Here is a 144179-nt window from a genome sequence, read left to right as displayed (position 1 = left end):
TGGCCACTGAGAATTGAGTGCCTCCTACATAGCCCTGTCTTGGAGATCTGCTTCTTGGTCATGCTGGATCATGACAGTATGTTGAAAAGCAGCTTTGATCTGTAAAGATCTAACTAGTGTATTCACTCATGAGACAAACTCTAGTTGCTCTGGTCTCGCATGGAAGGTGTGCGCCTTGCTGATGGGAGATACCTGTCGGACAAGAGTGTGTATTTCCACTTCACCCACGGACAAGAGTGTGTATTTCCACTTCACCCACGCATCCCTGAACTTGGTGAATTATATATCTTGCTGCATCCCCATCTCTCACATACGGCATTGTTAGTTTGAGTTGAACTAAGACTGCTGCATTTAAGTTAACGTGTAGATTTTACTTCCTCCTTGTTTGGTATTTGCTAGTATTGCTCACTTTCTGCAGGGATTGCAAGTCAGCGATAGAAAATGTGCAAGGCTCTTCTTTTTAAGATCTCAGCACCTTTCTCCTGCACTTCAGGCAATGTCTGCTATAACAAGACTCTGTGCATGTGTGTATTGGTCTCCATATTGCATTTTTATACTGCGAAGGCTCTCCCAGTGTTCTCTCACTTTGCATTTGACAGCTGGGGCAAAAAAATAGATCAGTGTGTAATAGACTGCATGTTCCAGTCCCATGGGGGTTCTGTGACTTGGATGGTTGTGTTGGTGGTTTCATGCAGCAAACCTGTTCAGGTACAGAATGTCAAGTGTTAAGACCACAGGGTGCCTTCTGTTTGAACCTTTTGATGCTTAAGTGATTTCTGTGGCCAGCAGCACTATCAGCAGCTTTCTGAAATACAGCCTTCCTTGCTGCTTCCTAGCCTACTTTCTCTCCCCATCTCTTTTGGCCTTAAGCTTAAACCTAACCTTAAGCTCTGCTGCTAGTGTACCAATTCCACTTTCCACAGCAGAGTACTGCAAAGGAGCTTATGCTACTATGTGTCTGTTAACTTACATAGGTGCTTTGTGTAATACAGTTACAAATATTATTCAGGCTTCAATTTTTCCCAAAGTATTGAGAATCCGCATAGCCTTCAGGGTAGCATAAATCTGTGTTTGGGATACCTGCCAATGCTTAATTCACTATACAGGAACTAACTAGGCTATGAAATATTCCGAACAGGCTTATAAATTGCCACTTACCTGCTCATTTACAGCAGGGAAGAATTGTATTCAGATAGGAACTCAAATCATCATCACCATCTTTTTCACAATTTAGTAACAAAAATATGTGTGGGAGATGGCCTTGTAGAATGTGAAGGACACATAACTTTTGTGGATTTACTTGTGAAGCATTTTCCTTGCATTTACTTGCAAATGCATTCTCCTCTTCAGTGGATGGCTTTTTGCAAGTCAGCCTGATTTCTTTTAAACTGAAATGGCTGGAAGTTATTCCAAATGCCGGTGGCTCCCTGCCATGTGTGCACACTCAGAACTTTCTATATCTTCAGACAAATCCATCATCCCAAGTTAACTAACCTGAGATCTTAGGGACAATCCTGTTTCATTGTAAGGAGATAAGAGTATCTATTTCACTTAGAGTATCTTTTTACAAGGGATGAAAGAAGGAAAGAAAACTCTTAGGATATTAGAAAAGCCACGGGGGAGCAATCTAATGGCTGCTAGACAGAATGTGAAGAGCCACAAGGTATTTTGGATTCTCAGAACTGAGGCGGAGGATGGTGCTTGGAGCTCCCCTTTTCCCTTGTAGTCAGCATGGAAAGAACTGCACCAAATAGTCTCCAAAGCTGGAAAAACAATCTTGGAGAGGGGAAAAGGGAGTTGTTTTTATGCGAAGGGAAAGACTAGAGAGGCCAGGGTATGAGCTGTCCTGGGTCTCTCCAGCCTTCTTCCCTCCTCCTCCCATGCACCCCTGCTAGATGGGCTAAACATGGAGGACGGGAAGGCTGAGACCACTGCTCCTTCTGCTCTGCATAGGATCCATGTAAGCCTTCGAGTCCGGGAGCTTACAAGACTTGCAAAAGGATTACACCTTTAGTCTAGTCAATGTTCAAAGGAGTCATTTGCACTCTCTCACTTTTAAAATTGTGGAGCTCAGTGAGGTTTGGCAGAACAGTTGCTACATGTTTGGTATCAGCTTTCTATCTTGCCGTTTCTATAGCTTGGTGTTTTCCTTGAGCCAAAGTTATGACCCATTTAATTTTCAGCTTTGAAGCAAGCCCTGCATGCCATTATCAGCAAAGAGGCAATTCATTCACATTCCCCAAACTGACTGGTCTGTCTGGGAATTAGCCTTTGATTTTAAATTTCTCTTACAAACTGCCAATGGCTGCTTTATCTGATACGTGGACCAACTAAAAGATACAAGCACATATTTTTGTCAAGCAAGCACTAGGTCGGATCTTGCTAGTCCATTGCCACTTATAGCAGTGATCTGAATCTGCATGTGCGTATTTTAAGGTGAGCTTCTATTTCTCAGCTCCACATCTGCAAATGGTGCGATGGTAACACTGGCCTACCTATCCCCTCTTGTAAGAATTTCTGGAATAATGGATGTTCAGGACTTTAAATACACCAGATATGCCCAATGTTAAGAATTGTTATGCCTTGTATTCTGTATTCATTTTGAATTTTGATTGGAAATAAAAATATGCAGAAGGAATAGACTCTGGTGGGTAATACCCCATTTGGAGAATAGCCAAGCCAATTATAGGCAAGATTAAGACCTCAAAACAGTTCCTTTTTCCAAGGCTGGATCAGGTTGGTTCTTCTCACTTTCCTGATTAAAATGTCTGTAAAAATTATTTTGGATATCTTGCTAGTGACTTTTTCAAATTGTAAGATATTTCCCCTGGACACAAATGGTAGAAATGAGGAGAGTTTTTACTGCATGTTAATTTTTCATCGACTGGGAGAATGGTTTGGTAAATACAGTATTTAACGTTTATTTTGTTCCGGTAGTGAGTGAGACGTTGTAGGATACATGGCTCCTGTGGTAGAATGCAATAGAAATAGTGATTATTTCTGTCTGCTTTATTTTGGTTTTTATCACTCCCAAAGCAACTGTGAATGCGTAGAAACTACAGTGAACAGCTGGCTCTCTTGGGGATGGAGTTTTAGATAAGAGGCAGCCAGGATTTTAAGCAAGTGAAAGTTGGGCCCATATGTAGGGATTATATATGCCACTTTGGACATTTTTAATGGAAAGGTATGGCCCAAATACATTATTGGAGGGCATTTTCACAAATGCCCCCTGTCATCCCAGTTCAGCACTACTCAGCAGTGAAGCATGCCTGCTGAAGTTGTCATAGGAATGATACCGAAACCAAGACAGAGCTGGGTTTCAGAAGCAGATTTTCAGCTCCATTCTTGTGGATTCAGGGGTGGGATGTTCAGCAAGTTGTCTGGGTCTAGTGGAGTGCCCTGCCTGCACATGCGCCATCTTTTAGGAACCACGTCTAAAGCTACTTTGCTTCACATAGCTGCTTAGTGCAGTGCCTGCAGAAAGGGCCAACAGTGTGGTTTAATGGATCCCAGGCTGAAGAACTAAGAACTCTTCCTGAAATTCATGATACTCTTTGCTAGACAGCACAACCTGCTGGGTCAGATAGACCCCCGGTCTGATCCCATTGTTGTTAGACACAAACTAATACAATAGGCCTTCAGAAATTATTGCTGGGCCCTTGAAAAAGGTGCTTGCTCTCCCCTAATCAGGATAGCTAAACTGGTACAGCATTTCTTCTACAACCACCTCCCCCAGCATGGTGCCCACCAGATGTGCTGAACTACCATGGCCATCATCCTCAGGCAGCATGGCCATTGGGCAAACACATCTGGAGGGCACCACGACCAGCCTCATCTGTGGGTGAATAATGAGTAATTATATAATCAGCAGCATCTTTGTGCCTGACTCATATTAGGATATATAGTCTCTCATACACAAATGCACTTAATAAACTGGCACTTGGTTGTTTCAGATAAAGAGATACAAAATTGAACAAGTGATGTCTGCTATTGGATTAGGTGACCCTGTCCTCAGTAATCATTGTGACTTGTGTTTAAAGTTTTCTGTGATTAGAATATCTGTCTAGAATATCTGAAGTGACTGAAATTATAAAATGATTGCAGCAGCTTGGGTGAATATATAGCTGTAGCTAGCTTTCTATTCTCCCTTGTGCAGAATTCTGTGAGTTTCAAAATCATATATATCGCTGCAGCATTAGAGGTTAGTCCAGTAATGATGTCACTTTATATCCTTTGTATCTCTTTAAAAAGTGGTGTGACTAACAGGTATTTAGTGAAACTGAGGAGGAGTTGATCTTGATCATTTCTAACAGAAAAGTGTCACCTCAAGCTGATCTTTCAGCACCATTCTTCTTTACCTATTTGCTTTGTCACCTAGTGGTGACAATTCCCTTGTAAAACCTGATACTTGTGCGCTATTTGTTTTTCCCGAGAGCTTAAAGAATCTCTGTTATGTGTTAGTAGGAGCAGTACATAAAACTCCATCAGGTGTACATAGTAGTATTGAAGTTGAAATCTGCAGCTGTTTATCAGATCCAATTTATTTGTGTTTTGTGTCTGTTTCAGTAAAAACAGCTTAACTCAGCTTCTCCCTGGAGTTCTGCAGGAGGGCTGGGCCAGACCAAGGCTGTTCTAGGCCAATGGCCTGTGTCATGGGTGGCAAAGTCTTCACTTTAGAATGAGAAGAACCCTGAAAAGATGATGCTCGACTTTACCCTTTCTTGGATCAGCAAGAGGTTCTCAACTCTGGTTCTACTGAGGCAGACACAATAATTAACTAAAATAGAAGGCACATCTTCAGGTTCAAAGGCATTACCTACATCAAAGTTCTCTCAAAGAGAGTAGGCCAGACTTTATCAAAGGTAATCAACTCTGTCCTAAAGATATGCCTGTGTGTAACTGGTTAGAAGGCAACATGGAGTAAACGGGCTGGTGGTGAGCATTGCCCGGTACTGTGGTGGAGAACAGAAGTCACTAGAACCCCACGGAGTCAGGAGCAAAGAGCTTGAGCACATAGTATTCTTTCCCTCCAAATCGTTTGCAACCATTGGTACGCTTCTGTAAAAGGTTTTAGTCTAATATTTTCATGTACATTTGCCCATAAAATGATTTGTCCTTGCTGGTATGAGCTTATACACTGTGATCTCTCTGAGGGATAGAAGATGGTCATCATAGGGCATAGTAGGAGGACAAAACAGTTATTCCTGCAATGTCAGCAACAAAACATGGATAAAATACCTTGTTAAAATTTTGTCTTCAAATGGTTCCAAAAAAGTAATCATCTGTCAGTATCCTAATCTAAAATCTAAGCAGCAACCAAGTTTGAACTGTAGACTACAGTAACCTTCATTCTTTTCCATGATTTGAGAGTGGAACAGCAGACCGAAGTCATAAGCATATTGGTAACCTGCTAATCTAGCTTGTTCAAATGTTGCCCTTCCAACTGTTCCTTGGCCAACTGCATTATAGACCAAATCAGTTAATCAATCAGTCACTTTCTTTTGAGGTGTAGAGTAGATTATGTTCTGGCAGACAGGAGCCTGAAACTGCCACCTATGATACCTGGGTAGGTGCCAGGATTCTGCCCTAGAAGGTTTTGATTTCTCCCTATGGGAACATAAAGAGGCAAAGCACAACCTGTTGCCTTCATACCAGTAGCCAAAGGGTCCAAAGCATTTTCTCAATATTCTGTACAGGTACCAGAGAATTTCCTTAAGAGCTCTCTTCCCTCTTCATGGTACTGCAAAGGCAATTTCATATTAAATGAAGGCACTTAATGGAGATCCTCTTCCATAGGGGGGGAAGGACTCGCTTATGTGGATATTGTTTTATATCATTGAAATAATATTTTTGAGATTAAGTTTACATTTGCTTTTATTTTTCTGTATATAAATACACTCCCTCTGTTTTACCATTGCTGGAGTCACCCCTTTATGGTATGCAGACAATTTGCCCGATGTCATAAAGCTGTGAGATATTGTAGTCTTTCCCCCACCCCTTTCCTGTGTATATGTTCATGACTATGACAACTATGTTTTGTTTTTTGTTTCTGGTTTTTATATATATATATAAAAGTTGGAAAAATGTTGCTTTGGTGCAACAAAGCCTAAAGCCTTCTGAATGGCTTTTTATGTTTATGAAAAAACGGACAAACCAGTGAAGGATTTCACATATGTATATGATATATGTATATGTAAAAATAACAGTGAGAAAAGAAATAAACCAAATGTATTTCATCTGCTGGGGCCAACTGTCTTTATTTGAGTGTGTTCTTTTTAGAATTCCCTAACTCTGCTCAGTTTAAGAACATAAGAAAGAGCCGTGCTGGATTAGACCACGAGTCCATCTAGCGCAGCATTCACATCATAGCAAACCAACTGTCCACAGGATCCCACAAGCAGGAACAGGCCCCTCTTGCCCCAGTTTCCCAGCAACTGGGGTGCAAAGGCATACAGCCTCTGATACTGTAAATCAGTGCAATGGACCCATCTCCCTCCTTGGCATTGGAATATATATTGAATATTTTCAGTGTGTGGGCCACTGTTTTGTGTTTATATTTGTTGACATAGTTTTTTAAGGATTTGGACCAATTCATTTTCTGCAGCTTGGAATAGTTCTATTGGTACCTTGTCTACTCCAGGTGATTTATTCCTTCCAAGTGCTTTCAGAGCAGCTTTCTCTTCACTTTCTAATGTTAAAAGTTCTTCTTCATAGGCTTCCTCTTCAAACGGGTCAATCTTCTTTTTATCCCTTCCCTGTAGTTCTTCTGCATGTTGTTTCCATCTTCTCTTTATTTTAACCTAGTCAGATAATATGTTCCCATTTGTCTTTCAGCATTTCTAATCTAGATTTGAATTTCCCAGTGATTTCTTGAATTTTCTGGAAGAAGATTCTTGTTTTTCCTCTTTACATGTTCTTTTTTCTGTGCAAGGTGATTATAATACTTCTTTTTGTCTCTATATGATAGTCACTGAAAAGTTGCATTCAGGATTCTGACCATATTTCTGTCACCTTTTGCTTTTGATTCTTGCCTGTTCTTAAAAATCGTGCTTCTTCCATAATCCATCTAGGCTTTTTCTTTCTTTTTGCCATAAGAATTGTCTTTTTGCATTCTTCCCTAATAATATCTCTGGTTTCAGGCCACAGTTCTGGTTCATGGTAAGTTGAGTTCAACAATACAAATCAGTTATTCAGGCAGACTTTAAATTCCTTGGGAATGTTATTAAACTTGCATTTAGGCACTATTCTTTTTCAGCTCTACTCTGCTTTTTGATATTTTAAGTCATGGCCACTATCACAATCTGCTTCTGGTCTGGTTTTGGCAGTGAGAATGCAGTTTCTTCATCATGTATTCCCAAATATGGCAATTGTTTGATTTCTGTATTAGCCATCTGTTAGTGCCCATGTATATAGAGTTCTGATCAATTGCCTGAAGTGTATATTAATAAAGAGATGGTTGGCTCACAGAATTCTGTGAGTCATTCTCCTGTTTCTGACCCCTAGGCCAAATTCTCCCACAATATTAGCTCCTGCTTTGTCTCCTACTTTTGCATTCCAGTCCCCTATGATGATCAGCATGTCTTGTTTTGGTTTGTTATATATTTCCTCTCTGTTGCTTGAATGGAAGTTTTTATTTCTTCTTCAGCATCTGCTGTTGGAGCATAGACTTGAATGATGTTTATGTTAATAATTTTTCTGAGAATCCTGACTGATATGATGTGGTTGGTCTTTGTGTTGCAGCTCCTTACTGCCTGTGCTACTTCTTGGCTGAGTGTCAAAGCCACTCCATTTCTCCTCAGTTTGCTATTTCCAGAGTAAAATATTTTTTGTTTGTCTAACTGAAAATGTAGGGATGCAGGTCATGCAGTGGTTTAAACTGCTGGGCTGGTTGATTGAAAGGTCGCTGGTTCAAATCCGCACAACGGGGTGAGTTCCTTTTGCTCCATCCCAGCTCCTGCCAATCTTGCAGTTAGAAAGCATGCAAATGCAAGTAGATAAAAAGGTACCACTTTGGTGGGAAGGTAACAGCGTTCTGTGCACTTCGGTGTTTAGTCATGCCGGCCACATGACCACGGAGACTGTCTGCAGACAAACGCTGGCTCCCTCGGCCAGGAAACGGAGATGAGCACCGCCCCCTAGAGCCAGGCATGACTGGACTTTACGTCAAGGGGAAACCTTTACCTTTAACTGAAAATGTCCTAGTGCAGTCCACTTTAGCCCACTCACACCAAGTACTATGATGTTTAACTGTTCCATTATTATTATTATTATTATTATTATTATTATTATTATTAGCTTTATGGTTTCCAGTTTGCCTTGATTCATACTTCTTTCATGCCACATTCCAACTGCATGTGTTGTGCAGCATCAGACTTTGCTTTTTCCTCTCTGAATGTCAACTACTACTTTGCTTTTCAGCTTCAATCTAGTTGTGTCATTAATGACAGCACTAACAATACTCGGCCTTTGCTCCTCCCCAGGAGCTGGTTGAATGCCTTCCAACCTGGGAGTCTCATTTTCTGTCACTACCTCTTGCCTCATTTGGGGTTGTTTCATCCCAAGGGTTTCAAGGTAAGAATGTGCATAAGTGGTTTGCCAGTGCCTGCTTCTGCTCAGTACTAACCACAGTTTGCTTAAAATGTCACTGCTGTTGTCTGTGAAAGCTCCTCGGCCAGTGCTACCTTCAAGCTGCTGCCCTTTAGGAGTTTCTTCACCCCTGAAACCACTGGAGATATCAGTTCTCTTCTGCGGATGTGACTGTTTCTTCTGAAGAGGGTGGATGCATCTTGGCTTGGTGTCTCCATGTTGAGCATTCTAGCAGAGCCACCCAAGGCAGGAGACCAGCCTAGTGAGATTGTCTGGCCCTTGGTGGCATTGTTGTTGGCTTCTCTGACTCACAAACCCCTTCACTGCATTAAGGTGTGCATCCAAGAGAGCGTTACCAACTATACAATCTCCCTTTTTAGGTGCAGTGACCAGAACCATGCACACTAGTCCAGTTGTATTGCACCATAGGTTTTCATTAAGGCAGGATGATATTGGCAGTTTTATTTTCATTTCTCTTATTAATTATGCTTACCATGCCTTTCTTAAACATTTTTTCACAGCAACTGAACAACGGGTCAACATTTTAATTGAGCTGCTGACCACAACCCCAAAATTCCCTTTCTTGTCAGTCACCACTAGCTCAGATCTCATAAACTTATAATTACAAGTTGGGATTTTTCACTCCGATGTATATTGTTTTACATTGCTTTCGCAGAACCACATTTGCCATTTTTATGTCCATTCTTCTGGTTTGGAGAGGTCCTTTTGGGGCTCCTGGCAATCCCACCTTCTTTAACCACCTAAAATAACATGGTGTCATCAGCACCTCACTGCACAGTCCTTTTTCCAGATCATTTATGAATAGGTTGAATAGCATTGGTCTTAAGACAAATCCTTGTGAGACTCCAAAGTTGACATCCCTTCACTTGGGAGAAATTAGCATTTATTCCCACTCACTGCTTTCCATTCTTTAACCAGAATATGATCCTTGAGAGGACCTCCTCTCTCATTCTACAAGAGTTTTTGGTGAAGAACATTGTCAAAGGGCTTTTGGGATTCCAACTCAACAACATTTATTAGATCATCTTGATCCTTTATTTATGGACACTCTCAAAGAACTCTAGAAGGTTAGTGGGGCACGACTTTTGTGGAAGCCATGTTGTTTCTTTTTGAAAAGAGCTTGCCCTTCTATATGCTTTCTAATTTTATCTTGAATAACACTTTCAACCAATTTACCCAAAATTGACCTGTAATTCCCCGGTTCTTCCCTAAATCCCTTTTTAAAAATTGGTGATATATTGGCTGTTCTCCAGTCTTCTGGTACAGAGGCTGATCTTAGGGACACACTAAATAGTTTTCTAAGAAGGTCAGGGATTTCATATTTGAGTTATTTAAGAACTCAAGGATAGATAACTTCTTGGCCTGGTGATTTTTTATGTTAATTTTGTCAGTAGGGTTGAGAACTTCATCTTTTGCCACCACTGTCTGCCTTAGTTCCTCAGACTCCCTTCCTGAATAAGTAAGTTCAGGAACAGGTTTTTGTTCTGCTTCCTGTTCAAACACCAGCCTCAACTTCCAATTTTTGTGGGCTTCTGATCAGCAAGCCCTACTGGTGGCCTGCAAAAGGGATTTAAGAATTAGCAAACATAGGAGTCCACTGGGGGAAGATATTTTCATTTTGTTCATCCCCACTGTGAGTGAATATGTTATTACACCTGCTTCTTTTGACCATTATATTATTTATTTTTTATTTATAGCCTGCCTTTTTCCTCAAAGGACTCAAGGCAGCTTACATCATTCTCCTCCTCCATCTTATCCCCACAACAACCCTGTGAGGTAGGTTGGGCTGAGAGTCTGTGACTGGCCCAAAGTCACAATATTATTACATTGTGTTTATATCCTGCCTGCTTTCCCCTTGTGAGAAACCCCAGGCAGCTTGCATAGCTCCATTTTGTCCCCACAACCATACTAACCCTGTGAGGCAGGTTGGGCTGCAAGTCTGCGGCTGACCCAAAGTCACCCAGTGAGCTTCATGGCTGAGTGAGACTTGAACCCGGATCTCCAAGTCACAGTCCAATAATCTCACCACCACACCACTCCGGAACTGGCTTTCTAAAGACATTCTCCATATCACAAGAAGATCAATTATTGGGTGAGAAAAGAATGGTTTACAAAGAAGTTTTTGTCAGTGTCAACAAAGAGAACTCCTTGAGTACACAGCATTCTTCATGACTATTATAAACCACCAGCAAACAAACAGAAAGAAATTGACTTTTGTTACTTAGCTTGATTTTTATAGAGATTTGATAACAATTTTAAATAAATGGTGTATCACTTTCACAATTTGCAACAGTTAAATGTGGATACCACACGAAAAAGAGGGGTGGGCTTTTGAGGAGTGGATGGGCTGGGTGTGTAGTTTGTTTGTGTAACATTTTCTTTGAATGTTACCAACCAGCTGCTGCTGCACACAATTTATTTGGAATGTGGGGCCATGCCGTGTAGCAGTTAGGAACATGGAACATGCTAGAAATATGAAGGTATCATTTATTTGAAATTAGTTTGCTTTTTAGGACACAAAACCCTCAAGGTGCCTTGCAAGATAAAAACAATAAACATCAGAATCAATTAAAGCCATATTAAAAGAGACATCCCACCACACACACATACACACAGACCTAAGCACAAACAAAGCCATAACCAATTGTAGTCAAATCCACCAGCCCTCCGGTAAAAGAATGCTATGAAAGAGCTTTCTTGAAGGCTTTTAGTGAGAGATCTTGATGGACTCCAGTTGTATGTTCCAGAGACACTGGGCCTCCAAGCAGACTGCACACACTTAGGCAAGCGAGAAGGGTTTCCCTTGCTAATCTTCATGTGCAGACAGGCATGAAATCGAAAAGCTTAGTTCAAAACCTTTGGATTTTGAAATAAAATAAAACCTTTGGAGGTATTTGTAGTATAAATAATATTTAAGTATTTTTACCCTTCCAAGGGAAGCTGACAATGATTAATAAGACCATGACTTTATGATTCTAAAGGAAGGAAGGAAGGTTGGTTGGAGGTCCTTCTTCGAGAGCCCTCTGTGAAGCAGATTAGGAGGGTGGCTACCTGGAGAAGCGCTTTCTCTGCAGTGGCGCCCCAGTTATGAAATATGCTTTGTGGAGAGGTGCGCCTGGCGCTGACACTTTTTATTTTCCCAGTACTTTAAGGTTTAGATTGGGATTTTAATTAGGTTTTTATTGTATAGAATGGATGCTATGCTCCACTTTGTCTTATTGTAAGACTGTCCCAAAATCATTTGGTAGTGGACAGTATACAAAAGTTTTAAATAAATAAAGTAGGGAAGGGAAGGGAAGGGGCTTGGGCACTAGTTTGTACATACCAAGTTCTTATAGGTGCTTTTTCTGGCAGGAAGGGGTAGAGCAAGCTTCCTGCAGCTGTTCCCCCTCCAGCTGATGTCCAGGGCCAAGCTGGCTTCCCCCAGTGCGCTGCTGTTCTTCTTGGGAGGTTGGGGTGCAGGCTCCTAGTGCTCCTTGGCCAATGGCTGAGGCCAGCGCGCTATGCAGACACATGCAGGCATGTGTATTTCAAACTATCAATATATTCAAACTACTATTTCAAACTCTTACATGGTATAATTGACATGTTGTTAAATACCAGCTTTCAGGGTATATATTTCATATGCCAGACTGACAATTGGATAGGACCAACTCGTTCAATCATCCCTAAAACATTCTGCTCCACCAGTGCATAAAATTGCAAAGCAATACACAGCAAAGTTCTAATATGTTTTAAAGCCTCTCTGGGAAGACGCTAGCTTCTAAATCACTGCTATACATTTTCCAAACAATATATAACTCTAGCAGTAAACATCCAACTGCTTATTTCTCTGGTGGGGATAAAGTAATGGAGCTTATTTAAGATTCAGTGTGGGCAAGCTGCTGAAAGGATGAAAACGTACAATAAAGAGCTACACAGCAGAGGGAGATTGGTTCACATTTCTACTAGTGAATTTCTGGATTTATTTGTTATTTGTGGGATTGTAATTTACAACTTGGGAGGAGTTGGTTCAACCTCAGTGCACGCAGTGACTGATCTAGTTCAAGTCTCATGCAACTAGCCGTACCCAACTATTTCTTATTCACGGGGATACAAAAGGGCATTTTTTGTCGTGCCTTTCCATATAAAGAAGCACTGGGAAACTTGCGCCCCTGTAGATGTTTTGGTCTGAAACCTCCATCATTGCCAGCCAGCAGAGCCAACGGAGAAGCGTCATGGAAGCTGGGAACACTAGGAGGGCCACAGATTGCTCACCATGGACATACTGGGTTGGATTCAGGATCTGCCATCTTTTTGCTCATGGAAGTTTTGCTTGCCTGATTTGGGAGGATCCCTGCTTTCCATCTACACCACAGCTCATCCCTTTCAGCAGGGCCCCCAACCCTCTATGTAGTTTTTTCAGGAGGCTTGCAGGGGTTGGTGTGTGGAGGAAGGGGTAGAGAAATCCTTCAACCAGACAACTGTGCATGCCTAAATGTTAAAAGGAGCTCACACAGGGCCGGTTTGAAACAGACATGGAACTACTGATTGGTTCAAAATTGGAAAAGGAGTTCGGCAAGGCTATATATTGTCACCCTGCCTATTTAACTTATATGCAAAGCACATCATGAGAAAGGTGGGGTTAGATGAATAACAAGTTAGAATTAAGATTGCAGGGAGAAATATCAACAACTTCAGATATGCAGATGATACCACTCTGATGGCAGAAAATGAAGAGGAACTAAAGAGCCTCTTGATACGAGTGAAGGAGGAGAGCTCAAAAGTTGGCTTGAAACTCAGCATTAAGAAAACTAAGATCATGGCATCTGGTCCTCTCACTTCCTGGCAAATAGATGGAGAAGAAATGGAGGTAGTGACAGATTTTATTTTCCTGGGCTCCAAGATCACCACGAACAGTGACTGCAGCCAAGAAATTAAGACGCTTGCTCCTTGGGAGGAAAGCTATGGCAAATCTAGGCAGCATACTAAAAAGCAGAGACATCACCCTGCTGACAAAAATGTGTATAGTTAAGGCTATGGTTTTCCCAGTTGCAATATATGGCTGAGAGTTGGACCATAAGGAAGGCTGAGCGCTGAAGAATTGAGGCCTTTGAAATGAGGTGCTGGAGAAGACTTCTGCGAGTCCCTTGGACTGCAAGGAGATCAAACTGGTCAGTCCTAGAGGAGATCAACCATGGCTGCTCTTTAGAAGGCCAGATATTGAAGATGAAACTCAAATACTTTGGCCTTCTAATGAGAAGGAAGGACTCACTGGAGAAGACCCTAATGCTGGGAACAGTTGAAGGCAAAAGAAGAAGGGGATGGCAGAGGATGAGGTGGCTGGATGAAGTCACTGAAGCAGTTGGTGTGAGCTTAAGTGGACTCTGGGGGCTGGTGGAGGACAGGAGAGCCTGGAGGAATGTTGTCCATGGGGTCGCGATGGGTCGGGCATGACTTCACGAATAACATAACACAACACCCATTTTCCATCTTCGGTTGCTTTCTTAGCCAGGAAAAGCAAAGAGCAAATGGGTGGCCTCACTCCACCCAGAATCCTGTGCACCTCTTCAGACTGTCCACAGCAAAAAGGATCCGGTTGCCCTGATGCAAAGGGCAGATGGGATGGCTGCATTTTGAATGGTAATGCCAAAGCTTCACTTCTCCCAGCTTTGTATGACAAGCTTCACTAGCTCACAATCCTTTCCTACAACATTGTAATCCCTTCCCAGTATAGACCATAGTGGAGAGAAGAGGTGCTTCTAGAGCTGTCAAGCCATGACCCAGAGCTCATTTTCATAATACTAATTCGGGAGCAGTGAAAGAAGATGGCACCCTTGCTTTCTCCACTCAGCAGCTCCTCTGCCCTTCATTCCATCCCCAGTGAGCAATTCAGTTGGCATTCCAGTTGGCCAACTTAAAGTCATCATCTTGATTTGAACCAACTCTGGGCTGTTAACTATCCCAAAATACTACCTTTCCACATGAATGTTAATGTCACAGTATTTCACCGTCGCTTTTCATCCTTCTTTTTGTTCCCTTTGACAGCTCTGATAAGTATTTTCTGCTGATCCCTTTAATCTTTCCTCATCTTGATTGCTCAGAATACATTAAATGAGAATGAAATGCAATGAAACCCCCAAACAGTGGCTGCATATCACAAACTGAACGACAGACATGTCTGTTGCCTAGTGCTGACTGGTTTCCAGTTTGAGAACAGGTTTATTAGTCTGTCTATCTAGTTAATATATTTAATATACCCTGTCTTTCAGGGCAAACAAAACCCCACCCAAGACAGCTTACAAAACTGAAAAGATCGATGCTTAAAATGTAATGAAGGCAACTGGGAAAACACCCAGAGACAAACAAAAGCAGTTCACCCCCCACGTCAATAAAATGAGCAAGGAAAGGATTCAAACATATGTGTGTACGTTGCTACCCTGGTGCAACAACTTCAAATGAGAACTGGATGTGTGAGGGGGCTTCACAGATACGACGTCACTTTCCTAGCATCTCACCCCCTTCAGAACTGTCCTCAAGGAAGTGACTATGGAGGTGTTACTATGAACCTCTGCATGTCGAAATGTACCATTATTGTCCTGCAGGTAAAACATCAACAAGGACCTTGCGCAGAAGTGAATGAGTGAGTGAAGTTGTCCTTTTCCTATGTCTTGGCAGCTGCGTGTCAGGCAATGAGCAGGAGAGGATTTACCTGGGCATTCAAGGGCTGGGGGAATGTATTCCTTTCATGTCATTGCCAAAGGCACGGAGTACATGATAGAATGGAAAGTCGGCAAGATGGAGACGTCCCTTGGACTCTTAGATACTAGAAGCAGGAGGAGGGTTCGGCCTCATCTTGCTGTGTCTGTGAACGTGACAGTCCCCATGCCAGATGCAGAGAACAAAAACTCTGCAATATGGATAGAAGAATGTGTGCTTGAACGTGCAAGGCTAGGCAAATGCCCAACTGTACTTCAGATTTTGGAGAGCGAGAGAGTAGGAGGCACTTAAACACAGCTTGGGAGAAGAGCAGCTGAAAAGAAAGATAAGGTGATCTCAGGCCACCAGGAAAGGTTTATTTCCCTAAGACAATAGAAGTGATTTTCTGCCACCGCCACCCTTTCCTTTTCCATGGCACTAATTGGACCCATCATCAGTAGCTCTTGAGTGCATACACACTAGTTGCAATGGAGGAGAAGGGGCAGAGAAGGGAAGACAAGGCCAAGTCACTCTTTTCCAAATGCTCAGGAGCAACAGCTTTTCCAGCTCTGCTACAACTGATGGAGTGGTGAAATTAACTGAACCAAATCACTACTAGCTTAGCTTCCGGTCTAGTCAATTTACATTCTAACAAAAACATTGAGCTTTTTTATTTTATCCGCGATGAGCTGTGAGGGTACATATGTGAATTATGCACCCATCTGTTTTTATACTCCACTTAAAAATAACCATTTTAAACATAATTCTAAAATTGCTTTGAACTTGCATATTTGGGGGTGGGCTTGTATCCTGTGGTTTCTATCCAGTACGCTGCCATCACCGTCATTCCAAAGATACATGTTCAGAAGTACGTCTTCATTGCTGGGCAACTGCAGCGCCGGGTTGTAAATGAGCCAGCAAAGACAGAGCGCCACCAACCGAACGTTTAGTGTCTCCTATCGACTGAAATGGAGTGTTTGCAGCAGCCAGGATCCCATGCTCATCTCCCAAGCCGGGACAAGCTGGCATCCACAGGAGGCAGGAGAGTATGCATACAAGACCATACCCACAGCTACCACCAGGCCCCCCTTGTCCCATATCTTCCTCTCTATCCTACCTCCTGCTGCATCTGCCTTGCTCCCTCCTGCCTGCTTCCACCGCAGGCCAGCCCCCTTCTCCTCCTCCTCCTCCCCCCCTTCCCATCCCCTCTCCCACCCTCCCATCCCTCTGCCCCATTGCCGCCACTGCCACTCTCTCTGCAGATCTGCTTGGAGCAAGCAGCAGGTGGATAGCCTGGCTCTGAGGGGTCCTTCCATAGAGCAAAGCATTGTGGGAAGGGTGTCCCCAAAGGTGGCCTGTACAGTTTTTCCAGCTGAGCGACCCTTCGGATCGCCAGTCCCTCTGAGAGGATGTGTAACAGAGGCCTTGACAATGGAGTCAGGGAGGAGGTGGAAGATGCAGGGGCAGCTGCCAAGGGCTGCTGATAAGTGGTGGCAAGTCCTCCTGATAGGAAGAGGGCAACCATCCATCCCATCCCATCCATAGCCGAAGCTCTCTGGGTAGTTTGCAACAAAGTATAAAAACTGTAAAATACAATAGATAAAAACATTAAGAATTAATTTAAAAGAACATTGAAAGACAATTAAAAAGGCCCAGTCAAGAGTAAAAGAATGGCCAATTGTGTCAGGCCCCTGGATGACCAGGGAGGCCTTTAAAGGCCTCCACAATGAGGGCTGTCTTAACTTGGTGCAAAAAGATGGCAAATTTGGCACGAGGCGGACTATAGCCAGGACATTGTTCCGAAGATGGGGGGCCAATTCCCCTCTCCTGCTGCTCCACCCCCTTCATTGGCAACCCATCCCCATTCAGCTGTGGCATCTTCAGTAACCCTTACGAGGAGTAATCAAAGGAGAAGGCGCACCTTGCAAACAGGCCCCAGACGTGCACCACTGAGTTTGTAGTTCTAAGTCAGGTGGTGTTTCTAATGGGAAAATCCGCCTCCCCAGGAATAGTGAAAATTGCATCAGCGAGCTCAGAGAGCAGAGAAGCCTGAAGACCAGCTGCTGAGGCCATCCCCCCTGCTCTAAAGTAAGTCCCAGTCCTCACCTTACGGAGATCCATGCGCAGACAACACCTGCCCACTGCAGGGCCAATGGTTCAATTCCCAGCCTAGGAACAGAACAGGTTTAGGTGCTAGATGCAATTATGGCCCTACTTAGAAAAACCCATTGAAATTGATAGGATTTATGTTACGTGACGAACTGAAATTGCCCTCATTTCAGTGAGGCTACCCTGAATAGAACATACACTGGATTCAACACCAGGCTGCTGTAGCTGCACTTACGAGATGAATGTATAATATAAAAAAACTAGACAATCCTTCTTTGCAGTCGGTCAGGATCTGGGCTGCTCTGGGGGCCAGGATCAGAGCAATCACCACCAGGTTGCTGGAGTCCTGTGTCTGCTGACGAGCACCAGCTGGGAATTCTGGGGGAAGAGCTATATAAGAGCGAGCTCCTTCCCCCAGAACCGGCTTCAGCAATGCAGGTCCTCCTGTTGGCTGCACTGCCTGTTCCTGGTTCCTGATCCTGCCTTGCCCTGCTGCCTCAGCAGCACAGGTCCTCCTGCTTCCTGTTGTGTATCCTACACCTTGCCATATTGCCTTGCCGCTGTGCCTGCACCTTGCATGACCAGTCCTGCTCCTGCTTCCTACTGCATCCCTGCCTTTCCATGTTGCCTAGTTGTTGTGCCTGCCTCTTCCCTGATGATATCTTGTCTTGCTGAGATATTCCTGCTACACCATGTTGCCTCAGTAATGGAGGGCTTCCTGCTAACTGTGGTTCAGCTCCTGTACCTTGTCCAACCCTTGCTGCATCTGGTTCCTGTTGTCTCATCTATCTTGTCTTGCCACGTATCCTGCCATGCTGTGTCTCCCGCCATGTTATCCTATCCAAAGTACCTGTTTGTCCTCCTTGTTCACAACCTTTGCCTTGTTCCAGATCATGTCCTTGTTCTGGCCTCATGCTCTCTTCTGGTTCCAGACCTTGGCCTGTACCATGGCTAGGATTTGGATTAGCCATTAAACCCTGCTTTTGGACTCTGTCTTTTCTGAAGTTTTGTTGCCCTGGTTGTGGTGCCTCTGTTGCTCCCGTCTTGTCTCGGGCTGCCCATATTCCAGCCCTGTACCCCGACAGAATCACTGAACAGAGAAGAATTTGTGGAAGGAAAAGAATGAGTTACAAGGTGAAAGGCTCAACAGCTTGGTAAGATGGGCATGAAAGTCAGCAAAGAAGACCAGATGAAGGCGCCTTGGGCAGAGACACTGCGCCATGTTCACGGGAGAGACCTTTGCTTGGTGACTTACCACAGCTGCGGGGATGTCAGTGGTGCCGTGTGGTTAATGAGCTTTCTTGCTTCATGTGCAGTAGAATTTGTACAGTGATGAGTGCCTAAAGGAGGGGATGAATGGAACTGGGGAGAAATGGAGCCTTTGTTAAGGCTGGTGAAGCTGGCAGGAAAATATGATTTTGGAAAGAGGATGACATTTGGGCCCATGCAGCTGTCTATCTTGATCCCAATGTCATTCCACCAAGATGGATGCACATCTGTATTTCCAGAGTGCTAGTTGCTTGTTATGGTAATTGTGCACATGGGTGCAAGCAGCATCACATATAGCTGTAGCCAATTTATTTGCATACTTTGTTTTCTGCAAGGTAATTTCTACATACAAATATAACAGTGGTGGCAACAGCATAAGGCAACAATGCAAGGCTGATCCAGCTTCTACAGCCTGAAGAGCCTGATTCTGCCTATTCTTGGAAGCTGAGCAGGATCTGGCTGGGTTGGTACCTGGATGGGTGACTTGAATCCTGCATTGAGCTGATATTTGGACCTGCTAGGCCCCTTCCAACTGTATGATTCCATGATTCTAAGACATGTTGCGTCTTGAGGGAAAGAGCAAGATGGTTCCTCTTCCCATGTACAGAAGCTGATTGGACTGGCAGTTTTATCTGTTTATTATTATAGTTATGTCCCACCATTTTTTTTTCTCTTCAAGGAATTCCAGGCAGCTTGCATAATTATCTTCCTCTGCTCAGTCTTACCCCACAACAACAACCCTGTGAGGTAGGCTGGACTGAGCGTCTGTGACTGCTCCAGAGTCACCCAGGGAGCCCCATGGCAGAGTGGGGCCTAGAACCCTGGTCGCCTGAGTCCCAGTTCTGCAATCTTAACCACCAGACTTGTAGCTGGATTTTTCTTTAACAAGGATGAGGACATGGAAGCCTCCACCACACCCACAGGCCAAGTCATGTGGACACCGTTCTCGTCCCAAATCCTAGCTGCCACCTCTCAGCATCTGCCACCTGAGGCAACCACCTCCCTTTGCCAAACAGTAGGGCTGACCCCGATGCGATAGTACCTCAATTAGAGTTCACTGAAAATGTACTGAAAATCGAAAAGAGCATAAGACATTCTGAGAGGTGACTCAACAATATCCAGAATTATGTTCACTCACAGCCTCCACACATTTCACATCTCTAGGCCTGAGCATGTACAAACTGAAATGAGCATGTTCATGTTAAAGTGAATACATAAAGGCCAGGGACGGGCATAGTGTGTATGACTCGACTTGTTCTCCCACCTCACATTAAAATTAATGTGTGGAAAGTGCACTCTTCGGCAGATGAATTTTGATGATGGAAAACTGAGTGGGAGAAAAGGACAGTAATGGGAACTCTGGACTGCAGTAGATATCCTGTCTCTGCTGACAGTGATTGCCCCACCCGAAATGCAGTGCATGCAGCTTGCAGATGTACCTCAGAGGAAATCGTCCAGCAGGCTGCAGGCCAGGCCAAGGAGTGGGCACTGTGCAAATGCATAGAGGGGTCTCAGGGAAGCGAGCACCCCTGCTTGAATTCCAGCGTGGCCACTTGAGCTCTGCCAGAAAAGAGGAAATGTGCCACCCCAAAGAGGGCAATAGCCACAGATGAACATTTAGGGGGAAATGATTTAAATAGAAATAGGATGCATCTCAGCCTACTGGAGAAGTCCAGGTTACTGTGTGGCTGCTCATTTGGGAGCTGTGGATGGCTAGCTTCAAGACTTCCCATGAATCTGCCTTCTGACGGGTGTTTGACATCTCCTCAAATGGAAAACACCTTCCAATGGAGGACTGTCTTCTGTCAACTCTCCAAAACGGGACTGTTCTCTGCACACCGTATTTCTTGGGAGTAGAACTGAGGAGGGTGCAGCCAATTATCAACTTATCTTGTGGTAGGAAAGAGCTGGTAGAGTGAGTGCTGACAAGCACAGCAGGGTCACCTTTTCAACTGTTTGATGAGACACTTGGAAAAACTCCTGGAAGTGTTTCAGGGCACTCAGGCAAAGTCTCAGTCTCCAGGCCTTGCACACTCAGCTCAAGGAGGGCCTATCATGGGCTGTTCACACAACTGCCTGTCGGCAGATGTATCATCTTAAAAGCATAACGCATGCATGCTTACCAGGCATGAAATGGGCTGCAAAGAAAAACCAAGGTACTTTAGCCTTGAGCAAATGGAAATGCCACCAGAAACTGTTGGATATAGGGGACAGTGCCTGTATTAACTGCATAATTCCCAAGTGGGAGGAAAAGGGTTAATGCCATAGACAAAGCGAGACTGGCCTCTTGGCTTGAACTGTGTGGCTACTGCCCCCTTTCTCCTCCCACCTCACTTGGGGAGGCAAAAGGGTCGCATGGCTGTTTTGTCCATTCCCACCTCTCTGTCCTTTTCCCCTCTCTCTTGTTCTCTCCCTTGCTTCTAAGCTAACTTTCTAACAACAGGCCTTCTTTTTTGACCCTGCATAAACATACCCACATCCCTCCTTCATGCAAGTCACATACAGAGTGTTTGTGAGTAAACACACTTTTTAAAACCTTTGCTGTAAACAGTGTGGATTCTAACAAATCCAGGTGTAACAGCCTCTTAACTAAATCTGCTGTTCAGTGCTTACCTCTGCTGACCTTGCAAGATAACCAAATATTCAGCCAGGTTCCCAACAGCTCCATTTCTCATCACAGGCACCACTTTGTCCAGGGAAGCCCCTCACCGCTTCGACACAGAAGCTCTTGCAAAGATGGGGGCAGTTGCACTCTGGAGTTCCCCCTTGGGGACCAAGCCCTCCCCTTTGCCTGTGAAAGGGCACTGCCCTACCACCATTCTCCATGGCTTAGCCCAGAGGTAAGAACTCTTTTAGTCCAAGGACTGAAGCAAGTTTCAGAGGGGCTGCCCTCTGGTGGTGGGTGAGACAGCCAAAAGGGAAAGGTGTGAGGACCAAAATACAAGTAAGAGCCCTATATTGTAACTTGAAGCAAGTAAGGGTGCAGTTCTCTGGCCTCCTGATGTGGTCTGGTAGGCCCTAGGATTATTCCAAGCCCCAGCTCTGTTCCTCTGGCCTCAGAGCTGCAACTCCAAAGGCAGAGCCCTTGCCCTGCCTCTTCACAGCCAGCATGGAAAGAGATGCCAACAGTGGGCCAGGAGGCAGGGAGGGAAGGAAGCTGGGCCTGGTAGCTTGCACTGTTTCTGGTCTGCACCCCTGCCTCTTTCCCTCACCTACCTTGGGTGCTTCATTGAGAGTTTTCAAAACCCTGACTTCATCTTTCCTGGAACTTCCAGGTCACTTGTCCAGTCCCTCTCACTTACAAGGATCTTGCAACATGGGGTGTTTGTGCTTGTGCATTGCCTGAATATTCTTCCAGATTTCATGCAGCAGATACCTACAATGATAGAATGCCAAGTGCACAAGAATGCAGTCACAGGAAGTACAACCTGGAGTTTGAAAAACTGGGCTGGGCCTTTTGTTTGAACTATATTACTTTATCCCTGAGAATCAGAAATTGTCAATCTGAATATGCGCGGAGGAATATTCTTGCCAAGCTTGTAAATTCACAGATCGGAAAGTTACACGCTGTGCATAAATATCAGAATGTACTTGCTTTCCAATTTGTTTCCAATGCCAAACAGCAAAGGGACTGCATGACTCTCCCACTGAAATAGCTGGGGTCACAACCTCCTCTGAGAACATCAAGTTCTCCCCACTGCTAACCCTCCCACCTAGACTCCCCCCCCCCAGCTGCAATCTAAGTGGTTTGTGATTTTAAGGATACAGATTTTCAAAAAGTCCATCCGCACAAACTCCTTTGCATTCTGCTACTTCTCGAATTGGTTCAGTTCTGTGGCTGTCCTTGAGAGGGGAAGCCAGTGTTCCCAAGGTACACAGATGGAGCCACTAACCTGCTTTATAGAGGAAACGCCTCTGTTCTAGAGAACTGGCAGAGGTTTGATGTGATGGTCAGTCCAAATCCTGCTTAAGGTCAAGGAACCCTGAGAGCAGCGGCCTTGGAAAGGTGTACAAACTGTCCACCGGGACAGTGGACTAAGCAGGCAAATCAGTCACCCAGTTGGCAGTTGACAGTTGTCCCCCTCTTGTGAGATGTTTAAATAATAGCTATTTCCCCCTCAATCTTCACCTTCCCCCAGTGGAGGAAGTGAATGAGAGGATGGGGGGAAATAACTGGTTGTGAAATATTTTCTCAATCAGAATGATAAATTGTGTGTGTGTGTGTTGAAGTGCTGCTATAAATAATCTTTTAAAATAAGCCTCTTCTTCCCCAGGATCATCTGTGAGTTACTGGCAGAATCAGCACCTTCTCTTTCCCCTGGACAGTTCCTGGGAGGGGCCCACCCACATGCCCTCTTTTGGAAGTGGGGGAAGTGCTCTCCCCTCTCCAAGTTCTCCAATGTCAAGCTGCTTCTAACAACTCGGATGTGCCCCCCAGTGCTGCAGAGAAGAGGTTATTGTCCGGTATTGTGGGGGTGCAGGGCAATGGCTGCCTCCAGGGGTAAAGACTACTGCAGCCCTCAAACTATTATCTTGTTTATTATTCTCTCCCACACAATGCAAAATGACTCAGCTTCCAGGCTATTGGAGTACGAATTCAAGATGGTGTCTAGAAGCCACTTGCTGCTAGAAGAAAACCTCTTAAAAGGCAAGCAGTAAGATGCTGATGCAATTTTTAAATAAGGGCCAAAGGGTGAGAGGAAAACACCAAGGGGAAGGGCCCCACAGGGACAGCACTTTGCTATTGGCTCCTTCACCTTGGAGCTGGCCCTGGATGGTAGTTTGCAGCCTGCCCCTCTGCAAAAGTGGGCACAGAGCCATGAGTGACCACCTGTGGAAGAGCCTTCTTCTGAAAGCTACCCGGAAGGTGCAGGAAGGATTGCACAGCTATTGAATGCCATCTCCAAGTTACAGAGCACTCCAAGAAGGAGGAAAGAGGTAGGTGAAATGCTCTGTCTTTGCTGCTTGTCCATCCTGTGTCCCGAGAGTGCATGATGCGGGATTATACCACAGGAGACATAAATGGGGACACAGAGTGGAGTATCTGTAAAGTGTACAGCATGATTTGTAAGTAGGCTAACATATTGGATCTATGCCATGAATGAGACAAGTTGCTGGACTGGCATAGAGGTTGAACTAGTTGGGCAGCTCCTGAGGTCCCACATTTGGCCCTAGCTGGAGGCCACTGAGCAGAGACCCCACAGCCTGCTTGTGAGACGTTGATGGGGTCTGAAGGAGGAGGAAATACCCCTGCCCTCTTGCCCCTGGGCTCTCTGCAAGGAAAACAAGGAAGTGGTAGCAGTCTGGAGGAGCTGCAGTGGCAGCCATGTTGAAGAGTAAGCAGTGGAGCCGACAGCAGCCATGTTGCTCAGGGCCCCCGGATCATTCATGACCCTACGAGCCAAACAAGATTCCCCACTCATGTCTTTGGCCCAGCCAGGTGCTCGGTTGCTGGAAGGCAGTCCCCTCCCTGCACATCTCTTTGTGAAGCCTCAGGAAAGCAGCAAATGTAGGGGGGCTGTGGGACCCCAAGATGCATAGCTAGTCAGCTATGGGCTTCTCAGGCCCTGGCTGAAACCCAGACAGATGGAGGGAGGCACGGAGGGAACGAGAGTGGAATTTCACTCACTCCAGTCCGTGCCCACGGTGTGTTTCTCAGGCAACTGTGACACTTGAGTGGTGGGCGGTAGTTAGCAATTCCAATTGTTTCTAAGAAACCACACACACACACACACACACACACACCGAACTTAGCTGTGGTTTGTGACTGCACTTAAAGCAAACTGCTGCCAACCAAATTCTGTCTGACTGAAGAATGAAATTCTGTAGCATGCTTCTGTGGAGAAAGGGGACACTGGGCTGGGTGTGTGTGTGTGTGTGTGAGTGTGAAATGCAGATTGCAGACACTTTCTCCAGCTGTCTGGTTCCCTTGTGACCTTCCATTTTCTGTCCTTGTGGAGCCTGACACCCATAGATCCTTTCCAGTTTCCTGCTTTAGGAGGAAATTGTTGTTTTTGCACCAACCCATAGCAAATCACAACCCCCCTCCCCTGCTTACCTGTAGGTTGACAAGCATCCAGGTGTTCTGCTACAGGAGCCTGCCTCAACCTGGTGCTGTTCAGCTATGCTGTACTACATCCCCCATCATCCCCTGCCAGCACAACAGTGTCGGCTGGAGATGAGACTTGTAGTGCATCATAGCTGGAGGCTGTTCAGTAGGGGTAGGTTTAGTCACACTTACAGCAGTGAATTTTGATTAATGACTTTTATGCTGATGGATTTTATGTGGATGGATTAAGGAGGACAGCATCTAATGGTCGCATGCACAGACCAGCTGGTGGGGTTTTTTTTCCCCTACCTTCAAACCAATTAGCAAGAAGCCTGGCAAATGAGTATTTATTATCCTCCTTTCCTGTGTGAACTTGTTCTTTATCAAAGGGAAAAAAGCAGCGGATTCCTTGGATGTAAAAGAAATCTTGCCTCTTTTGAGACCAAACATCCACTGGCTGTAATTGCTGGGGAGGCCATTTTTCTGGCTTGGTAGAGGATATTCTAGACAGGGAATAGCCAGGAAAATGATCTATGTTGTCGGATCAATATGAGGATGGAACAACACAACCCCTGGGAAGCCAGGCTGACCTCCTTGGAGGAGGCATGGCACAAAGGTCGTACTTCCAAGCAAATAATTTGATGAGACAATTGTAATAGCTCTTTGTGTCAGGTTCAGGACCAGTGTCAAAGGCTGGCATGGCTGGATGTAAGGGAAAGCCATCAGAGGTTCCCTGTTCCCCCAGCCAACTGGGCAAAATTTCACCCAGAATTTCCCTGGTTCTTCAGTCCCTGGACCAGGCACTGGATTCAGCACACAACCTAAGCTTGGGGAACAAAAACAAAAGTATTAAAAGGACAAAACGTAGGGGTGGAGGGCACCAAAACATGCAGGCTAAAAGGATAAAACAGAGTAAAATGGGGAAGGGGAGAAGGGAGTTGGAGAGCAGCAATAGTACAGTTTACATCCAACCAATCACCCCCAATCCCACTCAGTCCTGAAAAAGGCAAAGCTTTCCCTCTCCTGAGCTATACAGAAAAACTCTACCTTCGGCAGGGTCATGGTGCACAGGATTTCACAGCATCCTTTGACACGGGGAACAGGCAGCAGAATGGATCCCCTCCAGCCTTTATTCCCCCTCCACCACCGGTCAGCTCCCAATCCTTGGGGCCAACCGTTTACTCCAGTTGTCAGCCATTAACCCCTCATTGCTGTTCTCTCCAGCACCCTTGAAACCATAATTTCTGATAAATCCCAAAAAGACACCACAAAGGGAGGAGGATGACATTGCACTGGGCACCCGCTGAGGACCCACACCCTAGCAAGGGCTGACTTGCAGAGCCCCCTTTGGAGCCATTCCTTCCCTTCACTATCGCAACCTGCTTGGTTATCTGCTCCTCACCATGGCCCAGAAGGTAGTGGTAGCACGAAGGAGGTGCAGGAGATGCCCCAGCCTTCACGCTCCCTGGCTCCCTGCCTGTCAAGCAAGCAAAGTGGGAGCAACGATGAGAAGAGAAGGAGGAGCAGTTGCAAGTCTCAAAGCCAGAGTGGTGAAGTGATTAAAGTGTTGGACTGAGGACCAGGGAGTTCTGGGTTCTGGTCCCCACTGGTTCATGAAACTTATTGGATGACTTTGGGCCAGTCACACACTCTCAGCCTAACCTACTTCACAGGGCTGCTGTTGTGAGCATTACATTTATATATTATATTTATAACCCAGCTTTCTCCTGTTATGGGACTCAAGGTGGCTACATGCGATTCCCAGGTGGTCTCCCCTCCAAGCTCAGGCCAGCCCCAGACCTGCTTAGCTTCAACATGGTGGATGCCTTACGTGCCTTCAGACCATGGAGTCATGAAGCTATGGAAGCTGCCTTGGGTGCCTCACAAGAGGGAAAAAGGCAGGTGTGAATGCAATGTAGTAATAGTAATAACTGGAGTCTATGGCCACGAGACTCGCAGGGAGACAGGGCCCACTGAGGATGACTTGTCCAGGATCCTGCAATGGCTGGAACAGACAGTGCTGGGGAGGCCAAATCTGCCACAGGGTGGGGATGCTTGTGACTGGGAATCACCAGGAAAGGGCCATTGGTGTGGAGAATGCTTGCATCGGAACAGTGAGCACTCGCGTGAAATAACAACCTGAAAACTTCATGCTGGAAGCACAGTTCTTCTTGGAAAGAGGGCATGCAGCTTATTTCTCTTTCTTGCCACCAGCCCAGCGGCCACTGCTCTGGCTGGGTGCAGAGCTCAGGGGTCCCGACCTGCCACAGTTGCCATCCCTGGTTAGAGATGCGAAGGCTTGGGGGGAAAAAACTGAAAAGGTTGAAAAAACATGGACAATTTTTTCTCAGCTTCCCCAGTAGGGAAAAAAAGAGGGGGATTTCTTTCCTGGATATATTTTTTTCCTGTTTTCACATCTCTTGTCCTTACGTAAAGTGAAGGAACTTTGTAGAACGCAGCCTCTTCCATTGGAAAGCAGCAATAATTTGCAAGCTGCATGCCAGCACATGCTCATATGCTATGAAAAATAATTTAATCTGAAGCCATGCAAGCCTTTGACAAGGATGAAATCACAACCTGGAAAAGAGGTGACCTGTGACATCTTAGGAATGTAGCGAGCTGCCGTGTCCCCTGGCTGAGCCTTTTGTCCCTCTGGAAAAGATCCACTCTCTGGCAGAAAAGTGTCTTTTGCATGGTCTGCCACTAACTAATCCTTTGACTTGACTAAAGCAGGGACCTTAAGCACATGAACAAAGCATGCATTCTCCCACTGAGCTGATGTCCATCCTCTGCCACGGTTTGCTGCTTTAGCCAAATGTGTTCCTCTTGGTGTGTGGGTTTGTGTCCAGTGCTGGCTCCTGGTTTTTGAAGGCCCGTAGGCAAGACATCTCCATAGCACCCCCAATAGCGAGTCTCTCTTCTTGCCAGAATCATTGCCAGTTACTGACGGTCTTCCTCCTCTATTCTCATCTGTGCTGCCATTTGCTTCCATTGTCTGGGCCAGATGGAGAGCAAGGAGAATGTGCAGGCTGCAGTGTGGAAGAGGAGCCGCAACTACAGGGGGCTCGTATCTGTGGGCTCCTGCTGGGCTGTGGGCCCTCTGTAGGTGTGTGCTTGAGTGTACCCTTCCTGTCCACCCTGCATGTGTGTGTGATTGTGTGTAGGAGAAAGAGTGAGCAAGCATTTTCCTAATCACCCCTGATGACAGATAACATGCAAAGCTGTCTGTCTTCAGAAGAGGCCACCTGTTTCTTCTTGGCAAAAGAAACGTCTTCCAGTCCGGAACAAGGACTTGCACAGAAATAGTGCAGTATGTAGAAATTCTCTGCACTCAGGTCATTTTTACACTTTGGGTCAAACTAAACATGATGTTTGATGTGAAGCAGGCTTGAGGGTGCACATTTTGAACCTAACCTCAATGTGATCTTTGTTGTGTAGCAAGCCCTAATGCACACATTTTAAAAATCCTAAGCAGTGTAGGGGATCTGGTGCAAATCAGGACCTCACTGGGGAGGCCTTCAACCTAAGCCTCTTCTGCACCTGCTCCTTTCAGGAAGCAGAAGCCCTCATTTGTCTTGTCTGGCCCTTCGAAGCTGAAAAATGCAACACTGTCTTACATGTAAGAGCAAAATGGCTCTGAGAAACAATGATCTGAGAGAACTTCTGAACTCTCACAGACTAGGCTAGACAGATCTATTTATATTCTTTTATTTGTGATGGCCTCCAGTTATGATGGGACTCTTCAAGAAATCTTTTCCTTTTGGAAAACAAATCTTTGGGCTTGCGTTCCTGAGACTGCCTAACATAGTGATCCCAAGCATGTGTATTCAGAAGAAAGTCCTATTGAACCTTGTGAGACTAACTCCTAGGTAAATGTGTATGTGCTTGCAGTTAGGAAAACATTCTCTCTCTAAAGGGCTGTCCAGTCCAAAATACAGGGGTACCTTGGCTCATGAATGCCTCAGTTCACAACCAAATCAGGTCGCGAACAGAAATTTCATAAAAATTTTGCTGCAGGTCGCAAACTCTCCATCGAGTGATGATCGCGAGCGCACGCACCTTCCCAGCATGGGCACGATCTCGGTCATGCGGGGGGGGGGGGGGAGGGCGGGGTTGGTGTGGGGGGGGGGGGGGAGATGGTTGCGATCTTTGTTGTTCTTTGTCACTTTGCTTCAAATTTTTGTGAGTAAAAAAAATAGTTGCAGAACGGATTAACCTTATTTACATTGACCCTTTTGGGGAAATTTGACATGGCTCACGACCAATTTGGGTCACAACCAGAGTCCTGGAACAGATTAAGGTCGTGAGCCAAGGTACCACTCTAAAGTCTTTTGAGCAGCTGTGCCTTGGAAGTTGCCCATTAGCAGGCAGAAGAGAAAGGCAGACTGCCTTCTACCCTATAGTGAGATGAACCTTCCCCTTACCTTACAAGGATTACTTGTAAATCTGCACCCATTGTAGTGGAAAACTAACCAGGATTTCCCCCTGTTGTGGCCAAATGGGCTAAAAATCCTGCCCAGTACCCTCCTGGTCCCAGCACCCCAGACACTGGATTCCACACATGACAAACCCAAGCATTAGGGGGAAATATATAACTTTATTAAAAGAATAAAATATATGGGTGGAGGGTACTAAACCAGCTATGTGGATAAAAAGGGGGAAAGGGAGGGGGAATTTGGAGTGCAGCAACAAATTTACAGCTAATCAATGGCCAAAGCCCTCTGGGTAGTTCATAATGGATGATAACGCAAATAAAATGCAATGCATCATACCAAATAAGTATAAAAACACCATCAAAATATAATATGGAATTGCAGATTGGGAGTGAGATTTGCTGTCAAGATCTGTGCAGCAGTGACAGCAGAGAGCCTCCAGAGTCACCTTCCTGCCCACGCCTTGCCACAAGAAGGGAGCCCTTGCAGTGAGCAATTTGGCTGGAGAGCTGCACTGGCTGCTTTTTGGGAAGCAGCTGGCAGGGCTCCCCAAAGAGTCCTGAGCGAGGTGGGCACTGGGCGAGTGACACTCCGAACTGGAGTTGGCTACTGTGGAGGGAAAGTCCGTGTGGCTCTTGGCAGCCCTGGGCTGGCTGATCCTTCACAATGGCATTTGCCACAGCCAGAAAGTGGGCCAGCATGGCTCTCTGTGCCCTGCCCTGCTGTGCTTTACGCTGAGGTGCCCACAGCAAGGCATGATAGCCACATTGGAAAACTGTGCCACCATTTCTGCTGTGGCCACAGCAAGTGGCCAGTGGCTCTCTCTGCTTCCCATCCCATGCCTTGCTCTGAGAAGTCCCTGGAGTGAAACGGGGGAGGGGGGGTGAGGGGGCCTCCTTGCAGAAGAGGGGAGCGTGGCTCACCTGGAAGTGAGTGGAAGGGTGCAGTCCACCAGGGTTGCAGCCCACCTTGTGTGGGCCAGCCTTGCCAGGTGGCAATCCAAGCAGAGTGTGATAGGAAGTGGGAGCTGTTTCTGGTCAGTGTAGAGTTGATTTGTTGTTGTTGTTAGTCGCAAAGTCATGTCCGACCCATTGCGACCCCATGGACAACATTCCACCAGGCCCTCCTGTCCTCTGGGACATCCCCCGGAGTCCACCCAAGCTCACACCAACCGCCTCAGTTACTCCATCTAGCTACCTCATTCTCTGCCATCCCCTTCTTCTTTTGCCTTCAACTGTTCCCAGCATTAGGTCTTCTCCAGTGAGTCCTTCCTTCTCATTAGAAGGCCAAAGTATTTGAGTTTCATCTTCAGTATCTGGCCTTCTAAAGAGCAGTCAGGGTTGATCTCCTCTAGGACTGACCGGTTTGATCACCTTGTGGTCCAAGGGACTTGCAGGAGTCTCCTCCAGCACCACAATTCAAAGGCCTCAATCCTTTGATGCTCAGCCTTCCTTATGGTCCAGCTTTCACAGCCATACATTGCAACTGGGAAAACCATAGCCTTGACTATGCACACTTTTGTTGGCAGGGTGATGTCTCTGCTTTTTAGTATGCTGTCTAGATTTGCCATAGCTTTCCTCCCCAGGAGCCAGCGTCTTTTAATTTCTTGGCTGCAGTCCCCGTCTGCGGTGATCTTGGAGCCCAGGAAAATAAAATCTATCACTACCTCCATTTCTTCCCCATCTATTTACAGCTATTCTCTGGAATTCTGCATTCAATTGGCTGTATCTTTCTCCTTCTCCCTTGCCTTTTGCTTCCCTTCTTTCCTCAGCTATTTGTAAAGCTTCCTCAGACAGCCATTTTGCTTTCTTGCATTTCTTTTTCTTTGGGATGGTTTTAGTTGCTACCTCTTGTACAATGTTGTGAACCTCCGTCCGTAGTTCTTCAGGCACTCTGTCTATCAGATCTAATTCCTTAAATCTATTTGTCACCTCCACTGTATTTTCATCAGGGATATGATTTAGGTCTAGTGCTTTCCCCTACTTTCTTCAACTTAAGCCTTAATTTTGCAACCAGAAGCTCATGATCTGAGCCACAGTCAGCTCCTGGTCTAGTTTTTACTGATTGTATAGAGCTTCTCCATCTTTGGCTGCAGAGCACATAGTCAATCTGATTTCTGTGTTGACCATCTGGTGATGTCCATGTGTACAGTTGTCCCTTGGGTTTTTGGAAAAGAGTGTTTGCTATGACCATCGTAGTCTCTTGACAAAATCCTACCAGCCTGTGCCCTGCTTCATTTTGTACTCCAAGGCCAAACTTGCCTGTTATTCCAGTTATCTTTTGGCTTCCTACTTTAGCATTCCAATCCCCCATGATGATAAGGACATCATTTTTTGGTGTTAATTCTAGAAGGTGTTGTAGGCCTTCATAGAACTGGTCAACTTCAGCCTCTTCAGCACCAGCGGTTGGGGCATAGACTTGGACTATTGTGATGTTGAATGGTTTGCCTTGGATTCGAACTGAAATCATTCTGTCATTTTGGAGATTGTATCCCAGTACTGCTTTTCCTACTCTTTTATTGACTATGAAGGCTGCTCCATTTCTTCTGAGGGATTTTTGCCCGCAGTAGTATACCTGATGGTCATCTGAATTAAATTCACCCATTGCTATCCATTTTAGTTCACTGATTCCTAAGATGTCGCTGTTCAGTCTTGTCATCTCTTGTTTGACCACATCCAGCTTGCCTTGATTCATGGATCTTACATTCCAGGTTCCTATGGAACATAGATCTTTGCAGCATCGGACTTTCCTTTCACCACCAGATACATCTGCAACTGAGTGTCCTTTTGGCTTTGACCCAGTCGCTTCATTCTTTCTGGTGCTACTAGTACTAGCCCTCTGCTCTTCCCCAGTAGCATATTGGACACCTTCCAACCTGAGGGGCTCATCTTCCGGCATCATATCTTTTTGCCTTTTGGTACTGTCCATGGGGCTTTCATGGCAAAGATACTGGAGTGGGTTGCCATGTCCTTCTCCAGTGGATCACGTTTTGTCAGAGCTCTCTGCTATGACCTGTCTGTCTTGGGTGGCCCTGCACGGCATAGCTCCTAGCTTCATTGAGCTATGCAAGCCCCTTTGCCACGACAAGGCAGTGATCCATGAAGGAGGTAGAGTTGATAACTTGATCTAAATCCAGGATAGGCAAGTTGTGGCCCTTCAGATGTTTAATCTACAAATCCCATTAGCCCTAGTCAGCTTAGCCAGTGAGGAGGGATCATGGGAGTTGTAGGCCAAAGCATCTTGAGGGCCAAAAATCACTCACATTTGAGCTAGATGGACTCATGGCAGCTTCCTATGCTCGTAAATGCAACCCTATTCTCTGCTTCATTGTGATACCCAGATTCCTTTAAAACTGTGTATTTTTAAAAATCCACATGTGTAGTAGCAGGAATCATGATTAAGAGAAGCTGGAATGCTGTCTCATTAAAAACCAAGCCTCCCACTTACAATTTTGGAATGTGTTTTCCACTGAAAATAGCTTTGAAATTTTAAGATCTACTGCCCAATTATTTGGGAGCAATTTTTGAATAATCAAGTAGTTATTCAGTTGAATCAATGACCTCAGTTCTGGAACCACTCTTTCCCCCTGGCATTGCTGTTTGGGCTTATTTAAGATATGAACTGGTTCATATTTTGGCAGTTTAAGAACCTCAAAGCTAGGTAGATAAAGAATGGAAGTATATTTACAAAGAAATATGATGTGGAATGAACAGTGTGTATTAGTATCAGTAGTATTAGTATTATTCACCCTGAAAGCACATTGTAAAAATAAATGCCGTATTTTTCGCTCTATAAGACACACTTTTTTCCCCCTCAAAAGTAAGGGGAAATGTCTGTGCGTCTTATAGAGCGAATGTGTGTGTGTGCCCAACGTCCGGGATGCTGCCGGCCCGCCTGCACCACGTGGCACCACCTGGCCGGCACACGCTCAGCACACACTGCTCTGCCCCCCCCCCTCCGGCGCAGATGGGAGCTGTGCCGCTCGGGGAGGCGTGCGGAGGAGGAGCCGCAGCCTTTAACCCACCGGCCGCACGGAGAGCAGGGAGAGACAGACTGCTCACCCCCACCGCCCGGAAAGACCTGCTGCTGCGCCGCCCGGAAGACCATCGCCGGCACGCTGCCGGCCGCCTGCACCACGTGGCACCACCTGGCCGGCATGCACTCAGCGGGCCCTCTCCGCCCCCACCTCCGGCGCAAGTGAGAGCTGTTAATCACAGGTCAGTGTGTGTTTTCAAATGGCAACCCGTCTTTTAATGAAGCCCATGGGGAAGTGATGGGGAATGTGCCTGTGATTATCAGGAAGTTTTCCATGGATCAGTTATCTGTTAGTTGATCAGACACATTTTTTTTAGGATCAGTGGATATTTGAACAGCATTACCTTCATGTATGAAGTTCATTCTTCAAAGGCTACTTAGTTTGCTGTGTGTTTGATTTACCGTACGATATCTCATTTTTTGTCAGAAGTTTTTTTCTATTATTTACTAGTAGGGCAGTGTGGACATTACTGGCTTTTTTAGATTTGTTATTGAATTGTCTGCAGCAGTTCTTGTATAACTGGTGTAGATTGTGGATTCCTTCAGTAATTCCATTACTGACTAAGAAAGTGATGTCAGTGATTGTGAGCAACAGAGCTTCATAAATTCTGACTCTAGTGATGATGAGTTCTATGGGTTCAACGAAAACTAGAAGAGTACTCGGACTTTAAAGTCTCTCTTTTAATGACAGTGATGATGGTTCTTCATGCCACTGTTGACTGCTGTTCACTTTACAAGGTTGAAATACGGTATTAATGTATTCTGTTATAGTTTATTAAATAGCTTAGTAAACCATTTGATTCAGAATATTTTTTTTCTTGTTTTCCTCTAAAAACTAGGTGCGTCTTATGGTCAGGTGCGTCTTATAGAGTGAAAAATACAGTGAACGCTTGTTAGGTGCTTTGACTAAGCCAAGAACCTCAATCAAAAGATTGACAATGATCCTCACAAACCCCACTGACAGAATTTCTGATTTCTGACCGGCAAGGGCTCATTTCTTGGAGATATGAGAAATAATAAAACTTCAAAATAGTTCTTTGGAATTTAGCTAGGAATAGCTATTCAAATAATATTGGCCTATCAATAAGTACTTCTTCTCTTTATCAGGACAGCTGCCTCCTGAAATTATGTACTTAAAACTCTTCTGCCAAGGTTATCTATTCCCAGGTTGTTCCTTCTTATGCCTATGCACCCATGTCCAAGGGCCGAGAGGTTTTGGGGGTCCCACCATTTACTCATGGTCCTGTTTCCCCAGAGGAGGGTCACTGGAGACCAATGGCACTTCTCCAGGTGGATATTCAGACTAAACATACAATGAGGGTTTGCAGCATTAGCCCTCCTCTGGATCCCTGTTCCCCTTCAGATTTCTGGGGGAAACTGCACCACCAGATTTCCTGTGGAAAGCCAAGTCAGCTCTGTGCTTCCTTTTATACCCCTTTCCAGCTTGTGCACACAGACCTCATTCACACCCTATCCTTGTCTAGTAGGGTGTGAGTTGAAGAAAAGCAAATCCGCCCCCCCCCACGCACACACGTTCTGGAAATGGCCTTGTACCAGTTCAGCCTTGGTATTACTCTTGCGACCTGCTCCAGCCAAAACCATCTCGATTTGGATCAAGGATTACCAGGAAGAAACAAGAACACCTGTGTGAAAGATCATGTGCAGTTTATCGAATACAGTGATGGAAATTGGATGCAGATTAAAAAGTGGGGAACAGATAAACTTACACACATCCCTCCTGTTCCTAATATTACAGATGTTTGCTAATTCTGGGAGTGTTTCTGTTTTCTGCTTCTCCATTACCTTTCCTTTCAGGAAATAGCCCCTGACTTCTGCAGGGTGGGCAGCATAGAAATGGAGGGGCCATTTAGGCCATTGAAATTCACAGAGAGAGCTGAGGGCCCTCTGCTTCTGTTCTCCTCGGTGGGAAGGAATGGAAAAAAAAAAAAACCTGGCTGATGCAAAAGGAGCAATGGCTGTTATCTCTGCACTGGTGTGCTGCATACATAAGGTGGCTGAGTTTGCTGATTCCCCTTATTTTGACTTTGTAAGCAGGCATGAAACATTTAGACTGTATAAAATATTCAAGTTCCTCCGTTACCATTTTTGAAAGGCTCCATGCATAATTTAAAGATAAGTGTAATAATACCAACATCATTAAGAAGCAAATCGTCCAGATTAAGGGGCGGGGGGGGGGGGCGACACAGAACTCCAAGGATTAAGATATTTGCAAGGTATGATAAAAGCCACTGGAGCTGGAGGTGATGCAGCAAGAGAATGGGCACAATGTTATTCTATGCATTTGCATTTTCAGGCAAAAACACTATGCCTGACCTCCTACAAAATCCTGTTCCTTTACTTTCAATTAATCTCTCCTCCTCCAATGCCTATCAGCCACAAATTGGACTTATTTAATTGCATTTTACTCTGCTTTTCCTTCAAGGAGCTCAGAGGATTGGCTATGTTCCCCCTCCCTTGCACAGATTAATAGTGACTTGCCCAAGATAAGCCAGTGGGCAGCATTCAAACCCAAATATCTCTCTCTCTCTCTCTCTCTCTCTCTCTCTCTCTCTCTCTCTCTCTCTCTGTGTGTGTGTGTGTGTGTGTGTGTGTGTGTGCGCAACATTTGTCACTATATCCCATGGGGCATGGGATAGCCTGGAACATTTCCAGTGGTGAAGCCAGGGATGGTGGTCAGATATGTCTATGATGGTATATACCACAGATTTGCCTAGGGATGAACAAACTGTATATTTTGACTTCTCAATTTTCTGATCTTAAGTTTGTATTATCAGTCTTATATTTGGATGAGTCTGAACACGGAAAATATTTAATACGACTTTTTGTGACTATTTCCCTAATATGTACATTTATGTATTTATGTAGGCACTTTGCCTAACATTTGTGCTATTTCCCTAATATTACACCTTTTAAAACATGATCTCCCATGATGTCCACATTTTATGTGCATCCTTTGATAGGAGGACTCAGTTGCAAAATTCGGAGATGTGCAATTTCTGTTCATACAGTGATTCAAAACTGGGAAATTGGGCAAGTTTGTATTGAAGTGAAAACTTGAAGATATTTCTTCCTATCCTAAAGGGGGGGGGATAATCGCTGTGGGGGAGAAGACGAAGAAAGAATCATACTTTTTGCTCATCTGGTAACTGGTCTGAAACAGGAAGGGGGAAAAGTTTGTTTTCTTTTCCTGGTCCTTTTGGAGGCCTCGCACCAACTGTGCAGCAACTCAGCCAAAGCCCCCCACATACACAGCTTGTGCCCAGAACTCCTGCTGGCGGGGCTGGTGCGCGAACTGGATACACCTCATGAATATTTCATTCCCCATCCTCAGAATGAACTCCGGGTTCCCATCAGCAGCATCAGCGCGCCAACATCATCGACGGCTCCTTCTACCTTGTTCCTGTCACAGCAGACAGTGGGCTGCAGCGGATTTCCTCCTGAACAAGACCTGGCTTCCTATATGCTCCAGCAGTTATTAAACACATCACTCACAGGCTGATGTGACCTTCACAGGAGATCAGACAGTGACGCTGGCAACGCACAAACCGACACTCCGTACCTGATCAGAATGATTTCTGGTGCAGGCAGGGCTGCCGAGAGCAAATGAGCACTGACCAACGCACAGGTACTCTCTGAACAACGCCAATCGTGCCGTTCCGTATTTTACCACAAATAGGTGCCCATTTCGATGCATCTTGCTTAGTGCCAGACAGATACACAGCCCCTGTGTGATTTGTGTATGTGCAGGAATTTCAGGAGGCAAACAAGCGGAGATTGTAGTACAGTGTTAAGACTGGGCCTTCGGGATGTTGTTAGACTGTACTTCCCATCGGCCCTAGCACATGTAGTTATTGGGGAGGGATGATGGGAGTTGTAGTCCCGAGAGCACAAGTATGACCTAAAAGTATGAAATGGGAGTCCTCGTTCAGATTCCACCTCGACCATGGATAAACCAGCTGGCTTTGGGGACAGGAACCAACCATCCCATCACTCTCACTTCCTCCCTTTTCCCCTGGACTATTCCTATGGGAATAATCAGGGGCAGCATCAAAGGTAGGCACAGCTGGAAAGTTCCTGCTGGGGAAGTTGAAGGCGAAGAAGAAGAGGAAGACCAACCATGAGATGGGTTGATGCCACTAAGGAACCCACAGCCTTGAGTTTGCAAGAGCTGAGCAGGGCTGTGAAGGGCAGGGCATTTTGCAGGGCGGTCATTCACAGGGTCACCATAAGTCAGGAACAACATGACAGGGCAACAGAACAAAGACCCCAGCAAGGGTCCACCAACAAGAACCTCCTGGAGTTGTTGCTTCTCCTCACCACTGCAACCTGCTGATGCATCTACCTTCTGCTCTGGTCCAGGCAGTGGTGGTGAGAAGGAGAAGTAGATGCCAAGGCCCGCTTGCTTTCTGGCTCTCTGCAATGATGATGAGGAGGAGGAGGTGGTGGAGGGGGAAGAGCAGCTAGTGACAAACGTAGTGAGAAGGTAGACTCACTGGCAGATGGAGCCCCTTGAGGGCGTCTTGTCCAATGGCCCCTACAACTCTGGAGCTGCACTACTGATAAACCTGGCCTCCCCTGCAGGTTTGTTGTAGCCATGAGATCAGCTATCAATTGCTTTGAACAGTCAGGAAGTGCTGGGTGACTATTAAGTACTGTTAGCAATTTGCTAGATGTCTATTTTAGCTTACCTCATGTTTACATTTTATTTTAGTATGTTTGTATGACTCTCTCTCTCTCTCTCTCTCGCTCTCCTCTCTCCCTCTCTCATGTGGATTGTGGGAGGACGAGGATGTAGGTGGCTGATGGGTGAGCAGAACGCCAGGACGAGGGCACTGGAGTGAGGCTGGGCTCCGCAGCTAGAGGCCAGCAGCGTGGTCAATGGTCTGGGGTCAGGAACGAGGCAGCAGGCAATCTGATATTGTACAAGAGGGAGAGCACTGTCCAGAAACAGTCCAGCGGTCAAATGCCAGGGAACCAGCCACGTAAAGATGGTCAAGGTAGAGGAGGAGGCCGCAGGGACAAGCAAGAGTGGGCTGGGGCATAGTAGGGACAACCTGGAACAAGGCAGGGACAACTGGAGCGCGCAGAAGTGGCCTGGAGCACGCAGAGGCAAACTGGAGCAAGGCAGGAGCAAGGTTCATGGCAGGGGGATGCTGAGGGCCAGAGCACAAGACAGTCATGGAAACAGCCTGTGTTGCTGTGACAGAGAGCGGCAGTACAGGGAGGCCTCTTATGTTGGTTCCAGGGCCCGAGCTCCACCACATGATGGCCTCTCACTCATCCCCTGAAAGTGCCTGCGAAGGTGTTCCCAGCCCTGCAAGTGCAGGTCCTAATCCCTTCAGGTCCTAATCCCGAACATACAAGAAGCAGCAGAAAAATTATATATAATTGTTCTATGCCCTGTCATCCCTGCCCTGTCCTCCAACTGCCAGAAATCAGAGCTAACTGAAGCTTCAGGCAAATGCCTTATGGCTGCATAATTCATCAGCACGGCTCTGCCGTGGCTTCTTAACATGCTGCAGTTTGGGGAGTGGATAGGGAGGGCCTGTCCATTAACGCCAGTGTGGAAGCACCGCAGACAAGGGGTAGGCAGCCCCCTCCCCTCAACAAACCAACGACTGCTCTGGGGCTAGCAGGCAATAGGAACTATCTTTCGGTTGCTGTGCTTTTGTAGCAGACAGGTGTGAACAGGTAAGATGAATGTGGTTGCCCCAGCCCACACTGCACCGTGTGCAAGAAGAAATGGGGCGGCAGGGCCTTGGAGCGCGGCTGGCTCCTCCGGGACTGCTGCTCCCGCCCGATCAGGCCATGTTTTGGGCTGTTCCTGGAGTTCGTGCTGTGCTGGAGGCTGTGTGAAGAACAGCTCATGGGGCTTTCAGGAGCCAGAAGGAAGCTGAAATAAGGGGGCAAGGTGAGAGCATACCGGGGCAAGAACTAATCAGCGGCCACAGCGGGGCAAAGCCTGGGGCCACACCCCAAGAGCAGCAGTATGGCAGCGGTGGGGCTGGGGTCCTGAGGCTGGAGTCCCAGTTGCCAAGGAAGCAGCCATGATGGCCCGTGGGGGTGCTTGGGGAGCATCCTTGCTCCTCCAACCCCCAGTTTTGCACTGGTGCATGTGTGAATCGCTCTGTATGTGTGTATGGATGAGTCTCCATGTGTGTGTGTGTGCAGGCCCCGACATCCCAGAGCACACCCAGGGCAGCACCTGGTGCAAAAGGTTACTCGCCCTTGCTTTACGCAGTGGAATGGCCAGTGCTTAGAATTGTGGAATAGGAGAGCTAGAAGGGGCCATGAAGGTCATCGGGTCCACCCACCTGCTGTTGCAGGACACCAAGCAACACCACCCGCTTGACCTGTATCTGGACCTCCAGACCTGACGTGTCCCAAGGGGGCACCGAGAGAGCAAGAGGGGAGGGGGCAGTGGCAGGAAATGGGTCCAGCATCAGCTTTCAGGACCCACAGAGACTGCTGTCCCCCCCACTCCCCGTAGCATCTTCTGATTCTCAAGCATTTCATGGCCAGAGGCCAACATGCACATGGTTACTGAAGCTCATTTTAATCATTCCTCTTTGAAAATGGAGTATTCTTTTATACAACAAAATAGTGCTTATTCCTCAGCCAATGTGTTTGCCACCATCATCAAACATTATTTATATACCCCTTCCCGTTTGAATTTGAAACAATTTTTGCTGCCTCGGGGCTGCAGAAGTGATTCCTTTTTGTTCCGGCAGTCATGATTTAAGTGAGTTTAAAATGCAAAACAGAATACATTCAGACTTTGTCAGCCAGTCAGTCAGGCTTGGCCAAAAACATTGTTTTATCTTATCAGGAATGTAAATGTGGTGGTAAAGCATAGATTAGTGGTGGAGTGAGAGAAGGAGGAAAATGTTAATTGTGTGCTTTGCAGCCAAGCAGTACACACAGCCACCCCCCACCACCCAAAATAAGGCCATTAATCCAAGGTTTAAAATATTCATTTGCAGCACTGGCTTTTAGGGCAATGGAATGCATATTTACATCATATTTTCTAGCCAGATTTATATGCTGTATCATCTTCTTATGAATACAAGTGTTTGAATGAGTCCCAAGGACAAACAGAGAGAGACAGTGAACTTTTGCACGGGTTGCAACTGGTGCATATTTTCGCCCTGGATACTTATGGAGAATTTTGTCACTAAACCTGTGATTTTCCAAGCACAGTGTTGAATCTTGGCTACTGAAATGAGGTTCCACTCTGTTGATAGAAGCTGATTTATTTTCAGGGTCATATACAGATCCTTGGCAGGCTTCCTAAGACAGGTTGCAACAGTTTTTTCTCCTGATAGAAGAGAGTTTGGAGGCATTTAGAGCAGCCGTTCCCAAACCCTTGATGCGTTGGCCATGCTTTCTGGGAATGATGAGAGTGGCAGTTCAATTCGTGAGGGTCCCTGGGCTGGGGAAGGCTGAGATAAAGGTTGGGCTGTATTTAAGGGTGGGCATGTCGTGAGCGGAGCCGGCTGGAGCCGGGGGTCAGACTAGATGGCCCGGGAGGCACCTTCTGACTCTCGCTCTGTTTCTGTGTGTGTGTTAAGGGCATAGCACACTGGCATGTAACTGTGGCTGAACGAACACACATGGAATTTGCATGTACTCACTATCCAGTACTGACTTGCATTTCTAAAAAGTTAATTTTGGGTGACGCTGTTATCGCTCAGATTATAACAAATTTATCCAATCATTTCACAAAGCTTGATGTACATAATTCTGCAGCATTTGGCAATTGGCATGAATCAGGTCCCCTTCCTTGTGTTTCCCTCAGCTTGAGCAGAATTAGTGTCAAAAAGCAGTGCTAAGGAATGAGTGCCCCAAGTTTGCCGTCAGACATGCCTGAATGGTGATTTATTTATTACATTTATTGCTCACCGTTTTTCCTTTCAAAGAAATCAAGGCAGCTGACACAATTTTTCTCCTCAATCTAATCCTCACAACAACAGCCCTGTGAGGTAGGTTAGGCTGAGAGTCTGTGACTGGCCCAAAGTCACCCAGTCGGCTGCGTGGCTGAGTGGGAACTAGAACCCAGATTGCCTGAGCCCCAGGCCCGTGCTCTTCACCACTACACCACACTGGCTCTCTAATGAAATGAAAGTATTTACTTATTATGGACAAGTAGCTACTCTCTACTGGATGATTTCAGGCACAGCACATGTTGTTGGCTAATCTACATTGCGTTTAGATACAGTCTTTTTTCCTTTCATGTGGAAATCAAGCAGGCTTCCATAGCTCCACTTTATCCTGGCAGCAACAACCCTGTGAGGCAGGTTGGGCTGAGACTGAGTACCTGGCCCAGAGTCACCTGATGAGCTCTGGGACTGAGTGGGGACTAGAACCTGGCTCTCCCGGTCCCCTGGTCTTGTTCTGACCACCACACCATGCCAGCAAATGCAGCCCAGGCTGTTCTGATAGTAAGACTGAAGGCCAGAGCAAAGATGCAGCATGGACCAAAGGTCTTCCTGTTGCCACTGTGCCTTGCCTGTGTGTTTTACCTGAGTGGCTGTTTTTGGCCATCCAGATGAAGCCCCAGAGAGGGGAAGAGGCTGGTATACCTGCAAGAACTGGCATAAGCAGACAGCTCCAGCTTTCTTCCCTCCCTGCCCTCTGGCATGTCCCTTTCCACCCTTCTGAGGTGCATTTTGCGCTCTTGCAGAGACAGTGCAGTTCTTTCCACACTGGCTATCCCAGCACCAAGATGGCAGGACCTCAGTGCTGGGACCCCAAACAATGCTCCAGCCCCCCAGCTGCCGTGGGGGGGGGGGGGCAAAGGGATTATGCTCCGAGTCAATGCAGTGCCTGTGGTCTGCTCCTCTCCCTCCTTTCTCTGCGATTAGAGTCACTTTCGACTTGGTCCTACCTCCTGCATACAAAAGACACCTTCATCCCATTCACATCTCAGGGAGGATTTCTCAGGGTGAAGAATAAAGGCTTACCATGCAAAACGGCTACTGTGCGGGCACTAATCAATACTGGCCTGATGGATGGCCTGCCAGCACTCTTTCAAGCCCATCAATTCAGTTGTGAGATTTTCTGCTTGCTCATGGCTTAACAAAATAGAGATGGATCAAGGCATTTAACATTTAGCTGCATCCCAGGGGGTGAGATTGTTTAAGATGTGCTACGGCTCCTGGGTGCCTTGCAAAGAATGTTGAGCCCTGGCCTGGTGAGGTGTTGTTGTTGTTGTTGCTGTTCTATGTGTGCCACGCATGGAGAAGCAAAGAGCAACATTCTAAATATAGAAGTGCAAGTGAGACTTCGTTTGAGGAAAATTCTGCTCTTCCAAACAGAAAGAAAAAAAATAAAATAAGGGAAGCCACTCCCTTCGGCTCTTATGCCAGGGCAGCCTTCTCCACTTTGGTGCCTTCCTGATACTTGGGACTACAAACCCCAGAATTCCTGTACATTAGCCATGCTGCCTAGGGATCATGGGAGTTGAGATTTAAAGTGTCTGGAGGGGGCTAGGTTGGGAATGGCTGCAGTTGGGAAAGGCAACTGGGAGTCTTGCAATGAGGAGGACACAAGCCAGCCTCCCATACACACTCCACAGCTGGCTTTTTAGTGGAGATCCTCCCCGCCGCCAGCTTTATGGCTTATTCCACCTACATGGGCTACATATACGAAAATCAGTGGTACTGTGAGGTGAGCTGCCAGTCTCTTACCCACCAGATAAGCTGCCTCACAAATCAATCCAGCTAAATGGGGTGCCAGCAAAGAGATAATGACAAGAAAAACCAGAGGGCATAGGTGGACTGAGGGTGTCCGATCAACAAAATTTTGCAGTTTATTCAGAGATACAGAAAATATATCAGGTGGCGCCCCAATTGTGGAACATGCTCCCCAGAGAGGTTTGCCAGGCACCAACACTTCTGTCCTTTCGGCATCAGGTGGAAACCGTTTTATTCTCCCAGTATTTTAATTGTTGTTTTAGTGGTGGGTTTATATTTTAACATTGGATGCTGGGCAATCGTTATTTTTAATTTTTAGATTAATTTGCTGTAAACCATCCTGAGAATTTTAAATATGGGACGGTATAGAAAAGTGTTAAATAGACAAACAAACATATGGGGCATGTGGGTAGCCCCAAAAGGGATTACCAAAGTGGACTGGATACTTTTATAACCCGTTAGGTACACAGTCTGGATGAGAAGGGGAATCGTGTAGGCAGTTTGCTAGAGGCACAAGAGAGTAAAGCAATAGGGCTGCAGGTGATTGAGACATGCAAAGCAAGAGTAAGACACTTCAGGACAGGCACATGGTGATACATCTGAGGTGTACGTGGGGAGCAAGACTTGCACCAAGGATTCCTGATCTGATCAGCAGTGCCATGTTAAGTCAAAGCTGTTCTTGCAGTATCAGGCTTTCAGTAGCCACGTTATGTCAAAGCTTTTACTCATTTTCCCCTGACGATCGATAGACAGACAGACAGAGAGACAGAGAGACAGATGATAGATAGATGACGAGGCAGGATTTTAAGAAGTAAACAGATGGCATCAATGTTGTGTTTTGGGGGAAGGTGCATGGCATCCAAATGAATATGACAAACAGCCCCCCCTCCCCCAATATTTGTCTGGTATTGAAAAACTGCACATTAGCTTTTACCGACCTGGTGCTGTGCAGGTGTGTTAGACTCAAATTCCTATCATTCCCAGCACTGCTGTGTGAGCTGGGAATGATGGGAGTTGTAGTCCAACACAGTTGGAGTGCACCAGACTAAGGAAGGTTGCCATCTTCTTGTGCTGCTCATCAGCTCCACCTTTTTCATTTCACACTGTAGGCCCCCTGCTTTCCTTTGCAGAAATCAATAATGTACCCACAACCAGTTCAGGGTACTGAGATTTAAGAAAGATGCAGAAAAATGAGAAAGGGTCCAGAGGAGGGCAACATAAATGATCCAGGGTTTGGAAACACCGCCCTATGAGGAGAGACTGAGAGAACTGGGCATGTTCAGCCTTGAGAAGAGAAGACTGAGGGGGAACATGGTATCCCTCTATAACTACCTCAAAGGCTGTCACAAAGAGGAAGGTCAAGACCTCTTCTTGCTGATGCCAGAGTGTAGGACATGGAATAATCAGTTCAAGCTGCGACAACCCAGATTCAGGCTGGACATCAGGAAAAGCTTCCTCACTGTCAGAGCAATACAACAGTGGAACCAACTGCCTAGAGAGGTGGTGGGCTCTCCCACACTAGAGACATTCAGAAAGAAACTGGACAGCCATCTGAGTGGGATGGTGTAACGTGGTGTCCTGCAACAGCCTTCATGTCCCCTTCCAACTACTCTGCTATTCTATGATTCTAACCCATCCCCAAGTTTCTGAAAGAAGGATTCCTGGAAACCCCCCAGTGGGATACTTGGAGCTTTCTTAGGTTCAGCTGGAACCACTGGCAAAGGCTTAATATCTGGCGAATTGTTGTTTTAACATAACAAGTTAAGAACTATACTGAAGAAGAATGGATGCAGGACAGCTGCAGCAATACCTCTCATTTGTAATATCTGTGCATTTGGGGCTGGAGAGCCTTCTCAAAAATAAGAGCGGATTTAGAGATCCAACACCCAGTAGCACTAGAATAAGCTGTCTGGTTGACTTGCTCACATCATAGAGAGATTCTGCCCTACCAAGTGGGCAATGACCATGCCAACTGGGCATGATAGGAGCTGTAGTTCATCACTGGGATACTGCCACCTTGTGGAAGGTTGGTATTGTGAGTTTGCTGGGCTGTTGCTCTGTTGTACAAGAACACAGGAATGGTGTGGGGTAGCCCAATGCCATGGAGGTCAGGCTAATTATTTGGTTGGCTAATCAATGGGTAGAGGAGGGACCTGGAGTCATTGCAGCCAGTACTGGTTATGCTTTGAGCACATGGCTCCTCTTAAACACAACCCTCCATAAGGGCCAGGTCCATAGCTGAGAGGTGCAGCACCTGCTTTACAGGTAGGGCTAGGAAACACTCCTTACCCAAAACTCTGGAAGCGCTGTTGTCTGTCAGGGCAAACCAGGGAGCAGAATCTGATGCCCAGGGACCAAATCTCACCTGCCTATGGCCCCAATCTGTCCCTTGTGCCATTCCCTGTTGACCATACCTCCTTCCCCCTCTCCACCTCAGCCCTTATGCAGCTTTTCATCCTTTCTGCAAGGCTGAAATGCCTCCCCTGAGGCTTATTCCCCAGTAGTAAAAGCTTTAAGATAAAATATACTGGGATTTCTGCTGTCTGTCCTTTTTGGCCTTCAGCCCTGCCCCCACTGGAGTGCAGCCCCCAAGAGCTTCCCCAGAGTGGAATTTAGCCTCTGTGCTGAAAGAGGTTCCACACTCCTGATGCAAACTGTGTGGGCCACTGGAGCTTGGGCAGCCTCCTAGAGCCCTGACTGCCTCAGACTTGAGTCCCTTGCCAGCCCTGTTCGAATCCATGCACAGGACTCAGCAGTGCAACAGTGGCAAAATATTTGGAGCCTCTGATGTTCCCCATGAACTTGGGGGGGGGGGCACTAGAAAAGCATCCTTCCCTCCAGCCTGCCGCCCTATAGAAAGCCCATTTCTTTCTGTCATTGGTATGTTCCTTGTGCCCATTCTTCATCTTGTCTCCAAGGCTTTCATGAGCAAGAGGCACTGCTAACTATAACAACATTTAGACTAATAGGTTCCACTTATTCTGAGTTCCAGACCAGCGCCTTCATGACTGCTTGACAAAAGAGGCAGAGCTGAAACATAAATTAAGCATTTTGGGTGGAGAGCAAGGGTGACTTGGCTGGGATGCCAACAAGCAAGAGACGCAACTTGGCACAGATGCCTGAATGAGGATTCTGCTGTTTCATATATTTCATTTCCCCGCATGGTAGGAACTTTCAAAAGTACTTTGTTAGGACCAGAGAGTGTAGCAGCCGTTGATACAGCAGCCCATGGGTCAAATCCGGCCTCCTGGGAACCTGCTCTGCCCCAAAAGGCCAGAACCCTTTCTAGCCTAGTCCCATTCCTTTCCCTTGACCACCAATTCTTTGGCATTTTCCCACATTCCAAAGTGTTGAAATGCTGCTCCTACAACTCACATCCTGGCAGAATGAACTTTTAGCTAAAATATGTCAGTATTATTGGTAGTTTAGGGATTTGAGACATTGTTCATTTTAAACTTTAACTCTCCTTTTTGCCTCCGACCACTCAAATACAGACCCTGAGAGAGTCACCAAAATTGAACCTGGCTGTAGGCAGAAAAGAGGTTCAAGGCCTCTGCCTTAAAATAAGCTCCTCCAAAATCAGTCGGTCCTACAGACCTGGGACTATCTTTTCCTACACAGCTGCAGAATCAGCTCTCCCATCCTCTTCCCAGGCTACATTCCAAGGACAAAACAAGCTCCTTCCAACCCCCCTGCCCCAGATGGAAGTGTCCAGTTGCTAGTAGTCACCCACCCTTCAAAAGCCACCTAATGCTCTTCTCTGCGAAGGCCCACTGAAAGCAGAGCTGATTAAGCTTAGGGATGCATGCACAAAATGGTCGCCCATCCTCAGGAGCGGTCCTCAGTTTTGCCAGAACAACAGGTTGAGTGGCTGCTCCAAAAGGAAGACAACTTGGGGGATTGCCTGCAGCACAAGCCAGGTCCTTTCACTCATCCCTAGTCAACGTCTGGCTCCAAGGAAGCAAGTGGCACTTTGGCCAGGCAGAGCTGCACTTTAGGCGATTCTCCGGACCAAGGCAAGCACCCAAATGCGGCCAGTCCACTGCCATCTGGTGATAAAACATGTTTGCCCAGGGGTTGAGGTGGGATGAGCGCAAAGGCAGCGTGATAGGACTGCCCTTTCAAATTGCCTTTAACTCTCGGGGAAAACAGGAAATATCAGCAAGGGGGCTGGGAGGGCCATTCCCCCTTTTCTTGACATGCTTTGCCCTGTTCTTGAGGGACAGATCAAATATTTCCTTCCTGTCTGCTTTCCTCCCTCCTTCCACCAATTTCACTGAAAACTACTTGAATTTTCCCTAGCTGTTTTTCTGTAGCAACCAACACTTTATGATTAATTGAACGCTAGATCCTGCATTTTGAAAACCATGCCTTCAATATACTGTGACCACAACATCGGCAATGGTTTATAGAGTGTGTGTGTTATATATATCTGTAAAACACACACACACACGTATACACTCCAACAAGAGAGGAGTAATAACCTTGGCAGCTACAAATTGCTCCAATAAAGCAGCAGCGTCATAACTTTGCATGGCGTTTGACATGACGCATGCAGAATCCAAGCTAAATAAATCACCTTGCAGCTTGGTTATTTATCTCACCTCTTTAGATGAATGGCTTCTTCATTACTTTTTGCTTAAAATGCCCGGTAGCAAGTTAGCCCCTTTATCTCTTCGGCTTGGATCCAGACAAGCCCTTCCGTGCATGGAGTGTCCATCACAGAAGGGCTCCTTCTGTTCACAGGTGGCTCCAGGATCCAGGGGAGGCCCTCTGCTGGAGTGAGGGCTTGCCAGTGGTCTTTGCAAGCTCCCCCTTGGTTCCACAGTCTTGACCCTCGTGCTGCTCTGGAGCAGGGGGACTGTCCTCCAGAAGGTACAGAGATCTGCAGGCAGGGGGAAGGCACAGTTGCTGGACACTGTTCTGCTGGACACTTCCTTGCGTCTGCATTCTCTGAATCAAGTTCTAGTTTACTTTTAGACTCAAGTGAAGCTTTTTAATTCCACTTTCCTTGCAACGCCAAGATGAAAATACAGAACGCAGGCGATTAGTTGTTCATTAATCAATGCAATCAGATCTTTAGCAAAGCTCAGTCCCATTACAGAACATGTGCTTCCTGTGCATAAAGTGGTAGGCGATCAAACCTGTAGTATCACCCAAAAAAAAAAAAGCTTAGAGACATGAAGTAAAAACAAAAACAAAACAAAAGGGAAAATGGGGGAGGAGGCAGAAATATGTTCCTTCTGCTGAAGCTTTTGGAAAATTGAGTACGAGTGTGTGATTTTTCTTCTTGAATGTTGGGGTCCTTCCCTAATCCCGCCCCCCACCGGAAAATTATGCCCTTTCATATCATTGGTTAGGACAGGGGTGGAACCCGTGGCACCTCAGATGTTATTGGATTTCAGTTCCTGAATTCCCTGACCATCGCCCATGCACCTAAGGCTGATAAAAGCTGGGGTCCAGCAACATTTGAAGAGGCACAGGTATCTCCCTCCTCCCCTTGGTACAGGCATTCTGGAAAGCCAATCAGAGTTGACAATACTGGGCCAGATTGACCAATGGCCTGTGTAAGGGAGTTCCATAGGTTCACAGATATGTTGAAGTGCTCCTCAAGATCAGAGAAGTGATGTTCCAGGCTAGTCTTTCCAGAATAGTAGAAGGAACAATGACCTCTTTGATTAGAACAATGAAGGCGGATGTGGCACCAACTGTATAGCAATAGGGCTGATTAGGATCACCTAAGCTGTAACCTGCTGGCTGGGGATCATGGGGCTTGTCATCCATCACATCTGCAAGGTTTCTGGTTGTTGAGGACTGAAGTATAGGATCTAAATGTATCTTTCTTGATCTTGGGTCAAATTCTGAAGAGGAAAAAAGTCAACAGTCAAATTCTGTGAGTTTCTTGGAAATGCCAACCATGGGCAATTACTGTTTGATACTTCCTATAGCACATCTCAGACTATTCCTTGGAGCAATTGTGGAATTGTTTTAAAATATTTTAGATGAAAAGAAATAAAATGAAATGAAAAGCGGACAGATTAACATATAAATGAATATATTAATTTTGTTTGCTTTTTGTTGTTTGGTTGGTTACACTATGAAATCCTGTTCAGGTTAGCATGCACGACACAAATTAGAAAAGAAAAAATCACCCAATCAACAAACCAGCCAAACAAAAAGTCTGCATAATTTCCTCACAGTTAAGCAGTACTTACGTGCATAGCTTAAAAAAGTATATTAGGCAGTGTGGTGCAGAGGTTAAGAGCATGGGACTGGGACTCAGCCGATCTGGGTTCCAGTCCCCGCTCAGCCATGGAGCCAACTGGGTGACTTTGGGCCAGTCACAGACTCTCAGCCCAACCTACTTCACAGGGTTGTTGTTGTGGGGATAAGATGGAGGAAGAGATGTAAGCTGCCTTGAGCCCTTTGTAGGAAAAAGGTAGGATATAAATCGAAAAATAAATAAATGCATAAATAAATAAAATATTAGGTACCTATTAAGAATTATATGGAAACTTCTTGGATAGGCAGTGCATAACTCGTCATTCATGTGCCTACCCTAGTAAATGAATCAAAAGAGGACAAAGTATACTATGCTGTTTTACCTACAGTGCGTAAAAATAGTTTTTAAAATAGGAGGGCAGAAGGCTCTTTAGGCCTGGAGATCCAGTGCAGCTGTCTGAGGCCACAACTGTTCCCCCAGCCACCCCCCTTTATTTGGTTGCTTCCTAGCTCTTGTTCAGCATTCCCCCTGCATTGCAAGGGATTGAAATGTCTCCCCAAAGGTTTGTTGGTGGTTTAGGCTAAATCTGCTGGTTTTGGGGGTATTTTGGGTTCTGCCTTGGGCCCTGTCCCTTTGCCCTTCCCACTTCTGGGATGCAGCCCCAAGAGCATCTGCAAAATGGAGTGTAACCCCTGGGCTGAAAGGGATTCTTTGAAGCACCCATGGGGGGCTGGGAGGAGGGTCACCTGGCTCCCTTGGATGGAATATGCAACTATTACATGAACTACAAGGAAACAACTCCCAGCTGTCACTGGGACTTGTTTCTGTGTCTGACTTCTCCTGGAGAAGTCAGATTCTAGGATCCCGGGCAGCAACGCCTTTTTAAACAGGGCCATGTTAAGCCAGTCTGGCTATGGCAGCTACACACTCCCCTTTCACCTCGGCTTGGACATGGGAGTCAGCCGCTAAAATGCATCAACAGGAGGGTTGGCAGAGCCTTCACACAGGAATCATGAAGATAAAAGCGTACTCTGTGTATGGGTCAGCTAATTTGGCTGTACTGGCTGGGGATGATAGGAGCTGTAGTCTAACACTCCTGGAGTCCCTCCCCAGGATGTAGGAACTCTGATGAGTTTCATCATGGGCTTGTCTCTGTTTGCTAACATGCTATTTCTTTTTTAAAATGCCAGTGCATAGAGAGGGTTGAACAAATGAAGCAGGCTTCTAACCTCCGTGCTTCTGTGGAGAAGAACTTTCCAAAATAAGGTTTCTTATATGTAAGTACTGCAACACGGTTTGCAAAAGACTAGAATGTCTTCTTCTTCTTCTTCTTCTTTAATTTGCAAATTCTAATTCCCAGCGCCAGTTTCTACATCATTTAACTGCAATAAGAAAGATGTTTCTGAATCCGCAGGTCATTAACAGTACAGGTAATACGTAGCTTGTGTGGTGCCCAGTAATTGCTAAATATGAGTGCATCTTGAGCAGCAAAATTGATGGCAATGGGCTGTGTCCATACATATTTAAGGAACTGTTCAGTGTATTCAGTTGACAGTTCAATAGGATTACTTGTTGTTAGATGTGATTACCGAGCAGCCTGAGCCAGATGACAGGATGATTTAACCCAGTGTTGGGCTGCTGTTGTCACTGCCAGTTTATATCAATGAGAATGTCACCTGTCGTATAGGTGCAACCACTGCCTGCATCCTGCAAATTCAGGGCTTCTTCTGGGGAGTGTAGAAGTACTTGGATCTGCATCCAGCCCAGCTTTTCAGTGAGATGTTGCCAATATCCAGGAGAAAGTCAGACCAGCGTGTCTGGCTGAGAGGAAGAGGTAGGTTGGACAGCCAGGCTGAGGTTGGTTCTGCTAGGAAGTAATAGAAAAAGGGACCCAGAGGCAGCACAACAGCACAACAAAAACACAACAACGTCAACTGGCTTGTCGGACAAGGCAGCAAAGTTGTAGCTGGCAAGGAAAGTTGCTGTCCTGGCTTTCAGACCTTTTAGGATTCAGGTGAGGACAAAGCACAGGTGACTTCTTTTCAGATAGGACAGTTGGTGCTTTGTTCAGGGCCCTCCCAGCTAGAGGACACAGCCCCACCATTTTCCCTGACTCAGAAGATGAGTTCCCAGCAGAAGCTCCATCTGCCCAGACTCTCAGAAGTCTCAGATTACAGAATCAGGCAAGGTTCCTTTAGTATGGGTAGTCACGTTTGACCATGTTGTGAATGATGGCTCTAACGGACCCCACCTCACTAAACAGAGTTGGAATTATTCAGGGCCATTAATCATGTAGGCTGTTAGTTCTAGGCCAGAGGTGGGCAACTTGTGGTCCTCTAAACGTTTTGGCATACAATTCCCAGGAGCCCTGGTTAACATTTCTAGTGGTGAAGGATGTTGGGAGATGTGGGCCAAAATTTTTGGACGGCCATAAGTTGCCTACCCCTGCTCTATTCGAAGGGTTTCCAGTCCAAATCTCCTTAAAGGCAAAAAATCATAAGTCAGGGACCTTGATATTGTCCATCAACACTTAGCATCTGGATAGCAGACTGAGCAGGCTGCGTATGGATGCACCTGAATCTAGTTTTGTTTTCTTTTTTAAAATCAAATTCGCCTGTCCATAGCTCTGAATGTAGCCACAAATGTGAGTGTATTTGGGGGTAGAAAGCTCACACCCTGAGAACTGTAGGCCCTTTTCTGTCTAAACATGCACAGACTTGTTCCCTTTGTGTGATCACCTGCTCCCTTTTCCTAACCATGGACAGGTATATTTGTATCTCTGCTTGACCTAACACATTTATAATCAGTATCTTGTACATTGCCTGTTCTATCTTTTCTAAATAGTTATCTGCTCAATTGAGAAAAATATACAGTGAAAAAAATGTGTATTTTAAGAGAGGATTTTGATGATTGGAAGGATTCTTATTAACAAATGAACAAGAAGGTTTAGACTTGGTTGTTGGTTGAAATGTAACAGCAGCTTTAAAAACGGTTATCCAAGGTTTAGAATTTTATCAAACATGGGCTTGACAAATATCTTGTGTAGCATATACCGGTACGTCACAGTATAGACTGACATATGTTCTCAGCTGTGCATTGCTCAACTGTGCAGTGTATGGATACACAGGTTTGGCAATGTGCATTTAAAAGAGTATCTGTATGCATATGGAATTCTTCATTCTACACTGAAGAAGGCCCTTACTGTTTGGATTTTGATCCTTAAATATGCAGCTATGCATACAAATGAATATCTCTGGCTTTAAGGCTTTTCTTTGGTCATGTATTAGTAGTCACTCTACAAGGAATGCCTGGTAATTGCTTCTCCTCCCTCTGGTTGCTTAGCCTGCACCCAATCCTACTTTGTTCTTAGCTTTGGCCTCCGATGTTACTACCTTTGCCCTGGAATTCTTTGTTTCTAGCCAGTTCTCCCTTGAGTGGAACTCAGCTCGCTTTGACACAGCATGTGGCTCAGGGTTGCTAGCTACCTGGCTTGCTAGCATTCTGCCTTGGTAAGGCATCCATCTGCTTTTTTTTCAGGACAGCAAGGATGGAGTGACACTTGCTTTTCAGCCGTGTGCCTCCCACCACATGGGCCTTGTGCCCTTGTCATATTTTTCAAAGAATCGGCACAATGAGAGTCCTTCAGCATTTCCCACTTGGCAAGCTACGCCCTTGAATTTCTTAAAAATGGCAAGGTACATCCTATTATTTTCTCATATATTTTGATTTATATTCTCTCCTGCTCTAGTCTCACGGGTTTAAGTGGGTAAAATAAAGGGGAAGAAACAGGAAAGGTTTTAAAGGACAGGACATTATTTTTCCCAGCCTGTAAAAAGTTAACAAAAACAAACCCCTCGGACTGGTTAAATTATGCAGCTCATGGAAGATGAGGATTGGTTTTGCTGGTGACAACAACAAATGTTTGCAACAATTTGGCCATCCTCAATTCCTTAGGAAGAAAAAGGAACTCTCTGGCTTCTAATGCTAAGCCATGGAAATGCTTATTGAATTGTTGTGATATATGATTGTGTCTATACTAGCAAACCATGTAGAGTTTTTGGGCAACAAACAACCTAGGAAAAGAGCCCATGGTTTCTTACTGGGTTGTGAACTCTGCATAACCATGGGTTATCACTGCATATGAACTCAAAACCATGGACTGGATTGCCAGACTGTGCAGAAAGTGGGCAAGAGCAGTAAAAACAAGCAAAAAACCCAAACTGTGCTATATACCAGTTCTGCAGCGCTACCATAGCCATTTGGGATCAGGAAAGGAATGGGCAAAGGTACAGGGAAACAAACCACCCAGAGATTAAGAAAACAAACCATGGTTTGTGCAGTTGTCTGCCAGACAAGCCAGGATAAGGCAACAAATCATGGGCTGCCAATACGTGCAAACCTGGACATTATCTCTGTGCATCTTCCAAATTTACAATTAATCACAACAATCTTCTTTTTCCTTGGACAGCATGGGAGCAAAATAGGCCACTGCTGTTCCTCAAAGCTTTCCAAAAGAGTTGACCTTGCATTTATATTTCCTCCCTGGCTGGCCCTGCTGTTGGACAAAATGAGGCAACTGCCTGGGGTGGCAGATGCTGAGGGCGGGGGGCGGCAGCAAGGAGATGTGGAAGAAAATCTGCTTTTGCCACCCAGTTTGCCTCTGCTAAATTAGTCTTCTGCCTTCACATGCCATGAGGGGCACTGTTTAAATTCGAGCCAATTACCAGTCTGGTTGGCTTCTGGGTACATGAATGGAGCAGAGTTGGTCTTGTTCTTTGCCTCAGGCAGAAAAGTGTTCCTGGCATGCTTTGACAAACCAGGTAAAAGGATATGTAGAAAGGCTTTCTGAGAGAAAGTTGGAATGAGAACAATCAGAAGGAAGGATAAGCCAGATGCTCCAGTTCCTAGGAGTGTTCAGCTCATAGAATGAAGGCCCTTTTCCTTAGTGCCGGAATTGTAGGGAACTATCACGAAGGAGCAGTGTAACAAGGTGAGAATTGCTTCATCTATCACAAGAAAGTGTGATTGAAGAGCAGCATTGTTAAAGCGGAATTTCCGAAAGGAAGAGACTGCTGATAAGATGAATGGCAGTCAGACCGCATACAGCAACAAAAATGGCAGGGGAGTGAGGGAACAAGACAACCCTTGAGGCAGAGTCAAGGTACTGTCATCTGAATTATTGGCTGGAGGCTCTGAGCAGATCAGAAGGCTGTGAGATGTTCAGGCTCTTCAGAAAATCAGGGATTTGGCTGCCTAGTTTCTCCCAGAAGGGACTCCTGTGTTGGTGGAGCTGTCCCTGGTGCTGAATTCCACCACAAGATAGTTTTGCCACCGTGGAGCGCCATGGATAGTGCTTATAAAGCTCAAAAGAAAGGCTACAGTGGATGAGGAGCCCAACTGGCATAGGAGTTGCCCACCTTCCCTACCCACAGACACTGCTGATGTCCAGGGCCGGCCTGCTTTCTCTCTACTGCAGGGCTGCCTTCTAGCTGTTTTGGCCTGCAACTCCCATCAGCCTTAGCCAGCATAGTCAATAGTGAGGGATGCTGGGAATTACAGGCAAAATATTTGGAGGCCTACAAGTGGCCCATCCCAGATCTAGTGTCTAAAGATTTTTTAGTAGCCATAGTTCAAATAGCTGGTTTGGCATCATTCAACAGTCTGGCTTGCCTCTGAAGAGTTGTCTAAATCCAGTTGTTTTTAAACCAGTATATCATTTATCCTTCAGTGCTTATCCAATTTCTCCTCTCCAGTGTCATCAAAAGTACTGACTTTATTTGGTTTATAATTTTATTCAACGTCTCCCTGCACTCCTTTGCCTTAGCAATAACAGAGAATTCATAGCTTGGTTCTTTCACTTGGAAAATGGTTTCACTGTAACCGCTTGAGGTTTATGGCCTGTAAACTTGTGAGCCTGCTGGTCCTAGTTTTAGAGGTTAATGAAACTGTCTCAGTGGACCTCTCCAGGCAGTATGTCATTGCACACATCCCTGTCTGTGCATCTGCGGGTATGTGTTCTCATTTCAGAGGAGGACCTACCAGTAATAACTTGCAAAACAGAGCAATCAACTTCATTAAGAAGCTGATATCCACAGGACTGACTCGATGTGCCAAGCTCTTTAGTTTTCAGAGTATTTATGATTTCAAAATCAAACTTGCATTAAGATTCTCCTAACTGTGCATATACCAACATGTAAGAAAAATGGGTTTTTTGCCATATAATGCTTGGAGTCATGTGAAAGGACTATACCACATGAGATTCTGACATGTGTGTGATTTTAGACAGGCAATCTTCCATAGAGCATTCTGGTACCTCATATAGATACCTGAAGGTTTGAACTGACTCTTTCTTCAGACAACTGAGTTTAGGATTGGAATACCTGTCACTTTGGGAGAAGCAGATCTATGGCTTGCTTTCCTTTGGAGAGGCTTTGGAGGTCAGGGAAGAGGCAGATCTAAAGGGAATATCCAGCTAGCTTGCTTATGAACTTCCTAAATAATTGCATATACACCAAGCTGATGAATGCAGTGGGGTTTGTTCCCACTGTAGCCACCAGGGGGCATTGTTTACTTTCATACTGCTCCAAAGTAGTCTAGAAAGTTATACAGCTTTTGGCTAAGCAGGTTTAGGTATGGTACGAGTACTGGAAAAGATCAAGGGGCACCTGCAGCAGAATCTTGCCCCTGTTCAGGGTCCCCCCCCACCCCAGCCATACCTTCCTCTGGGCTATTCTAAGTCAGCCTCCCTCAGCCTGATACTACCAAGAAAGGTTGATGGACAGCTCCCACCATCCAGAACTAGCATGGCCAATCTGGCTGAGAAGATGAAATTTGTAGTCTGGTACTTCTGGGTGGTGCTAGATTGGGGAAAGCTGTTATAAGCTGTTTAAACTGCTATGTGTTTATAAGAACAATGGCCTACAACTCAAGCAGGCCAATTCATTCTCCCCTCATTTGTCTGGTTTTCTTTTCAAACTTGCTCTCAGCATTTTGTGGCACTGAGTATACACTGAACCATTAGTGTTGGTCAGTGGTCCTCTGAACCATGGTCGTCACTGACCTGTTTGGGGGTGATGACTTGGGTGACAGATTAGGGTTTTTTTGTTTTCTGGTTCGGTTTGGTTTGGTTTAGTTCTTCTACAAATTGAAAGGTTTCCCTGCTTGTTTCTTAGTGATTCTGCTTTGATTCCAGTCCTGGAGTTTTCTACCAGAAGGCTGTAGAATCACAGATCAACCAAATGGTTTTTTCTCTCTCTCCCTCAACCATGGCATAGTATTATTCATCACACTCCCTAGATCAGATCCCTATTGCAAAATGTGAAGCACAGATGCCTATGAAACCATGTGACACAGAAGGGCAGTTGCAATTACGGGATGAACTTTGCAGGCCTTGGATGCATCTCAATTTATGCCATTTCTCTGAATAAATACATACAGATTTACAGCATGGGGTTCCTTTGGAATTGGCAATTGCGTCACTAGTCGTAGAGATGGCAAGGTGAGAGCTGACATTAGGATGAAAGGAGACAGCAGCTGCACAGGGGTTAGAACGAAATAGGAAACTGCAAAGAGCCAGACTCAGTCACCAGCATTCTTGGATGTTCATGAACCAAAACAAATATCAGTCTAATGCCACTGTGCTGAGCATGATGCTTCTAGCTATTAGGAAGTCAGATGAGCGGTGCTACTACTGGATTGGCAGTAGTGAGAGTAGATTTGGAAAAAAACCAAGGGTTAGCTAAGACAAGAGTTGTTTGTTGCTTGCAAATGAAGTAGTAGCCAGTTTGCTACACTGGAAATAGAAGGTATGATGGCCATTATATCCTTCATAGGATATCCTTCACCCAGGGGTCACGTGTTATTGTTGGTAGCACGCAAGGAGTTAGAAGAACTCACCAGACCTGCCAGTGGTAGTATCTTGGAGCACAAGAAGGTCAGGCTGACTATTGTCAAACCACGGGGGGTTAAAACCATTTGCCGATCAACCGCAAAGCCCCCCAGAGGCCTCCATGCCCTCTTTTCCCCAGCCTCCAATTATTTCAGCACTGTTTATTCACTCACTGCCCCCCTCCCATTCTAAAAGGCTGAAAAGTCTCTCCTAAGACTTCTCCTAAGAGGAAGCTCTATAGGCTTGGATAGGCTGGCCCTTGGCCCCGCCTTCTTTGCCATCAGCCCCGCCCATTGCTGGAAGGTGCTATTTCTCAGCGCTTTCCTCATAAGGAAAGAGGCTCAGCACCCCCTGCCTATGGGGGAGATGCCGCCTGCCGTTACAGGGCCACAAAACTCTCTGCTAAAAAGAGAAAAAGGAGGTGGGATCTCAGCTAGTCAGGCTGGGAAAGACCACTCCCAGAATGATTTCATCCACTATTTCTCAGATCAAAGTAGGTGGACCCCTGCCCAGTAGGGTGATAATGAAGATTCTTGGCGAAAATGGCATCAGCCCTGAACCAAAGGGAGGTGGTAGCAGACTCACGGGGCGGGGGCGGGGGGGCGGGGGGGAACTGGAGGGACTCCATTTTGCCAAAGTACAAAAACCGCTTTAGGCTTCCAGCACGTCTCTGCGTACTGGTGTGTGGTGGTGGGGATGGCGGGGAGCCAGGGCCAGCTGGAAGAGCAGACACAGCCCATGGCCAGCAGGAGCCAACTGGCCAGAACTCCCTCACGTGGCTTCTCTTCATCACTGCAGCCCGCTTGCTCACCTGCCGCTTGTTCACGCCCAGACAAAGACTCCCTCCAGGAGGAGGAAGAGCAGGAGATGCTGCAGCCCCCTGGCCCTCTGGCTCCCTGCCTGCCGGACATGCAAGTGGGAACCAGGATGAGGAAGGGGTTGAGGCGGAAGAGCGACTGGGGCCGCGGCAGTGAAAAAGGGCCCTCCCTGAGGGAAGAGGCCTACTGAGGGGGTCTTGCCCCACAGGCCCTCCAAGCCTTGGAGCCACCACTGGGGGACATGCATCACTAACAGCCCGGGGAAGACTGAGCATGCTCAGTGAACCAGGATTGCAGGCTGGCCATAAGGAGAGGGAGACGAGGGGTGCGATGGAAAGGCATATCCTGCAAGAGGGGTTCGCTGGCTGGAAGAGGGTTCACTGGAACCCTGAACAGGAGCACCCCATACTGCAGTCCGTTAGGACCCACCTGTGCTCTCCCCCTTCCCATGCAAAGGGCTTGTGTTTGAGTCCTCCCCTTGCCCCCATTTACAGAGGGCAGACACCTGTACCCCATCTGCTGGGCACTGTTTTTACTTACTCGGCAAAAGCCATGAAGAAGTTCGTTGCTTAGGTTAAAGATGTGTGAGAATAAGCCTCGTGGTCCTAAATTTCGTTACCAAGAGTGCAAAACAGCCCTCAGGAGAAGGGTTGGCTCTGAACTGGGTGAGGACTCAGAGCTCACACAGTGGCATTTGCGACAGGATTTTGTTCCCCGAAGTCTTGTACGTAGCTGAGCATGGTGGGGTGATGGGGGTGGATAATCTTCACAGCCCCCCTCCCAGACACAGTATGTGCTGCAGACCAAAACGGAACTGCTGCCCCTCATCTATATGTATTAAGTGTCATCTGTAGTTCAGTACTTATTGTTTACAGCAAATTGTTGTGGAATGGCCACACCTATCACCCTGAGCCACAAGGGGATGATGGGACTTGTAGTCCAGTGCCATCCGGAGACCCAAGACTGGGAAAGGTCCACTGATATGCAGGTATGCTAGAGACAAGATCTGTTGACTACTCACAAGAAGACCTGGGGGAGACAGTTGAAATCTTACTCCCAAGATTGCTCTACCAATGCACACCAGCAACATTTTCAAAATATGCATTTAATTTTAAGAAAGCGACCTTAGGTAGCAGTTCTGGAAAATATGGACCGTTCCTGCTAAATAGTGTCTTATGCCAGAGCGTCTGGAGTTCTTGGAGAGGAACTGCAGTCGCCATGACTGTGGCATGGGGCAATCGTGCCCCTCGTCTGGCAGGTCCGCAGGGAGTGTCATTGGCAAGGATGGTGTCTGGAGCAACAGCAGGCCTGAAGCAAGCAGCAGCCCAGCCACGAAGCAGGGAGGCTGCAAGCCAGTAAACCAGGGTGGATGCCTCAGACCCTGAGGCCAAATTTCCCCCACCCCAGCACCTGATCCAGCCCTCTGGGGCCCCTCCAGTGGCCACATCCCCTTTCCCTGGTCCCGCCCGTCTGCCTCAACTACTGCTTCTCTGGTGGCCTCCCAACTCCAAAAGGTTGAAATGCAACCCCTGCTCCCCACACACAGAGCTTGGTTACAGGCAGAAAGAGATCTAAGCTGAAAATGTCTTGGCCCTACCCCTTTCCCGCCACTCCTTTCCTCTTCAGGCCTACCCAGCACAGAAACGCTGAAGGAGGTTTATTTATTTATTAATTCATTTCTCCGTGGCCCAACAGTCAAAGGTTTTCCACTCTGTAGGAAGCACCCAAGGTAAGCAGATAATGAAAACACAACAATCCATTTAGGAATACCGGGCTCCTCTCCAGTGGTTCAAATGGAAGAACCAAGACTGGGTTGAAGGCAGTTGCTGAAATCGTCTGAGTGCCAGGCATACCCTGACCCCCGCAAGGAGGGTAACTGGCTCTGCTTCTTGGTGGCCCTGAAATGGTGACACAGAAAGCAGACTAGTGGCTTTTCGACCCCTGGCCAGTCATGCTGAAGGTGAAGAGTGGAAGGTCTTCTGGTAGAGCAGAATTTCTAGTTTGAGAAATGATCCTACAGCCATTTGGATCTGAGGGCCAGCAGACTCCCTGGGCAGACACTTGCGTCCTCTTTTCAGAGGGACATCAAGACAGTTCTGGGATCTGATTCTCAACAGGGATAAACATTATTTATTTATTTAAAACATTAGGCTTGAGCAGTTGAATTTCTCAAGAGATTTAGATCCAGAAAAGACCCATTGTGTATGTAGTAGTTTCATAACACAAAACCTGCCTAGGAGTAGCTGCCTTATAGCCCAAGACCATCACCAACCCTGGCTGTGCAAGACATTTTAAAATCCCCAAAGCACTTTCCATTGTTTAGAGTGACTTGGCAGAACCAGATTCCCGAGTCCACTGAATGCTAAATCCAATCTTTCCAGGAAAGGACTCTGTTTTTGGAGGGCTTGGGCAAGGCAGTGATGGCTTTCCTGTGCACATCAAGCTTCCCGGCCACTCTGCAGGGGTGTTGCATGCGAAGCTGCTGGAGGAAGCATGGCAGGCAGAGTGTGGAGACGGCTTCTGGCTGGGGCAAGCTGAGAAGGTGCTAAGGGACTGCTTGTGGGCCGAATGGGCAAAAAGTCAAAAGCTGCCTCTTCCTTCCTTTCTCCAGAGGCCCATCCTTGACTTCCGCTCATTACCATTAAAAAGCGTAAAAAAGGCAATGGAGGGAGAGTGTTAATGCAACTCCGTTGGCTGTTACTCAAGTCACCATATGGAATATCACAAACCTGGATTTGCCAGAACGAATGCGTTCCATCTCCTTCAGGGATACAGTGCCTGAGATTGGCTTTGCTTTGCTTTGCTTCCGAGATTAAGTGTAAGGAACTTTTCATCACTTTCTCGCTGCCAGTTTCCACAGAAAAAATAAACCTGGATGGCAGGCTAGAGAAAGGACTATATTGGAGATTTGCTTTGCCAGTTGTGTCCAGGCATAATAAGTGCTGGGTCTCCTGGGTGCTCGCTCCCCAGCATCTGTTTTCAGTGGCTGTAGCTCGGGGTTTGTTGGGAACCCAGGTTAGCTGTCCTTTGGTGGGACACAATAATTCTCGGTAAGCAAGCCCTGGTGGGCAAACTTGGATTTGGTAGCATTGGCAGTGCTCTGAGCAGCAGTGAGCAACTAAGACTTACCCACAATCCCCCAGTGCAACACTAGAGCTGGGGCATTGTGGGGAATTAAAAAGATGCCCAGATATAGCAGGACCAGGGCAAATGTCAGCAGCAGGCCCCTCTGGAGTCCTGGGCCCCTGGCAGATGCTGAGTGGGAGATGCCACCATTTTGGTAGAAATGCAGAGGACACATCAAACAAGTAAATAAATGCTGACATGAGCACGTCATGGTTCAACCCTGAGATATATGAAGAAGAGAGAAAGGTGTCCCTGGGCAGGTGCAGAATGTATTTTCTTTCCTTTAGCACAGCATATCCTTGCAGGACAAGGATTAAGGGGAAGGCTTTACAGGTCAAAAGGTGGCATTTCAAGATGGGTTTGGACTATAGAGAAATTTAGTGCTGACTGTCACCATTTTAGATAGAGGTAGACAGAAACTTCAGTATACTGAATGCTCAAAGCAAGGTATAACAATTCAGGATGAGTGGAGAATCCCGTCTACAATTGCATGTGAATGAGACACCTGATTATTTATCAGTGTATATAATAGTGTATGTCTGCATGTGAAGGCTGACAAACCATTTTTGGCCTGCAGAGTATTCTCCATTTCAGAGAAGAGTTTGGGGGCCGTCACCAGAAAGCAGGTGGGGCCAGGATATGGGGTGCTGGACCTCTGGGGAGCCAGTGGGCCAGACCGAGACTCTAGGAGGGGATTTTTTGTTTATTTATTTATTGTATTTATTTGACTTGTATGCCTCCCCATTAGACACAAGGCTCTCTGGGCAGCTCGCAACATATTACACAACAATTAAAACAATGCATTTCGTAATGCATACAAGAACTCACAATAGGAAACCAACAATAATAAAATCGGTAAACAGAATAAAAGAAGCAATAAAATAAAATGAAATAAGCTAAAATAGAATGAAATGAGATGAAATGAGAAGGGGACATAAAATTAAGCATTCAGTATAATGAACCATTTAAAAGCAATCTTGAAGGAAAAATAAAGTAAAATTATGCATAATTAAACTAGAGAAAATGCTTGGTGCGAAAATCATTATATGGCAGCAGCAGTTAACCAAACCATTAAACAGCTCACCAACCAAAACTGTTGTGGGGGAGAAACGTTTTTAATTGGCATCTAAAAGAATAGAGGGATGACACCAACTGGAACTCCGATGGAAGCGAGTTCTACATTTGGGGTGCTACTGTAGAAAAGGCCCTTCTCCTTGCCATCTCCCCTTTTACTTCAGTAGCAGGAGAAATACGGAGGAGGGCCTCAGATGAAGACCGCAGTGATCGGGCTGGTATCTATAGAGTTAGGCGTTCCCTCAGTTAGACTGGCCACAAGTCATTTAGGGCTTCATATCTTATTGCAAGCACCTTGAATTGGGCCCGGATGGCAACCAGCAAGCCAACGTGGTCCGTGCAGGTCTGCCGTGATACGTTCACAAGTGCCTGTGCCTCATCAGCAGACACAGGGCCCGAGTTTGCTCCTTGGGCCTTTCATGCAACACCCCTGCTTGGCAGAACCCCAAGATTTCTGCAACCGTCTCCCCGAGAGGCCTGGAGGCTACACGGCCCTGCTGCTGTTCTGTGACGGCGCGGCCAACGGAGAGGGGGGACGCGCAGCGCAGTCCACCAACAAGGTCCCCACCCCAGCATCCAGTAGGCCAAGTACGCAGCATTATGTCTTTCCCCCGCTCTTCTGCAAGAGCTGCATAATCATGTATGCCCACGGTGTACCGCGAAGCTCTTTCTCCTCTTCATATTGACATAAGCCTTGCCACTGCATCACAGTTGCCCTTGGGCACCGTGCCCAGCACAAGGGAGACTTTTTCTGGGGATGTGTGTTGCGTACCCAGAGCTTGCTTAACTTGCATTGGTAAGTCAGTAATAGTTTTACTCTCTTGGCCGTAGGTTATCGCAAACCAAATGTACAATTCAAGCAGATACGTTCAGACTAATTCAATACAAATTTAACTTGGATGGCCAAATCGGCCAGGTTTCCCTGGAAGGAGTCAGCAGTGTTTCAAAGTGAACTTTCAGGATGTGGGTGTTTGCAAACGGGAAAGACTTTCAGAAGATTGAACTCAGATTATCAATAGATGGATCCCATCAGCCAACTTTGCCAACAATGGCCATTTGTTGGCTAAGTATTGGCAAAGTAAACTTCACCTTGCATGGACCAGCTAACCCCACTGTGGCACCAAGAGCTTCTACAGTTCTCCCCTCTAATTATTTGGGCTTTAGTTGTATCCTGCTCCCCATGGGAGGAGCTCAGCCTGGTCTCCTAGGGATTACACCCTTTTATCCTCACAACAGCCCTATAAGGTAGATCTGACCAAGAGATAGTATCAAAACAAAGTGGAACGACACCAGAAGAGGAAAATCTGTGATCTGGCCTTCTAGATTGTCTTGGACTCTAACTCCTATTTTCCTGAGCCAGCATGGCTAATGGTCAGGGAAGAAATGGTGGTAGCCCAACAAAATCTGGAGAGGGGAGTCCCATGTTCCCCACCACTGACCTGGACATTCCTAAAAGCAACACAGCCTTCCTCCCAGGACACCTGATTGAGCCCACCCGTCTGTCTTGGTCCCCTCCTGCATTCCATCACCAACAGAGCTGTGGTTGTTGCTGATGCAGAGGAGGGTGACGGCAGCAGCCAGCTTCCAGAAACCTCTCCAAGGAGAGATTGTCCAACTGATCACATCAATTGACAGCCTGGCTGGGCACTTGGAACATTTAAAATCCATCAATTATAATAAGTTTAACTGTGCATTAATTTTGTTGATAGATCCTTAAATGCGCATTTTAATACAACTCTCATAATCCGTTAATAGACATCTATTACAATAAATGTAATCTATTGCATCAGGACTGTGTTTTTGCTTTTGGGAAAACTTGGAAGACTGAAAGGTGGTGGTGGGGGGGAGAGGATTCAAGGAAGGTGTATACAATTTCTGTCCATAGAATGAGAAATTGCCTAGTTCAGTTTCCTTTGTGACCTTGTGCTGCAGTGCTGAGCAGCCTCTGCTTCTGCCAGTGATGGAATGAGGGCAGGGAAGCAGTGTCTGCAGCAACATTCAGAGACAGATCGGCCTTGATGTTATGGAGAAAAGGAGGGTGGTCAGGCCGCAGCATGAGGCTGCTTCCTTTGGGAGACGGCTGCATCTGTTCTATCATTTGGGAGTTTACGGCTTTGACCTGAAGCTACTAAGTCAGCTTTGTGCTTTGTACATACGATGCATTGCAGTCTTGTTGGCCATTAACTGACAGTGCAATGCTATGCATGTTTACTCAGAGCTGAGACCCTTTGACTTCCATGGGACTTACTCCCAGGAAAGAGAAATAGCTTGCAGAGTTAGTAAACATATTGATGTTGCTTTTACAAAAAAACAGCAAGGATGAGACCGCAATTTAAGCACCGACCACGTCTGATGGCATTGCCTCTCAAATGGAATCACTTTGATCACAGTCAGGATTGTGCCTTTCTAAATCCTGTTGATTCCAGTCGGAGTACTGAGCCCGCGCTCAGTTGCTTTTAATTGAAATCACTGCGGCTAAGATCCTGACCTGGATTCTATCCTCTCTTTTACTGGTTGTTTTTCTCTTTCTGTTTTGCAAATATTTACCATTTGAGGGGGGTGAAAGACATGGAAGTTTGGGGCTGAATTCTTTGAAATCAAAGTTAAATAGTAACTTTTAGTAAATCTGTAGTTCTTATCATTCCCTGAATTTCCAAAGTGCCTGGCAGGAGGGCTGTTCCTGATGTAGCCGAAATGGCACCACCCACACTCCGGAGGGAGGTTTTGGGAAGGCTTTGCAGAACCCCAAGAAACTTAAGGAAAGGCCCCCCCACCCCAAAAAAGAGCCCCATGTGGACTGAGCATGCTAAGTGGAACACTGCCTGACTAGGGAAGAAACTGGACTCTGGGGCAGGAACCAGGGCCATCTAGTCCAACACTCTCTTCACAGGCTGGCGATCTTCGCTGCAACATTTTGGTACAGGTCCCACTGATCAACCATCTGTTTTGCTTCCAGAACTAATTAAGCTAATTCAGAGCACAGGAGCCTGAGGTATCTCTGCCATTCATTCCAGTGGCTGACAAATGTCTCCGTTTTTTAAATTTCCATGAGACTTAAGTCCGAAAAGCGAAATTGTCCCATCAAGTCTGTCCATCTCATTCTACAGTGTACTGCAGAGGAAGGTCTTACATTTAGGGCTGCCCACCTATCAGGGTATGAAAACAGTTTATCTGTTCTTACACCTTCAGCAGTGCATCAGTGGGTGCTATTTTTCATGATGTGGACATGGGCATTATCATCTCTGAATGTCTGCAGAACAAACTACTGCTCAATGCACGTAAGAGCAGAGAGTGGTTAAAAATTGGCAGTTCTGACTATATACCCAGATATGCTAGCACATTTCAGTAGGACTGAAAAGCTGGGTTGTGAATATATGCTAGGTTTAATTACCCAAAAAAGAAGGGAATGTATTCTAGGAGCATCTGTTGTAATTATAGTCTTCCTGTGATAATCTGCACTGGCTACCAGACTAATACTGAGCCCAATTCAGAGTGCTGGATCTTACTTTTTAATGTCTTTTATGATTGGCAAGTGGGTTAGTTCACAGAGCATCTGCCTCCCCATGTGCCTGCTCCATATGTATCTTTGTACATGTTCTTTCACTATCAGAAGTACAGTAAATGGCTACACAGGAAAGGGCCTTTTCAGCAGTGGCACCCTGATTCTAGAATGCTCTCATCAGGGTGGCCTGCCTGGAACCCACGTTGACCTTGAATTGGACCAAAAAATTCCTTCTAATTTTCCCAGACTTTTAATGTATTATTAAAATTCATAATTTTACTCTGCCTGATACTTTATGCTTGGATTACTTTCCAAAGATATTCTGCTTTTAGACCATTTTGTTCTTTGATTGTCTATTTGATTGCTAAACTACCACAACAAAAGGGCAGGCTGTAGAGATTAATCAAGGGAGCAAATCGATAATAATTTTACAGCAACATTACCAGCATAGTTCGCGGGCTCACCTTTTTTCTGAGGCAAGGAAATCTGTTCCCTTGGCATGCATAACTGGTTCACGGGCCCATTTGTTTCGATCAGGGGTGGGCAACGCCCTGGCAGTGGGACCCCGAGAGCCCATCAGGGTCTGCACCTCACTTCCTTCCTGCCAGAATCACCGCAGTTGAATCTGCTGTGACAGCGAAAACCCAGGACCAAACCAAAACCACCGTGATTTTGTAAGGAAACAAGGCCCGCAGAGGGCAGACACCCCGCTTCTAAGAACTGGGCTTTGGGGAGGCTCCCTCAGTTGCGATTCTGCTTACAAGGAAGGCAGATGCTCTGTGCTGGAGAAATCACTGTAAGGCAGGGTGGCAGGGGTGGAGGGCTGCAAAGGCAGGCATGGGCCCACGCGGGGTCTGTGGGCTGCCCGTTAGCCAACCCTAGCAGAGAACAAAATGTGCTGATGAACGCACGAGCTGGCCAGGGACGGAGACGCTCGCACGGCGTCGTCACTTCTGTTCCGAAACACGGTGGGCAGTGGATGCGATGGGATGGGCCCCATCTCCCTGAGACCCCTGAAAAGTATGCATTGATTTATATTCTGAACCTGAGCATATTAACTGGGAGTGGAATGGAATTTGTTTCCAAGAATTCCTGGAAAATGAATAGGAATTGGTTGTCTCTGAAAACAAAGCAAAACAGCGCAGTGGGAGCCTACGTGATAATTTCAGTGAGTACATTATCTTTCCTCCTGCTCCAAGACACTTCATTAAATTCTTTTAACCCTCTAAGGGAAACAACCGATGCAGCCCCCTGCAGCGTTCAGGCGATGGTGGTTGGAACCTGAATTTGATTACAAGCAAGAGCCAAATTGCACCCCTGAGAGCCGGACTTGGAGAGGAGGCAAACCACGCAAGCACATGCGAAAAACGTCTGGTGTGTGTGGGCGTCTTGGCCCAGAGATGGAAACAGCATTGGCAGGCCTCCATCTCCTGCACAAAGACCCGGGATGGGTTTGCAGTTGCAAAGCTTAGAGGGTGGCCATGGCAAAGCAGCGCTCTCTCTCTCTCTCGCTCTCGCTCTCTCTCTCTCTCTCTCTCTGTTTTGTTGGTACTCTCAGCAGCACTTGGGGGAAAAGGAGGTTGTCTTACCTTGCAGGGAAGACCAGAGAGAGAGAGAGAGAGAGAGAGAGCGAGCGAGCGCACAAAGGACACTTAAGACCACATGAAAATGGTGTTCTGCAAAGCCCAATGACCCCCTCCTCTTTATCAATCTCTGCCCAACAGTGCACTAAACCAACAGTGCACAACCGTTTCGCACCATTCAACCCCTGCCCCACAAACACCTATCTCAGTGTGCAGGGTGAGAAGATTCAAGCCTCCCCAAACCTGCTAATATGGACATATCTTTTCCTTGGTGGCATTAATATAAGGGACATGAATATAAGGATTTTGCAGGGGGCGTTGCTGGGGGACAGAGAAGCAAGATCATGATCCAGTGCCTGAGAAAGCAGGTGGGCTGCAGCACTGTGCCAACGCTGAAGAGTGGTGTGCACAGAAAACACCCTCATAGAGAGAGAGAGAGAAAGAGAGCCCTGCAAGGTGAGGAAGGGCAGAACTGCAGGACCTCATCCTACGAATCTCCCCTGTACTCCAGATACGGAGTTCCAAGGTGCCTGTGGACTTCTCCCCCTCCAAATGGCTCAGTCGAAGGGGAACGTCTACATGGGAGATTTAACAAGCTCTCATACCAGTTGTATTGTCATAGTTATTCCATCCTTCCCCACAATTCTAGAAACCAAAATGTTGGGCACGTTGGAAGCTGTTGTCCATTACAAATTGTAGAGCCCACATGGTTAAACTGAATTCCAAGGTTTTGAAACTGAGGATATTAACGTCAGTTTAATCCTGATTTAAATGGGTACCACACCAAGAATAGGCAGACACATTAGATTTCTCCATCAGAAACTGAGTAAATGTTCAAGAGTCCTGTTTGTAGGTGGGTGTGTAAGTGTGTGATACACATATACATTACGGTCAATGTTGGCAAGTGATGATAGCTTTAATCCAACACCTGTGGAGGGCACCAAGTTGGAGAACACTGGATGCAGTGAGACTTCATTTTCTGCCCTGCTTCCATCATTTTGAAGCTACCAAAACACCTGCAGTGGTTGTAAAACCTTGTAAAACACTTTCCAAAATGCAATAATGAGAAAAATGCATTGAGAGAAGCCAAGAAAGCCCCTGAAAGAAGAATGGTCAATAGCCACTCTCATATTTACGCAAGGAAGCAGGGGCTGCCAGTCGACTGCAAAGGCGGCCCAGTGCATTATTGCCCACAATGCTGAACTTCTGGCCACCCAAAGTGGAAGCCTGGTGGCCCCATTGCTTTGATGTCTGCAGAACATGGGTGCAAAATCTCAGGGCTGAGGGTCTCATGCCAGCCCTCGGGGGATTCCTAAGTGGCCCCACTCCTTCCTCTGGCTCCTCCCCTTTTCTGCTACGCACTGATAATTTGGTAGTTTCCTGGCTGTTGGACGTTCCCCCACCCCATGCTAAAGGGCTGAAATGACTGTCTGAAGGCAATAAGCGCCTTCCCTTGAAACACAAAAGTATTTTAATCCTTCCCCCTTTGCCTTCAGTCCTTCCGCCACTAGAGCATTCCCAGCACCCTCTGAGAGCTTCATGGAAACAGGATCCACCCCTGAAGGTAGTTCTTCATCCCCAGTGCACAAAATGCAGGCACTTCATCTTCTCTTGCATCAGGTCACACTGGCCCAAGACAGTCAAGATACTTTTGCCCTGTTCTCCTCCATGTCCCCCGTGTGCACTGCAATCTTTCGCAATTGCTCCGTCTGTCGATTTCCCAAGCAAGCCCCATCATGCCATCCAAACTCAGACGGACTGCTTTCTCGGAGGAATTGTGTCAGAGGCCCAAAGCTGTGGAATGCATTTAAATGATCAACTCCCTCTAAGCCCACTGCTCAGACCCTGGGTTTCATCACTCCTGAAATAAATGGTTTTTTGTAAAGATCTGGGATAAAGAGCTTGGAAAAGTCTGGGGACAAATAAGCTACTGATTCTGAGCACACATTTAGGGATACTAAGCTGCAGAGAGACAATGGTTTTGATGTTGGCTAAAAGGGGAATCATAGACTGGACATGCACATGGTAGGCATGTCATGAGTGGAGCTGGCTGGAGCTGGGGGTCAGACTAGATGACCGGGGCGACCCTTCCGACTCACTCTGTTTCTATGTTTCTATCTTTTTTCAGGTGCATGAAATACAAGCTCCTTGAGCAACCTTAACCTGGCATCCTCCAGATGTTTTTGGCTTCCTAGCCTGGTCAGCATGGCTGATGGTTGGGAATCCTGGGAACATCTCTCGGGCATGAGGCTGGGGACGGTTGCCCTGGAGCCTTTTCCTTCAGAGGCCCTAACATGGTCCTTATTTATTGTACTTTGCACAATGAAATCAGATGGATTTCATTGCTTCAGATTTCTAGTGGTCCAATCAAAGTCTGTTATTCAACAGGGCAAGTATATAGCAAAGGAATGAGACCCAGAGAGGCATTGTGGTCATAGTGTCCCGACTGGTGTTCATGGTTCCCACTTGGCCATGAAACTCACTGGGTGACTTTGAGCCAATCACTGATTCTCAGCTAACTTACTTCAGGGAAGAAAATGGAGAGGGGATGTATTTTATAAGCTGCTTTGGATACCTTGAAGGAATAGGTGGGATATAAGTGTAATGATAAATAAACAACAAGTACACTAATAAGGGGAGGCAAAGGGTATATAGAAATGAAAAATCAAACCTTATTTTTAAAAAAATGGAATGCCTGTTTTCAGGAACCCATTTGTATCCATTTGACATTTATTTGAGCGTGCTCAACCTTACCTTTGTTTGCCCCAAAAACTTTGGCTGCTGGACGATATAGAAATAAAATAAATAGTAATAATTACCCTTTTTATGTCATCAGCTTCTTTTAGCAGCTGCTTCCTTACAGACATCCAATTTTCTTGTATTTTCCTTGAACACCCAAGAAGTTGTGCCACTCCAGGAATCATGGTGGCTACCACCAGAGAACATTTTTTAAAAAATGCTGTTCATTATTTTGCCATCAAAATACCTCTAGAACCTCTAGGTTCTGGGAAAATAGAATACCTAACCCCAGGAAGCATCTCTTGTAATTAGCTCTGCTCCCATCACCTCCTTAGACCGTGGCAGAAAATGAAAAAAAGAAAATGAATGTGATGTAATGAAAAAACTGCATTTTATGATCAATGAAACAAATATACATTTACAGATGAATAATAACATGCATACTTTAATGACAAAACCAAAATGTTTCTTTTTCCTTGTACAGCTCTAGGGCTTTGACAGTCAAACCTCCCAGAAAGCTTAGTTTCTCCTATTTTCATTGTATGTTTCCCCTGCCTGAGACATACCCAAGCCAGTGAAGCACTAGCCAAGTTCTCTGAAGAACTGATGTTCATTAAGCTGAGCCTGAACTGATACCATGGTGGCAAGAGTATGCGCGATGCCCTTGTGTGTGTATGACAGGTGAGAAACTGGGTCCTCCATTCCACCTGAGCTTCTTGACACTTCTGATGCACAAACATCTCCCTCCCTCCCTCCCTCCCTCTCTCTAGGTTGCAACATACCATGCTCAGCTCTATAGTCTGTGATGTGTCTCTTGTCTAAGGAAAATGTGCTGGCAACGACTGCCCTCATATTTAGTTTCCAGTGAAGTCTACTTGTCCATTTTTCTGGGATGGTCTCCTGATTTGTAACTGAGCAGAGAGCTGGGTCCTGACTTCTCTAAAAGGTGGCAGAGGAAAACCATAATCACAGTGATGCTAGGAAATTCTCTCCTTTGAGAAAAAGCCACTTTGAAATGAATTGGAACCACAAAGAAACACAGATGTGGTCACGAGCAGTTCACATTTAATTTCATGCACGCAAAACATTTTGTCCCTCTTTTCAGCCAGGGTTGCTAGGGTGACTTGGGCCCCAGTTCTATGGCCTCCAGGCTTTCATCAGGGGAGCAATAGGAATATCGGAGCCCCAGTGCCAAGGAGCTGCCTCTGAGTGCAGAGCCCCTGTCCTGTCCCCCTGCAGCTGGCAGAGCCATGCTCGTTGCTGCCTCTCACTGATTGGCCTTGGCGAGCAGGAGGAGGTGTGCGCTAAGGGGCAAGGAGGGGAGGAGGCAGAGGCTGAGGAATCATGCCCTCTCCAAAGAGCAGACAAGCCTCCCCCTCCAAGGCACTTCTTCCAGAGGGTCAGCAAGGGCTGCCTAGATGAAACAGAGGGGGTGAGGTGCCTTGTGTTTGGTTTGGAGGTTTATGCACAACCAGGGTCAAGGGCACTGGACTGCATTCTTAGAAAGTTCCAAAAGAAAACAGGAAAGGGGATTGAGAAGGAGAGAGAGAGAAACAATTGCGGATGCTAGATTCTTAGCGGCAAAGTTCAGCAGGACATAAAGTTGGACTTCCGAACAATGAAAGGGCTGTTGCTTCCTCTTTCTCTGCTTTCACGAGAGGGAATTTCAGTGGGGCTATGAGGAACATCATAGATGGTTATGTCCAGTAAATGATCAAGGAACTCACGGTAATATTACAAGCCAGATAAACAAGCCAGGAGCATCCAGAGGGCCTGACAAGCCACGGTGGCATAGATACGTCCTTTGAAAGACAACTTTCAGCGCAAGCACAGTTTCAGATGTTGCTGAAACAACTCCCAACGTTTTGTTTCCCCACATACTTCATTTTGAAAACAGAAAAGTATCCAGTCAAAAGTATTCAGAAACCAAATAGTCAGTTCACTGTGGTATGTGCTGTTTTGTCTCTAATGAAGCTCTGGAGCCATCCGGCTATGTGGTGAACGAAAAGCAACAATGCATTAGGTTAAAGGGAGAAAAAGATACAGTGAAATCACATGAAATGTTCCGTTGCTATGTTGAGCCATCCTGCTATTTTTAAAAAATATCAGTATATTTTAAAATCTTACCTTTTCCCAGTGAAGCCTGCCTGATGTCTAAACAGCAATTTTAAAGATAATTTCAGTGGAAGAAAATTAGACATCTCCAGAACATTTAGATGCTATTACTCTTGCTATGCAGATCAGAGCACAGACTTTTCATGCAATGAAACCGGGCTCAAAGCACACTTCATGCGCAGCAGTGAACCTACGGGGTGTAGCCAAGATGAGGCTTCCGGAGGCCTTGAGAACTTTCTATTGTCCACATGTGACTCTAGGGATACTGCCAGACAAACTTTTCCCATGCAATTGTTCTGCCGCATTCACGGAATTTTATAGATGGCTCAGACACTGTCTGATTCCATTGGGAACCCTCCCATGTTTTCCCACAACTTCTTGGACCTAGATGCGTGACATATTTTGACCAGTGGTGCTAGAAAGCTTTTACCTGAGAGCAACCCATCTCTCCTCATAAGCAGTGGGGAGGCACCAAGGCAAAAACCATGATCTGGCCCTGCACTCTTTCCCCATGGGACCCTCCATGTGATGGTTTAGGGAGGGGGGCTGGCCAGTATCAGCAACTTCTGGTGGATCCAATGCCAGTAGGGCAGTGTATCTACTCTGGGGTTCAGTCTGAACTTCAAAGGCTGTGTGGTGCTGAACCTGCTGGGGATTCTGGACAGAGTTCAATACTATGGGTAACTCCTTAAAAGTGCAGATGAAACCTGGAGGAAAGATGACAACTCGCTGACACCAGCCCCCATAGAGGTAGTCAATGTCTTTCCTCTTCCCGATTTATGTTCTACCATCCGTGTTGCTCTGTCAGACTTGGAGAAGAAGCCAGTGGAGTGGGTTTGCTCTTTCATTGCTGCTGCTGGTGGAAGGAAGAGCCAGTGGGACTGACCAATTCTCACTGCTGACCAAAAGTAGGGAGCGTATGTGAATTGCGAGCAACTTTACCACCACTTGGCCCAAGAATCTACTGACTTCTTCTCTTTTCTTCCAGTGGGACTATCCTGGAAGTTGGCCTACATTTTCAAATGCCAACCTAAAGAGGCTGCCAGAAGCACACCCATGGATCCCTACTTTATTGTTTCTTTGCTCAAAGTATTAATGACTATGTGCTGCTTAGTCAGTCAAACTTGGCGGAGAAGCCAGGCACAAAATTATTTTTTAAAAAGCCTCCCCCTACCCACGCCATTGCAGAATCACAGCCTTTGCTTCCAGAGAAGTTAGCCTGGCCTTAAATCAACTGATTAAGCCAGTGTACGTAGATCAGGTGAAGGGCAAGGTTTTGCTCTGATAAACAAATGGCTTTATCAGCTGCTGGGCTCTTGCCAGCCACGGGGTGAAGCCTTTTCTGGGCTTGTCCTCAATCAGGCTTGGGTCATTTTTGCTTCTGCTTTTGTTAGTGACAATGAATGCAGGAACTGAATCACACACACAGCAGAGCGGCCATGGTAGAATATTAGTACTGTGGATGGCATTCCCAAATTGCAAGAGGAGTACAGATGGTAGGGTCACCTTTCAAGCTCAGGCCATTTGGAGGCAACATAGCGAGCCTATAAATCTGTAATTACTCTCTTGTTTCAAGAGTGCTGGATGAGAGGATTGTTCTGTAGGAAATGTTGTCGTGTCTGAAGGCCGAGGCTATCACAATTAGACTGAGTTGTTCTGTCTGCCTTGTTATTGGTGACCTGAGGTCTCTGGATTTTATACAACAATCGGTTACGGTTTTGCTGATATGAGAGAGGGAGGGAGGGAGACTGATTACTGGATTTACAACAAATTCAGCTAAAGACTCCCCCCACAGGCATACACACATCTATTTATTTAGTATGTTTGTGTACTGCGAGTCCCTTGGACAGCAAGGCGATCAAACCGGTCAGTCCTAGAGGAGATCAACCCTGACTGCTCTTTAGAAGGCCAGATCCTGAAGATGAAACTCAAATACTATGGCCACCTAATGAGGAGGAAGGACTCACTGGAGAAGAGCCTAATGCTGGGAACAATAGATGGCAAAAGAAGAAGGGGAGGGCAGAGGATGAGGTGGCTAGATGGAGTCACTGAAGCAGTTGGCGTGAGCTTAAGTGGGCTCCGGGGGATGGTAGAGGACAGGAAGGCCTGGAAGAATGTTGTCCACAAGGTCGCAATGGGTCGGACACGACTTCGCAACTAACAACAACAACAACAAATACTGCCCCAATGTCCATAGGTCTCTCTGGGCAGTTTACAGAATAAAACACTAAAAAAAATAATTAAAACCAAATGCACACCATTGACAGCTCCAGGTGGTTCAAATTAATGCATGGCATAAATCAGTTTGCATTAAATATTAAAATTCATCTATCTAGTAAATCTGGCATACCGGTTGCTAGAAAAAGAACAAGGAGTGCACCAGGCACACTTCCTTGGGGAGCACATTTCAAAGGTGGGGTGCAACCACAAAGAAGGCCTTTCTCCTGACTGTCATCTCCCCTTCTTTAGGGGGTGGTTCTTGGAGAAGGACCTCCATACAAGCTCTTAAGGAGCAGGTAGGAACATATGGGGAAAATGTGTGATGCCACACATGTGTGACATAGTGACTGTGACTCTTTAACCACATCTGATTGTCCTTTCTGTGTCCTAGAGTCACTTTTACGCATGTGGAGCTATCATAAATCACAGAGCTCTGTGACTCAACTGTTTCAGACTTCAGGTAGAGGCATCCATGTCTGGGCACTTTAAAAAATCAGTAGATAAAAAGGAACATTCATGAGACAAAGTGAGAACTAGACAAAGAGATGGCCAGACTATCATCACCGCCAAGAAACACTACCAACAACAACACCATGGCTTTCTCCTTGATGTACTAGTTTCAAGTGGAAGAATATTCAAATATGCATTGTGTCACCGGCTGGGTCAAGCCATTTCAGTAAGTTTGCATGGTTATACACGTGGGGAATGACAGCTTTTTCTTAATCTGGTCTCAGTCCCGCAAGTTAAAGGACTGCCACCAGAATGAACAACTCCCCTCAGGGGATGAGTTGGATGGATGCAAGGCCATCAAGGAAATGGGGCAGTCTAACTGGCCGGCTGGCCCAGACTCCACAGAAAGCAACCGGATGAAACCTGTGAAGCAAAACCACATATCCTAAGGCTGGCGGTCTACGCAAACTTACTTGGAGAGCTGAACTCAAAGGAGGTTTTGCAACAAACCCGCACGTGACTGAACTGTGTGTTATCCAGTTAAAACAGCTGAAGTGCTTTCCTGCTTAATAATCTGAAACATGCCATGTCTCATGCACCTGGGAAGCAGGAAAATCCTCACCTGCTTCCCAGGTACATGAGACGTGTCTTCCAAACGGTACAATCAAGGGCTCCTCCAAGGGAGATCTGAGAACAGGAATGGCTTGTTCTTAATTCATGCTCAGAGTCAGAGAATTGCTGTGTGCGCTAGGCTTCTCAAGAGACAAGAATGGAGTCTTTATTCTACACATCAGACACCGAGTCATTTATTTATTACCTTTGGGCAGCGGTGTAGCAGAGCTATAGTTCAAAGGGTCAAAATGACAGGACCCATGGATTAGCAGGGTTGACAACACCTTCTGTGACCTGCTCCCTGCTTCCTTCCTCTGGGCTTAGGGGCACTCCTCACAGGAACATGGTGCACGGGTGGAGATGGGGACTGATTTCCCCAGAAGCCACACACAGTTGTGAGCTATCCCTCTCATCATGCAAATCCATGCAAAAGCTTTTGGGATGCTTTGGCTCTGAATCAAATGAAAGTTATTGCACTAGCACAGACTCATCAAATGGGCTACGATGACCTGTTGGCTTTGCAAAAGTCCTCCTCCTAATAGAGGCAAAAACTGGTTTGCTGATACCGCAATGAAATATTTGGCTCAGGGAAGGCATGATGTGCAACTGGGTCGGCATGCTTGTATGTGATATGAAAAGGCTGAGCTACATGGCTCTTTTTAAAGTTGCTATATTATTATTATTATTATTATTATTATTATTATTATTATTATTAGAACATTTCTATGCCGCCCCTTGTGGGAAAAGTTAAAGACAAAATTGTATAATAAATTATTAAGATGGCTTTTACCTGTGGAAGCTCTTGCATATCCAAATGTATTGAACTTTGAAGGGACCATAAGATAGGATGACGCTCTGGATAATGATGGAGGATTGGTAACATTAGCAACTTTGTATAAAGAAAACCTGCATAAAATATTTTATAGATGGTACCTGTCACCAAATAGATTAGCTAAGATGTTTCTAAATACGCCAAATGAATGTTGGAAATATAAACAGAAATTGGGTATTTTCTATCATATGTGGTGGACTTGCGATAATGTGAAAAAGCATTGGATTAAAATACATAAAGGGCTTGAGGAAATGTTACAAAAATCCTTAGCTTTTAAACCTGAAGTCTTCTTATTAAGCACTATTAATATTAAGCACCTGGTGATATTAGTAAATAAGAAATTTATTTGATTTTACATGTAATTACTGCAGCGAGGATTGCATTTGCTTAATACTGGAAAAGTGAAGAACCACCCACCGACGAACTGATTCTAAAAAAAAAGATCTTGGACAACGGATAGATTGGCTTTGTCATTGAAAGAGAAAGAAGATATTGATTTCTATCAAACTTGGAACTCTTTATTATTGACTAGAGAAACGGGACTACGAATAGATTTAAATCTGTTTTTAAGTTATCATAAATGGAAAAAAATGTGGGGGCTGACCCAGCAGGTCCGATGTTTCTGATGACAGATGTTGTTTTTAGTTTTTCTTTGTCTTAGGGTTAAATTTTGAATAAAACTTATTATAAAAAAAGAAAGAAAGAAATATTTGGCTCAGGGCTGGAAAAAGACATCCTGGAACGGTCTTGAACTGATGGTCTTCGCGGTCTAGGGGAAGGAGGTACAGATTTTGTTAACTCCATTCCATTTGTGTTTCATGGACAATCAGACTTCTTTCATTCCTTCTCTGTTTACTGACAAACTGGGTTTTTCTTCAATCCGATATTTTCATTGCCCTTGCACTTGTTCACATTAGCACAAATGCGCATTAGCACTAAGTCACTAATGCACATTTGCTCTTATACTTTCTCCTGCAATCTCAGGTCTCCGCTACCGAAATCCAAGATGCAACCACTACACTGCTCTTTGCCAAATTTGGATTGTACTATGGAGTACTACTCTTTTTTGGCTGATGTACACACCCACACTTACACAGTATAAATAGAAGGATAGATAGATAGCTGCCTGGTCCACCGTTGGCCTTTTCTTGGGGATATGGCTATATCAATTTTCAGGATGAGCCTGGCATTTGCAACCCCCGTCTTTGCATCACTGCATATCAAGTTAGCAGAAAAGGTTTGCAAAAGCAACGGTTTCATCTTTCTCTTTCACTATGGCAGAATAAAGAGTACATAAACTCTGGACACCACTTTTACAAATGCAGATTAACTCTTACACCAACACTCTTGGCTTCTCCAGTCACTGATTTTAATTGTAGCTCTATGGAAAGCGTAACACAATGGGATACAGGGGGTTAAGTAAATTTGTGCAGTGGCTTAGCCAAGGTGGGCAACTCGTAGCCCTTCAGACAATTTGCCTGCAACTCTCATCATGCCTCACTACAGTCTCTGTTGCTTGGAGCTGATGGAAGTTACCCAGTGAACTTCAGGGCCAAATGTGGACTAGATCTTCTAAGTTCTACTCTGTCTAACAATTGGTATTGTCATTGTATTGCTACTGAAATGCATTGTGATTGTTTTGTTATTATTTTATTGTTTTCTTAATCTACTCTGAATTTTAATCTTGTAAAGTGTTCTAGACAGGGCAGAGGAGGGGTTTGATTTCAAAAAAGAAACCTCTAGGGAAGGGAAAAGGGCAGCAAGGAGGGAAGCACAGGTGCACAAATCGCCCGGCACAACAGAGATTGGCAGAGCCCCTGTAACTTATTTCAGCAAGGGCCCATAGGCAGCGGGGCAGTGGGGCAGATGGCCTCCCAAAGATGTGGGGCTCACACTACCTCTGAAGCAGAGCCTTCCATCAGCCCTGCTTCATTTTTCTGTTCTCTATGCATCCCTTTTACCTGATGTGTTGTGTCTTTTTCCATTGTAAGTCTGTAGACAGGGACCATCTTGCTTAATTGATGGTTTGAAAACTGCTCTGGGGAAATATTTGGCTGAGAAATGACACAGAAAAATGTAAATAGATGAACAAACAAACAAACAAACAAGTGAACAAACGAAAGAATGAAGCACTCATTAGGAGACAGAACTGGAATTACAGGAAGGAGCCACACAAAGCTAAGAAATTTGCATTGACCAGGTTCATATGACATGACAACCCGTCATGCATGACAAGACACAGTGGTTCACTGGGTTGTACAGACCTGGACTGTTTCCCACCAGGTGTCCTCTTTGTGGGCAAGCTACCCTGGCAACCTATGGCATCATGGGAGTAGTTTTGCCATGCACACCCAGGCAGCAGCCCCATTGTGGGAACCAGCAAGTGAACGGCTTGGCGAGGGGGGCACAAACCTATTGCCTCTCTTGCCAAGCTCACCCAGATGGCGCCTCGGGGCACCTGGCACTGGATTCATCCCCTGCACCACCGTCCTGAGCCCTTTTGCACTTGCCGAGGCCTTTTTGCCTGTCTCCCTGGTTTTTCTGCTTCAGAGAACACGAAAAGCAATCGCCATTTTGACAGCTAGTCATGTCTCCTTTAAAGTGTCCACTAGTTCATCACCTCCTTAAAAAAAAAAATCCCAAAGGTACATATTTTATACATTTAAAAAGTCAGTCTTCTGCAAGTGTGCACAAGGCTGAAATGTTATGCCTCACTTGGGCAATATTGGGGGTGGGGGGTCTGCTCTATGGCAGGCAACCCCCATCGAAGCTGCCAAGATCTTTCCTTTTCACTTTGCTTTCTCTTGACGGCTCTCAGAAAGGAACTGTCATGAGAAATCAGAGCGGTGAGTGATCTTTGCTCATAAAAGGGGGGTGGCCACGAGATTATCTCCTCATGGAGATATCCTTGATCTGGACCTGCCTTCTGGATGTCCTCTCACTTCTCCATTGCTGTGAAAAAGATAATAGGAAGTCCTGTGGGGTGGGGGAATAAAAGGAACTGGAATTTTTACTGCTCTGTAACATGGGGCGGCACACACTTCATCTTCCCAAACATCTTGGGAAACAGTGGAAAGGTGGGGGGGGGAAGCACTCTTACTCTCAAGTGATAAGGAAAGAGGAGATACTGGGGAGGGGGGATACACTCAGGATGATCCTGATTGTCCGTCAAGTGCAACCATGGGTTGTTTCATAAGCAAACCACCCTGAATAGGTTGTTCACAGGGTGTCGTGATGTGCGAAGTGCCCATTCTTTGGTAATGGGCAAGCGTACAGTGCAATGCTCAGTATGTTTAATCAGAAGTCCATCTCAGATCTTGCCTTAAGCCTACCTGTAAGGACTCCTGTTGACAGGGGTCCCATTTGTTTATTTACTGCATTTTTATCCCGCTTCTTTGACTATCTTTGTCTCCCAAAGCAGCTCACATCAGTTAAAAGAAAGAGTGACAGGCCCTGCTGTCAGGCTTACAGACTGAACAAGACGAGGCACACAAGGAAAAGGAACGGGCTGGGTGGAGGAAAAATGGAAGGGGAATGGAATAAAAAGGAGGAAGGAGGAGATCCATTTTTCAAGGCCAGAGCAAGCTGGTGATCTATAAGCAGGCGCTGAAGGACACTTCACCCAGCCAGGCTGACCTTCCCTTGCTGATGTTCTTGCTGGAATGAGGCTCCTGTTTCTTAGGTTAGTGGCTGGGGCCAAAGCGTCCTTGCCGCTTCCTTCCACGTCCAGCAGGACTAGCTCAGTTGGAGCTCAGTGTGCTTTCTGGCAGGGAGGAGCAAATGAGTGCCCTGCAGTGGCCCCTTCTCTGCCCGATGCTTGGGCCAGGTTGGGCTCCCCCTTGGCTACACGGCTTTCCAGGGGCCACAGCCTCCCTGGCTGACAGCAGAAGCTGAGTGTGCATCCCCTCTGCTCTCCAGCCCCACGGGAACTTCACGGTCCAGCCTTCATACAGAAGGCTTATGTGTGCCTAACTCTGCAGGGGATGAAGCCTGGATTGTGCCGTTAATGAAAAGCAAAATGTATAAACTGTACTCATACAGTGCTTGTGCATGAACGTGCTCTCCAACTTGCTCAGATAAGCGACGAACAGAAGCAGTTCAGGATACTCTATCTTGAGCTGTTAAGAAACTGCCCCCATTGTTGTTCAGTATTTATTCTTCACTGTAGATGGTGCTTCTCTGCTCATCCCTAACTTTATTGTCTTTAGAAAGCAAGGCTGTGGTTGACAGGACAAGAAGAATCCGTTCCCATGGCTCGAATGATTTGTTTAATAAATATGTGCAGACAAAAGGGGGAAATGTTGGCTGGTTTGGAGCATCTTGGAAAGTTTAGCGACTTTGTCGAAGAGGAAGCCAAAGTGCGGTAGGACTAGAACGAAAGGTTTCCTTCTAGATCAAGGAATATTTGCAAATGACCACCACCTCACCCCCCCACCCCCCAATCTCTTCTTCACGTTTGCTGATGTATGTGGCCTGCGGAGGCCTGGAGAGGCAGCTTCTTTCCCATGCTGAAGAAATCGCCAAGGAACGAGGCGAGAGCGATCGGCTGAGGGGCGAAGCAACCAATGGGAGCTGGGACTTGCCCTCCACACCCACCACCCTCCCCTGGAATGAGCGGGGGCCGGGGGCCGGCACCCGTCTGTCTCCTGACATTGCACGCTCTCCGAAATGGCTGGCAAGACAACCAGATGCACTTGGCTGAGCTATCTGGCTCTGCACCGCGATGAACTAAGCTGCGCTCAGAGAAAAATGCAGCACTGCATGTTTCAAATCAAATGCCTGGATTTACTAGAGGTGGGCTTTTTATTGTTGGCTTGCCTAGATAAAGCAGAAGATTGCTTCAACTATTAAAGTAAGGAAAAGGGAGTTTAAACATGTTCCCATACTGACAAGGGATTTAAGAGAGGCCAGCTTTGGAAACGCGAGAACATCTGAAGGAATAAACTGAAGGAATGAAGTGGAAGTACACATGTGACTTGAGCATGTGCTGTCTTTACATTATACAGGTGGAAATGAATGTGTGAACAGACTGCAAAGACCTTCCTGGGCGCTAAGTAACATGGACAGCTTAAAATGCAAGGATGCAGCTAGGACATCAGTGGCTGAATCACGCCAAGACCTGCCTCCCACCAGCTGCCCACCCCGAGTGCCTTGCTTCCCTCTTGTCACAATTACCAAACCAGCACCAGACCCAAGATTTTGTCCCAACCATCACCCTCCACACTCTTGTTAATCATTGTTGCTTTTGTTATTTTTAATTTCATGGACACTGTTTACTTTTCAGTCTTCAAAAAGCATGAGCATGTCTGAGCAACCTGTCTATGGTCAGCTATCGGAAAGGGAATGGGGGGAAATACATAGGAGTATGTGCGTGTGCCTGTGATGGGATCCTATCTGAACCTGCAAAGAGACTTGTTAGGTTGGCCAGGGGCTTACTTTACAGTGGGCAGTCCTCTCATTGACAGCATCCTTGGTCCAAGGGGCTGTTCACTCCAAGGCAGGTTTAAAGATGAGGAACCCTTAAAATTAAAAGCAGCAGATGCCTCAGATGTTTGCAGCCCCACTGAACAGGCACGCCACTTCCCAGGTCTTCCCTGCTATGGTGAGAGGCATCCTATTTCTATTTATGGTCCTCATTTCTAAATTTGCATCCAATGCGTCTATATTAGCACATGCGATTTTTGTGCAACTCTGTGTCTTGTCTGCCCTCTTTCTCCCATTGTGTGACATGTCCCCCTAATGCTCGGAAACAGTACAATGTCTCTGTGTAGGAAATATTTGCTCCTCCATCCACAACCCATGAGAATATGGTTGCCAGCTTGCAGCCCAGAATGCTTTCAACAAATCCTCTCTCGGTGCTGCACTGGAAGATCAGGGTCACTGTAGAAAGCTAGGCAGAGTCCACACCCGGCAGCTGCCCATTGACAAGCACGCCCAGAAGTGCTCCTTCTCTTCACTGTTGCTCATCTGCCTCTCCTGCTGCCCCAGTACATGGGGGGGGAGGGGGGGAGAAAGGACGCAGGAGATGCCACTTGCCAGACTGTAATCAGGCAAGCAACAACGAGACAGAGGAGGAACAATAGCAGCTGGTGACAAGCTGGTGAAAAAAGAAAAACGTCTCTCGCTTCGAGAATTGGTTTCCATTCCAAGGACACTCCAAAACCTGCAGCCAAGTGACGAGGCAGCTGGGGCTTCTGCACTTGCCCATCCCCAGTCCTTGCCATTCCCTGGAATGAACAGGTCTCCAGGTCTGCTGTACCTTCAGCATTGCAAGGTAAAGCTACCAGGACTGCCCCACTGTGTCAACGATCAGAGTGGGCACTCTGTTATAGATCAAGCAGCTCTGCCCCATGGGCATTTAGAGGCTCGCAAGAGAGGCAGGCCTCATTCTGCACTCTCCAGGAAGACCTACGATATGGAACACCTTGAGCATTCCCAGTAGATTCACGCTGGGCATATCGGAGACAATCTGAAAGGAAGTGGAGAGCAGAACTTGCCTGGGCAGATTGTTCCACTGGTGAGCAGATGCTACTCATACTCTATCTAACAATACTTCCCTATAATGTAAGTCCCATTACTTCATTTCCTGTCTGCCTCTGGACTGGGTAGAGCCTTACAGATTCTTCCACATTTTATAAACAAAATAAGGCATTGTGGTACAGTTCTAATTTCAATCAAGGCCTGCAGTATGATGCAAAAGCTCTTTTCTACAAGCAAAACCATCACTGAATTGACTTTACACTTTGCTTGAGGTCCTCAGCCTCTCTTTTGGGTAGTATATTTTGTGAGTTTCTAAGTAAAGAACTACTGTTGGTACACAGCAAGCTATGTTGATGTAGCCTGTATCAACCAATTGGCAATGGACCCCCTCTGCATGTCGGACGTAAGTCCCACCGAGTTCAATGGGGCTTATTCTCTATGGCTACAATTCTGTCCCCACTTACTTGTGAAAAAGTCTCATTGAGCTCACTGGGGCTTCTTTCTGTGTAAACATGCATACAATTGTGCTGCAACACACTGCAACGTGCTTCAGAGCACAGCCTTAAGGGCTAACCTAAATGTGGCACCATTCATATTGTTAATAATCCTGGCAGTGGTTTTCTTCTTCTTTGTAAAAATAAACAGCCTGGTGCAGAACCTCTGGTCCAAGTTGGTATCTGGATTGTGAATAGGGAGCTTTACTCCTCTGTCCCCCACTGGGATCCTAATACAGATCAGCACCCACCTACAAAATTGGAGTCCAATCCCTTCTGGCTGGCCTATCATCTAACCATCTTGTATTCGTGGCCTCCTGTTCTCACTTCGAGGACTTACAGACAACATGGCGGCTTTCCATTTTATCCTCACAACCATCCGGCTTGTCGAAGGCCACCCAGTAAACCTTCATGGTATGTTCAACACTCTTTCTTGTGTCTGGATTTGCATATTAGATTCAGATTGGGGCAAGTTGATCCATTTCTTGGATACAGTGAGGGGAAACATGCACATTCCTTGAGCATGCAAAATGCTTAAATCAATCATTTGCCAACTAGTTTATACACAAATCCAGCTACATAATGCGTATCATATTACTCTGGGATGGTTGCTCGGTCCTAGAGCTGTGACTTTTTCTGTATTTCTGAGATGTTTCTTCCAAGTGCAAATAATTGTAATCCATTTGAGAAGTCCCAGGGCATGACCTCAAGACGCTCAATCCAATATTCTCTGGCTTTAAGTGTTAGATCAAACATTAAGCAGACAAGCTTAATGCTGAACAGCACCCATTCTTCCAGCTTAACTTTCCCATTGAAGCCAGCAAACCTTCAATTGCTTAACTTTGGCTGGGCCTTGCCAAATTATTAAATTAATGTATAATTGTGGGAGCCAGGGCATCCTTCTCCAAGCTACTTCATTTCCCTTCTGAATAAACAAACAATAATTCATGCTGAAATGGCCAATAATCCTGCCTCAGTCAAGCATTCAGACTCTATTGATCTCACTGGGAAAGTGTTATGGTGGAGAACTAAAGTATTTAGCACCACTGCTTTGCAATAGCAGTGGAAGGACCAGGCTTGCCCCAGACACTGTCTAGAGGACCAAGAGCAGCAGAGGGCCAGTTTACCCTTCTCTTCTAAGGACAACTCTGTTGCAATGCTCGCTTGTCCTTTCCAGAGTCAAAGGGACTTCAGGCATCCACCATGGTTCTCCAAGCAGTTTGGAGTGTACTTGTCTTTCCACCTCATTTTTTTAAAAAAAATGTGTACGTAGTTGCTAAGAGGTTTTGGGATGAAGCTGCAAAGGAATCTAATGAACAGATTTCTTTAGCACTTGAAAGTATTCAAAAGGCACCATAAATATTGCTTCAGTAATTCTTATAACAGTCCTGTAAGGTAGGCCAGTACTATCTGTCCTTATTTTTCAGATGTGGGGGTAGAAAAGAGACTACCTGGTCACTAGGTGAGTTCATGGCTGAAGTGAGCTTTAAACTAAGGACACTGTAACCTTAGTCACAATTTCTGCCAGCCTTCCCCAAACCTGATTCCCTCCCAATGTTTTGGACTACAGCTGCTATCAGCCCCAGCCAGGATGGCCAGTGGTGATGTAATATGTAGTTCAAAGCTGTGGGAAGGTTCTGTGTCATTTGTAGGTTCAAATACTGCCTGTTTCTATCTTATCTAACTAGGGTTCTCTTCTCCTTCACCCTCACTGCTCAGTTCCTGCAGACAGAGGAAAAAAACTGGAACAAAGCTGGAAGCTTAGATTTCTAAGCGGGAGAGAGGAAGAGCAACCCCAAACTAAGATAACATCACCTATGAAGTCAGGGTTGTCCTTGACAGGTCTGTGGACAATCTGTTAGAGAGTTATCTTATTTCTTCTAGATACCAGGTTTCTTCAGTCTTTTCATTATATTCCTGTGCCTTTAATATGGATGTTGTACAACCTAGACCTGACTTGACCTTGGAGCTGATATTTGGACAGATTTTTACAGCTGGTGGAGCACCAACCAGATCCTGACTGAGCAGAGGGAATAGTGGTGGTCCCTCATGACAGCTGGGCCAGTGGGAAGAATCCAGTATTTGATGTTCAACACGCAACATGTGTCCTTAGGACTGAGACTCTGGAACAGGGGAGGTTGTTTTGACAGCTTCTTGCTGCACAACTGATATCCTGGTTCTAGTGGCTCAGTTGTTTCTGGGGGTTTCATGTCTGCACAAAGGGCAACTCTTTAGAGAAGGAAGCTCTTTGGAAACATAGGAAGCTGCCTTGACCTTAGCTGGCCCATCTTCCCCAGTAGGAACAGTTTTGACTTGCAGCCATTCCCCAGAGTTCCCAGCAAGTTTACCAGGCGATGGCAGGAACAGGACCTGGGACCTATGACCTTCCACCATGGAGCTATAGCCCCTAATTTTCATGGAGACTTTATGGACCTCATTTTCGCAGAGACCTCCATGAAAATAATTGCTCTGCTATTAAATAAGAACTGGTCCGGTACACATTCTTGGCACAAACCATCCTCATGGGAAACCATTGCTCTGATCATTGAGGAAGGAAGGGGAACACAACTATTTTGGGCATGGAAGTCCCTGATTACTTCCCACTGAGTCATACCTGTCTGCGTCCTATTGTTTCAGCATAGACATGGCAGCAGCTGGAAAAAAGAATCACATGGGAAAACATTTGGGTGAAGTCCCTTCCCATGCACTTCAACCAACTATAGGATTTAAGTTGGCCAAGATGTAATTCACCAGCCATTTTTGTTTGTTTACCTTTGCTAAGGATTGCTTCTCAGTGGGCTCTCAGCGTTAGTCATAGAAGAGTTGGAAGGGGGCAGAAGGCCATTGGGTCCAAACCACGGCTCAGCGTAGGACTCCCAGTTAAACCTTCCCTCTCAGTTGGCTGTCCAGCTGCATGCTGAACAGCTCCAGTGTGGGACAGCCCACAACCTCTTATTGGTTCCATTGTCATGCTGCTTTAATCAGGAAATTCTTACTGACGTTCAGCCAGAATTTGGTTTCCTGTAACTTAAGCCTGTTATTCCATGTCCTGCACTCTGGGATGACTGAGAAAAGATCCTGCCCTTCCTCTATGTGACAGCCTTTCAAGTACCTGAGAAGCACTATCATATTTCCCCTCAGTCTTCTCTTCTAGAGGCTAAACAATCCCAGTTCTCTTCTCACAGGACTTTGTCTCTGGTCTCTGGATCATCCTCGTTGCCCTCCTCTGAGCCTTTTCCAGTTTGTCTGCATCCTTCTTAAACTGTGGTGCCCAGAACTGGACACAGTACTCCAGATGAGGCCTAACCAGTGCTAAGTAAAGGCCAGTGGACTGAATCAGTAGATGTGGAGCTAGAAAGCTGGAGGTTTGGATAGTGAATGCTGTTCACTTTTGCGGGATCTGACATGATCACTTCTATTTCCAAGCATTTATTATGGTGCTATAACTCTGAGGCCATTGGACTGAGACCCAGGTAAGTAGAGACTTCTGCTTAGAACAGGGGGAGTTGGCCTGTTGCACTTGGCCTGATTACAAAAACTCTGGGCAAACAACTTCTCCAGCACCCTGGCAAAAGGAATTTGTCCCTTCTGCAGTCTGCAGGGTAGGAAGCCTGGGAGAGACAGAGAAAAAGAGAGAAAGAAGGGAGACGCAGAAGGAGAGGGAAAAGGTAGCATCTGGTCTGTTGCTGGCTTTGGTCCCACCCCATATCAATATGTTTATTTATTATTTATGGATTTATATCCTGCCTTTTTCCTGCAAAGGGCTCAAGGCAGCTTACATCATTCTCCTCCTCCATCTTATCCCCACAACAATGACCCTGTGAGGTAGGTTGGGCTGAGAGTCTGTGACTGGCCCAAAGTCACCCAGTTGCTCCATGGCTGAGCGGGGACTAGAATCCCGATCGTCTGAGTCCCAGTCCCACGCTCTTAACCACTACGCCACACTGGCTCTCACATGTTGTCCCTGATAAATTATGTTCATGGGAAAGCAGCCATCAGCAAAGAAAATTCTTACCCTGCACACAAGTACTTTAGAAGGTAGACATAGCCATGGGCAAGCCATGCTGGGTCACCCAAAAAGTCCACTGAGTACCGCATTTGGTCCAGCTTCCAGGATTGCTCAAGCAGGATGGGTACCAGCTAATGTGCTGACCTTGAAAAACATGCCAAAGAGGCAGGGTTAGACCAGGAACGCTCTTGAGGATTTTTGATTATTGGTTTCTTTTTTGTGACTATGGTAAAATATTTGAAAAGATGAATGGGGTGTTAAGGTATTTTCTTCTTAGAGCATACAAGTTTAGCATTTCTTTGATGCACAGTATGAATTTAAAGCCCAAAATGGCCAAACTGTTCCAACTCGATGTTAATATTTTAAAGTAATTATTCTTTGATTTTTGATCTTTATTAACAAGAAAAATAATATATGCATGGCTGAAGAAATTTTCTAGTAGTGCCAGGTGTGAAATGCCCTAAATAAAGTATATATGTTGGCTTAATAATATAGAGTGAATCAGTGTATCAATTTTAAACTGTTACTTCAGCAGAGTCCTAAGGATGGTGTAAACTTCAGACTAATTTAAATTGTTTTTAAATGACAAATTCTGTACCCATAACGAACAGGTTAATAACTGCTGTAACCCATTTTCGTAATCATTCCTACGCTATAGCAATGTCTAGATACTGAACACTGTGAAGGCACATCTGGAGGATGCTTGAATCGCACCTGCTGCAGAAGTGAGCTTAGCCTATGTGATGAGATGAAATTAGTTGCAGTGCTCTTTCCCAGATGTTTGGGTGGAGGTATGACATGATTGATCTCCAGATTCACAAGTGCTGACCTGCTATTACTGAAGTCACATAGTAGATTTATTTGCATTGCTACATTTCCCAGTTGCCATTGCCATTGTGTAGTTGAGACCTTAATCGTGTTGAAGTTTTAGCAATTAGCGCTTGGCTGGTGAATACTGAGCGCTGTAAGGCTTGTTTCTCTCCAAACATGCATAGGATTGCATTCCAATTTTATATATGTACTCAGAGCTGCTGCCATGCAACTTGAGGAGGTAAATATCATACTCCCAAATGGCCTTCCATTCAAATACTGACCCAGCCCAGATCTGGTTAGCTTCAGCCGGGAAGCACTCACGACATTCAAAGCAGGGTCTGTAACAGGAGAAAGCCCCGATCATTTCAGTTTCTTCATTTAAGATTCCCCTTTGAGAAAATAGCAACCTATTATCCTCCTCCACAAACATTTGCTGGAAGAAAAAGAAAAACTCAATTTTACATTAAGTTGCCTTCATATTTCACCTGAAATGAAATGGATTGCTGGATTGTATTCCAGAGCAAGAAAACTGGGGTTGCATTAGCCCAACAGGGACCATTTTCAGATATATATTGCAGTGCAATGGAAAATGGAAAATGCACTTGGAACCTTTGAGAAAAATGAGTGAGGCTGGAAGATGTGCATTTTTCCTTCTTGTGGGCTAAAGCAATTTAAGAGGTGAGGAAAACACACAGAGGAAAGGAATTAGGATGCTGAACTTCTGTCTGTTGGCTTCCTGTTGACACAGGAGATTGGAGTGACTGACAGCAGCTCAAATAATCAACACACACCCATTGCTTAAGTTGCATGCAGTCTGAACCTGACACAGGTCCCTGTATTTGTTCCCATACGAAGAGGATAAAAGCCTAGCAGTGACGTGTCGGACTGGGGACCTGTGAGACCTGGATTCTAGTCCCTACTCAGCAATGGTCTCATTGGGTGACTTTAGGCCAGTCATGAACTCTCAGCCTAGCCTACCTCATGGGGCTGTTGTGAACAGGAACAACAAGAGGGAGAGCCATGTACAATTTTGTTGTAAGAGGAAAAAGGGTGGGATATAAATGTAATCCAATAATAACTAGGCTGCAATCCTGTGTGCGCTTACTTGGAGGTTATTATTACTTTTAATAAATTAATTTAACCTACCTTCCCACCCCAAAAGGGCAATCGAGGCAGCCAACAAAGAGATCCACCCCTCCATCCTAATTTTGTTAAAGTTGCATGAAACCCCGAGGGACATTGCAGCACAAGCCATGCACAGGAATGTTTTGGCGAAGTCAGCTTCAAAGGAATCAGGAACTAACCAGCTTTGTCCAGCTGCTACGCCCAAATTCGGAGGAAAGAGAAATCCACACCCGGATCTCCCACATCTGACCCCAAGTTGAGAGATCAGTCTCTCCACCCTGAGTCAGAATTCAAGGTTTCATAGTTGGGCATGTAAAGGGCATCATGCCAAGCCTAGACAGGAGAAAGTCCTACAACTCCCACCATTATTGTCTGCCCTCCCCCGAAAAGTTGTACTGCAACTCCGATCAACCTACGCTAATATGCCTAAGTAACATACATCGGCAGGTGGAGTACAAAGACAGCTGGGGAGCCGCATGCTTCCCACCTATGATCGAACGCCATCGCACGCAAGGTCGTTTTCACCACGTCCCCGAACCAACGCCGAGCGAGCCGCAGACCTGACAAGGAATGTGCCACGCATTCCTGCTCCCGCTTCCTCGCCCCCTCCTTGCCAAGCAAAAGCCGCGGAGCAGAAACGCTGGGCGTGAAGCGCAACCTATAGAATCCACCCCGTGAACCGCGCCACGCGCACCCGCCCCCCCCCTCCGCCCGCCGGTTTCCTCGAACCATTGCGAAGGAGTCGGGCCGAGCCCCTCCTCCGCCCACTCGGGACGCTTCGAGCCAATAGGTGCTGAGCCTCATTTGCATATTTCCATTCTGATAAGTTTAGGCGCCTCCGGGGCGAAGCAAGCGCGGTGGCGGTTGGTGCGAGGTTATCGCCGTTCTGCTCGTGCAGCTCAAGAAACGTTTTGCACTTGGCGTTTTGGGAGAGCGCTTTTGCCCCGACCCGCCCGCCACCCCGCACTCGCTCAGCTTCGTCCAAGGGCGTGCACCGCGTGCCGAGCAATGGGCAAGAGAGCGCTGCTAGTAGCTCTGTGTGTCTGGAGCTACTGCCTCGCCGCTCTTTGCAGAGAGTCCCCCGCCTCCGGCATCTCGCAGTCAAGTAAGTCCTGCTCCGCGCGCCCCGCAAGCAGCCCGACCGCGCGCCAGCCGCGCAGAGCAAGCCGCGCTTGCGGGAATGACCCGAAAGCAAAGCGCTGTCTCCTGAGGGGCTGGGCGGGAAGAGGAGCTTCCCGGAGGCTGAAGCGGGAGCGAGCCCAAAAAGAGGCGCGCCGACAGGACGCTGGCTACTGGAACGCCGAGGAACGGCTGGGATTAGGCGAGGGGGCGGAGGGGCATTCCCTGGGGGAGCGGCTGCTGCCTGCAAAAGTTCCATGCAAGCAAGTCTCGCCGAGTTTAATCCGACTACTCACTCCCGCGCAACCCGCGTAGGAATGAAGCAAAAAAGACGCTGGGTGGGGTCTTCCAAGCCGAGAAAACATACATGGACAAGGGCGGAGGAGGGAGGGCAAGCCGTGATCCTTCTCAGGCCTCCACCCACGCATGCTTTCCCGAAGGCTGTGTGTCTGTGCATGTGTATGCATGGCAAAGACAGGCACGCCGGCAGGTTGGTTTGGCCTGCTGCCGCAATCCACAGCTCTCTTGCCGGGCTTGCTTACAGGTGGCGCGGGTGAGGAGCGCGCACGCTGCGGCTGACGGGCTGGAGCACGGGGGTGCGGCTGGGGGGCGGAGTTAAGCGGGGAAGACCCGACGTGGGCGGGCGCGGAAAGCGTGTTTTTGCGCGCACGTGAAAAGAGGGCCGCGGCTCATGCGAGTCAGCGGCTGAAGTTGGAAGTGGGGAGGCGTTCGCGAGACGGCAAAACTCTTGAGGGCCGCTGGAGCGGCTTGGCGCGCTGTGCCACCGCTTCACGCGGGGCTTAACGTGCGGAGCTGCAAGAGAAAATAAGTGCCAGGAGAGGCCCGGCGCCCGCGTCTGCGCGCGGTCTCCACGTGGCCCGTCAGGAAAGGGGCTTCCATGTTTGTTTTCGTTTCCTTGCCGCCTCGACTCTTGTTCTGGCGCCGCATCAGAAATGGGCAGGGCAGCTCCTCCGACACGCACACGGGACCGGAGGGGCGCGCTGGGTGGGGAAGGGGCCGCCGGCGGCTCTTGCTGGTGACCGCTGGCAATTCCGGCGCGCGCGCGCGAGCGAGCCCAGGAATGCCTGGAACGTGGGCCAAGGTCACCCCGGTTCAGGGGCGGCGGCTGCTGCTGCTGCTAGCCCGGCGCGGCCTTCGGCGGGGGGGAGTCGAGCCGCCGGGACTGCAGCCGCGCGTGATCAGTGTGGCGGTGGCGGCTGGGATGCGCTCGGGAAGACGAGCGTGCCACGCACCGTTGGGGGAGGAGGAAGGTGCCCGTGAAGATTGCGCTTGCACCGGGGAGACGGGAAGGGGGGGGGGTAGCGAGGAGCTTTCTTGCCACCGTGTGTGTGCAAGTAGCGTGTTGGAAGCTTGCAGTCTAATAACATGCCTGCTCACTTAAGGTGGGATGCCTGGTCTTTCCCTCTACCCTCAGCTCTTAGAAAAAAGTAGAGCTAAACTTGAACAAGGAAGGAGCTTTGCTATGCATGGGTCTGCACGTTGGGGGAAGATCATTAATAGCAAAATCTCTCACTCCCCAGCAAAAGCAAAACAAGCAAACAAAAACTTGGCCCGGTGTTGCAGTTGACCTTATAGAATGGTTTACACACAGTTTCTCATTTGTCCTTACTTCCCAGCACTTCTTCTTCTTTTTTTTTTTTAATGTATGATTCAGGGACCTAATTCTCCATTGTCTTCTGTTTTGCCCTTTTTGGGTGTACCTGATGAAGGTATATCTTCTTCATCTTGCTGCAAGTTTCTGTAAGTTTCAGCTGGTGGGGCAACAAACTGGAGGATGGAAACAAACTGGAGACAAGATGCAGGAGCATAAACATTACAGTATAGTGAAATGCAGAGCCTGAGAATTCACACATGCTTCAGCTGGTGAGGTTTAGTTCCAAAGTGTTCATAACATATGATTGAATGTTTATCTTTTGTTTAAAAATAGAGAAAGTGCAAGCAATCAGCAGAGAACAAGTTTCTGCTGAGCAAATGAATATAGACTGCAGATGAGCTTCTAGCAATGTGTAATAAGTTGGTGGGAAGGTTTCCAGCAGTGAGAGCAGGAGTATCCCAGATACAGAAAAAATGCCCCTACTTTTTGTTTAGGAATGCTGGAGGGAGTGGGTGCATATGCATTAGCATGTTTTTCTGGCATTCAACTATCTTCTCACTAATTTCTGCAAATGCACAGTGACTGAGTTCACATCATTGGGGGAAAAAAGAAGCCTTGGCAGCATGCTCTGGGTTGCCTGCTGCCTCATTTGCATAATTGCCCACACCAGGTGCAGGTAGCTGTGCTTGTGAAACCCAGTAGAGATGGCTTCCAAACCATTCCAGACCCCTAGAACAATCCATGTCACACGCTACCTTCTCAGGTTGCTCATACGTTGAGCCTGTACGTTGCTGATGTGTCCTATACGTTGCTGATGTGTTGCCGTTTCTAAACGCCTTGTGTGATCTTTGCAGGTGGGAGCTGACAGTAGCACTCTTGTCTTGCCAGTGTCAGAAGTGATCAGGCATGATGCTGGCAATGGCATGCAATCCTGCTTCTCCAGCCCAAAGAGGTCTACCTTCCCTGGGTGCCAACCCCAGGCCAGGCAGCCCAATATGACACAGATTGAAATTGATAAGCTGCTCAGTTCTGGGAAGTTTTTAAGACTTGTAGTAGAGGGGGTGTATCTAAAGCCATTTCCTTTCTGTTCTTTGGCACATCTGCATCCCAGCATCACTTTGTAGAAGTATGCTTTCAATTGATTCTATTTCATCAAGTTTCTCAAAACTCATGGGGGTGTGGAGGGGCGCATTTAGCAATGTTGGGGGGACCATCAACACCACCATACAGAGCTAGAGGCAGTAGAAAGAAATCACTCGTTTGTTGTACCTGTAAACACACCGTGAGTAATCGTTGTGGCCATTTTATCAAGCAGTAACTTATTGCAATGATGAAGTTACCACATGGTGAAATACTTTAATCCAGGCTGTCATATTCAGGCCTGCTTAATACAGATAAGGTGTTTATTGACCACATTTTAACGTTCCTGTTTGGTGCAGTATTGTACTCTGTTTCTGTGGGTGCCAGTGTCAAAAGGCAGAGCTCATGTTCTTTAAACAAATTTAGGACCAGCAGAAATTTATTTTATTAGAGTTCCATCCCACCTTTTTCATTTTTAAAGGACTCAAAACAGCTTATATAAATCTCTCTTCCTGCTCTCAATCTTAGCCCCACAACAACAGCCATGTGAGGTAGGTTGGGCTGATAGTCTACCTCACATGGCCCAAAGTCATGGCCCATTTGGCTTCATGACTGAGTGGGGACTGGAACCCAGGTTGCCTGAATCCCAGTTCCATTCTCTTAACTACACCACCACACTGGAAATGAGGCAATATTTTGTTTCCTCTAAAACTTCATGTCCATGCCAGCGAATGCTTTACCAGTTGCATTTCTGTTTGTCCTCTAGCAATTAAAGATACAGAGTTCTGGGACAAACATGTAGAAACAGTAGGCAATCGATTAGGATAGTCAGTACACTAGTGGGGAAAGTATTCCTTAATATTGTAATTGGCTGTTGATGGCTTTCACTAAGAATAAACTGTCTGCCTGGCCGATTTGGTAGATGAATGGTCTGCTTGGTATGGGACTGTGGCTGGGTAAATGTGCAGCTGAAGGGCTAATGCTGCAGTGCTGTATGACAAACACACAATGATTTCCAAGCTGTTTAGCCATTAGTGGCAAATCCATTGCATTTAAAGCAGTAGAATTCTAAATGAACTTGTATAGGATTGTACTTCTTAAAATCCCCATCTTAAGTGTACCCAAAAAGTAATCCCAGTGGTTTTGGTGGGAGCTTACTCTGAGGTATGTGTGCACAGGATTATCGGCTTACTTAAAAGAACCGCAACTTTTTAGTCATGCTTACAACACGAATTTACGCATGTTCAGGCAGATGAAAATCCTACAACTCCGAGCATGCCCTAACCATGCTATGAACTATATGTGCACAAACTGCCTATCCATTTATGGATTCTGCTCATGGATCTGAATTTACATACACATACCTTGAATGTTCTTCCACGCCACATGCCTACAAGAGTAGCAAAGCATTCATGCTCCGTTCACACTTCTGAACAGAGTTTTGGAAGTTCTGTATAGTCCAGCATCACGTTAGCTCACTTTGAGAAGAGAAGAACAGCATAACATCCACTTCCAGTGTTCTGTGCTAACCTGTCTACATTCCTAAAATGTAGAAAATGAAAAGAATGGCAGCAAGAATCCTGCAGTTAAGTACAAAAAACATGCAAAGGTTTTTGTAATCCCCCTTGCAAATAGATCATTTGCTGCCAAGATAAGCACCCCATTCCTCAAGGATTAGGTTTGATTCCAGTTCAATGTTGCATGTCAGTTGGTGGACTTTTGTTCCTAATCAGTGGAGCAACATGTTAGCAGCGTTCTACCCACCTGCTATTGACACCAGAATTGGATTCACCGAGATCTGTCTCTTATTTTGTAAGGATTAGAGGCAGGTTGATAAATTTACACTGCAGGAAGCAGGGAAAGAGACCAAAAATACTTTCTGCAGTTCAGAAAAATGCAACATATCATTTTCTCATTTGAAAGAGGCTTTTTAAAGTTCTTGCTTTTTCTTAAACAGAACTGTGCTAGTCTGTGCTGCTTGAGGCTCTGCCCTGTAACAGTGCATGGATCTGTTGTTGTTTTGCTGACTTTGTATCCAGTTTGTTACAGTGTTCTCCAATAACAAATCAATTTGGAGGACAAATAATGTTGTAATATATCGTGGTACTTCCTTATGTTTGTGCTAGTAGTTGCTAGAGTTTTGCTGTTGCCAGAGAAATCTGGCATTTAAGCTCCTCTACTGGCTTTATTGTAAACCTAAATCTGATATTTTGGCTTTTGAATAATGTGCATTCCAGCATGTAAATAGGGCACATTTGTGATTGGAGGATCTAACATTTATCCAAAATCTAAAATGTGAGTAGCTCCTCATTGTCATCATTGGAAAGACTGCAGGTTACCTTTAATGGAGCGACTGGAGAGATAAAGACCTAGAACCCCACCACCCAGAGAAAGGGGGGGGGGCGAAAAATGGGGAAAAAAATCATGGTTTTTGGAATTAGGATAAATGGGTTCCGTCCCAAACTTTCCACCTTTCCCTTACAAGCTTTATGTGCTCCTCTCCTCCACAGGTGTTTGCATCTCTAGAAATGTCTACTCTGTGCAGCTAAGTATAGGAGCGCTTACATGAAAAAATGCTCTGTTCAAATCTTACCATGCCCACTTGTGTCCATATTGCCCTGAGTCTGCAGTATGGCTCACCCATCTCTGAGATGGGGGTGAATTTTGTTCTCGCACGTAAAGCTTTTACACTGAAATTACTGGGACTTGAAATAGAACCTGTTTCCGGTGTTCAGAATGTTTCATGTGTGTTTTCTAAGGCAGCCCTATCCAGTAGGAACTTAACTCAGGCTGGATTGTGCCCATAGCATAGGTGGCATACTTTGAATATGCAGAAAGCATATGCCAGTTGCAAGTTTTGTTGTGCATAAGCCACAACAAACTGATTTCTGTATGAACATGGGCGCCAGCCACTGTTGCTTCTGGTGGACCTGAATAGTAGCTTCACGAGTGCTGTTTCACAGGCTTGTACCCAGACGTAGCCATACTCGGGTTGCATTGATTTCAGTGGTCCATTCTAAATATAATTGAGAATGGCTACAACTCAGAGAGCAGCACCTGTGGTCCTCAGAACATCTGTGGTCCTCCAGATGTTTTGCCTGCAGCACACATTAACTTTCAGAATGGATTTTGCTATCTCGAATTCATGGGACTTGTGGCCTGAAATATCTGGAGGCCTTTGCCTGCCATAGTATTTAGACTGGCACTCCTTTCACTTAAAATGATCAATCTGGCAGCTTCCCTCTAGGGCTGATTTCAGCTTTGTGCTGAGGGATTTTTATTGGTCCCAGCCCAGGGAGGGAAAGTTGAGTTTTCCTCCAGTTGTGGTTCTGATCCTGACTAGGTGCCTTGATAGCAGCCATTTATTATTTTAAAAGCATCAACCATGTAAATATCAGTGGTATATTTTGAATTGTGCACAGCGTGGCCCAAATTGCCACTACTCACAAAAGTAATTGCCTATTGGTGGTAAGGAAGTCACATTGGTATCCAGAACACTTGGAGAGTACCAAATTAGGGAAGCCTAGTCTAGACAGTTTATATTTGTGAAATGTTTGAGTTCTTCAAAGAGGCTATAGAAATCTTAATAGCAGTCATATATATGCTTCTGCATAAAGCAATATTCAGGTTTATATAAAAGGTATGTCTATTTAGCTACAGGCAGCAGTTTGAATGGAATAGCTTGAATTTTCATGCTCAGGCAAAAACTGGTAAAGCTTTTATGTTTATAAAATTCAACACACAGGAGATGCATAATAGCTAAATATTGGAAAGAAAAGCATATAAATAAAGTATAGACTTGGTGTCCTTGTTTGCTTTCCTGTTTGGAACAGGAGCCTTTCATGACCAAGTCTATTATGAGTTTCCTGGCTATATTCTGTTCAGTTGAAAGCTCTTTTTATTCCATTCCGAACTTTGTTAATTTATAACTGAGTGGAACAGCAAGGAATTTATGTTTAACTCAAAGCCCATTCAGCCACAAGGGGCTTCTTTTTCTTTGGGGTAAAATATGTATTATCATATAGAAATTAGAGATTAAAGATATGCTTTAAAACTGGCAATAAAGGAAGAGGGCTTCATTTATAGTATTTGCATTGCAGATCTGATTTAAGAAAATGTGCAGTTCAACAGCATCAGCCAGAACAGCAGGTCTTCACTGAATGACCGAAGGTGTACCCAGTGAGGGAATGAATGCATCTCTCTTGAAAGGGAATTCCATAAAGAAGGCAGTGAATGTTAGTGAAGTGAAAGGCATTAGGTAAAATAAACAGAATGTTTAATTTTAAGAGATTTATTTAGAATGAGCTATAATCATAAATGTACAACATGGTATGTGTGAGTCTTGTCAGTTTTCCTTCTGAGGCAGGCAAGTGGAACAGTTCTAGCTTCCAATGTTTGGAAAACATTCCCATGAAAATAAATGAGCTTAATTGCTTCCTTTACATCCCTCCCACCAAGCACCCCTTTGAGCCCTCGTGGCACCATTGCACAGACTTTTGTGAGTCAAAATTCTGACTTCAAGCAAGGGACTATATTATTTGTGAGGTGTTACAGAGTTGGACTGACTTTGCTTCACATTAAATTAGAATGTTCTCCTTGAAACTGCTGGTATTTCTTTAGCTAAAGCTCAATGTCTTAAATTGGGACTATCAGTGGGACTAGTAGAAATGTTGGGCTGATTTGTGAGCCGGATTTAACACTGCTCAGCATGTACGTCAACAGCAGATTTGCAAACCTGTTGGCACAATATTTTAGATGTGCTGAATAGAGGGATGCTACTAAAATGCTATATGTACATCCAGGCAAATACCTATGCATAGGCCTTTTTCTGTTCGCATGGATGGCAGAGGCATGCTGGGAGTTTTAGGCGCCCCCCCCCCCCCAACAAAAAAAAACCCTTGCATAGGATTGCAATCCTTTTATGGCATTCTGTTTCTGGAAAAATCCAACAGTGTCATCAAGAGTAGCTCTTGTTCCTGATGTACACTAATATAATATGACAAATGATTGACAGTTCTTTTTCTGGTTTGGAGCAGCATCCCCCAAATAAATTCTGAGAACATTGTGAAACCCCCACGGAAAAAGGATGAATTGAGTGCACAATTGGGTAAACAATATGACTGTGTTGACGTTTGCCATGTTACGAAAAGTAGATAAATATTTGATAGATGCAAGTAAACCAAGTAAGTGCTGAGCTTGCTGATGGATTCAGCATCCAGGCATATGGTTTTTCGTATTGAATAAATGACTTATCCTGAAATAAGATCATGTGCTTATGTTAAACATTTACCTACCTCCAGATAAGTCATGGCAAAAACATATAGAACAACAAGAAGTGTGGAATTCCAGAGTGTTTAGTGGTGTAACAGAACATTTTATGCAGCTCATTAAAAATTGTCAGTCAGCAGTGGGATTTTATTTATTTCAAGCTTTCATAGACTAACAATAGCTGCATGGCTGTTAGATGGTTTACAGGAATTAAAAGATAATTAATCAGAACAACAAAAGCAGCAACATTAACACACTCGATAAATAATACAGCAATTCTAATAAACATCCATTCCATCAGCAGGAGCATCAACTGTGTTCATCTCATGCAATGGCCAGATTATACAGCATCTTATAATTAAAGATTTAATTTATGAATTTTAAAATTTTAAATATCTACCTACAATTAGGATTAAAGCTTTGAATTAAAACTATCAGCAGTCAGAATACTCCAAAACTAAAAAAGCAGTCTTTGCCTGGGGCCAAAATGTGTACAAAGAAGGTACCTGGTGCACATCTCTGGGAAGCTGATTCCATATATTTTATGGAAAGCTAGTTCCTACTATTCTCCTTTCGCACCAATAAATGAAGCCAAGGTGATCTGCAGAGAGAGGGGTGGAGAAGGACTGATTTTTAGTGGCTTCCCTACCTTATTGGTGTATCCAAGTGCATATTTTTACTTTCTCATAGGTAAGTGGGTGAATGCTTTCCAATGGAAAGTGTATCTTGGCAAGCATAGACAATGCACATCTAGTCTGTATGGCAGGCTTCTAGGATTATGTTAACAATCTTTCAGAACCTAGTTTCTAAGGATTTTAGTGTTTCTTGAATATGGGATGGTAACTCTTTCTGTTGCAGAGGTAGAGGGGTAGGTCTTCTCTGCAGGACACTTTGCCCACATGCTCTGTTAAAACAGTAAAATGCAAACTGCTGGTGAAAACTTAAAAGATGTTGATTCAATGAAGAGCAAGACCCACGAATAGCCATGCATAGGGCTATGTCTTGCTGAAGCTGGCGAGTGTTTGTAAAAAAGGATGGAATCAGACTGGCCAAAACTAAGAAGAGGTCTATGTAGTGTGCAGGTGGGGCTGCTCACCTCTGTGGCTCAAATTGTGAGGCTGAATGAAAGAGAAGAAAAACCACAGATCGCATACTATAAAAGGTGTGCATTCCCCACAGCTTTTCTCTACTGAAAATCATTTGTGTTTATTGTTGCATTATTGCCATACACTGGAATGTGCAGTATCATAACCCCAAGATCCACCAGCCAGAGTGTGGCACAAAATCATACACTACAAAGGATTAAAGAATTCTGTGCCCAGGAACTTAATTGAATTCCAGAATGTCTACAGGTCCCGCTCCACGTGTGCTCTGGTTCTCTCCCTACCTCAGCTTTTTCAATGAGTTGGGAAAGGGGGAGAGGGAATCATTTCGCTGCTGCTATTGTTAAAAAATTGGGAATCCTCAACACTTTACTGTAAATCTCCCAGATAGCTACCAAAAGATCCAAAGTTAGCATCTTCCCATGCTGCTTATATCCACAGCTGGGTGGTTTTATATAATTCAGAGGCTTACCCTGAAAGGGGTGCAACTGGGGACATGGGGTTTGACAGTAGTCCATGGGGAATGACCCACTGCCTTCTATTTCATCCTCAAAGAGACTTTCAAACAGAACCAGTGCTAAGCATTCAGTGTGTATAATTCAGAACTGCATTATTTGCTGGCATTTCCTTTCTTCCAAACCATTTGGTACTCTCTTTACTCTGCAGGTAGCATCGCTGAAAAAAAGAGAGACTTCAGTGGTATCAAGAGCAAGTTTTCTTTAAGGACATCTAAAAACCCTTATGAAGACACCTGCTACATTGTTCCTGGACAAGAAGCGAGTGTAGCACAGTGCAATTTTAATCTAACTACTAAAACCTTTATGGTTATACATGGATGGACGGTAAGAGCAGTTCTCCAGCCCCTTCAGTAAGAATTCCCAGATAGGGCTGATTTGAATATAGACTCCATAGTGACTTCCTTGCATAGTTCTTATGCATGATACCCCAGTATTTGGTAAACTTCCTTCATTTTTGCATGGGCAGCTAGAGGTAGCCTTTTGAAATCTATAGTGTTGTCCAACCTTTGGCTTTCTGTTAAGGAATTAAAATGCATGCTTTTTAGAGCAACTGATCTTTGAACCCCTGTTAAAACTAGCTGTTTACATCACATCTCCGGCAACATATGAACAAGAGAATTTCCTTGCTGGATCAGGCCACCTAGTGCAGCATGGTAGCTTCCCAAATACCTCTGGAAGCTAACAAACTTGTCAGAGCTGCAAGAGGTGAGCTAGGGAGGCAGAGCCAAGGAAGAAGCCAGGGAGCAGTATGGTGGGAGACATGTTAGAGTCAGGATGAGTGGTTGCTTAGGTGATGTTGCAGCCAACACATTCCTTTTATAGCCTTCTCTGTAAAGGAAAAGCCAAAGGTCACCCTGGATAGGCAAGGCCAGTGCAGAGAATACTTCAATGCCAGAATAATAGTTGGAGCTGTGGGGTAGAGATCTCACCATACTGGGGCAGCCATACATGAAACTGAAGGTCCACCTCCCTCATTCTAGTCCTGGTGGCTCCATACCTGATACAAGCAGGGCATTCAGGTGATAGCAGTTTCCTGTTGTCTTTAGTATCTGATAGCCCATGGTATACTTCCCCTGTACATTGAATTTGCTAGTTTCTGATTAGCCATAATAGTTATTATCAGGTATCATGGTTAACAATACATTTATCCTTCATTAATGTGTATGATTCCGTTAGGTGAGCTGCTATTCTGTTAAGCCATCTGAGCTTGATTGTGACAGCTTGTCACATTGAGTTTCTTAGCCACTGAAGGATCTGTCCTACATGAATTCGCCTCCAAGATTCCTTTGATGCTGCAGTGGCATAATCCCTCAAATATACCACCTATTCTGGAAGTGTGTGAAGATGTCATTAAGGACACGCATATGTGTATCCTGTGTATTCATTTGGATTCCTGTTATAAATGGAGGCAGATCAGTATGGTTTATCATCTTTTCTTCCAGGTGACAGGCATGTTTGAGAGCTGGGTTTCCAAGCTGGTAAAGGCACTCTACACGAGGGAACCCTACTCCAATGTCATTGTTGTGGATTGGCTGTCTCGAGCCAGCCTACATTATCCAGTAGCTGCTGCTTACACAAAGGTGGTGGGAGAAGAAGTTGCCACACTGATTGACTGGATGGAGGTAAGCCATTTCTGTACTGCACGTATCCAGGAGGATAAACATGGAGACTGTGAAACATGCTGTGTCTGTTAAAGTATACTGTACATCTTTTTTATTATTATTATTATTATTATAACATTTCTATGCCGCCCCTTGCCGAAGCCTCGGGGCAGCTTACAACAACATTTGATTCTTGTGGTATCAAATGATATAACTCATGCAGAATGCAAGTGAGGAGCACCTGTTTGAGAACCATGCATATGGAACATTGGCATATTGCATGGATGCTCTGAACCTTTCCTTCTATCATAGAAGTTGTCTACACGGAGGGTTTCTTTTTAGTATGGAGGCGTGTCCATTGGAGGAATGTCCAGTGTTACAATTTCAGTTGAAGATTGATGGGGTATACTTCATTGAAAGCTGTAATGTTGATTCTCTTTCATAAGCACATCTATTCATACTCTTCTGAACCAGAATAAGTTATTAATTCTTTATGGATGCTATAGGAAGCTAGTATTATGAACTAATTTATTTTGCTGGAAGTGAACATAGTTACATGACCATGCTGTAAATAAAATGAAACTCCCATAAAAGTTTGATGGGAAAGTGTGTTGAACTAGAACTGGCGTTAACTCTTTTGTGGGTAGGATGGCCTCCTTCTTAAGGACCAGAGGGCATGTAGACTACCTCTAGGTCTGGCTTTTCTCTTGGATACTCAGCTGGCAGCTTTGGTCAGGAATGCTTTTCATTAGCTGTGATTGATATGCCTTCTCCTTCCTATTTCAGGGGATTATGAGCCTCTTAGCTGTCATTGATGGTTCAGGCATCTCCTTAGACAATTTATTTTATTATTTATTTATTTTAAACATTTCTATGCCACTCCCATCGCAACAAAGCCTCGGGGCGGCTCACAAAAATCTACAATCAGTAGATTACAATGCCTTCTCCATGGAACTGTCTTAGAAAAGCATTTGGAAATGGTGTATATTCTAGGTTGTAGTGATACATTTATTAATACATTCCCATGATTCCGAGCAGAGAACCCTGATGTTCTGATACCTTCCCACTCCTCGCTTCCAATTACTTTCCGGGAACAGTTCAAACAGTTGCTTTTCACTTTCCTGAAGAACCAACCGTATCCCATCTGAACCTACCTACATGCTTAGATCTTTATCTGAAGCATTGTGTCTTGTGCCACTCCTAGAAGAAGTTAGGCAGATGCACTTAGGGAAGAACTAGGTACTATATGAGCACTTCATTATTTGATCTCAAATGGCTAAATCTTTTGTGAGAGTGTGAAAAGGATTGAAGTCCACCCTTGGGAGGCTTGCAGGGCATCTGACAGCTGTTCTGCTTTCCTACCATCCTTTCTAATCAATTGTGCTGGGCAGGGGAGGCAGAGAGAGCAGCAGGCTCATTGCAAGCTGAGCATCCTTCCTTGCTGGAGATGGGATTTGAGACTGGCTTCCAACTCAGTCCTCAGGTTAAGCAGGCACTCTGCAGTTTAAGGAAGAGGGCAGATGCTGTCCTGATTAGTCCGGTTGCTAAGTAAGATGAAATTTAAACATATTTTTTCTTTACATAATTTGCATGCGTGCATGCCTTACTCATGGATAGAGGAACATCTTTAAAATATTCCCAAATTGGGTGTCTTTTATGACCTACAACCATTACAGGTTTTCTCCTCCAGGGAAAGAATAATATAATAAACCTCAGGCTATACGCAAAATGATCTAAATACTTGAGGAGCATTCTGCTCAAAAGGTTTCACTTTTACTGCTTGCCCCTCCCTCCACACACTTAGCTTCTTGTGCTTTATTCCAATTCCAACAATCTTCTGTTCATTGAACCTTTTGAAACTTAGCACTTAAGAGGTAAGGTGTTGTAGATTTGCAAAGGAGCAATGGGATTAAGGCTTTTTTTCTGTGTATGTTTAATTTATAACATTTGCTGTGAAGAAGAAACACATGATCTCCGCAGACACAATTCAGTTTTGAGAACTGTAAAACCAAGCATTTGTGGTAATGTGTTCTAGACAGAAAAATTGCCCAATAATGTTTAATTTTTAAAAAATTCTTGCAACTCTTGCTTCTATGACAATGCTATCATGCGATTGACTGGCACATAAAACTGAATAAATTGGTAGCAAGTTTAAACTGTCCATGTAGCATTTTGGCTGTATGTTAAAGATTCCACAAATCAGTTCATTTGCTGTTTATCAGAAAAGCTACTGTATAAAGCTTAATCTTTTAACATTTATCATTCTTAGGAGCAATTCGGTTACTCTGTGGACAAAATCCATTTGCTGGGATACAGTCTTGGTGCTCATGTGGCTGGTGTTGCCGGAAGTCTGACCAGCAACAAGATTAATAGAATCACTGGTAAGTATGTCTGGTTGGCATAGGAATAACGAAGTGAAGTGTTCCATTTTCAGTGCTGGTTTCTGCTGTGGAACTCTACTGGTAACTTGTATAACAATTGTGCTTCTGCAAACAGCATTTTTCCAGCTGAAGCACCATTATTTTTCAATTCCAAAATCCATCAATTCCAAATTCCATAGTTTTATTGGGCCAAGCAAAAGATCATGAAAATGTGCAAGCTTTCAAGAATTCCAGATCTTTTCATCAGGCAAAATGTTACAAGAAAGGAGGGAGGGAAAAATAAAAACACTTATTGAAGTAATGGCATTATCACTATCTTGAGATAGAATGGAGGAGGAATAGCTTGCAGTCATTCAAATAAAGCATTTGATGTGATAGTTATATGTTTCACCTGCAGTTGTTGGAGCTGTCCCAATTCTTTGATCCTCCATTTCTGAAGATATAAAATGTAACTGGTTTCTCAGAAATGTCTCCTGCTGGGCACATCAGGACTAGGGACAGGCATTGCACTGTGATCATAGATTTGATCAAGCCACAGTGCGCACTGGGCACCATCATCATCATCCCTGGCTTGTTGGAGGGGGAAACAATCCTCAGATAATTCAGCAATAGGCTGTGGGTTATCTAATAGTTCTTTCCCCCTCAAACAAACCATTCCAGCTGGGTTCAGAGGGCACAACAAACTCTGGCCAAGTGGGTGGTTTATGGAAATTGTTCTTGGCACGCACTGCAACTTAAACAAGCCTCCATGGCTAGTTTAACATACAACACTTACTCAAACTGCCCCAATTTGCATTGAAGGTAAGTCTGCCCATTTTTAAAAAAACAAGGATGCCATCCTGAAAGACTCTGATCACAGTGTTCTGTGTAGTCATAGGTTTCAGTAGGATTTTGGGACTGTGGACTGCATTCTTTATAAAAAAAATATTAGCATCTAATCTGTAGAATAAATTATTTGGATGGCAGTATTAAGCCCTTATTTCAGATGGTTCTTTACTTCAGGTCTTAACAGGATTTTAAGAAGGAATTAGTGGTCTTCCAAAAAACTGGTTATGCAATCCAATGCAGTTGCTACACTGAATCTTTTATAAGAGCTACTTGACATTTCAGAAAGATTTTAAAGCCTTTATGTAACATTTCATGACCTGTTTTGGCTTTGAAGCATTTTTTCCATACTTTGTTTTTGAAAATCACTAGAATTTTTAAAAAGGGTTGCTGAGTTAAGGCATTTATCCCTCCTCACTGACTTGAATACAGATTAAAATATCTAACCACTCCTCTGAGATTTTCAGCCAGTATAGCTTAGGTGCTATGTGGGTTGCTGTAGCATTTGTCATGTGCTGTTAGTCCCACTGATATTAATTGGAGAGAGTTAAGAATGTGTGGTGGGAAGAGTCCTAGCAGTGGTTTATCACCATCCTTAAACTCCTCTTTTCCAGGACGAATTTCTCATCTAGAAATGACTCAAAAGAGTGGGTGCAATCGGGAGCTGTTGATATGGGTGGGAATTGTGCCATTGACTTAAATGAAATGGGGATGGTGTCTATAAGACTGATTATTAATGGTGTGATGGTAGATAATAGCAAGGTACAGAGAGTGCTAATAGTTGTTCTACTGCCATGTTCCCAATCAGGTTTAGATCCTGCTGGACCACACTTTGAATATGCAGATGCATCTCTACGCCTTTCCCCAGATGATGCTGTCTTTGTAGATGTCTTGCACACTTATACAAGAGGGACCCCAGATCGCAGTATTGGAATACAGAAACCTGTTGGGCACATTGATATCTACCCTAACGGAGGTGGCTTCCAGCCAGGTTGTAATATAGGAGACGCCCTGCGCATGATTGCAGAAAAAGGGATTCATAGTAAGTTTATGTGTGAATGTCAATAAAGGCATAAATACAGTTGAAACCCAGTGGCTAAAATTACCTCCCTGTTCCTGTGTATCCTTTAATTAAGTTTTGCTTCTCACTTGAATTTACTGTGTGTGGGATGGACTTTGTTCAAACCATCCCCGAGTTTATCTGGAATCCTTCTTTCCAGACTGAAGAAACTAGTCACCAACTGAGGGTGTTACTTGAACTGGTGAGCACATTAAGGAAATGATCACTGTTCCTGAAAAGTATTGTGTATTTGTGTCTTGTTCTGTTTCACATTGGATGAATATCTCCAGTATCTCAGCTGGAGGTGTAGACAGATTGTAAAATTTCATCACCAATGTTACATCATTTTATTCCTGATATCTGCTGCACCACTGAAAGGCACATTTTTTAGCTATGACAACTTTCAGATATGGAATGAGAGGACCTAACCTAAAATCAACTTTGATAGTGAACTGAAGAAGTACATTTGAATTTTTTGTCTCCACACTGAGAACTAGTCCATGTGAACTCTCAGTAAGTGGGAAATGATATGGAAATCACACATTTTGGCGGTGTTTCCTGCACTTCCTGGGAAACAATTTGGTGTTTACCTTGTCTTCATTTGCAGCCATTTTCAGTTGCCCTTAGTGACATAATCATGTAGCCTGATCTGATTGGCAGCATAATATTCTCGCGTTATATGATGCCCTGTGTAGAGTACAGATGTGACTAATTCGTAAGTAGGGACAGCCCTAGTCATGGTGATCTGTACATTGATAATCTCATGATTGGACTACTATAATGCTCTCCAATAAGTGGCTGCCCTTGGGCTTGGTTCAGAAATGACAGCTAGTGCAGAATGCAGGACCCAGATTGCTCACTGGATCCCAGGTAGACTTCCATAAGAATGTCACCAGCTGCCTCTTGGCTGCCACTCCATGTTATTGCCGTTCAGAGAACTAAATGAGTTTGAACCAAGGCATCTTCCAGAATGACTTCCATTATTTCTCTCCAGGCAAACTTTAAGATCATCAGAGGATGCCTTGCTTGGTTCTTATGAAATTATTGGGGTACCTCACTGTAATATTTCATGACCCACCCACTGGAAACCTTCCTCTATATCCATCCAGGCTTTCCCTGGCTCCTAATACAATTAATTACGCTTCCCCTTGTATTGTTCTGCATTATCATCATCTCAATTGGCTTTGTTTTTAAAATGCTATCTTAAACATGTTTTGATATCAATATTTAAATATGATTTTAATATGTATGTGTAAAGTACATAGGGATGTTATTTTACATGACCCAAACATGTATTCCAAATAAAATAATAAATTCATGGGGGAGAAGAAGAAAGAAGAGGTGGCAGTTAAGGGGCAAAGTCCAGCAAAGAAGCAGCCAGGCAAGAGCAACCATGGTGCTGGAAAAGGAGATTGAAAAGAAGCAAATGTTTTCATGCTTTTCAAGAAAACAAATGCTATTCTAAGTGTTAAATGCTCTTCAGAAAAGAATCAGTCTGCTTCAAACCTACTTAATTTGACTCCTAAATAATCAAAACTGGGAAACAGTTGAAGTAGCTCTGCCTTCTTGAAATATGCTGTTAAGTTGCAGCAAACTTCTTTATGCCGTACCTCCATTGCATATTGTTTCCTTTCCTTCAAAGATGCAGACCAGCTGGTAAAATGCTCTCACGAACGTTCCATCCACCTCTTCATTGATTCCCTCTTATATGGAGAAAAACCAATAATGGCATACCGCTGCAACTCTAAGGAAGCATTTGAGAGAGGGCTCTGCTTGAGCTGCAGAAAGAACCGCTGCAATAATTTAGGCTACCAGATCAAGAGGGTGAGAAACAAGAGGAACAGCAAAATGTATCTGAAGACACGAGCACAAATGCCTTACAAAGGTAAAATGATTTTATTATTAGAATTTTGCTGCAGATGCTTTTCATAACATGGGAAACAAATTGGTCTGGGGCATGATTGAGCAGAAAGATGCCTTGCACAGGGCCCAGTGAAATAATGACACTTGTTTGAATAATTCTTTCAGCTAGCTGAAACTCAAAATTAGTCTACAAGTCAAATAGCAGGTCCATAATTCTCAAACGTAAAATGAGCTGTGACTTGGATCCAACAGACTTTCATATTTTTTGTCATGCAAACTGTATTTTATATGAGTTAATTTATATTTCTTGGTCTGTGCAGTCTGCATGATTAAGCAGCTAACCTCCACTGTCTCTGCTCTTTTGTTTGTTGTACTTCTTCACTGTCGAAAAGGAATGAAAAATACACTTTGCAGTTATTTTACATTAAACCTCAGTTATTCCTTGGCAAATGAATCAATCATCTGAAAAGTTGGGATCGGAAACCATGCAGCAATGGTGGAAGGAACTGTGTCTGCAACATGCCAAGTCCTGTGATGGACAGGCAGTTTTGTGGCTGATGCTTGTTCTGCTTCCACTGCCTCTCCTTTTATCAATCCACAGTTGTAAACAGAGAGCACTTGATAAGAGTCAAATGATGAAGGAAGGGCTGTGGCTCATGAAATCCTGACACACAAAGTGGAAAAAGCACCATGTCATGCATGCCATGTTTCCACGATACACATTGTGATGTGTAAATGCAAAACTTCAGAGAGCTTTTGTTCACATGTATTCAGTTGGATTTGTAATTTGTGAGCAAATTATCAATTATGATAATACCATAGTTATGGTTCATGTAATATCCTTGATTCCCTATGAATTTTTGAATGCATTTTCATGAATGTGTGCCATTTTGGGAACCCACTAGCAGGTGAAAAGCTAGTGCATAAGTAATGGATTTATTGAAAAACATGATGGTTCCCTTCCATAGATTCTACTAATTTCAAAGGAATTTTTGTATGTGATCTTCCCACTGGATCAGACCCTTTTGTTCACTTAGTAAGGGCTTTTTCTGAAAAGCAAGAAGGTATTATAGTAAGTGTGAAATAAGAAAATCAGGTTGCTTCTACAGCAGCAGATGGGTCAGGATATGACCCTTCATGCATTCCCATGAGTATGGAGGATTTAGACAACATGATTGAAAGCAGACAAATATTCTCACAATCTAAATGCTTTTCAGAAAAAAAATCTCACAGAACATACTAATTCTGATCCCCCAAAACTAGATTGCATTTGATGCTGTTGAATGTTAAGCCCTACCTTAAATAGGCTGCATTCTAGTGTTCTGGGTTGCCTGTCCACCTTTTAAAGATGTGAATCGTGGTGGCTTTTTTCTTGCATTGGGTTTATAGAAACACATGGTCCAGTGTGGACCAATGAAGCACAAATATGCACCTTATGTGAGTTGGTGCACCTGGTAGTTTGAGAAAATACACAGGTTCAGTAATTACATTGTTAGAGGTGGCCTCTTCAGATATATATCTTAATGAATGGGAGAAACACTAACCATGGACTGCTTTATGCCAAGTGTCTATTTCAAGCCATCCAGTTAAATTTCCATGGTGAGACCACTTCAAATAGCCATCACTGCAGTATAAGCTACTATCTCTTTTTTGTGTGCTGACCTAGGGATTACACGCTTAGGTGGAAGATTAGTGGATTCTCAGATCATCCCATAACATGACATTATGGCTCTCCTCTTTCATTGTTCTCTAGATATATGAGATAAAATTTTAAGATTGGCACATAAATGTATTTTGTAGCCTTTGGTTAAATCAAACATTGAAGAGATAAATATACTGGTTTGGTTACTTCCATGTGAAAGTATTTCTTTGCTTGAATAACAGTAGTAAATTTGAGATAAAGTTAGGCTTCAAAACAATTTTACACATTTCTTTCCCCATCCCTTTTGTTCTTTTTGCTGCTCAGTTTTTCATTATCAAGTTAAGATCCACTTCTTTGGAAATACAAATTTCACCAAGAAAAATCAGGCATTCCTTGTGTCTCTGCATGGCACGAAGGATGAAAGCAACAACATTGCAGTTATACTGTGAGTACCAATAGAAAGAACTCTCTACTTGTATTAGTCCATTGAAAATGTTACTCCTGGAATTTAAAAGAGATGCTTGTGTCCAATGTGTCCAATAGCCTTCATATTTAAGGTGTCTGCATTTTTTGCGTTGGCTTTACCCCATTTTAGGATGTGCACTTTTCCTTAATTTGTGGTTCATGCTAATATAAAGTTGTCTGCAGAATCCATTCTTCTCAGAGGCTGTGTTTCCACTATATTTCTCTGGGAAATGCAGGATTTGAAACTGTGATGAGGTGCATCTAAATTGAAAAGGAGTTCTCAGGCCAGTTATGAGAACTGCATGTTATGAAGAGGGGCTAAAACAAGAACAGTGAATGATGCCATGCTTCCTCTTCTCCTTCTCCACTCACACCACATTTCCAGAAAATGTGCAGAGGTGCTCACTTGATGCCTGCATCTCGCTTTGGTGTATTTACTCTGGAGGTTCAGAAAGAGGAAGATTTGAGTTTCTGCGTTCTATCCTGTTCAAGATGTTAAACAAGGAACTAAATAGTTATCTAGGGGAGAGAGTGCAATTACACTTCCTTTTCATTCTGTGTAACCCAATTTACCATATACAGCAAAAGTTTAATATTATGAATGGCATCTGTCTGTTGCATCTGTATAGCTCTTAGGCTGCACCTTTTTCTGCAAAAAGGTTTTGTTTTGTGTCTACTGGACAATGCAACATCTTGTAACGAGGGATTGTCTAATTGAGCTAATAGCTGGAAGTGCAATTCTACTAATGCTTATTTTAAACAAACTGTAGTTGCTTGTTTACTATTTAATATACACTAATGTGCATACTTTTTAAAATTATTTGCCTGCATAATGGAAAAAATGGCCAGTGTGAATTGATTCTTTGCACCTCTTTGACAGTTAAATAACTGCTTTTACAACGCTGAAAGGCTAAACGGTCCTCTAATGCTATGGATTGAAAACCTTACAGTGCTTTAAATGTTTGGACATAGAGACTTCACCTTTATGAATACTGCTCTGCTTTTCTTGAAGCCTATGTATATTTCCTGGAAGTTGTACAATAATGCAAATACATATTTGTATGGATATGGAAAGGAACAGTAATCAACTTTGCAAGAGCCCACAGCTACTGTTCCATATTCCCCACTAAGCTAATGGTACTCCACGTTAAGAAGTCAAAAAAGCCATTGCTAAGCATAGATTTTCAAATTTGTTTTTAACAGGCCTGAGATCTCTGCAAACAAAACTCATTCTTTCCTGATATGTTCAGAGACTGATATTGGAGACCTCCTTATTGTGAAACTGCGGTGGGAGAGCGATTCCTTTTTCACATGGTCAGATTGGTGGAATACTCCTGAGTTGCGCATCCGGAAGGTCAGAGTCAAGGCTGGAGAAACTCAGAAAAAGTAAGATGGTCTAATTTCACTGCAGAAATAAGAGAGAAATTAGCTTCTGTCTTGTTTTCAGAGTTTACTTCATGGCAAATCTTGTTTTCACCCAGGACTAATTGCATTCTCTTTACTCAGTGTGCAAAGGGTGTGCCTCATTTTTCTCTGGATGTGGACTCCTGATGAATTAGCACACACCTTAGCACATCCAACTGAAGGATAGGCCCCTACCCCAAAGAATACCACTACAGTTGTATTTAGTGATACCTTGTGGAAGCAGAAAAGTGTTTCTGCTCATGCAGAGAAGGGGATTGGAATGGGGAAGTGGAGGACAGGAATGCCCCATTCTGAAAGGAGATGATACCTACTGGTTCTTTTGCTGCAACCCTTCAGAGCCTCTCCTATGTAGAGCTGATGCTGCTGGGCTGGATTGGCTGGCAGATAGTCTGACACTGTGTAGAGCAAGCATTATATATCCTAGGAGAAGCTTAAGCAGTAGTTAACGTGCTTGGTGCTGGAAGAATGGAGCAAATGCAATGTTTGTTAAAGGGTGTGTGTGAGAACTGGAAGGATGAATGGGTTAGGAATGTGGTGAAGGAATTGAAATCATTAATCGAAACAGGCAGGCCTGAGATAGAGTTTAGCTGGTTTTCTCCCACATGTCATGGGTTTCTGGAGATTAGGTGGTGATCACAGAAAAGGCTGTGGCACCTCATCTCGAGAACGTTTTCCTTAGTAGGGTGGCCACACCTCCTGCTTCCCAGAAGACAGCACTTTATTTTGAAAGGCTGCCATAGGCAGTTCTCCACTAGAAGGCCCATATGGTCTCAAGTCTGGCTTAAAGATAAAGGACCCTAAGAAGGGAGAGCAGTGGCGGCCTTGAAATTGTTCATCAAAGTTAGCATCTGGACAGTGGACACATGAGCTACAGTCTTAGCCATTCCCACCATGGTGAGATGGCCTGCATTTCTGTTTTCTTTGTAGTTATTAGTGCTGCATTTCCACCTACCTATAAAGGAGTGCATGCTCATTTTATGCCATTCACTGCCCTCTTTTGTCCTCTTTTTGTATGTGTGCTCCTCTTTTTGGAGGAGGGTGATGCACAGGTGACCACTCTACTAAATCTCATGTTGCTTCAATACCAGGCAGAGACCTTTTTCTTGCTTAAGCCTCTTAATATATATTTTGTTTAGATTTCTTTAATGCTGCCAAGTGCTTTTGTGATTTGCTCTATTAAATACATTATAAAGTGTGGGCGAGGATGTTGGTCTTGTGGTTTTCTGAGGAAGTCTGAAATAAATGGAACGCCTATATTTGTAATTCTAAAGTGCTAGGTCAGCACTTTGATTTCTCTTTTCTTTCCCCATTATTATAAATAGATCACTATCACATTTACATTATACAAAAAATTGCCTTTAGCCTGGAATTTTTATTTGTTGGTTGCTGTTTTGGTGTAGCGCTTTTGCCACTAGCACCAGGAAAAAAATGAAGCAAGATAATAATTTTAAGGTACTGTTTCTTGGTGAAAGAAAATTTAAGCTTTTGGCTTAGCATACAATTCTTTTAGAGGCACAGTTGATAGGATTGCCCCTTTGACCCCTCAACACCAAGGGGTGGTATACAGTGGGGCAGTAAGGGAAGCCCTTTCTAATATTTGTTACTGGGCTTTCAATATCTAATCTTCTACTTGTGTTAGATTCAAAAGAAAATAATAGCAGTGTGTTGAAAATTATAGCTCACTGGTATATCCAATCTGCAAAATGGCTAACTTTTTCTGGCCTGTTTTCTAAATGTATCCTTTTACACATGCTTAGCTCTTTAGCAGCATGTCTATAGGTAGCTCAATCATATTTTTACAACTTGGTTTGTAGTTTGCAGATGAGATCTCAAAGCTGAATTAATGGTTTTGTGGGCATTTCTAGATCGATTCTGACAAGTACTAGCCTGGATTAGAGTGGACCGAAAGCAGTGACCTACCTATCCTTCAGGGACCCTCCTTTTTCTATCATCAGAATGCATTCTACTCGCACAAAATTGTGTTTGCTAAAGACACAATTGGCTTTTAAATATACTTTGCAATTATATATGCTGGTTTAGACTTGATATAGCCAATAATGAATTGCTTTATCAGAGGATTAAAAAATGTCATGCATACTGTTGCAGGGTGGTGTTCTGTGCTCCTGAAGGATTCTCTGATCTCAAAAAAGGAGGCGATTTTGTAGAATTTATGAGATGCCTTGGAAAACACCCGAATGATATAGAGTCCTTGTAAGAACATTGCAGTTACCACACCAGGGGAGCAAGGTATGCTTGATCTTCTCAAATAGTAGGATGTGAATAGTAGAAGCATGTGGGGCACTCCTGCTGGTTTCCCTTCACTGTAGGATGGGCTCCCCGTGGCAGCAGCAGGTGTATGTTCTGTTAATAGGACAGCCTTTCCCAACATGGCGTCCTCCTGATGCTTTGGACTACTTAGGGTCTTTCTAGTTTTCTAGAAACGTGAGCACTGGTTTTCTGTGTTCACGTTTCCCATCCTACCCACTGGGAGAGTGTTTGCAGGTAAAACTTGAAGTATGTTGTGAGTCTCTTGCAAGGAGCCTTTAAGACATTCTGCATCTCTGTCTTGGACATACATTGGTGAGAACTAATTTCACAAAATATACTGCTTTGAAAATAATGTCATTCATTTTCCAAAGGTATGGATAGCTGCATAAATCTATGAAACAGATAAATGAATAGAAGGGCAAAGCTAAAAAAACAAAATCAGATAAATAACGCTAAAGACCCAGATAGCTAAAGCTATACCCATGAAGATAATCATTGAAGAAATATCTGAGCTGCAATGGAAAATTGCTAAGCTATGGTTTTTTGGAACATCTTATGACTCCAGATTTTAGAGAATTATGGAAGGATGTAGACTGGTCTGTCTTCCTTCTCTGCATGCCACACATTCCAAGAGCTAGCAGTACTTGGAACACAAGGGCAGCCAGTCACATGAGGTGGAAAATAAGTTGAGTTTTTAATCTGTTTCCACCTCATATTCACCTGTTCCAGAGACGATCATCAATATTATGCTGATACTTTTTAAGAAGTCCTAATGCAAACAAGGCCTCAGACTTAAGCACTGGAGGCGTGTCTGGCCTTTTTCAAACAATTAAAATATGTCTTTGAGGCTGCAGCTGAACATGTTGTGGGGGAAACAAGTTTTCCAGTGTTTCCCTCATAAAAGTTATGCAGGAGAAAATGGATGATATGGTAAGAATTAAAGAGCCTTTTGTATCTGCCATTTCTTCCCTGCAAATGACATTCACATTTTTAATGTTTCCCCCACCTACCCCAGGTCCAAACTCCAAGACAGGAAAAAGCTAAGCTCAGCAGGAAAACAACCTGGAAGGGGTTTGCAAGAGAATCTGTAATCCTGGGAAATATTAAGCCCCTCTCCACCTGCCTGCTCTTCCTCCCTTGCAAAAGCTGTGCCCCCTCAGCCCCTGCATTCATATTAACTGATGAACTTGTATTTAAGTTATGCAATGTGCCTTTCTACCTTTATACTTCAGAATTTTGTGTTCTTCCTATAGAGTTTTAACAATTGTGCAAAGAGGATATAAAATGTTGGTGTAAATGCTAGCATTTTAACATGGGAAGAAATTGTAGTATGCATTTCAAGATAATTAAGTATCAGTTCACTATCCCCAGAATGCTTTTCTTCCTTTTAACTTCCACTTCTGTTTGCAGACATTAAGTTTATAGAAACTTTCAGTCTGATGCCTTAGTCAAGGGAAAGTGTATCTTGCCAGCAGAGTGCAATAACTTACGGAGCAACCATTAAATCTTAACCATAAATACTCTGGTAAAAGAGCCCCATGGACAGAATTGCACTGCACATAGCATTTTTATACAGCTTAAATGATATGACTGCCTCCAAAGAAACCAGGGAATATAGTTTTGTAAGAACTGAACTGTGTAAACGTTTCTAGCTACAGTGCCAGGATTTTTAGGGAGACCATTAATCCAGATTAAAGATGAAATTCTGTGCATGTTAAGGAAGAAAAAAGTACTTTGTTGGCTGGGGAACATGGGGAAATGTATGACTTTGTTCTACCCAAACATGCATAGGATTCTGCTCTTTTAAATGTAGGTACATCCTCAGATTTTTAACTGGATTATATGATAGCTTCTAGAGAGTAATGTTAACAACTGAATTTCTAAATTGTCTCCCCCTTTTTTCCCATAGAGACAACACATTTCCTTAGAAGACTAAAAGCTCTTTGAAGATTAAAAGTGAATGAAGATGTTCAGAATCCCCTGTATGCAAACTGCTCAGGACCGAATACATTGAAATATTTCATCAGACTTCTGGAATATTGTCGGCTGTACTTATTCTAGGGTGGTTTTGCACCGATTCACCTCTCAGCTGATGGTACCAAAATAGGGTTGGGGACATGAAGCTGATTGTACATCCAGCTGCAAGCAATCTAGTTCAGAAGAGCATTCAGATGCATCCCATCAAGAAAGGGACATGCACACAAAAGACAACTCCTACAAGCATATCTTCTTATTTGAATCAGGGTATATTTGTATCATCTCAGCGTACAAGGGACATTAGCCAACATATCAGTCTTGTTTTGTTTTTTAAAGCAAGAAAATGTTCACAGATACATTATGGGGACCAACATACAACAGTTCTCATGCCATCTTTTAACAAATTTCTTGATTTTTATAACAAGTGTGTGTTTATGTGTGTGTGAAAATACTATTTATTTAAAAAGCAACATGTTTGGGCTTTCTAAGATTAAAAAATAACTTAGAACTCGGCATTTTGCTGGGCAATGTTTATTTGGTTGGTTCATCTGTTTTCGCACCCTTTCCTGGCTGAAGCTCAGTTTTTCTCTTAAATTGCTAGGTAGATAGGCTTCACTTAACATATGCTTCCTAAGATAAAACTCTTACCTATACATAAACAGAGCGTTTTTTTACAGATTTTGAAAGATTCCAGGCTATTTTCTTGAAAATACTTAGATTTTAGGAATCACTTACTAATCTATGCTGTTGTTCTATAACAGTACATTTTCTAGAAGAGAAACAACCACTTTCCAGTGCATCAGTACTAAAAAAAAAAAAAAAAGTAATCTCTGATACTGTACCAAATCATCAACCACTAAAAAGTAGCCACTGCCTGTTCAAGAGTGTCAGGGAAGTTACATTTCCATAATATTTTTCAGATAGAGTGCTGCAACATTACCGTACCTAGCCTTGGACAACCATTCTTACTGAGTTCACTATTACTTCCATAAATCCAAATCTCAACATGAAGGACCTCCTCTTTCTGATACTGGTATTTCTGATGTTAAGAATAGAAACTATTAATTGTTCAGCAGTAAATGATGGAACCTGAAAATAAAGTTTGTCTGATGCAATAAAAATTAGCAAAATGCAAAAAAATACACACTTTCACAATAAGTGCAGTCATGATAATCTTTGAATCAGTCATGAACACATGGAAGAAATATTAAAAGGATTTTTAGACTTGTTAACATGATAAAAATAATTCACTAGTTGCCTTACCATTTTAACCAGAAACCAAAACTTGCAAAGTTTCAATATATCATGTGTGTAGTATTTTAATAAGTTGTACACTTAAGTAACAGAGTTGTATTTGTGCAAAAACATGAAAGTGAGCATGCCAGAATTTATCTATTGGCCTTCTGTATCTGTTTGGCTAACTGCCATTCAGCGCTTATTGTAGCAAATGATTCATCACGAAGTGTGTGTATGTAACATACAGTCCAATATTTTAGAAGTGTAACACACAGGAATCTGCATCCTTTATTTTTCAAAATAGTCAAGAATGCGCAACCAACATTCCAACCACACAAAGTTCAGGCACGATAATTTCAAGTTTATAACTCGGCACTGAAGGAGATCTGTAAAAATGACCCATAGTTAATTTTTGATTTCCATTTGAGTTCTCCTACTTTAGAATTAAGTTGCATTATGAATTGCACATTATAATACATGATCAAACAAACCACAGCACTTGATTGCCAAATGGTGAAGGATTTTTATATGTGAGAAAATATATCTTTGAAAGTTCCTATTTATTACCTGTAAAATACATGTGTGTATATATGTGTGTATGTGTAAAATTTTGTATATATTGCTAAAGTTATCAAGGCTATATGCATTTATATATTTCTCTGACTTAATTTTTGTAAAGTGCTTTCAGAATGAGAATCAATTGTATGTTACATTAAAAGTTGCAACAATATAAACTATTCAAGATGTATCTCTTTTGTACTACACTGAAATTTGAAAACCTATGAAAAGAACTATTATGGAGTAAAATTACTGGAATTATTGTTTTGGGGAGCAGGGGAACTAGAACAGTACCAGAAAGAAAATTAGAAATACAATGGCATACCTATCTGAAATCAACGCATTATTTTTGTCTGCAACATCAGTATCTAAATATTTCTATAGTTATATGATGTGGATAAGCAGTCTAAGCAATAGAATTCCAGTAAAAGAAATAAATCTTTAAACGATAACACAATAATACAAAAGGAATCAATCTTTTCCCCTTTTCAGAGTGTTTCAAATTGACCTTTCCAAAAGAAATTTGATTCGCTGTAGCTAACCGAAGCTTATAATGTAATGTGTGCACAGATAGAGGCTGCCCATGAATTTGGCTGGGAGCACTTGTCACAAAGGAGAAATATGTGCTACAAATATTTAAAAACTTCACACCTAATTGTCATGGCTTCTCTCAGAGAATCCCAGAATGGGTAATTTGGTGTGTTTGAAGAGAATGCTCCCCATTTCATCCCTTTTTACAAAGAGCTTCATTTCCCCAAGAGAGCAGGAATTTAACAAGTTTATGTCCACAGAGTAGATATAATTTTTGGCGGGTTTGCAGAAGGCATGTCAGGACTGATAACTCAGTCCCTGTGTTGAAAATAAAAATGTATGTCTGACTGGTAGATTTTGTGGGAAGTTCAAATAAAAGATCAAGAAAATTTACCCACTCCTGTAAACAAGAACATTGTGGCTTTTGCATCAAGGCTGGGAGCACTCCCATGGCTGGAAATCAGAACAGTAAGGATGAGACTGGAGATCTCTGAGACAGGCTGACTGCACTTGAAAGTAAATATTTATATATTGCCCTTCATTGAAATAGATGCCAATAAAGTTCTGGCTCAGAGCACCCAAATGCTGATAAGGTAGCCAAAGTCTTGGTTAAAAGATGAAAGGCAAGCTAGTCAGGTCTTTTAACAAGTACATTGTAATAGGTGCTGAAACACCATGAGGTTGGCACCCGCTGTACCATACACAACACCATAATCGGCTCACTGTTCATACATGCAGTCGCAGTGGTATAGTCCAGGCACAGGTTTACCACTTAATTTGTTGTGTGAAGCAGGCCTTAGGGCTAAATGGCGAGAATTATAAAAGCAGTTGCTTTGTTTTTGTACAAGTCAAGCCTGCATGTTCCCCCCCCTGTGGTTAATAGCAGAAATTTGAGGAAATCTAGATCCAGGCTGCAGCACAGCAAGAAAGGATGAGCTCTACCCTATCGCCTTTGCTATAGCTGTAAGTCACATACACAGAAAAGTATGTAAATATTACTACAGATCAGTTCACAACATTTGATAGTTCAAGGAAAGTTGTTCCAACTATCTCAAGCTGAAAATCGGTAACATTTGCTAGATGAAATACTATTCAGATGAAGCCAAAATATTCATTAGCAAAGTTCTCACAGTTCAGAGGTTTCATTGACAGTTGGGTGTGGAGGAACCAATGACAACATATTTCATTGTTAATCTTGGCAAAACAGTTCCATGGATTAAAAGAACAAACCAACTAGATAAATGGAGATAGTTTGAACAGTGTATTTCCTAGCTTTCAGAGATCTAACCCAAACCCTAACCCCGAAAATAAAATGGTTTTGTCCAAGTGACAATGTACTCATTTCCCATCCGTTCCAGCATATGATTTCATAATTTAAACCAGGAAGTTATTAACTCAATTACATAAATGCAGTACATTACTAACAGTGCAAGCCTCTACTTAGACGTAAGACCTACTGGGGCCAAAATATATGTTATGTAAATGTCTATTCTACCTTTATTATAGCAGCTACACCATTTTTATTCTAAAGTAGGTGCATAGCACATAATCCAGGTCTTAAAAGCCCCACTAACACATAGTAGAATCCTGGTCTGGATTTGTGACCCTGCATCCATTGTAGAGTAACAATACTATAACATATAGCTGCTTAATTTGGATTTAAAATAGTGTTCATTTAAATGCTCTGAATGTGCTGGGTCTTACTCCCAGCTATAGAAATACAAGACTCAGTGCAAATCCACTCAGTCAGAGTTACTGTTGTTATTGCATTACGTTTCTATACCACCCATAACCAAAGCTCTCTGGGTTTATTTCTGTGTTAATTCTGTGCAGACATGCATACAATAGTGCTATTCAGTGAAAGGAAAGAGCTTGACAAACAAAAGAAAAAGGGACAATCTAGCATAAAATTTATGTCTTTCATATGAAAAGATTATTGTTCTTTTGAACATCATTGGGACAACCTAATATTAATATTAATGATGATAATGCTAGTATCCCACCTATTTTTTTAAAAAAAGAACTCATTGTGGCTTGCAACAACAAAATAGCCAAATAATCTACAAACATATAGACCAATGGTACACAAAAGAGTAATCATAGAAAAACAGCTGTTAACATAAGACCAGAAATAATCCATTGAATAACAGAAGCAACCATTTGTAATGCAACATTAAACAGCGGGTGGAGGGGCAACAATAATTACAGAACAGACAAAAGCGAATAGGGAACGCTCACAAGAAGCTAAGTTTTATCTAAACTTCACAGGGCATACAATATCAGAACTCACTAGGTGAAATATGTTCCATCTTTCTTTTTGCAGGGAATTGTAATAACTAATTGCGGTTCATGAGGAAGAGATCTGGTGTATGGTACTGTCCCTGAATGTATTTAAGTTGGATCGGAACAAACACTTTAGGAATCTGTCCCCCCAGAATTTGTAGACTTCCTCTCGAGCTTGGCCTGGTCCTGCAAAGTGAGCTGAGCCAAGAGGAACTCAAGAATGTTCGCGGACATCCCGTTGCACCTTCCCAGCCAGGAGAGGGTACAGGATGCATAAGAGGGGAGCAGAGATCATGATTCAAATTTAATCGGTTTGCTAGATTCAGATGGAAGAGGAAGCGCTATAACTCTGCAAATCATTTCAGATTTTTAAACTTAGTATTATTGCTTTCAGACAATCTTCAACCAACTGAAGCAAAGTCATCTGAAAGCTGGTCAAGATAAGAAGAAAATCCAATATAAAGCTGTCTTGGCTCCTCTTAAAAACTGTCATGCAAAGGAGTATTATATGATAGTAAATGCCTATCCACATGAGGAGCACCATCTTAGTTGACCTCCCACCACATTTTATCAAAAATATGATGGATGGATTTTTTTCTCCCTTTATCTTGCTCAGTCAAGCAACACCAAGGGGCCTCCAGGGGCCTCTGTGAATATCAGCCCAGAGATACAGCTTTCTTCATTAGCTGCCAATATCGGACTTTGTGGAGAGATTTCCCCAAAAAATACCTGCTCAAAATGTGTCACTTGCAGCACAAGCCTATGCATCAGAAGCAAGTTCAGTTGGGTTCAGTGGAGCTCACTCCCCGGCAAGTGGGAAAGCCTCAAGTTCCCAGGCATCCTGTCTGACATACACCAGGGTGACTCATTTGATGACTTTGAGACCAGGGAGTCCAAGGACTGTACCGCAAGCACTCGTAGTGTCTCCAGAGAAACTATACCAGTACCCATGGGAAGAGGCACATGAGGACCATATGAGTTACTTTCCCCACAGAATCTAAAGAGGAGGCCAAGCCTAGCCCTAACGCATACCAACACCAGAAGCTGAGGGCCTAAAACCACGCAGCAATACCAGAGGCAGTCAGTCAAGTGGAGAAAGTCAGAGACTACTTAGACAATAGACTTCACGTCTTTTAGATAGAGCATCCACATAAAATCCTTAAGGGCTTTCCAATTTTTGCAAAGCTGGGGGCCAGCAAAAACAGGAAAACAACCTCGGGGACCACTGAGGTGGCCAAAATTGGCAAGGTGACAGAATGCGTTTGATAGGAGAGGGCTTCTGAGACCCATTGGGCATTGGGGCTTTTGATGGTACACTGGAAGTGGGAGGGGAGAAGGTGGAGAAAATCAGCCCAAGACACCCACCCACGGGTCACGGCCTCCAAAGTGGAAAAATGGCCAGGTAGGCCAATTCAAGAGATGGCCCCCAAGACACGGTTTGCATTGGGGCTTCCAATGCTGCAGGGCTGGCCGATTTTATCCACCTTCCCCTGACACTACTTCCTGTGTAGCATCGAAAGCCCCGAGGCATGACAGGTACTGGGGGCCCTCCCTTAGGCAATGGTGGAAATTTTGAAGCATTCTGCTGACCTGCCAAATTTGGCCACTTTCAGGGCCATGATCTGCAGATGGGCATCTTTAATAGCCCAGATCATTGTCAACCCCCTCTAGCAAATGCTGTGTATTTCAAAGCATTCCACTGACCCCGTTTTGGAGACTTTCGAGGCCGTGACCTGCAAGTGAGCATCATGGGCTGATTTTCTCAGCCTTCCCCTGACACCACGTCCAGTGCACCGTCAAAAGCTGGTGCAGGATGAGTCTCATGGGCCCTCCCCTAGCAAGCGCTGTGAATTTTGAAGCATTCCACCCACCTCGTGCTTTGAACCCCTTTTGGGGCCATGGCCTGCAGGGGGACGTTGCAGGCCCATTTTCTGTGCCTTCCTCCAACACCGCTTCTAGTGCACCGTTGAAAGCCCTGCTGCATGACTTGCCATACTGGCAACTTTTGGGGCTGTGACCTGTGGGTGGGTGTCACAGGCAGATTTTTTCCGCCTTCCCCCTGAGCGTTTGTTAGGAGAGGGCCCCCGGCTCCTGTCATGGGCTGGGGTTTGCGATGGTGCACCGGACGTGGGGTTGAGGGCAGGTGAAGAAAATTGGCCCATGATGCCCACCCACATGATGCCCAACTTTCCCAAAGTTGGCAAAATTGCCAGGTCGGCAGAATGCTTCCAAACCAAGAGCACCATACACAGAAGACTGTATTCTGTGAGTAAGTCTCCAAGCATAATACCAACAAAGTGAAAATGTTCCAAAACGACCAGAATCTGAGCAACAAAAAATGGCAACGAAAGAACAAAATACTGAAATTGGCACTGCGTGGCTCCCAGCAGGCTCTTCCTGAGCTCTCTTCCCCCTCCCTGGCTCCCCAGTGGCACTGGCACCCCCCCCCCATGAACAAAACGCCAACCAAGGAAGAGGTGGTGGACCACAGCCAGTTTCCGCAACTTGTCCGCAGCAAGCAGGATGCAGCCTCCCTGCCACGGACCAGCAGGAAATCTCTTTCCAGTCTGGGTTTCAACAGGAGTCTTTTTATTTAGCTGCCTGCCTTTCTTGGTATGTTTCAATGCAGAGCAAACCTCGGGGTCTCAGAGTCCCACTGCTGTTGTTTCAATGTCAGGGCTTCTCTTTGGTTTGGTACACCAGCAGCAAACACAAGCAAAGGAAGAGTCCCACAGCTACCAATGGGTGAAGGTATTTACCTGTTAATAGCCTTTCTTGCCCTGCATGGAAAAATCTGTCAATTTCAGTTCCACATTTTTCCAATCTTAAATTCAGTTCCTCTCAAATTTTGTAAATTTCTTGTAAGTTGTGAATTCAGTTCATCCTGAATTAGAAAATGACATTTGTTGATAGATTCACAAGCATCTTTCTGCATATACACATTTTTGCAAGCCTTTTCCCTAATAGAATGCATTTTAACACTATTTTCCCTAATATCTGCCATTTTGGTTGCAGAACTCCATTGCAAATTTCAGGGAAATGCAAATGTTGAAGGGTAACTGAGTTTTCATTGGTATACAAGTGCAAAAGTAGGTAACTTTGCATTTAAATGTAAACTGAATTAATTCTCTCCTCTATCCTAACCTGGAGCAGATGAGATGGCTTCAGAACTGGTTAGAATCAGAGGAAGCAAGGTTTAGGGTATCAGAAGGGGAATTAAAAAGGGGATATGAGGCTTTCAGGAGTCCCAAACAACCTGATACCTTCTGAATATTTTAGACTACAACTCCAAGGATATCTGATCATTGGCTGGATCCAATGAAGGTGGAAGCCCCAAACATCTGGAAAGCATCAGGCTGGGGAAAGCTGCCTTCACTGAATGAAGGCCTTGCTAAGACCTATGAATGCAGGTCACCACTTTCCTTCAAAACTAATTGGCTTTCCCTTGAGTTATGCATCCTCCATTATTTCTAATTGAGATATGCTCAGCCCAATTTACATCAGTGAAAGATTTCTTTGACTTCTGCTCATTCATTTCATTTACTTTCCATTAGTTCATCTCACCTGCACTGACTTCTGAGCCTGGGTGTCTTATGAATAGACCACACTTTATTTAAACTCTAAAAGAACACAGAATGTATGACAATATATTTACGGTTAGATCAAGATGTAAGCTAGATTGCTTGTGTGGATGAAAGTGGACTTCCCTGTTCCTCTTTCCCATAGCAGCCTCCCGGTCTCATGAAAATGGTAGTGAATCAAGAGACCCTTCTGATGGGGTGGCCTATGATGTGGGGTGCAGGAGGGAGAATCCCTCAAAATCAGGGGAAGGAATTTGCATGAGTGGAGCCCTGTTTCTCCCAGAAGGCAGATCCTGGATTCATTCCTGCCCCTGACAGTAGATCTGGTTTACTGAAGTTATGCATTCAAGAGCATGTGTGAACTGAGCAGGCAGTTAGGGCAGGATGGAGGGGAAGGAGGCCTCAGGTGCTTGCTTTTGTGTGTGCGTCCACTAGAGGCATCATGCACCGATGCCCTTCCCCACTTCATGGTTCAGGAAGGCAAGGACAGGCCCCTGACTGAGAAAAGCCTCTGTCACTATCCTCTAAAATGCAGAAAAAAATGGCATGGGATTTATGAGCGAGACAGACTAGAAAAGAAGAGCTGTTGCTAATAAATGGGACAGCCTTCCTCCACCTGCTCCTCTCTAGATGTGTTGGAATACAGCCTCTAGCATTCCCAGCCAGCATGCTGGGAGTTGCAGTTCAATACATCTGGCCAGCAGCAGCTTAGGGAAGACCCAGAGAGGGAGCGCTGTAGCACATGCTGTGTTAAGTCTGCAGTGTCTTTTCTCTCTTAACGAAAACTTATTCCCTTGAGCAACATATTTCTTCTGCGTATGCATTTCCCCCTCTTTTCCCCACTTTGGTGACATTTATTCCACCCATCTTTTTGGCTGCAGCTTCCACCCAAAGGGAGTGATATTCCGTATGTCTCAGCTCCTGAGAGCGATGAAGGGTTAGGCTGTGATTCTACAAGCTGCCGTGAGTTAGCAACAGTGGGTAGCGGGGCACAGAATCCAAGTTAATATGGAATCAAGATTCATTTCCGAATACGCTGTTCTACTTGGAGCAGGCAAGCAGTTCCCCTGTCAGGTGAAGAACCATGCTGGTTTCAGGTGCCAAGAATGGAATTGGCAGACTAGGCAGTGTACTGGTTTGTACAGTCAAACAAACCACCATAGTTTAAAACAAGCCCTCGTGGCGAAAATAACTCTGCAGCTTGTTTTAATTCCCTGCATGTGCCAAGCACCATTATCCTAATTACGCCTTTATCTCCTTAACAGGTTTTTTTCAGGTAAGAAAAATAGATGGAAGAAGCAGTGGGGAACACCAGAATCTTACAAGTGGGAGATACTATCTGGGCCCCCCGTAAAACTCTGTGACTGCGGCAGTGTGCTTGCACAACAAAGTCTCATCCGGACGCACCAGCAAATTCCTACAGTGAAATTCAGACTCTCTTGACTGTTTTCCTAATTCATGAATCTCTCTCTTGCTCTTTATTCTGGAGGGTGAACCTCTGAATTTGCTACAAGTTTTTGTTTTAAGCCAGCAATGGGGAACCCCTGGGCAAAAACAACACGAGGCAGGACCTAATGTGGTCCATGGACGGTCCCCATGCAGCTGACCATTCTCTGGCTGAAGATGAGAGTTCCCCAGATCCCAACCCGTTGTAGCAGGTGGTGGCTGCTGGGGTGGGAAGGGCTGACACTGCTACCTGCCTTGACAAGCCACCCCTGCTGAAATCAGTCTTTTAAACACGCTCCAGGGTCAGCAGTGGAGGCTTTTCACTACAGAGGTGACTGGGACCTGGGCAATCATGTTGCTGGGCTCTCAGATCAAAAAAGGATAGCTCACCCCTGTTCTAGACAAAATATAGAGGTACTGGGACTATCTAGGGGAGTTAGGAATTTACCAGAGGAATTTCACTACTCTTACCAAAATGCCTGTGGCTTCCCTCACCCTTCTTCAAAAGTCTGGTCATGGGTATATTATGCCCAGTGCTGGGTTGGGGAGAAGCCAGTAGCCCTGAGCCAGTGAAATCTCCCCACTTTGAACAGACATCCAAACAGTGCTACAACCATGATGCTGTTGTTTTTGTTTTAGCTTTTTTATTGACAATCCTAAAAAGTCACAAAGTTAAACTATTTACATTATAATACACCCAATATTCATCTTATTGTACATACAATAGCTTCCAAAGCTTAAACTGACCAGCATTCCAGCCAATTTCCCACTTGATCTTCTGTAATTTTTGAGTCCCTATCCCAGACAAAAAGTGGATGCCATATTTTCACAAAATTATCTTGTTTTACTTCTCCTCTATATAGTCTATTCCAGTTCGTCAATTTCTCCATCAATGTGACCATTCATATTCTGTTCAGAAACCTTTGCAAAGAGAAGTCTTGAGCGTATTATCAGCTTTGGGCAATTTCATTCCAGGCTGCTTCTATAAGTATCACCACCAACTCCTTATTAGATAAGTTTTCGTTTCCATCCATAAATAATGAAAAAGTAATAGCGCTTCATTTAAAATATTTTTTCTTTCGTTATATTTTCTAATCAATTAATTACTTCATGCTAGAATGCTACTATCTTTGAACAAGTTATCCATGTGTATTCTAGTGATCCTTTATACCGACAATTTCAGTTTGGTCTCAGTTTGAACCTATCTCCAACACGCACACACCCCAGATAGGCACTTGAATTGCAATGTTGTTTAAAGAGTGGGGAGTCCGTGCTTCTCCTTCAGATATTTATTGCCCATTAAGGGCCACTGGCGTACTCATTTACCTATCAGTGGACCTACCAAGTCCAGAAGAAACCTGCCTGGATGAAACCTGTCTGACAGGTTTCTGCTATCAACCCTCCCTTTAAGAACCCAGAATTACGGCATCCTTCTCCAACCCAGGCATCTTGGGCCACAACTCCTTTCATCGCCAGTCAGCACAGTCAGTAGCCCAGTTGGGTTTCTGCCGGGTTTCCAAGAGCTCCTGGGTGGGAGCACCTGCCTTCTTTTTTTAGTGGATGCTCCTCTGTTGGAAATTTTCCAGAGGTTGAAAAGTGTCCTATATTGGAATGGCTGTTCAGTCTAAGTCCGTTTTGAAGAAAATGAGCCATTAGAATGAAGAGCAGGACTTCAGTGTTGCACATCAACAGCACCTGGACAGCAGACTGAGGAAGGCACACCAATCTCTATGGGGAAACTATTTAATATCTTAAATATTTCTAAATAATTAGTTCCAAATTTATACCTATACATCTAAATAAGAACAACAATTTTATGCAAATCAGTGTCATTTAAAATCCCCTCTTGAGGTAATTCAATCCCAAACTTATAACATTACATTTTTGGGCAAAATGGGGCTTAATGGAAAGCCATCTATCCAGCTTTTTTCGCTACAAAAAACAAGCTGGCGCTACAGTTACACTTGAGGCGACGTCTTGGGCTGCAGAGTCCTCAAATCCCTACATAATAAAAGAGAGCACGGGGAGTAGCACTGCTCATCTGAAGCAAGCAGCTTTGCAGAGTGGACTCGGGGGTCCTGCTCTGTGGCGGCTTTGAGCATCTGACAGGTTATCTCAGAGCTGGGAGACGTCACGACAGCAGCACCCAACAGAGGACCAGCCATGCTGTTTTTTGTATTCAGAGAAGGCTTAGAGTCAAATATCACCACATCCCGGAAAAGGATCCCAAGGGACCATCCAGAGCAGTTCCCACCTTGTGACAATATAATCTTGTCACTTATCACTATTCTTTGGAACTGGATTGTTTGCGGATTACTTGGCTCCCCTTTATTGGACTTCACATTGCAGAAATGATATCTGTACAGTAATCGACATGGTATCTGTCTGGAGAAATTCATGCAATTCCCAGCTATCTTTGTTTTCAGATGCTTCTGCTGATTTAAGTTCTGTCTCTGGGGCCCTTCATGACCTGTACCTTTATGCTAAGCCATCCATCTAACAAAGCAGCCAAAGAATTTCAACTTCCTCTGGAAAACTGTAGTGAAATTTCCTCCAACTGCTGACTAGGGCACCACTGAGCCAGTGTGACTATTTGAAGGCAATAAGTTAAGATATTACATTGGCTAAATATTGCTTTCACAACTAACTTGTACAGGTCCTCCATGTGAAGACAGAATATTGTGGTCTCCAATACAGGGTAGGGTGACATATTTGAACCCAGCAAATTTAATGGATGTCAGCGTTCCAAAACCTAAGCAACTATGCTTGCTTGCAAATCACAAGCCCTCCAGATGTTGTTGACCTACATTTCCCCTCAGTGTAAGCCAGTCCAGATAACGGTGAGCGTTCATGGGAGTTGTAGTCCAGCAGCACCTGGAGGGCCACACATTCTCCAGTCCAGTGTTCTTTAAAGCAGCACCCACTGGCCCATTGAATGCACCATGCATTATCAACTCCTACACAGTCCAAGCCTGCTTCTTATTAGCCAGTTGCTAAACTCAAATGTCTTCCAGCTTTGTTGCATATATGTAAGCTGCCAAATTCCTTTTTTCAGCCCCTACCTGAGCAGGCTTGGAGGAATGTGTTTGTTAGTAGCCACTCGCACTCATTGACAGGCCAATGTAGTGATGACTACTCTGTCTGAGCACAACAGCACTTCTCCCAGGTAAATGGGTTTGGGAATGCCACCCTAAGCAAGTCTCTTCTAGCGAGCAATGCACACCGATCCTTTGATATCACTCCAGAAAAACGACACTCTTCAGCATATAATGAGGTAGCACACCAAGAAAATACTTCTTTTGCAGATTAAGCTAGCACCAGTGTTATTTCTCTCTGCATTTCCCTTTGACTGAACAATGCCCACAGCATTGGTCTTAAGCTTATCCTTATGCGTAGACAAAGCCATGCAAGATGCAAGGGCACAGCTTGTCACGGCCATTTCTGCTTGACCGATGGGGCAAGCGTTGTTCGTTTTGGTATCCGCTAGTCGCAATGACAGTGTGGCTCAAATTGCAGTCATGAAAATGACGGGGCAGCTTTGAGCAAGTGGCTATCACTCAGCTTAAACTCTTTGGAAAGAAAAACATAATGCATTTTACATGGGGAAGCACTATATATGGTGATGACGATGGTGCTAGTGCTGGTCATGATGATGAAATGATTGATACAGCTTTTACCGGATTCTCACTTCATAGATGCATATGTGACTAGCATGCTGCAAATGGGTCCTTCAACAAAATGTTACACCCGCTCAGAAAACTCCACTGCGTTCCCCGTTCCTTGCAGTGTCTCCCCGCACCCCTTCCCATCAGTGTCCTGTGGCCACTGAGCATGCTCAGTCTTCACTGGGTTGTTCCAGGGGCTCTCTCCCATTCGGGTTTCCTTTGAAAGACTTTTTGTACTTTGCAAACGTTGGGGTTATTCCTTGAGTCTGACAACGTCTCCTTTTCGTGTATGGCTAGTGCTGTTTCTGGTGGCATAAAGAACAATGCTCCCCTCTGGGAGAGATTGAATGCAGGCACTGGCAAATGCAAGGAGAACCCCCTTTCCATGTTTGCTGCCTCCTCCTCAGCCACACCAATCTAACTGGATGGAATCGTTTCCTTCCTACCTCTCATAAAACAGACATTTCCTTCTGTAAATACTTTTGTGCTGCTTTCAGGTCTGATATGAGCTAGTCTGATGCCAAGTCCTTCTTTTCCTCCTCCTTTGAAATGGAGCAGACTATATTTTTGTCTGGAAAGCTTTCCATGATGTGGCTCATGAATGCTGTATGTCACCATGTGCATGTGACAAAGACTTCTGTGGATTTATGTGTGTCTACTCAGCTCTATGCATGTCTAGTCATTGATTTTACCAGGGTTTATTCTCAGGTAAGTGGGTACAGTATGAAAGCATTACTGGCATTACTCAGCTAGCGATCAGTTGGAGTAAATCTCGGAAAATGCATGCTTGATAAACGATTGTTTAAGAGAGCACTGGACAGCAGTCCCTTACAGAGCTTAGAATCGAGGCTGCGGGTGTCCTCACAGAATCTGATTGAATATGAAGAATAGACAGAATGGGGGTTAAACAAGGCTTGTGGGGAGGTAAATAACAAGAATTTTAAAATCCAATGGTTTTATCTCCACTATGCTTTTCATGACAATCTCACTGAGCTCTTTTGTTTCACTTCAGCCATCATCAGTTTAGACTTGGCTTCTCCAACCTGGTACCCTACAGATAAACTAGTTTTTTTGAACTAATGCTGAGGCATGAAGCTTTTGGCTCAATATTAGGGTTAGAGTTGAGGCCTGGACTAGGGTTAGGGTTATGAAAACTAGACTCCAAGTGTTGTACTTTGAGATCCCCTTGTGCTTACCTTGTGCTGAAAGAATGAGCTGCATCGAAAAACCTACAGAAAGGAGGGGTTTTGAATTCATGCAGAGGGATGGGGCTTTCAATCCCCTATTAGGGTTAGGATTGAGGCCTGGGCTAGGGTTAGGGCTATGAAAACTAGGTTCCTGCTGTTGTGTTTTAGGATTGCGTCGTGCTTATCTTGCGCTGAACGGAGGAGCTGCCATCCAGCTGTTCATGCCCCCAGCAATTGTCTGTAACGCCACCTGCTGGGGGCAAGAACAGAAAGGTGCTCCTGTGCTCATGCCCTACAGCAACCCACAGGAGGCTGCCTGGCTGCCATGAGCACAGAAGGCTCCAGAAGACCAGCTGTCTGCTCTGGCCGCACTCTTCAAGTGTCCTCCACCTCATGAATTCCAGTCAGCTTACACCTTTGAGTTGCAATCCCTTGGCCTGAAAGCAACCCGGAGTCCATAGGATATGTTAGATTACTCCTGCCCTAGGCAGAAAGAAGGTTCTGGATTGCTGCTCTCCTCCTAGCTTCTACAGAAGTCCCTACAGTGGAATCTTCTCCAATGACCTCAAGGTGTATGTATGTTTGGGGGGGAGGGGGGTAAGGAGCACCCATGCAGGTTGGAGATGTACCTGGAGGCTATTCCAGGAAAGGCTGTGGAACAGCATCCACAGTCTTTGGATCTCCCAAGCATCCGCAGATCAGGAGATGAATTCCTTCGCTTTGAAACCAAGGTAAGGGAATTTGTGCAAGGCAGCAGCAGCTTGTCCACCCTCTGTTCTCCCCAGCAAGCTGTGTTGCTCTGTAAGAGGCCCTGTGGATCTTTTTCTCCAAGAGCGAGTCACGGTATAGCTAAAACCTGTGCGGTTGTGTTTTAAGTGTCTGACTAGGAATAGACTTGGGGTGAGGGGGCAGGACCAGATTACCTTTCAGTCCTTTGGACCAATCCACCTTCAGGGTTGTTGTGACAGCAAGATGGAGAATGCCATGCACATCATCCTGAGAGTAGGACAAGAAAATACTGCATCTGGTGTCTTCTCAGGACATCATAAAGGGAAGGAATCAGTTCTCTGCCTTATTAGTTTTGCCTGTCCTTAAATGAAAATGTGGGTGCTCTCCCTCGAAAGCTAAAGAAGTGCAGATAGCAAAAGACATTTATTTATTTTCGACTCCCAGTGTGTGCCCTCTCTAAATCTACTGGTGCAAGTGTGCAGTGCAAATGTCTGGACTAAGCATACTCTGGCTGGCCTCACTGGTTAATATTCAAGCACCCATTTAACTTGAGCAACGACGTCCCATCCCTCTTTCCTTCCCATCCCTTTCTCCTTTCGTTGCAGAGCATTTAGCGCACATGCCTGTGGCCAGGGACTATTTTTATCTTCATCATCACTTCATTACAAGGCAATTCATAATAAAGAATCTCCTACTAACATTTCTGGACAACTTTTTGACTGACAAGCAAGATAAAAAGTATATTACAGAAACACCAACGTCATAAAAATACAATGTTTAATTATTTTAAACGTTTTATCATCACATTCCTATCTCATCTTTCCTGCAAGGAACTCTAGGAGGCCTACGAAAGTCTCCTCTTCTCTTTTTTCACCCTCACCCCTAGAGGTAGGTAAGATTGATGGCCTGTGACTAGCCCAAGGTCCCTCAGTAAGTTTCATGGCCGAGTGGGCACTAGAACCAAAGTCTCCTAAATTCCAGCCCAGCACCCAAACCACAACATCACACTGGCCCTCTTTATAAACATTTCTCCCAATTTTGCTATTGAAACCATGTAGCAACATCTTGAGGCAAACATTCTCAGTAAGTTTTTTTTTTATTATTTTAATGATGAACCAAATACACACTGTCCACTTTCTCAGATTTACTGATAGTGATATTCCCCGTTTATTGGATGATTGCTAAAAGAACCAATCCAGTTTTCTTATTGCAGGATTACAAAGAATAAGGCATTTTTTCTTACAGTTTTCCCACCTCGCTGCCAAAAATTACATAGAAACCTTTAACATTTCCCATCATTAATTTCCCCCACAGGAGATGGCTGGCTTTTAAGCAAATTTCTTTGGGCCATGGGAGACATTGGAGTGTTGCAGGTCTTGTTCAGCCACACAATGGGGGGTAGGGCATCCTCCTATCAATGACAGGAGGCCACCAGTGGAGACTGCGCATCCGTGCCAAGGCGAGCAATTCGTTGCCTTTAGCAACATGTTCCACTAAGCAGAACACGGTCTGAAGCTGTGTGCAGCCGTGCAACATTTGCAGAAAGGAAAATATTGGCAGCTTTCTGCTGCAATCAGCTGCACCAATAGGGTGGTGCAAAGCCCACAGATATCTGTCGGTCTTCTTGGCTTGGCACCAGATGGAATCTTGTTCAAGAGAGAGGCAAGACCCTGGTGGGCAACTCACTTGTAAGGGGATCATATTTCAAGTTGTGCTAGGGGGCTGGAGGGTGCAAGCCATGTTTGCTTTGCCTACAAGCTCACCAATTTGCTGCTATGGAAGCTGACATATTCACAAATATCAATAGCTCCTTCCTTTCCTCCTAGAACTTTCCTCCTCCTGAATTGCAATAGATGTTCTGACAGGGCCCACCTGCTTTGAAGGCTAAGTTAACAGAGATGCTGATGGTTCACGTGTTATGTCAACTCATTATGGTGGGTTGGTGGGTTGTTGCACCGTCCAGCACAGACTGCTTCCTGCAGGCTGGCTTTTTTGGGGTGGAGGGACAAGCCATCCTTCCAATCTATGGCTTGTTCTATAGGGGGGTTTGTACTGTGATGGGTGGTTATTTTGTCCAGACTTGCAGGGATCAGTTAGCGAGTCACTCTGGCAGAGTGGCAAAAACTCCTGCGGCTCATTGTGATCTTGCCCTCGCTGTTGCCAATGATAACTCCTCTACCATTGCCCAAGTGGCACGTTGGAATGACTGTCAACAGTTTGCCAGCCCTTTCCCCCTCAGTCCCAGAAAACTGGTCAATTGTATTTTTTTGGTTGCTGCTGCTGTATGTTCTTGTGGCTATTTGAACAAGTGTAGTCTCACCTGATCAATTTCTTTGTCTGTTTTAAAGGGAGGAGCAAAACAGAGTAGGTAATAGGCACAGAAACTGACAAGATCAGGCTGAAGCTAGGGCAAATTGTGCATCGTCGCCAGAGACCAATTGCCAAGTTGTCAGGAAAAGACACTCTGTTTTCAGCTGAACCAGGAAAGATAATTGTCCAGACAAGACTACACATATTGGACATTTGGAAGAATGTACTTGCACATTTGCAAAAGCCTACCCACAGAATAATAATTTTAAAAACTATGAATGCACTTGCACAATTTTCAGTGGCTGAAAAAGTGCAATCCCAGGTGTGCTGTTTTGAGGCTCAAAAAGGAAGAAAAAAGCACCGAAGTGGGAGTGATCGGTGTGAGGAGGGGTGACAAGATGGGCTTTGTCCTGAAGGACTCTAGAATAAGTGCCACAGCCAACTGGAGAAATGAGGGGGATGCAAAGGGAGAACATAAACCAAGTCATCTTTTCCACACACAAACACCCCTCCCTGGCTTGATCCCATGAATTTAGTGTGAATTTAGTGTGATAGATGAACATAGCTTCTTTGTGTGTGAAAAACGTGTGTGTGTTGGTTTCCTCATATGTAGGGCTGAGCCCAAGCTATTCACTGTTTTCTAGGAACAAGCTTTTTTTTTTTAACCTCCTTTTAAAAAGATAATGGGCAATGCCTGTGAAAATATTCCTATAGGCATTCCCCACTCTTAGAGTCATTTGCCATAAGTGAGCTAACCACTTAGCCAAATCTGATGACATCAGTCTGTTGGCTCTGTGATCCCTGGGTGGCTGGCATTGTGCATGTAATTAATCCATAGAAGTATGGCCTATTGGTTTTATTTGTCATCAGGGATCTTATTTTGCAGCCAGATCTGATTGGCAACATATCATTGCCACGTATTTCTGCTCACTAATTGGCTAGAACTGCCCATATAACTATTTCGGAAGCAGTAATCAAGGGAATTGGAAAATAGTATTGGCATAACAGCAGATACAGGAAACAATAGAACAGTATGAGCAACTCAGATAGGGTTTTTCAGGAAATATGTCTATTTTCCAGCATTATTTTCAGCCCCAAATCTGCTTTAGCCTTACTGACATGGCATTTAAGGAGTTAGCCTATGTATTTGCATGTGGTGCTATAGAACGTGTGCATTCACATGACAGTATGGTTTCCATCTGGAGCTGTAGACTGTTGGTGTGTGAATGCTGTATGTGCAGTGGCCATCATGTATGTGAAGAACCCTTGAAACGTAATGCCAAGCTACCTCAAGCCACACATGTATCAGCACTTTTCTTACACCGGTTTAAATTGGTGTGAAGAAACAAGCAAAGAGCCATTTTCCCTTGTCTGGTAAAAAAAGGCTTGAGATGGAAAAGAGGTTCCTCTCCCCACCCCACACAGAGACAATCTGAACAAGTAACACATGTACTGTGTTACTGGGGTATTTCTCCTCTCCTCTCCTCTCCTCTCTCCTCTCCTCTCTGTATAATTGTGTTGTTGAAAGATAAAAGCAGCGGCAAAAGGAGCCATCTGCAGGGAAAGGGATCTTGCTGTTTCATGTCCTCCAAGACTTCTAAACATTAGATAGATCCACCAGCAACCTCTCTTTTCTTCAAATTGGGGTTGGGGGGCATATTCTGATTGGAGATCTACAGAGATCGTTAGACTCACCTTTAGTGTCACTGACCAGATATGCAGCCATGATAAATATGTATTTGCTAAAATGCTCTTATCCTTTGGCCTTCTGAGAAGGTGGTGGTGGGGAACATGTCCACTTCAATTTAATCCAGGTCTGCTGTGGCATGTATCAGGAATTGTTTTTGCTTCTGGGGCATTTCTCTCTTGCCTCTTCTCACCCTTCTTACTAGTGTTACTTGGCTAGCAGAACCAGGATGTCATCTTGTGGGGTGTAAAAGATGGAAAAATCTGAGGTTGCAATCAGAGATCAGCAGCTAAAGGTATGTATGCAAAAGACCGCAATGGGACTTTTGCATCTTTGAGGGGTGTTATTACTGGCTTCTTATTGGCGAACATTTGCCAAAATCCAACAAATCAAGGAATGGTGGGCAGAGCTTTAGACTTCTCCACAAGGAGCAGTCTCTCCCCTGCCCCACTGCCATAACCTTAAAACCAAGGGAGAACTACTCATTAATGCTCATTCCCAATGCCAGGCAACATTTCTAGAGAAAAAGTGGTGCATATATTTGAACCTTCTGTGCCTCTCCTGTGCAGCTCCCTATCTCAGATCTTCGGTGGCAAAGATTGAAAAAGGGCTGTCCCTTCTGCCCCAGATGCTCAAACGCACATGCCACACCAAAATAGCACTGTGGCATGCAGTTCCTTCTTTGAAACCATGCTGAAATAGGGCTGCACGCAAGCTGTTCAAAGACAAATGAACAAAAGAATTCACTGGGGCTGGTCTCTGTGCCTATGCTGAGCTCTGTATTTTTGTTTTTCAGGCATCCAGAACATGCAAGATGCACAAGAAAGCCATCAGCTGATATACTGATTGAAAAGCATGATAACCATTTATCAATTGGACTAGTGACTCCGTAGACATAACGTGCTAAAAAGGCAAGGGTTTTTTCCCCCTTGTATTAGTAGTTTTCCAGGACAGGTCATTAGGCACACGTCAGATAAGAAGATGCTGCTCAGTGGCTGTGCTCTGAGTGATTTCCAGCCTCTGGTTTGGACTGACTCCCACACACTGCATGGTATCACCACTGCAGGTGTGACGCATGTCCACTTCAGTTCTGAATTGTTCAAGTCATTGAAATGATACTCGAGCTTGCAGCAGAGCTCCCAATATTTAAAGACACTGCAATTGCAATAGCCTGTCCCTAAACAAGAGGGAAGCTGACATGGTTGACTGATTGTTTATTTGACTGATGGATCGCTGTTGCCCACTAATACTTGTGCTGCAGCTCCTCAAGCGTGGCTATGACGGGGCTAAACTTTTTAAAAGTAAGAACTGTTTTGGTTTAGTTCATATTTTTACAGGAAAAGGAACAGAAATAGTTTCATAAATTTATGAAATAACTTGGAATGTCCCAACAATTTCAATGTGCCAGACCGTGCTCTGTACACCAAAAACTGACCTCTCTCTCTCATTCTCTCTCTCTCTCCCCCCCGGTCCCCACTCTCCTTCCAGGCAGCCATCCAGCCATTCCAAACTGGAGCCTTCCAAATGTGTTGGACTGCAGATCCCATCTTTCTCAGAAATGTGGCCAAATCCTCAGCTCAGATAGACTACTTTAAGTACATTTCAAGTATCCATAAGGACAGAGAAAAGCATGGCAATACATTGCTCTGCTCAGAAACACAACAAGCAAAATCTCCTCCAGTGAGTGTACAAGGGTTCGGTGCGACCTGCAAAGCTTTTCTATCCTTGGGCCTTGTGGCCTCCACACCTCAGTTTCCATGCCTCCTCTTCCTTTTCTCTTGTTTGATTATTATCCTAATACAGTGGTACCTTGACTCATGATTGCCTCAGTTCACGACCAAATCAGGTCGCGAACAAAAATTTCAGAAAAAAATCGCCTCAGTTTGCGAACTCTGCATTGGGTGACGACCACGATCGCGGCCATGTTGCTGCATGAACACAATCATGATCGTGCCCGTCTTCTCTGCATGAACATGATCGCGATTGTGGCCATCCCCCCCCCCAGCACAATTGCTATCACACGATTATCGTTTGGACTCTTCCTCCAAACAATAACCTCACCCTCCACTTAGGTTAGTGTTCTCTACTGTACTGTACTTTGTTGTTCTTTGTTACTTTGTTTCAAATTTTTGTGATAAAAAAATATTTACAGAACAGATTGTCATTTACATTGAACCTTATGGGGAAATTTGACTTGGCTCACGACCAATTCAGGTCTCGGTCAGAGTCCTGGAACAGGTTAAGTTCGTAAGCCAGGGTATCACTGTACATCCTTGCTCAGTCTCAGAAAACAAATCTGAGTCAGAACAGGTCAAACCCATTTAATTCAGGATTCTCCTCTCCAGATTGGGAAGTACTGGTAGATCTCTGGTTGTAGGGCTTGCAGTGTCGACACATTTTTAATAGCAGGAATTCTGGCTTCATCTTGCACCTTCCTCAGCATTCTCTGTTTCTGCAGAGCTTCACTGCCATTCTCACAGTGGGTGAGTGCAAGTGGGGATAGAGTTCCAAACAGTGGTTCCTGGTTCCCTGGTCCATGCAAAATATGTTGGGGTAGCAGGGTCTGGAAAGGGCGACTAGGAGGCATTGGATTTATGAAAGATCTGCTCCTGAAAACTGGAGATGAAAACTTCTAGAACTGGTTGGTTAGTATGAATCAGCACAACGGCACACATTGTGAGACACGGCATGGGAGCAGTAATAAAGATCACCTACATTTCAAGATGTACCCCTACGCCACTATTCCTTGCAATAACTCGACAAAAGTTTTGCCTCTCAGTGGCTTAACAGCAGCAAATAGAAAAGATGCTTTACCCACCCCATCCTAAATTAGGGTTCTGAAACAAAGAAAGCTTCAGAAGAACCAGATATGGAGTGGTACGAAAGGACTGAGATTAGTTAGCCACCTAGGAAGGCCTCAGCAGTTATAGGCAGTCTATAAAAGCACGTATAAATAAATAAGATACATTCTTGCCCTGGTCCTCAATTCCAAGCGTAGGGAAGCCCCTTCTGCTTATGCCATCATCTGGTCACATGGCTCTGATTAGTAGATTCCCACATTCTAGTAAAAATTGAAGTCAATCAGCCAAGCCCAATGTCTGCCCACCTACTTGGCTTGATAATCCCCCCTCTCCACCCACCACTAGCAACTAGGCAGAGGCCTTTCACAGTACTTGCCGCCTGATCGTGCTTTAAGAGGAGGTGTGGGGGCTGAGCCTGAGATGGTCTGCCTTTAGAGCACATGATACAGTCCTTTCCCTGAGCAAAGACAATGGTGATCAAGATCAATTCGGGAAAGTGTTCAGCATTTCAATTTGAGCAACTTAATCTGTACTGTTTATTTTCAGTCCAAAATGAGGTGTTCTAAGGTGCGTGGAGGGGGGAGCCAAATCCTTCCTTAGGGAAGGCTTTATTGCTCTAGAATCTATGAATCTATAGCTGGCACACCTTTCCTTTGGGTGCCATTGCACTTGTGATCTCCTTGTGGGTGTGCACAGGATGCTTCAGTCTGATTGATCAAGGCCCTTCCCTTCTTCTGATCCTCTGAACATATCCAGGGGTTAAAGTAATTCTGCGACATTTGTCATTTGGGTCACTGTTTGATCCTTTATATAATCACAGGAAAGGCAAGGCAGAAGTGCCACTGTGTAACTTGACCAATCTCTCCAATGCCTGTGACTCAGCTGCTCCACTGCTTTTGGCACAAGAGCTGTTATTCCATACTTTGCAGAAAATTTGCTTTGCTACATGCCTGGGAGCTCCAGATTATTTCCCAATGTATGTATGGCCTAAGAGAATTTATTCGAGGAACATTATCTTACACAACATTTACTTCTGCCTTTTTTTTTCTGATCATCAGCTGCTTATCTCAAAGCTGCAAAATGAAGCAAGAATATTTGCTCTGGGTTATGGGGTAGTCAGCAGCAGAGGCAGAAGTAGCCAGAAGCTATAATTTTTACACTGCAGCAATCGCCTGTCTTGCTCTGAAAGGGGGAAAGTGGTAACCTTCATGTTCTTTTAAGAACTGCTAAGGCTGGGATGAAGTGGGGCCTGAATTTCGCAGCCCCAGGCATGCACTTGGGACCCATTTCACATACATTTGTCATTGCAGGTTAAGCTTACAGTCAGAAAGCAGGGCAACACTGCTATTTCTTCCTTATTGTGTGTTCTGCCGGTATGAATGGGTCAGACAACACCACAGCTTAGAAGATGCTCTCTTCAATTGCCCAGCCGCCATTTTCTTTCCCCGTCAAGCTCCAGGACCCACATGCAGTGCTTTGATGGGGGCGAGATCATCAGGAGGAATGGCCCTGCAGCTCCTCCCATTTCAGACCCTACTGCAGCAGTAATAGTAGTGATCCACTCCTAAAAAGCAGGAATTCAGCAGGCCTCTGTTACAGAATCGCAGCTCATCATACTAGTGCTGCAGGCAGGCACAAAATGGGTGGAGAGGAGGGGGAGATGCCAGAAATACAGTGGGGGGTGGCAACTCCATCTGCTGCACCACAAGCAAGGGCAATCCTAGGCACACTTATCTGGGACAAAGCCCCACTGACCGGGCAGAGAGCTGCACTGTCTCAGGCCCCCGAGCGTTTCTTGCCTTCAGCCTTCCCCGCATCTGCAATATGAGTCCGCATCGGCCTGGTTGTGCTCATACAGACTATGGTGATGCACTTTCGGCAACTGTCGCTGAATAGCGTCTGTGCAGCAGACCTCAGGATGAAGCTTTCAGAAATCAAAGCAGTCCCACTGAGGTACTCCATATACGTAGCTGAGGGAATTGCTTTCTCTGAGAGATTTAATCCATTTGGATAAGAAGGGCTGGATCTAGATGGGAGTGGATCAACTGTGCTGATGCAAGTGAACTCACCCTCACCCTCCTTTTCATGGCCCCTCCACCCCCTCAAAATGACACACAGGGAGCCAGGGGGTCCTGCCAGACCAGGCGAGCCATGGTAGCTGTATTTGTGAGGGTGTGAGGAAGGATCTCTGCCATAGAAGGATATGACCCAAATTTTGTCAAGAAAGTTTGTCTGTCTACCTATTTGTCTGCCTGTCTCTGTGTGTGTTGACTGGAGAAGACAATCATGCTAGGGAAAATTGAAGGTCAAAGAAGAAAAGGGAGACCAAATACAAGATGGAGAGGCTCTATAATGGAAGCCACAGCCTTGAATTTACAAAAGATGAGCCGGGCTGCCAAAGACCAGACTCTTTTGGAGGGCCTTCTTTCATGAGGTCAGTGTGATTTGGAGATAACTCAAGGGCACATAGCAATAACAATGCATGTGTATTTGACAAAATATCAAAATGAATGTGCGTGGGTGTGTGTGAGAGGGAGGGAGGGAGAGCGAGAGAGTGTGCATCTACAAGGCTGAAAAAAGCCTGCCAACATGTACTTCTCATTTTTTCTTTGAGAAGACCATTTTATCAGCCCCATGTAAAGGAGGAAGGGGGAGAGCCACCCTGCTTCCCCCACACACTGCCTCCCCTCCTTGCCCCTTATTCCTCTTTTTACAACACCACTGAGTTTTAATAGGGAGAGATTCACATACTTAGTCAATAGAAAAACGTGGGCATGGTCAACCTCCATGATCAGTTCATGGGGGAATCTCCCAAATAAGGTTCTCAATTGAAAGATCAATGGGCTCTGAGATGGGTACATTCCCCCTAGTCCTTTATTTATGTTCTGATCAGGAACCAGATCCTCAGCCAAATTTGCACAGGAATGACTCTCCGATAAAAGGGTTAATGATAAATATGTCTTGGATTGGCCCTGCAACCTCTCCGTGGCCTGTTTTGCTTGGAAACGAGCACAACGGGGAACCACTTGAGTGCTCCTCTTCCCTCATCCTCTCATCTCACCCCAATCTTTCAACCAAGTTTAATATGGACTGAGTGAAGTTGGCACACTTCCCTTGAAAAGCTTTCTGGGCCAATGGCATTCCTTGCATGCTCTTCTTCCATAGGTCTTCAAGGGAAATGAAATTACTGACTTTGTCACCTACACTAGAGATTCCTATAACTTGATATGGTGTGTGTGTTTCCTAATTATGGATGGACATCTGGAATTGCTCAGCCTCATGCGTTCCCAGAAACAACACCCTAAGAATATTCTGGCATATCTGCATTGAGATGGAAGTTATTTTTGAGAGAGAAAGAGACAGAGTGGTCATTAAGGAAGCTTCCTCATGTTTCACATGATGGTTCCTGCTTTCTCAAAGAGAGACATGAGGGCATCATTTTATTCCCAAAGCAAATATGTTCAAGATGCAGTTCCTTGGGGAATTATTGCAGGTTTCCTGAACCATAAAGGCCCCACCTACAATTTGCCATTTCCCAGCAAATTGCCCATTTCCAGAAAGACAAATTGCCATTCACTACCAAAAATCAGGATCCCTTGCAGAAGATTAATTGATACCCCAGATTAGGGGCAGGAACCTGCTGGATTTCCTGAACCCATACCCCCCGGCTCTGGCCTGCCTGTTCTCTGCCCCAAGCATGCCACATGTGGTGCATTCACATGGGCATCCAGCAGGAAGCAAATTCAAATGGAGTTCTGCTTCCACACTTGGGTCTTGCAGACTGCCCACTTTCCATGAAGAATTAGATAATTTGTGTATTTTGTGCAGTACTTTGCACAAAGAAGCCACTTGCATTCCTGGGTGTTTACAGACTTAATCTCAGCCCATTCATTTGCTGGCCAAGGCTGAGAGTGGAAAAGAAGTCCAGCAAGCAGAAGAAAACTGGTTTCTGGACTGATCTTTGCATCTGTACTTCAGATGCCTTCCAGATGCTTTGGCTTACAACTCCCACCATCCCTGTCTATTGGTTTTGCTGGCTTGCACTGATGGGATTTGTGGGCCAAAATATCTGGATGGCCCCAGTTACCTACTCCTGGGTATGGTCAGTCTTCACATGGATGTTTCAGGGTTTTCCCCCTTCCTTCTTTTTCACCCCCTAATTTTTGGGGCTGCTCCTGCAAGCCTCAGGTTTCCCTCTTGATGGTCCAGTTTTAGCGACATAAGGATCCATAGTTGGAGAATAAGTTTGTGATTAGTACATCGTGTCAGTTTTCAGAGCCTGGAGATGCCCTCTCAACCCTTGTCCTTCACAGCTTATTCAAGTCAACCATGGGGGACTAACTGGAAGGATCAAGGGAATGCTGGATACACTATTGCCTTCAGGAAGCAGTAGTGTGACCATTCCTGAAGAAACCCTCCCTGGATCCAGAACCCTGTGCCATCTATTGCCTTGTCACAAAAGTCCCATCCCTGCACTGCGTAAGGTACGGGGGGGGGGGGGGAATGATGGTATCCCTTCTGCAGGAGCTCTTGAATGAACCTGATTATCTACCTTTCAACTATGTTCAAGATTCTGTGATAGTCCTACAAAGTTCTAACTAGCTTGGGACCAGGATATCTCTCAGACTGCCTTCCCTTAGAGATAGCCAACCAACCATTAAGGTTGTCAGAGGAGGCCTCGTTGATCCATCCAGAATTTCTGGACTGTTGCCATGCAACACCTCTCCTGCAGGTCTTCTCAGCAGCAGTGTCCTCGCTGTGGAAGGAGCTCCCATCTGCTGACAGTAAATGGTAAATTTGCCCAGCAAATTTTAGGGCAATACACTATACTTTCCTGCTCTGATGTGTAGTATTTGTAGTCTGCTGGATGAAAAGATTCAGGCTCTTGATAGCTGATTGGCATGGAGAGTACAGTAGCCCATTTGATGCTGATGGTGCAGGGACCCTTTGGAAAAGAGTAGGATGCTCTGGTTCTCAAAACTGTGCTTGGCTGCAATCACACAGAGCTAAGATAATAGCCAAGGTTGGTTTGAATTCCAGTGAGAGAGCACAAGGAAAGGAAAAAGAAATGGTATGGCATTGATTAAGTCCATGGCTGCTTCCAGATGGGAAATTCCCGGTGCTAGTAATCAATGCTCTTTTGCTATAAATTACAGCAGAATTGTGATGAGTTTTCTGCACTATCAGAGATACTGCACTTTTTCCTGTGTGTACATCACATTATCTACTGCTGTAGAAATGGAAGAGGAAAGTCCAGGTCACTGGAATATGCCTTAAAATAAATTGGAGGCACCCTGCACAAGAAAAAAGAAAAGGAAAAATATCACTTGGCTGTGCTCGTCTCATAACTGCCAATGAACTGTCTCCTTTGGTTTGCATGGGAGTGGTGAGAAAGTTTGCACCCCTGAAAATGGTTGGCGAGGGAGAAATGCAAAGACCTTTCAGGGCAATGGGAATGTTGCTAAGGCTTGACTATTTGCATCTGACCAGCCATTCTTTCTTCCATGCAAATCAATGGAGCCATGAAATCACAAAACAGTAGAGTTGGAAGGGGCCAAGAAGGCAATCAGGTCCAAACCCTGCTCAGTGCAGGACTCTAAAGCATGTCCTAACCGATGGCTATCCTTCTGCCTCTTGAATGCCTTCAGTGTGGGAGAGCCCAGGATCTCCCTAGGTCATTGGTCCCATTGCTGGATGCTCTAACAGTCACGAGGTTTTTCTCTCTCCAGCCGGAATCTGATTTCGTGTAATGTGAGCCCATTATTCTGTGACCTGCATGATCAAGAAGAGATCCAAGTGCTCCTCCATGTGACAGCCTTTCAAATACCTCTCTTCTCAAAGTGAAGCATGCCCAGTTCTTTCCCTCTCTCCTCACTGGGCTTTGTTTCCAGTTCCTTCATGATCTTCATTGCCTTCCTCTGAACCTTTCCCAGTTTTTCTGCTTCTTCCTTAAAGTGTGCTGCCCAGAACCGTAGGCAGTACTCCAGATGAGGCCTAACCAGTGCTGAGTAGAGGGGAACTAGGACTTCACGAGATTTGGATACATCAACCAACGCAGCTCAAAATAGCCTTTGCCCTTTTTGTAGCCACATCGCATTCTTGACTCATATTCAGCTTGTGATTTACAACAGTTCCGAGATCCTTCCTGCTTTTAGTATCGTTGAGTCCAGTGTCTCCATCCTGTAACTATGCATCGTGAATGCCTTTAGGATGGGTGAACCCTGAGCTAATTAGATTCCTTTCCCACCACTCTTGATTTTATTGATGCCTATGAGGTTTCCAGGATAAAGCTCAAAAAGTCCCTGTGAATTATGTCGATCTTGTTCTCATTTTGTAGACTGGCAAAGCGAAGCAACTGATTGCTTTTTCCAGAAAGTTCATAAGGAAGTGATAATTGATCACGAACAGAACTAGTGCGATGGTTATCATGATGACGGGTGGGGTACATGCAGGCTTGAGTCATAGGCATTGTTTCAAGGCCCCTGGGGCATCTCTGTCCCCAACCATTCTGGGTTGTGCTTGGTGTTTACTGATTAGATGTTTATTCTGCTCTGCCCTCAGAATGTGCAGGGCATTTCCTAAATGTTAATAGAGCTGTGCTCCAGGGATTTATGATCAAAGCTGGCCAACTGGAATGGGGAGGGAGAAATAACAGAGGCCAATAGATGGAGAGGACATTGTGAAGAGCATCCAGGCAAAACGCGTTCTCCTGCTTTTCCCCACATAATGTTTAATGCATTCAGTCAATCTTAGATTCTAATAACAAACTTATTCGTCAACCCATGACCCTTTTGCAGCCTAAAGCTCCATGCATGCACAGAAAGAGGTGTTAGCAGGTGTGGGGGGAAATCGAGGTTTGCAGAAACTAAAATTATCTTTAGAAAACTCCAGTGGAGGTCACAGTGGGGTTGGGGGATCCCAGCATGGACTAAGCACACTCACTGGTGCAGAATATT

The 144179-nt window shown here is 44.8% G+C and overlaps 2 protein-coding genes across 11 annotated transcripts in view; both read left to right on the top strand.

The window, feature by feature from the left end:
- Positions 1–6236, top strand: part of PSD3 (pleckstrin and Sec7 domain containing 3) — a 164451-nt gene extending 158215 nt beyond the window's left edge. For all 6 annotated transcript variants that reach the window (XM_044443896.1, XM_044443895.1, XM_044443894.1 and 3 more), the window contains one exon: positions 1–6236. This exon is cut by the window's left edge and continues 4250 nt beyond it. The gene's annotated coding sequence lies outside the window, so the exon portion shown is untranslated.
- An 83631-nt stretch (positions 6237–89867) lies between these two features.
- LPL (lipoprotein lipase) lies at positions 89868–117182 on the top strand. Of its 5 annotated transcripts, none has more exons than XM_044443954.1 (10): positions 89868–90104; positions 99851–100026; positions 101145–101324; positions 103573–103684; positions 105318–105551; positions 107212–107454; positions 109399–109519; positions 110743–110925; positions 113071–113211; positions 115142–117182. In XM_044443954.1, exons 1-9 carry the CDS (start codon positions 90008–90010, stop codon positions 113177–113179), a joined length of 1455 nt encoding a protein of 484 aa, XP_044299889.1. In that variant the 5' UTR covers positions 89868–90007; the 3' UTR covers positions 113180–113211; positions 115142–117182. The 5 variants fall into 5 exon arrangements, with proteins under 5 accessions (XP_044299889.1, XP_044299888.1, XP_044299892.1 ...); XM_044443953.1 differs by lacking the exon at positions 89868–90104 and adding an exon at positions 90569–90671; XM_044443957.1 differs by lacking the exon at positions 89868–90104 and adding an exon at positions 90937–90998.
- The last annotated feature ends 26997 nt before the right edge of the window (positions 117183–144179 follow it).

This window comes from Varanus komodoensis, unplaced genomic scaffold (assembly GCF_004798865.1).
Source record: "Varanus komodoensis strain SLA01 unplaced genomic scaffold, ASM479886v1 scaffold43, whole genome shotgun sequence".
NCBI lineage: Eukaryota > Metazoa > Chordata > Lepidosauria > Squamata > Varanidae > Varanus > Varanus komodoensis.
The sequence above is the reverse complement of the archived record's forward strand: the minus strand, read 5'-3'. Positions and strand labels throughout refer to the sequence as shown.

Coding starts and splice junctions, on each gene's coding strand:
- LPL (XM_044443954.1), top strand. CDS start 90,008: ATGGGCAAGAGAGCGCTGCTAGTAGCTCTGTGTGTCTGGAGCTACTGC. Junction 90,105..99,850: donor CTCCGGCATCTCGCAGTCAA/GTAAGTCCTGCT, acceptor TTTACTCTGCAG/GTAGCATCGCTGAAAAAAAG. Junction 110,926..113,070: donor GCTGGAGAAACTCAGAAAAA/GTAAGATGGTCT, acceptor ATACTGTTGCAG/GGTGGTGTTCTGTGCTCCTG.